The 144,179-nt window shown below is 45.6% G+C and overlaps 1 pseudogene; it reads left to right on the forward strand.

The window, feature by feature from the left end:
* Nucleotides 1-118,002: 118,002 nt before the first annotated feature.
* On the forward strand, nt 118,003-120,164 carry LOC121047142 (annotated as a pseudogene).
* The last annotated feature ends 24,015 nt before the right edge of the window (nt 120,165-144,179 follow it).

Here is a 144,179-nt window from a genome sequence, read left to right on the forward strand (position 1 = left end):
ATTCCTGTAACACCATGTGTACTGTACACGGGGTGCGACGTGGAGGGTGCAGAGACCATGAGCTTGTATGTGGATAGGACGGAGCTCTTCAAGGTGGCAAATGCCGAAGAAGGATAAGCTGCCATCATGGCAGCCTACTGGCTCTTCGGAATTGCTTACGGGAAGAAGATATACAACATCGCATGCCTCTTAGAGAGGATCTGCCTGAAGCTCAGCTTCTCTCCCTTACGTGCAGTCGCAATCAAAGTTGTGAACAAGATACTGAAAAACTAGAGAATGGTTCCGTGATTGAAAGAATAAAGAGTGGTTCAGGTATATTTGGGCTCAGTTGTGGTCATTTTGCCATATGTTTTGTGGAGGTCCGGGCAGCCATTACACCCCCTTTTATGGGCGTTAGAAAATCACACCCTTGTTAGAAAAAGGGGTGCTAGAAAATCACATCCCTTTTTAGGGTGTTAGAAATCACACCCATAATTAGGAGTGTTAGAAAAATCACACCCCATTTTTATGGTGAGAAAATCACACCCCTTCCTTATTGTGTCAGAAAACCACACTCCTTTCTTAGGGTGCTAGGAATTACACCCCTTTCCTAGGGTGTTTTGTTACATGAATAAAGCGCGAGACACATGCGCGAAAAAACCATCCGATCCGACGTGCGAACCGCCGGAACGACGTCCGAGGGCGAGGGTTTTCGTCGCACCGGAGCGTCGGACGGGGGCTCTGTCCGGCGACGGCATGCGACCAACTTGCTAGATATCGCCGCACGCACGGTCCGATTTTCGGAAGGCCGCAGTGGCCACAGCCAATGAGCACGGATGGCGAAGGTCATGTTGTCAAGTGGCTTTCTGACCGATCGGGCGAGGAGGCGCTACGTGGTTCGGGGAAGCGGATGTGGCGGTGCGCGGTGCGTCACGCGAGGCGAGTCGTGGTTGTGAAGGAAACGGACGCCATCGAGTTTCCCGCGCGCACAAAACGAGCTGCTGATTTCGCGCGCCAAAGCAAGCCGGCCTTCTGGGACCGATCGAGCCCGTCGAAACCCGAATATACTCGGTTTCACCTTAAGATGGACAGCAGCGGACGCTACGAGCCATTCCAATGTCATGTGAGCTCCGGGAGAGACGCAGCAATGCGCGCGGTACGTAGTCACGTGATTTGTACGCAGTGCTCGTTTCGCTGGGATGGCTCTAAGGTCCGCTGCGGTCCTTCGCGAATAAGTGATGTTGAGTAGAAAAATAGCTTCTCGGAAAATCTTCACACACGCACACTTTAATAGAATGTAATAAAAATATTATGTTTGTTTTAAAGTCGGAAAAACCAAGAAAGGCGAGGGAAGTATTTATTTTTCTATGCTAGGTGGCGCGAGCTACCGCTTGTTATAAATATAGCCATTAGCATCCATCCATCCATTTGGTAGAGGGACCAGAGGGACACCCGAAACTGGGCGGAGCTGAACGGAGCGACGCAACGACGCGTCGGAAACCATGTGTCGCGAACCGTCCTGTGCGGCGATTCGGAGCAGCCATCTTCCCGACAGTTCGCACGCCGGATCGGACAGTTTTGACGCGCATGTGTCTCGCGCTTAAGAGTGCTCCCCGTATGACAAGCCATTTACACCAATAAGGGTGTTAAAATTTTAAGTGTGCATGGAGGCCTGCGGTGCCGCATCTAAGGAACATGATAATGTGATGAGTATATACGAGATTTGGACAATAATTTTCGCACTCAGAACTGTGGCTTATGTAGGCTGATTTTCCCTCAACTTGTACTGATGACCAGAATATTAATATCAATACTATTCTGATAATTTTTTTTCTCATTTCTAAACGGTGATTTGTTTCGTGGTTATATGGAGCTCGGAAACCTTTATTTGCAGTTGCATATGTGAGGTTAATAAAATTTGAAAAAATGATTCTGTCTTTTTTTTTTAACAAATGAAGTCCATTGTTAGAACAATGAAACGTGAGAGCAATTACTTATTGCGCTGACAATGACTCCGCTCAGCTGCCATCTGTTGATGGAGAGTACCCCAGTTATGGCACAAGCCACTAAAACGACCAGCCTTTCAGCTTTCCCGCAACCAGTCTTCTAAGTGACGACGATCCCCTTTGGAACAGTTTAACCTCTTCATCTTTCATACCAGTATGTCTGCAAACACAGGCAGTGCAGGTACTTTGGAGTGCTAGCAAAATGGGCATGTGAACACACTGGTCATGCAAAAAGTCAAGGACAGATAAACGTACAATTTAAACTCTTAACTCAAAAAAACAAACTATCTCTACATCTACTGTGTTTGTGTGCCTTTCGGCCAAGGAGTGAAACACGAAAGCTGTGTCGTCCTACACTCCTTGTTTGTCTATCTCATAGTGTTTTGTTGTCAACTTAGTTAACTTTAGAAAAGCAAGTATGCAGTCTGTGCTCTACGTCGCGAGAGCGCCGGGTGGGTCGGTGAACTTGACAAAGAGGTAATCTATTTATTGTCTTTTTTAGCCTGTTTTTGATTATTGCTGTTCGTTGCACTAGTAGAATGGTTGTTTATTTGTGCCCTAGTGGAACGGTTGTTTGCGCTGGTGGAATGAGGCTGTATTAATTTTGGTGCATAACCTCAGTGCACATGATGGCAAGGGGATGTTTTGCTACCATTCGTCAAAATCAAAATAATGTCCAATCTTTCACCTACAGTATACTCGTGTTACAAACAAAGTGTGGCTATTCGGCTTACACATGGTATACACGAACAGCTCTGTCACGTCACGGCGCGGTGGTGGCGCGTCGAGCGCACTTCTGGTCTTGGGCTGTAGGCGGAAGTCACCATGCGGGATTTCCGCCCACGGCCCCAGACATTGCAGGACGTGCATTCCTGCAATGCTTTTGAAGAAACCAGACAAAAACTTGCCTTCTCGTCAAAACACCATGACTAGGACTGTGCCAAAAGAGTCGGGGAGGGTTTGAAGGTCAGTTTTCATGTGTTTTCTGCCTGCTCCAAACCCACTAAAAACAGAGTAGGCCTCGCTTCAAAACCAAGTAAAACAGTGTGAAAAACTAAGTAACTTGAATGAACCCTAGTAACATTTGGCTACATATTGAAGTGATTGGGTGCGTAGAGAGAGATTTTGGAAGTTTATGACGCAAAAGCTACGAGGCCATCTGCGTCAAAGTAATTAAAGGCATCATTGATTGTACTGTAGGACGAGTTTCACGATTCAGTGTGTATTTCCTCACCATTTTTTTTTTTGGCAAGAATGGGAGCTAAAAGAATAAAGGGACTGCCCAGAGCTGCTTAGAGGTTTAAATGGAATCTCTGCACCACAAAGGAAATCATTTTTACAAATGACACGTTAGGGATGGAGTTTCTCGGTAACTACTGCTGAAGCTTTTACTTTTAAGTCGGTGCATGACCTATGGCTGATGAACTTTTAATTTTATATTAATCCATGTTTACTTATACACATATTTTGGGAGGCTACGGTTGAAACAAAATACATCTGTTTTTGAATATTAGAGGCTAATATTTTGAGAAAAATGTAGGTCTGCTTTTTGCATACTGCAACATGATTGATTTCAGAACACCGTGTAATGCAGAAGGCATTTTGTTCTCCAGATGCAGCCCTTGTTTCCTGGGGCTCAGGTGACTCACAAGGAGAGCCTCCTTTTGCTCATGGATCATGTCTTGCGACACCATGGCTCCAAAGAGGCAATGGAGAGCCTACTGGAATCGCTACAGTACCATCTTCCAGAAGGCAGCCAACTACCTGCGACAAAGTATCTCTTTGAGAAGTATTTCACAAGACAAGAGCAGCCCCTCACAACTCACTTCTATTGCCCGACATGTACTAGCTATATTGGAGTCGAAGAAATAGATAAGCTAGATTGCGTGTGTGGTGCCGAGCAGTCGGCAAAGGTCCTGTTGCGTGGAGGCTTATGCTTTCTGAACTTAGACTGGAAAGCTGAGCTCTGCAACCTCCTTGCCAAACAAAGGCCCCTTGCTGACAAGCCCGGCCTGATGTTTGATGTCAGTGACATCACTTAGAACCCTGCTTATAATCAGCTGCCGCTGGGCTCTGATGACGTCATGCTGACATTTAACACTGACCTGGTACAAATTTTTAAATCTTCAGCTTACAGTGTATGGTCACTAGAGTTGATGATGAATGAACTCCCGTTTAAAGGAAGAATGAATAACATTCTCCTGGCAGGTCTGTGGTTTGGGCCAAACAAGCCAAACATGCAGTGCTTCTTGGTGCCATTTGTTCAAGAAATTAATGATCTTAACACCATTGGTTTTAGTTGGGTTGACAGCGATGCTGTTAGCCATTTGACCAAGGCCTATCCTGGCCCATGCACTGTGGATACTGTGGCAAGGCGTATGTTGCACAACCAAACACAATTTAATGGGGAGCACGGGTGTCCTTGGTGCTTCCACCCAGGCCGTGTCATTCCACAAGGAAGAGGCCATGCTCGCGTGCATGAGGTGAAGAAGGTTAGAAAAACAACGGATGAGGACTTTGAGAAGGATGCAAAATCAATGTAACATGGTGTGCTCGGAACTAATGCTATATTTTAGCATTATCAACAACACCGGGGTCGACTACATGCATGCATTCTGTTTAGGTGTGGTTAGGGCCACCACGAACCTTTGGTTCAAAGGTGCACAGTCGTGTATGAGCTTTCACCTGGGAAAAAAGCTGTCGTAATCAATGCTCGTCTCAAGAACGTTACCCCGCCCTACAAGTTCTCGTGCCTGCCACGTTCACTCAACCAGCGTAAGTTCTGGAAAGCCACAGAATGGAGGGCGTGGCTTCTGTACTACTAGCCATTTGTCCGGAATGGCGTGCTGCCTGCACAGTAGTTTAGAAACTGTTGTAGGCCTTGTAGCATCATGCATGCCCTCTTGGCTGATGTAGTGGCGTTTGATAGTCTCACTATTATTGAAGCTCAGGTTTTACTGTTCATGAAAGAGAACCAGAACCTGTTCGGAATCGCGCAAATGACATACAACATGCACTTGGTTTTACATCTGCGTGACAGCGTGCGACAGTGAAGTCCATTGTGGGACTTTTCTTCGTTTCCATTTGAAAACATGAACGGTATTATAAAAAAAAGTTTCCGTGGAACCCAATATGTGCCCCAGCAAATCTGCGGAAAGCTACTGCTTTGTCAGTTCTTGCCTTCCTTAACGAACTTGCATAGCGCTTTCGTTGGCAAACTAGACATTTGCAAGTTTTCGAAAACCTCACTTGAGGTTACAAGAGAGTGTTTAATGTTCACAATCATGTCGGTGCAATCACCACTGGAACTGGGTCGCAAAAGCTTAGGATTGTGTATTTTTTCCAGCAGAATGTGAAAGCCAGATTAGTCAAGTTTAGCCCTACGTTTGCACGCACGCACATGCTGGATACTGAGTTTCATTACCGAATCGTAAACATCTAGTGTGTTGCATTTGCTGTGCACGGCCAATGTATGCTTCACCTCTGTACAAGACCATTGATTATTGCACTAGTTTAGTGCATTTTTGTACAGACATTTCTAATGTAGTTTTTGTCACTATATACTTGTTTCCGCATTAAGATCTAAGAATCCTTGATTTCTTATGGAGCATTACTAACTTATATGGTGAATTGAGATATCTGTACCGTAGTTTCCAGGCTATAGTCATCCGACTACACGTCTAAATGTTGGTATTTCACGCTGTGTGGAATATGCACATACAATAAGGAAAACTTAGTACCTGTCGTACTGGCACTGTGTTTCTCTTGACGTCAATGCCCTTGTGGATGACTGGCGACGAGCTCGTTGCCTCAAAGATAACTTGTGGGTCTGGCTTTGATTGCCCATGCTTTGGTTGTAAAAAAGTTTCTGCAGAATAATAACTAGCAACAGACTTTCTTCGACCACGGTCGTTTGATTGATTTATTGATTGGGGTTTATTGGCACAAAGGCACCTTAGGCCGTAGAGCGCCAAACATTGTACTATTACAGGAAAAGGTTTCAAAGTAGGAAAGAAGCTTTAGCAGCCGATGAACAAATAAAACAATGAGTCTACCACAGTGTGCATAATTATGTAAGTGATCATATAAAAATTATGGCTTCAAGCTACAGTCGGTGTAAACGGCCGAGGTCTTTTAGGAAATTAAAAACCTGAGTATGGTTAATGAAAGGTTTGTCTCCAAGCAACAAAGCAATGTGTAAAGGCAGGCGGGCTCTATGAAACTGGGAGAAGTGAAATCGGCAATCACTTTCATATGCAGAGCATTCAAGGAGAATGTGCACTACACTTAGAAGTTCTGTACAGCGCTCACACGTGGGTGGATCCTCTTGACGAAGCAAATACCCATGCATAAGATGTGTGTGGCCAATTCTTAACCGGCACAGGATTATCTCAAAGAAGCGCTCCCGGTGCCGGGCACTCGCCCATTCCTGTAAAATAGGCATTACAGAACCAACCTCTGCTGTGCTGCAGAGGTTGGTTGCACTGTCTCTCCACGGGGCGCGGTGCCGCCGGGGCAGAGATGCACTCCGATAGCAAACCAACACTTAAAAACCTGTCGAATGTGTATGGCATTTCAGAAAGCCATAAAATGCTTTGCGTGCTTTCTATTGTTCTGCAATTTGTTGATGTATTGTCTTTTGATGATGCTGAGCGATTTTCTAATTGAAAGCATGTCCTTAAGCCCAATATTAAAAAAGTTAATTATGAAAAAATAATTAACAATCTAATTATCCTGGACTTCAATATTATTCCTAAATAGGCCCCTGGCCCAGGACCAAAACGACACAAGCCTTTTTGTGTTGCGGTGCATAGTTTTCTCATTATCAAATTTGTCCACCTTTCGTGAAGCACCCTGTATATGTATACATATATATTTGCATTTTCAACTTCAAAAAGAAATCTACTTGTTGCACTGTTCTCTAATTTGGTTGGCAGAAAGCTCCCATTATCCCGCATGTCTGGTACTAGAATTGAGAGCTTTTGTAAAACAAATTAGCAAGACAATGGTTCAGCCATATCTATCCATCTACCTATCCCATTTATCCATTCGTTCGAAAGCTCCAAAGCGGCAATGGTGGCGTTGTTTCTCCTTTTGTTTCGAAAGTGGCGGCGGTTCTACGGTCACACAAACGCCTTCGACCTTCCCAACAAGAAGTTTTTCTGTTACTACCGCCTCTCGAAGAATGTGGCACAATGGCCGTGCGATGAGTTGCGGCACAACCCGGCCCTTTACGGCAGGGCTGATGGCGTGCTCGGGTGACGACTTGTGCCCACAGCATGTCGTCGTCAGCCTTATTGGAGACCTATACTGACGGCTCATAAACTACCGGCACCATAACAGGGTATTCTTCCTCTAAACCTTATCACTGCCTCTCGATGAGCCGGCGAAACCCGCGATTCCGACGTGTCCGACTTTGGCTTCATCCCTTCGATTGTAGCAGATGACCGTAGCAGATGCTCGCAGCCTCGTTCAGCGGAGCGCTAGGAAGAATGAGGGGGCACTTGGCGCTACGCAGTCGCCAACTTCTGTGACGTCACCGCCGAAGGGGGTGGCCGTCAACATAAGAGAGGAGAGAGAAAGCTCTGGTGGCTAGAATCAAAGGAGGCACCGCTAGGCAGTCAAGGTCACGCTCAACGCCATCCAATCATGGTGCGCGCTGTTGTCCTCGGCCCTTTGTCCCGCTGTCCAACTTAGGGCCCCTGGCTGGGAGGTGGATAGTGGGACAAAAAGGGTAGAGACATTGGATATATTCGGTGAATAGTGATAATAAGTTGTAGTCTACAGTCTGATGACACACTTCGGTCTGTGAGAGCGCTTTCCTTAAGGAAGCTTAATAGAGCTGTAAACTTGGGCTGCATTTTGCTTGGAGGGCCCGAGGAGAATGTCAAGTTTTCACAGGCTAATCTTCACAGGCTAATCGAGGCTTTTAGCCTCGATTAGCCAGTGAAGGAAGACTGTTAGGGAGTCATCACCTAAATAAGCTTCTGAGCAAGAGCATTAGCACGTTCATTGTCCCCAAATACAGTGTGCACGGGAATCCATTGGAAGACATGTTTGCAGCTGTTGCTTTCAGATTGTCTGGCATCAAACGCTGCCTACTTGCTAGGATACGAAGATGGAGGAGCTATCAGGGTCAAGGAGGCTGAGGAGTGCTCCTCTAGAGTCGGTTCCCTTACTCGGTCTTCGGCCGTAGCAGAACGAGCTCGCCTTGGTCCTCTGTTCCTAGCCAACCACTACAGACGGGAAGAACCCTTCTTTTCATTTTATTCCTTTCTCTTGCAAGGCAAACAGAGCTCTCAACTTCTAGTGAACGTCTTACAAACACAAGAAACAGAACCAATGCATGCGTGCACTAGCGTCTGCCCTTAGTGAACTTGCCGACGTGTATCCACAGTCACACACGTCACCCGTGGAACAAAACGTTGTGTACGTTGATTCTACAGGGTATAGTCGGATGACAAAGGATGAGCAGTGTGTCTACTGAGATTTGCGAGGCTTATAAATAAGCTTGCGGGCTTTTAATTGCTCAGGTGACAGGCTTCTCCTAAAGCGTCATCCGATTTATCCCTAGGAACATGGTAAAGCTTTTTGTCATGCAGAAAGGAAGGGAAGGTGTGACTACAATAAACTTCATCTTACCCTAGCATGAACTAACTGGTGATGTTAACAAGTGCGAGCCGGTAGCTTTTGCTGATGCCCCTGCTGCTAGAACACCCGTACAGCCGAGGCACGATTAAATGCAAGGAGCTCGCATTTGTAGCTTTTCTGTTAAGTCCATGTTAAGGTGAGATGAAGAATGTATGTAGGACATCTGCCGCAATGGCACACCAGCCACCGGCACTGCGTACAGCTGGCCAGTGACAACAAGGTGTGTGTCATGCGATCGCTCGGCACTGGCTGCGGAACATACCGCAATTACTCACATAATTACCGTATTTACTCGCACAATGAACGCACTCGCGAAATGAACGCACCCCCAAGTCGGCTCTCAAAATTTCGACTTTTTTTTTCACTCGCGTAATAAACGCACCCCCAACTTAGACGTCAAAATTTTGACTCCCTCCCCCCACGTGCGCGAAATGAACGCACTTTCCTATCCTGGTGCAGCGAGGTCGCGAATGCATTGGCAGCGTGGGCGAACTTGCAAAAGTCGTTAAAAAATTCGCAAAGATCCAACGGAAGCAAGAAAAAAAAAAAACATGGAGGAGCTTTCTTCCTTTTGCACTGCGCAGTCTGTACTTTCGGTTCGCGCGCCGCCGCGCGCAAGGAGGTAAGCAAGAAGCGGAGAAGCGTTCTAAGCGAACGAAACAGCTTGCGAAAGGCGGCAAAAAAAAAAAAAAAAAAAAAACACCGAACTAAGAGAAAACAAAAACAAAAGTGCTTTTTTTTTTCTTTTTTGCACAGCGCAGTTTGGTTACCGGGGGTCGTGCGTCGCGCGCCCCGCGCAAGGAGATAAGAAAGACAAGCGGAGAGCCCTCGCCTAAGCAAACAAAACAGCTTGCGAAAGGCAGCAAAAAAAAAAAAAAAGCACCCAAGGAATTAAGTAAAAAAACAGAGGTTGTTGTTTTTTTTAGCACAGCTTAGTTTGGTTACGGGGTCGGCGCGGCGCGCAAAGAGTTAAGAAGTTACTTCTATTTTTCAGGATAAAAGGCCCGTTCATTATGCGAGTAAATACAGAAGCAAAAATTTTACTTCGCGTAATGAACGCCCCCCTAACTTCGCATTGATTTTTCGGAAAAAAAAAAGTGCGTTCATTCTGCGAGTAAATACGGTAACACTTATTTTTTAGCCCAACTTTTGAGAGGTGCGACAATTGCGCAGGGTAACTTCAGAAGCTAAACGCAGAAATTGGGGATTGTTTGGGAAACTCCATTTTTCTATACTTTATAGTTAGAAAATCAACCTTTGCAATATGATTACTGTGCTGGGTTTTAAATATTGCATTTCATTAATAAAAAAGTGGTTGTACAGTGAAAATGAAAAAAGAAACTTCGTAAGCTTGAAGAATTGCGCACAGAGTGTTCCTGTGGAGTCCCGTAGTTTTGGGCAAATTTGAAAGTGTTTCTATCCCCGTTCAGATCTGTATGATGCATGTACCAAAAAGCGCATACAATGTCGAAATCCGAATTGCACTCCAGTCACCCTCACGCCTCTCAGTGAAGCATGCAATCAAAGCGCACTGCATTTATATTTTAAGTTTTATCTCACTTTGCGCGCTCCATATTGTGGGTGCGTTAAATATCCGGGGAAGAATAACAAAGCAACTTTTGTGATGCGCAAGTGAGACCCGTTTAATACACGAGTGCTTTAAAAGGACCACGAACTAAAACTTTTAAGGTCGTGGGATCAAATTTTAGTGACCGCATCGCTTAATGGGTCAAAACAATACTACACACGATAGTGCGGAACCGGAAAAGAAATGTGCAACGTGAAATGTCAAACATAAGAGCGCGCTATTTTGTTCCTTGACTCCTTCGCAAAGGCCGCTGCCTTTTTACCGTGATGCCTCCGCAGAGAATTGTATGTCAGCCGATTGCAGCTCACCAATTGGTTACGATCCCTTCGCCACTCGGTGGCCAATCATTGTGGTCATGGAATTAACCAAACTTAATATAAATGGGCAGACAAATAAATACATCCGCACTCTTTGAATTGTGCAGTGACTTGTGCCACCTAGCAGGGCTCTGAGCAACGCTGTTAGGAGCCCTATGCTCTCGCTGTAGTGCAGCGTATCTCATTGCACATCACTCAACTGGGATTTATTTATAGCGATTGCGGCGATATAAAGTATAGCGATGGCACTGATGGCAGCATTATGGTCATCATGGCGTGCCCCGTGCCCACCGCTGCTGCCGCATTAGCCACACGGGCAGGGCTGGGAGCGCTTCCGGTTCCGGTAGCATATGACGTCGCGGCAACAAGATTGCTCATTGCACTGTTGAGTTGAGGAGGAGCGCAGACTCGGTTTTCGCGGGAAAATCCGTTTATGGTCCCTTTAAGCATGCAAGTAAATACAGTCTATACTCCAGCGGAAGTGCAGTCATCCATGCTATACATTGCCCATAAGCAAGAGATTGTGGGTTCAAATCAATATGGGTAGTAGATAGAGTTTACTTCTTTTAATTTATTCTGCACATGCATAGGCGTTTTGTGCTGCAGAAACCGAATTTCCCAGAGAAGGGGGGTCGCTGGAAGAAATGCTATCGCTTTGCAAAGCGGCTTAATGCCCAAAAAACACACAGCCTCCCTTTGATGTGATTCAGTTAGCACCACTTGTTTTATATCCCGATCTGGAATGACTTGCAGGCTTCTAAACATTCTTTTCGTGAAAAATTCATTTCTAGATGCAGAGAATTCCGTGGACACTTGTTTTTATTTCATCACGATAAGTACTGTAGAGTGCACGCTGCTGCAGCTGATAGATTTATTGTGCCTCCCTGCTCTAAACTACCATTTGATATTCCCGAATGGTAGTTTAGAGCAGCATGTCAAAGGTGATAGAAAAATACCAATTTGAAGTAGTGCACATAGGCCTTCAACAGCTCTCTGAGACTTTGCAACCTTCACTTTGAGCATCCCTGTGCTAGGTAGTGAATTTTCATAGTAAAATAAAATCATACTCAGTAGAATTGGTGCCTGCCTCTTTTTTGTTCTGTGACTGAGTCAGTTCTGTTTTTGCATCTGCAGGAAGAAACCATCCCGGCGACGCCGTGTGTGGTTTACAGAGGTGATAATGTGGAGGCGGCGGAACAACTGGCCCTCCACATTGACAGGGTGCGGCTTTTCGGAGTTGAAGATGCCCAAGAGGGCCTGACTGCGGTCATGGCTTCGTACTGGCTACTCAGTATATCTTACCACAAGAAAGCGTACAACACTTGTTGCAGGCTGGAGAGGCTTGGCTTGAACACGGTGTTTACGCCTATGCGAGCCGTTGCTATTAAGGCGTTAAACAAAATGTCTTTAAAGTAAACCCCGTCTAGCGTTGCAACCGAAAAAGTGCAAAAATTAGACGAAGAACAGCTGAGAGGAACGTACACGACAAGCGCTGATTTACAACTGAACTTTTATGAAGTCGGCACTTGTCATGTACTATCGAGAAAAAGGAAATGCAAACAGAGGAGCGCGTGGCTGGCAGTACAGACTGCGCCACCTGGAAGTGAGCCTAGGGGTGAGGATGTGTGGCCTACTCCGATGTGTTCACGGCAGAGCGGCCAGGCGAGGGATAACCTGTCCCACAATTCCTCGCACACGCGCCGGGGCGCTTGGGAAAACTGCAAATCGTCTATTCGGAACTTGTGTTTTAAGACACATACCTTGTTTGCTTTCCGAAGCCACAAACATGTGCATGCTGGGGTATGGATTTCTAGACATTGCAAAGGAGTATGATTTATGTACTAATTATAGTTTCTTTTATCATTTTTCATTTTTTCCAGAAGGAGCAGCTTCTCAGAATCGGAGAAAGAGCTCTGCTGGAAACGACAGCAAACATTAAGAAAGGTGTGATGGGCCACTCTGTCCAAGTGCTATTTTCACTTTACGGACGCAAAGGGAATAAGCCACTTAGTAGCATGCTGCTGTGCAGAGTGCCAACAGGTAATATATAATTTCTAGATTTTAATCTGCAAACTTAATTCATCATTTACAGTAAAACCTCGTTAATTTGGATCTCATGAGATCGGCAAAAATGTCTGAATTATCCGAAAGTCGAAATATCGAAAGGACAAAGAAAGCTGCGCGAAAACGTTTCCTGTGACATACCTTTATTTTGAGAAGAAATCTGTTATTACCGCCTGCTTTCTGGACGACACTTGGGCGGAGATGGCAACTTTCCTTACCGCGGTCGAGTGCTCCACCGCACTCGAACTGTCGGAGCTACGCATCCCGTGCGCTGACAATGTAGCACAGCAAGGCCTCTTCTAGTTTCGGGTGCACCACCTTCCAAGGCCGCTTTCTTTTTGCGTTGAACTTCTCGCTCTCGGAAGCATGTAAGATATCGGCCACAATTTTTACGTACGTGGCCAAAGTGCTTCTCTTGACGTCGCAACTTTCCATCACTTGTCCAGAGACACTGCCCTCCAAGGCCCTCAGTATTTCCACTTTCGTCGCTAAATTCTTAGCCTAGTATAGCTGCAACGGAAAACAAGTAGCACAACTGACCAGTAATCGGAGCGGCAAAATCGCAACACACGGCTCTATTTTTCCCGAGCGCCGATAGCGAGAGTGCCAGTCACGTTGCATTTTCAATGCGGGGGTGGCCGGCGAAAAATTGAGGGATAGGATAGTTGTTAAAATGGCGGGCTTTAGGATCCCCGCGTTGAGGCATAAAATGTGACTGACACTCTCGCTATTGGCACGCTCGGGAACAATAGCCCCGCGTGTCGCTATTTTGCCATTCTGGTCGTCAATCACTTGTGCTACCCTTTTTCCGTAGCAGCAATGCTTCTGCCGCTTCCATGCCAGGAGAGTAACGTGCTGAAGCAAGGCGATCCAGAGCAAAACTGGTGCGAAACACGGAGAACTGAAAGAGCGAAGAACCACGGGAAAACCGGAAAAACCATGTGCGCACTTCGGATGGATAGCGGTCATACCCTTTGGAACAGACGGTAGCTAGCGCCACCCGCCGAATTCGTCCGAATTAACCATAGTGCGCCGCGTTCCCTCCAAATTAATGAGCATTTGCTGCCATTGACTAATACATACGTTTGACGGGACCGGATCGGCAGTTCAAATTATCCGAATTACCGGGGGTTGAATTAACGAGGTTTTACTGTACTGCTAGTGGCAGGCAGTGTGCTTTGCTATAGTCATTACAGCGTAAGTATTCGGTGGCATAGTAGACTCGAAGCGTTATGCACTTGTTTTGAGTGTCTCAATCTTGTGTCAAAAAAAAAGTTCGCTATGGCAAGGACCCTTATTTTTTTCCAGGATAACGGCTTAGTTCGAAGACTCTTCTTTTATTAAAATGCATGGTCACAGCACGTCATGCTTTGCATACGCTATGTGCCAACCTCTTCTTGGATTGGTTGCAGGCTTTGTACAAAACACATGTCCTGGTGACTCGTGCTCATAGTGCGTACCGTGCACTTTGTGCGCCATTTCTCAGTATAGTAAAGATTCTTACTGCTATTTACAACTTGGTCAATAGGAGAGCAATATCAATCTGATGACGCCACAAATGGCCATATATCTCAATGTCAGTGAGCTGTTTTGAAGCATAAACAGGACCAATTTCATGACAACTCGTTTTGCATGTGGAAAAATACTGCTTTGAAAACGTGATTTAAGTAAGATAACTTAAATAACTACAGACATAAGAGAAGCAAGCAAAATCTAGTCCGGTGGCCTAGAAGTTAATTTGAGCCTATCACGCAGCATACCACTCCAATGGTGATAACCAAAGTATTCTGACATTGTCCCACTGATGCTGCCACAATTCTTAGACAACTTGAATCAGGGTCTAGTAGAAAATGAAGAGGAGCAGATCTCGTCCAGCATATACCTCCCGGTGACTATTAAGCCTAGCGTGCACATTGAATTATTCAATGGCAATGTTACTGCTCCAATCTCGCAGCACTGCAAAAAAACTACCCTGAAGAAAGGGGTATACCATCAGGAGATACTCTCGAGCAAAGAGAACAAAAATTCCTGCGAGAAGTTACTAGTTTGCTAGGTACATCCGCAATATTGAAAGAGTTAATATTCAGAATTGCATTGGGGTTGAGTCACTGAATTCTTAAGCTGCAACTGACGAATTAGAAAGTAGTTTTCAATTCTGTCTTTAAATTGGGTGGCTGCTTGCAGATACCATTTGTGAGAAGCAGGCCGTTGACAGGACGACGGCTCTAGCGGTCATCGGCAAGTAACTGCCGGGGTCTGTGGACCGGGGGGTGGAAGGAAGAGAAGATTTGCAGCTACGGTTGGGGGCCGAACCCTCCGTCCAGTCCTACACCCAGTCCTACGCCCAGCCCTCTGCCCAGGCCTTCGCCCAGCGTTCTGCCGTCTACAGCCGAGTCTGCTTGGGCCGTCCTGGTTACACAATTTCTCCCTGGTAGCACAATTTTTTAATCTTTTTGTTTGATTTAAATAAATTTTATTTTATTTAAATAAATTTTATTTTATTTAAATAAATTTTATTTCATTTATATAAATTATGAACTGTCATACATTATGAACAATTCATTTGTATGCTTTAATGATTTCTAAAGTGTCCAAATATGGTAAAATTGCAGCATTTATTAGATTGGTAGTATCAGAAAGAAAACAGTGCTTAAAGAAAAAGGGCAAGGGACTAGCTTGGTTTTCTTCACTTGTGACGCTGGTTGGAGCACTGGCTGAAAAATGGCATTCAATAATGGCATAGCCAATGAATTAAAAAAAAATAGCCAGTGGATTAGACTGGATGCCAATATTGGAATAGCCAATATTTAAGCCAATGTTGGAAGAGCCAGTGAGTAAGGCGTTGGATGCCAATGTTGGTTCAGCCAATGGTGAAATTTCTATGCCAATATTGGACAAAAAAGCACAAAGCATGCTGGTCCAACGTGGGCTAGAACGCTGGCAAACCAGTGGTCCAACATTGGCATTAATGTTGGACCACCATTGGATCGGGTGGCATTTTCGAAAATGCCAACGTCAGACCAATATTGGAACCATTTTTCGCCAACGTTGGGCCAATGGGGGTCCAACAATGGTGTTCTGCCTTAGATGGAATACTTTTAGATACATTCTGTTGCATTCGAGTTTACCACATACCCAAGAAACTCAGAGTACCAATCCTTGTGGTTTTATTGATGCTATTGCACTTAATTATCGGAACACCACATCTCGGCCTCTGCTTGAAAAGAAACAATCCTGAGAATGGACTTGCTGTGGTTTAGATGGATATGGGGTATGATAGGAAATTATATTAAGGTACATCCTGAGAAGTAGGACGAGGGAAACAAAGGCTGGGAGGAGCAATCTGCCGGGACGCTAGAGAGGGAAACCTCTCCTCCCTACCCTTGTGTTGGCATCCTCCTCGCCAGACTTCATGTCCGTCGCCCCACCTTCCCAGGGTGTATCTTACTATAAGCGCTCTGTATAGATGGTAGCAGAAGAGGTTCTTGAGAAAAAAAGAGTTGGAGCCAGATTGTAGCATATTCTTATTCCATGAATCCAAATATCACATTCGTTTTTCCTGAATATGTAACACGAGACAACTCGAAAAACCTCCTGCCAGCCGTTACGGCACACCCAGATCTTTTGACCGCCAAGTCTGTATCGCTCGTGTGGGCAACACGTGCAATTGCAAGCTTACCAGGTATATTCCCCCGCATGTGACACCAGTTGTGATATCTTTCGTTGACCTTTCTGAAAATATCAAGAGTGTGTGAGCATGGCTATGATAGGCGCTCAATAAGGCACGCGAGTGCGGAGGTTCCAACAACTCTGGGTGTGATGTCAAGCTCAAAGGGCGGGGCTTTGGTGCTATTTTCAAAGCGCTGTTACGACTGCTCCCTGCATCAGATTGAAAAATATTTTCGATATCCATGGTCCTAGGGGCCAAAGGAAGACGATTCAACTGTTTTACAGCGAAGCTGTATACCTCTACCAGCCAAGGATATTTTTGTGTCGTTGGCATTGTAAGCAAAAAACCTTTTAATCGATATGAACGAAGTACCCCAACCGAAGTTTTATTGTATAAGTACACTTTGTTCAAACTGAGTTGATCAAGATAGTTACTTGCTGAATATGAAAATTTAAAGCTATTTATAATTCATCACTAGCTCACAAGGGCATCTGGATGATGACAATGGCAGCAATGAAGATGACAAACTTAGTCTTTAAAGCTTGTGCGTGATCACTATAGGATCAGCCATGATTAAACAAAGATAAAGCATGCACAATACGTCAACATTGAATGCCTTAACTGGCTTGAACTGAAAATGTGCTGAAACTTGGCGGGAGAAGAACACTGCACTGCCTTTGACTTATGCGGCTGGATCTGCTGAATGCGGATAATGTGCAGACAAGCGTTGTAGATGACGATGTGCTTCCATTGTTTAGTATTTGCTTATTTTTGATTTCACTTTGATCAGTCACTCCAGGCGTGCATATGACTAGGAAATGCAGGGGAGTCCATGCACCGTCTGCCCTCGGTTTGCCTGGAAGCAATTAGAAGCGGACACAACAGTGTTCATTCGACTTAATGGGTGGGTCAACTGAAGAAATGTTGATGGAGGAGAACGGGCCTTGTCTTCTAGGTACTAGTGTTCAGATCTGGAGATGATGTTCATCACATTTTTCCGCCAGAAGTTCCTGACTTGCATTTCCTTTCAATTAATGGGAACCTCAAGCAGGCATGTGAGAAACAAAAAATTACTAAGCGTTTGAAGTAGTAGTACCAGCAGCTCGTGATAGTACTGGTATTTGTATAAGTGTAGTGGGCTGTTCCATTCACATATTGCTTGAGCTGCCATGAGTTATAAACATTTTTAACTCAACAATGCTATCATTTTTCCTACGGAATGTCAATGATTTGATTTTTCCTTCGATAGAAATTGGAGCTCAGTGCACTTGTCAGTTGACATTTGCAGTTAACTTATTTCTGCTCACATGCACGATATTGTATTGTATTTTGTATGTTTTAGGCATCAACATCAGGTTCTGCCTCCAGCAAGAACACAAAGCAACGCAGGGCTCATGCCAAGAGAAAACAGACGGCAAGTATTCTGAGTAAGAAGAGGCCATTAGGAGGAGACACAACCGACGACGAGGACCCTGCGGTTGTGCCGAAGGCAGAGCTAGACAGAGCTGAAGAAGCTCTGCAATCTCTGTGCAAGAGACTCCGCAAGGCGGAGGAAAAGACTTGTGCCTTATGTGCCGAAGGCGTTGTACAAAAAGCCGAAAGTGACGCAGCTCTTTTAAAAATTGAGCGGCTGCAAAAGAGACTGGAGAAAGTAGAAGATTCTAACTTCCGACTGACGCGTGTCATCTTCGACAAGATCGGTAAGCTACCCGTCATGTTTACTTGAATGTTTCACAGTTGTGCTTTAGGATTATGCACCCTCATGGCTAAGAATTGCAGTGGGCCTAATTTTTTGCTTGGCTGGTGACTATCGATTGACACATGGTCACTGTGCCTTCTCCAGAGATAGCCAGGCAGGCCAGTCACCAGGCCACTCACCGACTGCAAGGAAGAGCGTCAATGCCTGCTGCACTCATCCCTGTCCCGATCGCTGCCCGTCTTTGTGCCCGTCGCTGCCCCCATGTGGGTGCGTGATCATATCATGAGAAAGGCCGGATGTAAGGGCAGGATAGCTTAATTTTGCTTTCTGTCAATTATTCCTAAGTTCCTTCTTGCGATTACATCATGGATGCAAATATAGTTTCAGAAGTTAGCTTTCCTTTAGGAGTTACATGGAAGAAAAGCACCCAACGTTAAAATGTGCCTACAAAAATGTGATGTTCCTTATGTGCTACATATGTCAGCATCATGTATTTAACATGGTGCAGTTTAACACTTCTTTTCAGTTTTAAAAAAAATAGTTTTTACAAATTCTTTAAATTCTGTGAATTAATGAGGACAGAAATACCTTTCATTTGCACAAAGTACTGCAAGATACTAAAAAGCATGCATGTTTACTTTACCACAGAGCATGTGAACAGTGTCACTGCTGTTTGCAGGAAGGGCAATGAATGGCAAGGTGTTGACAGTGTTGAGCATCTTCACACAAGTATTGTTTTCAAGTACATCTGTTATCAGTGTATTGTCAATCAATGGGCTGTTTCTGTACATGGCAGTGATGGGCTGTTCATGTGCTCTGAGGTAAAGTAGAGGTGCATTCTTGGTTCATATTAAACTCGCACTTGAGCAAACATTAATTTAACAAATACTTCAGAATATTGAACTTTAAAAAAATCCTCAGTGGTTTTCCCATGCATTCTACGCAAAAATGTTTTAGTTGAATGAAAAACAAATTTTTGATTAGCAAATATTTGAGTTCAGCAAACTTGATCGGTGGACCCAGTATTATTTTTACAATCAGTGTAACGAAGTTTCGTGCTCTGCAGTGCTGACGTAGCCGATGCCCGCCGCCCCGCCGCGACACATCGCCTCTTGGTATCGCTGGCGTTCACAGTGCCGCCAACAACATTGTCAACGATAGCGAAGCTAAAGTCAAAGCTTGAATGAGAAACTGTGTTCAATGCCAACAGCAAATGACTCTGCACGGGATATTTCCAGTCAGTGGACAATATTGTTGAGGTATGGCTTCGTCACAGCAACAAGCTGTGCCAGAGGAAGTGCAAAAAAACATAGACCCTCTGGACAGCTTTGTTACTTCATGCGCTTTTAGAGCGTCGGTGCAAATGGACATTAGATTTATTTTTTTTCAAAACGAGAAAGGCGGCAATGTAACTATTATGCACTTTGTATATATTGATGTGCATGACTCCATAAATTACATTTCATGCTTTTGACTCTCGATGTATGCTGCACCCTATGCTGTTCCATGTTCTAGTGAATATGTATAGCTTAGGGAACTTTCAGTTAAGTGAACTATTTCCTCGGGTCGCTTGAGTTCACTCAAGTGAGTTTACTGTATTGCATCAAGGTAAGGCTGAATTCCCAACTAAAACCAATAATAAGATGCGCCCAGCGGGCGGCCACCATCACTTTGGTGCAAACCCATCTTCTTCCTGCCTTTCCACTGTTGTGTAGAGTGAGAATTATAGCTGCTTTTCACCTTTTCTTGTTTTGTTTCGTTTGTAAAAGATTCACACATCTGGATTATCCCTTTTTGCTATGTGTCGAAGTAAGACCAGTTTGAGATACTTGCGTTTGACTACTTTTGCATAGAATTAGCCATATCCATACTTTGTGTCCCACTTGCTATGCTACATTTTGGATTGGTTGCTATGCTCAATTACAATACAATAAATAAGTTTTTGTTTTTTTTAGCAAATTTTTATGCCCCGTTTGAAGTATTCCCTTTGAGGTTTACACGCTTGATCGCTTTCTGATCAGTCAAATTTGCCCTTGGAATTTTTGTTTTGAGGTATGTCTACAATGCTGGACGACACAACTGGGCATCGTGGGGCAGCACAGAAGAATCGGCGGATTCGGAAAAGTTGTCCCATTGCTCACCTGCAGGGAACTTGTCTCCGCTGCCTGTGGGCGCTGCAGAGACTCACAAGGTTCTTCCTGCTGAACCACACAGTAAGTTTGCTGACAATGTAAATTAGCCGAACATGAAAAACTGCAGTTCATTCATAAATAATGTGTGGGTCAACTTCGTATAAAAACCAAGGAGGATTGTGTTTCGTAGTGCTAAAATACATAGAGTGTAGCAACAACATCCATGTCACTGTACAAGGCCAGTATGACCACCGCAAGTGCACAATTATTATTCATTTCTAATGGAGCTGGGAGATTCTGTTTTCAAGTTTTATTTCACTATTGAAAACAGATGTAGGCCTTTTATGAGCCTAATAACGGGACTAAAGTATTTTAATGACTCTCTTTTTTCTATTAAAAACAGTAACAAGACCTGATGAACCTAGGAATTGCCTAGTTATCAGTGACAGACAGCTCGAGTATCTCCCGTTCGGAGCAGTTCACAAGGTTTAGAATAAAAAATGCAAACTTCCCTTGATCATTCTGATAAACTCGGGAAGCACAGAATGTCTGGTGTGTGCGTTAAACCTGCATTATGATTGGGTATGCTCAGTTACGAGGACCTCAGAGATGTATCAGATAGTAACTCGTGCATGCATTCCATACACAACACATTCATGTGCTCCTCTTGTTTATCAGAACGATCAAGACAAGTTCAAATTTATTCAGAAGTCGAGTGTATGAGCAGTTGTGGGATCATGTGCCGAGCTGCAATTAATCATTCTCAGGACAACTGTGCAAGCTAACAGTCACCTGCTAACAGGGGCTCCCATAAGTCATTTTCAGGGAGCCTTCATGTGCATGCATTTTAGCCTTCATGTGTAGGACTAGCTAAAACTTCCCTTGAAGGTATATTTTAGTGATTTCAGTTTACAAGCACAGAGTTTAAAGGAAGAAAAACAATGGCCGGATTTCCAACGGCAGAAGGCAACTGGCCGTCCAAGATTCGGCAATGAGTAAAGATTTTTGCATGCTTCCGTGGAGCTTATTTTGCTGAGAATTGTTGCCACCAAGGAAGAAAATCAATTTGTCTTTCTTCATGGTAAGCTTTCTCGTCGAAATATATGCTACAAAAACGAACAATATTTCTTAATTTGTGAATCTTGGCCGTATGGTTAGGGGTCTATAGTAAACTCTTTCGCATAAGTCGTTTTCATTTTTCACAGGAATAGAGCTGCACATTAAAACTTCACAAGGAAAAATTCACCGCTAAAATACACCTTAAAGTTTTGGCTAATTACATGTTGGCGCCTATAGGAAAGGCTTTCGAATACGTCTGCGCAAGCACTCGGGCAAATTAAGTATTTCCAAAGCTTCGCTCTCAGCCCCTACCTAACCTTGCTTTGCTGCACACAACTTGTGAGATGGAGTAGACGTTTTCAATGTTTACAAAATCACAGTCCAGCACGCGCGTGTTCATTGCCCCGTAAAACTTGCAACGCCATACGCAAGAACACTCAGGATGGCAGTGGTCACACGCTCCTGGGCAGAGCTTTGGTTGCACAAGCACCCGCTCAAGAAAAGTGGAAAAGCGTGAGCGGGGAGTTTTGGACAGTGTTGCATGCTCGCAGCCTTTTCTCATTCAAGGTAATCGCAAAAGAAGAAGAGAATGAAACAACATATCTGGGCTAGCACATTGTCCATGTTCCGGAGCTCGGGGAAGCTTAGTCGCAGCGTCTCTTTCACGTCTGCTAAAGTGCAGCCGGCTAGAATGATCAGTGGCCGACAGAATTTTTCGAACAGCCCAACACATCTCAATGTTTAAGTGTGCATATCAAAAAAAGAAAAAAAGTGGCAGAAGGCTTAACACAAAGCCTGCCAAGATAAACAAAAACTGCCAAAAGAGTTGCAAGGAAGGGAACTTAGGGAAGATGTAGCGAAACGAGCATGTTCTGGATAGGCTGTTGGATTGCAAAAAGACTAGTGCCTCACCAAATGTTTGTGAACAGATACAACACAGTTATTTAGCAAAAAAAAAAAAAAAGAATCATATCAACAAGAATAATAATAGTGGTAAATGATATTTACATTAGTAATTTATATTATTATTAAACTTCCTGCAATGAGCAGCAAGCTATCCATCTGGTTAAATATGACTACCCAAGATCTGTATACAAAGGGGCATCTGTCAAACAAGTAGTTCACCACCTAAGGGCGCACGGCTGTGAGCCCAGCTTTCAAATGACTTGTGGAATTGGTGGTTGTGCATCATCATTTCACATTTACGATTCCTATAAGAGGTATCTGCACCGTACACATAAAGACATTATCGTGTCGAGAGCTTCGGGCGCTACGGAACACGAACGCAGCGACAGAATGGAGCAAGATGCTCAGGGTCCTTCAGCCTCACCGTCGTCAGACGAGCCGGATGTCGACAAAAAAAACCTCCGAAGAGACGGGCGAGAAGTGTGATTCGGAAACAGTTGATGCTGTTTTATATGAAGATCACCGAGAAACTGAAGTTGGTGTTCAACACTGCAGATGAGATCATCAGCTTGATAAGTCACTTGTGCTTGACATACTCGAAAGCAACGTAGAGCAAATAATGGAGCTGCTTGCTAACAAAGACGCAGATTCATCTCTTGTCAACAAACTGAGCTCGCGTATTAATGCTGAACAGTTTGTGGAAGACATCTTCTGGGGACTGCACACTACGCATTTGAGAAAAAAGTATGTGTGAGTTTCAGACGTGCCTATTCAAGCAGGACTGGTACCTGCCAACAACTCAGTTTGTTACATTCCACTCATCAGGCTGTTGGCACACATCCTGAATCCAGAAGAAATGCTAGGTCATTTATTGGAGCCACTACCACGATCAAAGGTGCTGCATGATTTCGTCGATGGCGAATTTTTCACCGAACATCTGGAAGTTGCAAAAATGTGAGTCACAACACTATTTTCCTGTTTTTGTACACCAACGAGTTGGAGATTAATAATCCCCTTGGCAGTGCTGCTGGACAGGACAAAATCCTGGTGGTGTGTTTCTCCATCTTGAATCTCCATCCCCGACATGGCTCGAAGCTCAACTGCATCCATCTACTGCTGATGGACAAATACTTGGTTGTGGTGCAGTGTGGTTTGGATGTTGTATTAGCTCGAATGGTTCAAGACCTGAACTGTGCTCACAAGGGCGGAGTTGACGTCAACGACGTGCATTTTCATGTTGTGACAGTGGCGTGCACTGGGGACAACTTGTCCATGCATCGTTTCGCAGGACTGCAGTGCTCTTTCAGCAGTGGTAGGGTTTGTCGTTTTTGTTTAGCCCACCACCGACAACCAAAGGTACTGCATTCAATTACTGACTGCGTGGGAAGGACAAGTAGGGTTCACAAGAGCTACCTAAAAGCGTTCGCTCTTGATCGCAAAGTTAATGGGCCCCTCTACGGCATCTCGTGTGTCTCACCCCTGCAGAAGCTCACCGACTTCGACGTGATCAAGCAGCTTCCACCGGATGCCATGCGTGACATCTTTGAGGGTGGAATAACATGCATTCTTCAACATATACCGCATGGTTTGGTCTGGGAAGGAGTCCTTTACACAACTGACCTTAACAGAGTAACAGCTTTATCATATGGCTTCCATGACAACAAGTCCGCACCTGTCGCAGCCAGAGTGACGTTTCTCAGTGGTAAAGGAAACCTGAGAGGAACAGCTAACCAAAAGTGGTGTCTGTTTCGAACGCTTCCCCAGTTGTATGAAGACACCATCCCTGAAGACAATCCTCACTGGATGGCCTACCTGGCGGACCAAGACCTGGTTGATATCATCCTTGCAAGCAAGATCTCCGAGGACTGTATCACATTTGGCCTTTCAGTCCCCGGACTGAAAGGCCAAATAAGAGACCGCTCGTTATACCGTATCTCCATAAAATTTCACACAACTTGAAAAAAGTTGCCTTGAGGTACGATGTGCCATTGGTGTTTTCCGCTCCGTGTAAGCTGTCGCAATTATGCGCGAGAGTTGCCGATAAGAAGGACAAAGGCCCCGCCTGCTCGGTGAAGCATGAGCATCAATATGTTATTTGCAAGGTGGGAGTTGTTTACACGATTCCACTAACGTGCGGGAAAGCATACGTCGGGCAGACGGGCAGATGTGTTAATCACAGATTGCGGGAGCATGACTTGTCGTTGCGATCTGTGGTTGGAGCTGTAGGGGGGCATTTGCCATTGCATTGTCATAGTTGTGGGTGCAAACCTATCTTCAGTAAGACTAGTATCATTGGCAAAGGTAGGGAAAGAGTGAATAGAGAAATTTTAGAGGCGCATGCAATCATCAAAGCCGGCGCGAACTGCGTAAGCCAAACGTCACTGGGCCTGAGTAGCAAAGAGATGTTTTTTTTGGACACGTGGTGAATTTGTCATGAGATGTGGGCGGAGTTGCTGTTTTCTTTGTTTTGTTTCCTTGTGATTAAATTTCAGTTGAGAGTCAGCGCTTGTCCTGTCTGCACTTCCTCTAGTCCCCGTTTTCTGCGCGCTGTTTGCCTTTTCGTCAGTATGAACCAACTAACCCACATCGCCACCCTTATTCAGTTCATTTCTTCTACGGTGGGTTCTTTTACGTGTTATAACAGCAACTACGACCATGCCATCACCTGCATAAACCTCATCGCCGTGTCGACCTGCCGTGCAAGATACCTCTCGGTTTGCATCAAGACGGGCCAGGCTCCTCCTGAAGTTGAGGCCCTGTTCGGGTGTCTCCGTCCATCTGATGGGCATTCCAAGCGCATATGCAAGATTCTGCGGTCAGAAAGCTGGAGGCAGGTGCGTTTTCTTCACGACTACCTAAGGATGTTGTGTTTCCGAGGCGGCTCTACCCCCCTGGCATACCGTCACCACCGAGAGCATCTGAGGCTTGTGACCCAGGCTACAGAGTTTCTGTGGCAACGCGTTCGAACTGGGATACCCAAGAAGTCTCGTTTGCCTGGGAACAGACCTAGTCGACTGGTCGTTTTGGGAGACGCCCAAGTTCCTGAGCATGTGGCCCGAATTCTGGAAAGAGGGCCAAAGTATAGTGTTGAGCCTAGCATGAAGGCGCATGAATTGCTGGCTGATGTACGGCGAGTGTCGGAAAGGGCAGCGTCTGAGGATAAGGACCACTGTGTTTCGGAGGGGGTTGACTGCCTACTAAAGTGTGCTACAAAACGGCCTTCTGCATCTGGGGTGGGTTCTCTACAAGGTGTTGTTACCTATTTTCAAGACAACGATCTCAGTTTGCTGCAGGCTGATAAGGAGGGGGGATTTGTTGTGCTACCCCGGAACCTACTAAACACTAAGGCTGACGATGCGATTAACAAGAACTTCGAGATTACCAATCTTAAGCCAAAAAGGGTCAAATGTGCTGCAGCCAAGTTGTGCAAAGAATTACAACTGTGCAAGCTGGAAAAAGAAATTGGAAAGACCACGAAAGGTAATCTCGATGTATTCTTTTCTGTTAAGACACATAAAGTGAATGCACCCCTGCGGACTATTGTTACCGAGAAGGGAGCGTGGCAGAGACAGGTCAGTCTATTCCTGCAAGAGCACTTAAGTCGGTTAGAGACCTGTGATCCTTTTTTGGTGCGCAATTCGCAGAGTGTCATAGATTACCTTAGTAGTGGAGCAGTCACAGATGTGGGGGGCTTTTCCATAGATGCTGAGGATCTTTTTTATTCCATCCCTCATTGTGCTCTGTTTGTCGCGGTTCGTGAATGTATTGAAAGAAATGGCGAGATTGGCTTCCAGAACGCTAGCGGTGTGTGTACTGATGGGTTTTTAGAGCTACTTAAGTTTTATCTGGAGTCAACTTTTATCCAATTTAACGGTAAGCTTTACGTTCAGAAAAAAGGAATTTGTATCGGTTCGTCTGTGGCGCCTGTGCTTTGTGATATTTTTTTAGCCAAGTGCGATAGGGCCATTTCGGAAAAACTGAATGACGAGCGTGTTTGTAAAGTGTTTCGTTACGTGGATGACTTTTTGGTTTTGTTTTTTAGGCTGGAGGGCATATGTGAGGCAGATGTCGTGAGGTCTGTTTTAGAAGTTTTCGCACGCCATTCGGAGGGGCTCACTTTCACTCACGAACTTCAGGATGGGGCTTACCTGCAATTTTTGGATTTGAGATTAGAATTCATTGCTAAACACGTTTGCTGGACTTATCACCAACGCTCGAAGAAGGGTCTTCTTCCATATGATTCATCGCACTCTAAGCTGGTCAAGAGAAGCATTGCCTTGTCTTGCCTACAAGCTGCACTCGAGAAGTCATGTCATCATGTCGTTAACGATAGTTTCTCCCGGCAGGTTGAGAGACTGACCGTGGCAGGTTTCCCAACTTCGGTTTTATTGAGCGTTGCGGAGGGTTTGTTGAAGAAACTCAAGGGAGAACCCCGTCCCCGAACTGAAAGGCCAAATAAGAGACCGCTCGTTATACCGTATCTCCATAAAATTTCACACAACTTGAAAAAAGTTGCCTTGAGGTACGATGTGCCATTGGTGTTTTCCGCTCCGTGTAAGCTGTCGCAATTATGCGCGAGAGTTGCCGATAAGAAGGACAAAGGCCCCGCCTGCTCAGTGGAGCATGAGCATCAATATGTTATTTGCAAGGTGGGAGTTGTTTACACGATTCCACTAACGTGCGGGAAAGCATACGTCGGGCAGACGGGCAGATGTGTTAATCACAGATTGCGGGAGCATGACTTGTCGTTGCGATCTGTGGTTGGAGCTGTAGGGGGGCATTTGCCATTGCATTGTCATAGTTGTGGGTGCAAACCTATCTTCAGTAAGACTAGTATCATTGGCAAAGGTAGGGAAAGAGTGAATAGAGAAATTTTAGAGGCGCATGCAATCATCAAAGCCGGCGCGAACTGCGTAAGCCAAACGTCACTGGGCCTGAGTAGCAAAGAGATGTTTTTTTGGACACGTGGTGAATTTGTCATGAGACGTGGGCGGAGTTGCTGTTTTCTTTGTTTTGTTTCCTTGTGATTAAATTTCAGTTGAGAGTCAGCGCTTGTCCTGTCTGCACTTCCTCTAGTCCCCGTTTTCTGCGCGCTGTTTGCCTTTTCGTCCGTGGAGGGTGCTAGAAATAAGGGCCTCAAGAAGAAGCTAAACAAAAACCTCGGAGCGTACAAGATCCACTTCTGCTGCATCAAGGGAGGGAGGCAGTTCCAGAGCCAGAGTACAGGCCAGCAAAAAACGGGGTACGTAAAAGTCACAAAAATTGCGGCGCCCATCGGCTACCTCTTTGGATACCCACAGAAACGATTTCCGGGTCATTAAACTACGAAGCCGGGCCGTGTGCAACGCACAGGCGTGTGAACCCGAATAGCTCAGTGCTCGCCCAATTGTGGGGCGCGACCGTTAAAGGGGTTGCGACAGACTTAGCAACCTGGTAATAGACATGTTTCTATGGCCAGGCGTCGCTGAAGTGCTTGCAAGACGCAAACGGAATATTTGCTAGAGTTGGCGAACCACCGGGCAATGATAAAAAAAGTCTTAAGATACGCAAATATCTTTTTTTGCTATAAATGTGCAAATACTGCTTTGAAACAAATTATGCTGTGTCATCCTCAGCATCAGAGCTGTTCGGATCTTGCAGTATGAAATCTGGGAATGACGCTGCACTTTTTGATTCAAACCACTTCGGGCACACCCCTATTTTTTAGTATTCTTTTGCTTTCTTTTACAGATTCAATATCAAAGTGAGCGAGCGTCATGACCCACAACCAAACGGATTTCAAAAATAGCCGATTTTGCTCGCCAGGGGCACTACTCATAACTTGCGATACATGCCTATAGGGGGTATTCACGTGACATCACGGGTCACTTCGAGCGTCGTGTTCGCCATCTTGTTGGACTCTCGGCACTGCTGCCTATCCGTGTGCCGATTTGACTCACTTCTTGCTCTGAACATTTTTTTACGCTCGTTGCGACAGTGAATGCGTGTGCGAGTGTGCACATGCGATGGCATTGGCACAGAAACGTGTCGATCCCAAGAGCTATTTAGTGACGTCGTCCAGGTTGGACCGGCAGGGGTGCTTAAGATCGCTCGATGCGGACAAAACCCTTTCGAGCTTACAGAGGCAGTGTGTAAGACGGATCGACGCGTGGCCACAGTGGACCTGACAGACATTCACGCGTACATGTTCGCTGAGGAAAGCTACATCAGTAGAAAGCAGCTCAAAGCGAACAAATCGCTGGAAGCATACAATTTTGTGACGAGCGGCTGGGTAAAAAATCCTCGACTGAAGCCACTGCCTCAAGATGAAGTGCTGGTAATAACAGGCGTAAACCACTTGCAAAATCTGTCGGCTGCGCCAATAACTTCATGGCTGTGGCTGAAGCTGGATGGTGAGTCCTACTAGGCCACTGCACGTGTATGGCAGGAATCGGAAAAGACTGCTCCAACACTGCAGCACTGCGTTTTACCTGGAAGTGGGGCTGAATGTAGGCAAGAACAAGTCTTGCAACGATGGCAACAACCAGTGGCTACCTCCATAGAAGGTGACGCCACAGCGAGTCGCCATGATGGACTTTCCATCACCGGAAATGCGGAAGCGTCTTCTGGAGAGTTCTGCTACGAAGCCAACACTGTTGCCAACCAGGACACTATAACCCCACAGCCAACAAAAGAGGAATAGCATGCCCTTTTTGATGGTTTTATTGCAAGTGGCCAGCGTCCTCGAGAGGCGCTGCAGTCGCCGCGGTGAGCGGACGCATTTACATCAACTCCGCCTTCATCGAATCATTTCGCAACGATTTCTACCTTGTGCGCCCAAAATTATTGCACCAACCGATCCGTGAACTTGAGAGGCATCAACGGATACCCAATTTCGAGGTTGGCCATCTTTTCTTTGCAATTTTATCGAACTTTTGTGCTCGGACCACACCACCACCGAGTTAGGCCTGAGGGTGTTCGCCGATCGCTAGGCCTGGCTGGCACAGCAGCTGCGCTCCGCCGATGGGCGGGCGTCACGCACGCAGACTCTCTTCAACGATGTGGCACGCCGCGGTGATTTCAACCCAAGAATGAACGTGCAAGTGATGGGGAAAGATATTTCCCCCGAAGAAATCACCGCAGAATCCGGAAGATCACCGGAGAACGCCAGTCAAGACCCCACCACCATGAGACTGACTCGGCACCCGTAGTCGATGCAAGATCGAAAAAACCCGGCACCGACCGACAAGCCACGAAACTCAAGAACGTCACGGGACAAATCATCAAGGTGGGCTGCATGCCCATGCTACCGAAGGAGGAAACCAAGATAGTGGAGCGGCCGCAGAGCAGCCTCGACATCGCCTGAATCGGCGCCCCAACGGTCACCACCGCCATCTTCGTGGCCGTCCGAATAACAGGCGAGGAAAGCACGATATGCCCGAAACCCCAGCAGAACATTGTCATCAGTATATCGAAGCGAGCGAATCTGGACCGCTACTCCAAGATAAGGCAAATCTACATCCAAGGGAAGCACCACGAAGTAAACACTTACGAGACAGCACCTCACAAGTCCAAGGCAGTGATCCACAGCATCCCCGTCAAGGGGGGGCCCCAAGAGTTGGACAAGACTGCCAATCCAAGAAATCCCCTAGCCCTGGCGGCCAAGTGCATCGGCAACACGACCACTGCGATCGTCGCACTCGACCGACTCAAGGTGCCCAACTACATTAGGTATTAAATAACCAAAATAAAGCGTCCGTGAAATGCGGGTGTGAAGTGCACTGGGTTTAAGTATTTGTTTTTGATGCAACGCTTGTAGCCTGCTCGCTGTACGCAAGCAAATCAATGTCTGCTACCAGTGCGGTTGCCCCGGCCACCAAAAGGACGTCTGTCCAAACCCCACCAACCACATCTGCCAGGGCCACGGCCTCGCCAGCCCATACCTGGACCACAAGTGTACCCCCAAGTGTAGCCTGTGCGGCCTTCTGATGAGGTGCGACTGCTGCGGACTGGGAACCGTTGAAGTGAAGCGCCCCTATTTAACAAGACCTTTAAAGGACTTGTTAAAACAGAAAGATTTTTACGTGAGTGAAGAAGATTGTGATCTGATCTTGAAGGAAGATCATGCCTATCTTTTATCAAGTCCAAGGTCAAATGTTTGCTGCGGAATAGAGCATGCAGATTTTGTGACATGGAACAAGGAAAAACCAACATTCAACAAATTAAACGGATTGACATTTTCTTGGCAGAAAAAATCCAGAAAGCACAGAAACTTTTTTCAAGCAGCACTTTTGCCCGAAAGTGTGGTGCGATGGTTTACGAGGCCAAGGCCAAGCAATGTTCAGGCCTCAGTGGTGTCCCCAGCTCAAGCAAGAAATCAGCCAATGGCCTACTCCCACACCAGGCTGCAAACCCACAAGTGACCCTAAAGTAGGGTGACAAGATGTCCCGTTTTGGCCAGGACAGTACCGTTTTTGAGATCCGCTTCTGCTGTCCCGTCTTTTTGTCCCAATAAAGAATCATGTCCCGTTTTCGAGACATTATTCTTTTTTTTTCTTTTTTTGTCTATATAACTGCGCACACTTTTACAACCGAGTCTTGTAGGATAAAGTCCTGCTTAGGAAACTTCAGTCGTCGGCAAAATACACCCACACCAACGAAGGACGCGAAGCAGTGTGACTGTTCCCTAGACTTCAGGGCTTAGCGCAATATGGTAACATTTTAAAATGACAGCAGTTATTTCATTAAAATGTTCCCCAAATCTCAATCTTTAGCCCCCGCCCCTCGCTGGGCTGTCCCGTTGTCTACCTTGAGGAATATGGTCACCCTACCCTAAAGGCACCCCTGCTACAAGCTAGCAGTATCAACACTCTGTCATCACCACCCGAGGCAGACTTTACAGAAGACACCCACCAGGCATTTCTGCCACCATCTCATGCTGTTAATAACGATGTCACTGTGATTTCATTGCTACCACAGCCTAACGCTCCAAAGGAGGCATTCCAGGTCTCCTGCTGCCATCCCAAGTTGCAAATGAAAATGCCATTTTGCTTTCAGAGTTGCCCCTGGCTGTGGATGAAAAAGCTGTGCTGGAGACAATTGTTCGCAGGTCAAAATGCAAGCCCAGCCGTCTTTGTAGCACCTCTGCTGCCTCGCCAAGCTGCAAGTACAACTGTGTTTGTAGGTGCCTTGTCACTGCATGCTACAAATGAAAACTCGGTACAGAGACAGAGAGCTTGCTTCATGGGATAGAAGCTCACTTACCTTCAGGAACAGCATTCCCCATGACGAAATATATTTTTTTACGTGGTTTTCTCACTGCGAACAGTTAGCCTCATTGCATTTTTTTGTTGCCCGGAAACTGTGCTTTATCTCGGAGTTGCCAAATACGATGAAGTTGACATTCTGTGTCCTGACTGACAGAACAGTCACGCAACTTCTGCTCCGACAAAACGTGCCTGCTACTTCATTATGCTCAACGTTGAAGTGCAGTGCCGCGACATCTTGGAGGATGAAAATAGCTTGATAGCATTAAAATCAAAAAGGTGTCACTTGATGCTGGTGACATCACACTAAGCAAGGCTTACATTGAGTTGCCCCCGACATCAATGTAACCTAGAATACTGATGATGCCCCCCGTTTGAGTGCTCAAAGTTTAGCATTTGGCCTCTGCAGCTGCAGTTTAATGAGCTACCTCAGAAAGAACGAGCCAACTTTATCTTCCTAGCTGGTGCTTGGTTTGGGCCTCAAAAGACAAATGTGAACTGTTTTCTAAAACCCTTCGTGGAGGACATGAATCGCCTGTCATCGGCAGGATTCGCATGGACGGACCCAAATGGTAACATCAGGCACACCCGCGTTTCCTGGACCATGTTCAGTCGACACTGTGGGCAAGGCCATGGTGATGAACATGACCCAGCTTAATGGAGCACATGGCTCTGCTTATAGTGCAAGCACAAGGGTGAGGTTGTCATGAAAGGAAAAGGCCACTGTCGCGTTTATCTCGCAGATTCCATCGAGACACGGAGAATGCATGCCTCCTTTGAGAAAGATGCTGCAAAAGCAGAGAGAAATTTACAGTCAGTCCTGGGCGTGAAAGGATTGTCCGTTTTACTGTTTCTTTTTTCAACTTCCCCTTCTTCTGTAGAGGACTACATGCATGCTGTGTGCTCGCGGCTTTTCAAGTACACGTCACGCATGTCGGTCGACAGCAAGACAGCATTTCCACTCAGCACAGGAGGGAAGACTACTCAAATAGATAGCAGGTTGTTCAGCCTTAAAACAATACAAGAAATGTCCAGGCTCCCTCATTCTGTGATGCACAGATTGAACTGGAAGTTCTCTGAGTGGTGCAACTAGCCTCTTTTTTTTCAATGGCTGTCCTTAGTGCCACTAAATAAGCTACGCTTCAGAGTAACGCCACTTGGCCATATTGTGTCGTAGAATCATGGTTTCCAGTTATCTGAAGCTTTTTCTGAAATCACAGGAAAGGCTTTTTTGCTCTCCCCAAATGTTTAAACCGTTCGCGACAGAGCAAAGCAATATTACATGACCTTCCTAACACCGAATCTAATGCTGAGGAAGTCGCACTTTTGAATCATGACGATCGGCCGTTGCGTCTGTTCCGCATACGAGCCAAAATGGCGGCGCCCACAACAATGCCGGGGAACGGAGTGCCGATACTCTAAGCGCAGCTTATTTAGTGGCTCTAGTTGTCCTCAAAGGACTTCTTCCGTACGAATACTACAAAAACTGGATGATGTTTGTGCATCTGATGAATCGTTTTTGTTGGAACTGTTGCTTTGGACGAACTTCGGAAAGCTGGGAAGTGCATGCAAGCCTTTCTACGAGAGTACGAAAAGCTGTATGAGACACAACACATAACATATAATGTGCACCTCTTCCTTCACCTTGCAGACTGTGGGAAGGAATGGGGCCCAGTGTAGAATTATTCGACATACTCTTTTGAGAGTATGATTGGCCAGATTGCACAGTTTGCCAATAGTACTAGGTATGACCAGTGGCAGGTTGGAGATAAGTTTCTTACTCTCTCGGCTCCGCCCACACTCTGTGGTCGTGGCACCTTTTTTTCTGAGCCGTCAGTTTAGAGCTCAATGACCTCATCGATCAAGAGGCACAAGTTGGGAAAGTTCGCTGGGCGCCTTTCAGGCTGCGTTTTCTCTGGGAAAGCTGTGGTGTTGCTTGAAAGCATCTATTTCAGTAAACTAAGAGTGAACAGCATCCTATTTCACGTTGACAGGCTTGACAGGTCTCGTCGTCCTAAAACATATGTTGAAGTAGTTTGTTATGATGGAAACCTTATTTTTGGAAGGGTGGTATCCATATTGTCAAGAACAAAGGAGGAGAGTGGTTCTGGTCAATGTCAAGACCCCAGATCATTTTGCACTCAAGCACTGAAATACCGATCTGTCCCTCTAGATCTCTCTGCTTCCTGTATTGTGGCAAGAAGCTTTTCCTGCGTGGAACTCACCAAGTGTGTAAAAAGGTGAATGCATTTCATGCTAAAGTGTCGCCCTGAAGGTAAACGAAAGCCTCTTAAAGCGTCCTGTTGATCAAACTTATGTGCTTGAGGCTGCTTAAGGGGGCACCAGTCTTTGGAAAAAAAAAAATCTTTAAAAAAATGATTTTTTCGAAAATTTTTTTCTTGATTATTAAGTCCCAAGCTACATTTTAACCAATTATTACACCAGGAAAGTTCATATTTATTTAGTTACATAATTTCAAAGCCACATATCGGACTGCTCGCGCGTGAAGAACCCGAAAAAAAAAACGATATTTTAGGCCGAATCCTGTGCGGGGAGCAGGTTGTGGAATGCCGCCATTTTGGTATCATTTGAAAGTTGCTTTCTTCAGCTATCCGTTTTACCGGAATCTGTGCCCTAAGTCTGGCAACAATGAACATATTAGAAGAGAAAGGAAACTCGAATACTGCTTCGCCATTGGAGCTTTCTTGTCACATGTGGGAAATGGTGCGTTCTCATTGGACGCTACGCGATTTCGGCTGCTAGACGCGTTCGCCATCTTGGATACGTTGCGCGACCATGGCTGGCGGTCATCGGAAGTTTAGAACTGCGCACAAGTTTGGAAAACGGAGAAAAAGACGGCCCGTAGTTGATGAAGTGTCGCCCGGAACTTCAAAGCCATTGGCGTCCGGCTCTGCCAGCGCGCGCCAAACTGCACCGCGCCAAGCTGCGCCGCTCTCGAGAGTGCGGCCGCTCGTCCGTCCTCCTCCGTGACCGAAAGCGGAACGACGCGCGTCGACATGATTCTGATCTCCGAAGCTGAGCAGGTGGAGATAGAGCATCACGCCACCGAAGCACGACAAAAACTCTCGTCCGTGTCGGCCACACATCGGAAGTCTTCTCTGCTCGACGAAAACGCAGATGTGCCGGAGGTCGGCACCGCCTTCACAGTTGTAAGCCTAACGGCTGTGAATGCGCTTCTGGAGTGCGTGAAATGCAAAGTTTGCGGTGGTACTGTAAGCATCTCAAAAGGAGACCGCGAGTACGGGGTTGCAGTGAAGCTGGTTCTAAGCTGTGCTGAGTGCGGTGAACTAAAATCCGAGTGGAGTTCTCCGGGGGAGAAGGGAAACGCGACATGCGACCCCTTCGAGATAAACATTCTCGCATCGCTTGCTCTTGTGAGTACCGGAAACGGACAAACGGTGCTGAATGACCTTTTCTCTGCGATGAACATTTCAAAAAGAGGTCTGCACAAGAAGACATTCCAAAAATGTCTAAAGGAGATCAATCCGGCGGCCCAGAAGGCAGCTGGAACTGCGATGAGCGAGTGAGCGGGAGCAGTAAAGACGCTCTACGGAGACCTGAACTTCGGAAACCCTGGAAACATCGCTGTTTCGTACAATGGAACTTGGATGACCCAGGGTCACTCGTCGCACATAGGCGTTGGAAGCGTTATTGAACTGTTCTCCGGCTATGTGCTTGACTTTGTTGTCCTGTCCAATTTCTGCCTGGGCTGCGAGATTGGACCAAAGGAAAGTGATCTTGCATACCAAGAGTGGAAGGACACTCACATCTGCCAGAGGAACAGCTCAAGCAAGCCAGGGCAAATGGAAGTTGAAGCTGCAACTATCCTCTTCGAGCGTTCGCTTGCAAAGCATGGACTGCGTTACAGAACAATGTTGTGTGATGGTGACAGTCGGTCATACAATGCACTTCAGGATGCCAAAGTGTATGGCTTTGTGGAAGTAGAAAAAGAGGACTGCGTCAACCATGCACATAAAAGAATGGGCACTGCACTCCGCAACCTTGTGCAGAAGGGTGAAGGGAAGACATCTCTCGGTGGCAAAGGGAAACTGACTGCTGATCTCATAACTCAGCTCACAATGTACTATGGATGGGCGTTGAAGTCGCATGAGGGCGACATTGAAAAAATGCAAAAAGCGGTAATGGCATCGTATTATCGTATCACATCGACTGATGCGAAGCCCAACCATGCACTTTGCCCCACAGGGGAAATCTCGTGGTGCAAGCAAAATGCTGCTGTTGCCAGAAATGAAACCCCGCCAAAGCATCATTATAACCTGCCAAGCTATGTCAGTGATGCCCTGCTGCCTGTCTATACACGCCTCTCTGACCAGAAGCTCTTGAAAAGGTGCCAACGTGCAAAAACTCAAAACGTCAACGAAAGCCTCCACTCAGTAATATGGTCGCTTTCTTCGAAGGAGCAGCATGCCTCCTTGTTCAGCATGGAATGTGCAGTTGCACAAGCTGTGCTCAGAATCAACTGTGGCAAACAGCGTGCCACCAGTGCAATCCTGAAAGAGCTCCATCTACAAGGCACAGCAAGCGCTCAAAGGTCAAGTGAGAAGGACCACCAGCGACTGACTGCTTCTAACAGGAAACATGCCCGTGCACAAACCTTCACACAAGCCATGAAAAGAAAGCGTGAGCAAAAGAATGACCAGGATTATATTCCTGGTGGTTTCTAGGCATTGTCCTATACATCCTTCATGTATATTTTGCTGTAAATAAACTGCATGTATTGTTTAAAACATTTTCCCTTGTTTTCACAGAATTAGTTTTTTCATCACAACACAAAGTTTTGCCCACGGTATCTTAGGATCTAGAATGTGGATAGGAATAATTCTTTTTGGGTTTGATAGCTCAGAAATCAGAGAGTGCAACAAGACTCAAACTTTGGAGAAATCTGTAACATAATTTTTTTTTAATTTGTAATGCGTATAATAACATTTTTCTGTCAGTGAAAAAAATTCATTGTGTCATAACTTTTTGTTGGAGATTGCTAAAATTAAAAGTATGGTTTTGTTGCACTCCCTACTGCTTTTACAAAGTACAGACATATTTTCTGCCATATTTATTTCTAGGGCTATTATAGAAAAGTTGGGCAAAAGAATATGCCATAAATCTCAGATTTTCTTTCAAAGTATTAGAGGTAGGCAAATAAAACCCTTAGATTTGAGTTCAGCAGTGAGAGTTACACTCGGCATAGGAATTTCATCCAAATAGGACCAGAATTGACCGAGTATCTTCAAACTACAGACTGTCCCCTTAAACATATTTCATAACATAACAAACATGGTTCATAGTATAGCAGAAATGATCCTTCACTCTAACAGAAGAATGCCTTTAGTTATAAAATGGACAACCCATGACTGTGCATAGGGTTTTCACTCCATCTGGTCCAAGCTGTGGTACATCAACAAACTTGGTCACCGATTCCCCATGTTTTGCATAAGAAATTGTATGACTACTCTAACTGCGACATCACAGAATGTCAACTTTGTCATCTTTGGCAACTTCCACGTTTTGCTGAGATTTCTATGTTGTGCGGGCTTCATGTTTGTAGCTATGATTGAGGTTTCTTCGTTTTTTGCATTAAACATGTAATTCTGTATTTGTTATAAATTTATGTTGCTTTACTCTCTCTTTGCTAATCTTTGTACACACCCTCTGTTTTTTGTTTTTTTTGTTCTGCTTTAATCATGTCAATTGTATTGTATGATGATACCAGCTAATGGAAATATGTAAATGATTTTTTTTGCAATTTTTAGTGCTGAGTTTATACTGTCTCTGCTATCATTTGTATTGAATTCTCTTCTGCTTTAATCCGTTCATGTCAGTATGTCATTCTTTCTTCATGATGATTCCAGTTGATGTTGAGACCCAAATCTTGTGGGAAATGTTCTTAGGGAAAGCTTTTGTTCCTGTGGAACTTTTAGTTCTTAATAAAGATGCTACTATTGCAAATATGTTTTGTTTGGTTACCTTAATAATTATCCTGAAAATTGGGAAAAGGTTATGTGACACAGTGAAGCGTTCATAAAGCATTTCCATTATCCTACAGGAAATGTTATAAAGGCCAGACGGGCTGGTGCATTAATGAAAGAACATGAGAACACACTGCACCTGTGAAGACCATAGCAGCCGGGCATTCATCAGCTCATTGTCATGCATGTAAATGCAGCCCAGTACACAGCAACATATCAGTGCTTGCATAAAAGAAAAATCTGTATGCGCGCAAAATATCTGAGGCACTGGCGAGAGAAGAAAAACCAGAAGAGTGTGTTAGCAACACCTCGATAGCACTCCAAGACATAGAAAAGCAATATCTGCAGTGCCTCAGGCTTTTATGAACTGTGGTGAATGGGCGAGTGGATAATCTTTTCTTTGAACTTATTTACAACAATATAGCGTGTGAGAAAGCTTTTTGAAGACAAAGTACTTGGGGTTAAAGTCGAGGAAGAGGAAGTACTTAGGGTTAAAGACAAAGAGGAGTTTTAACCTAGTTGTTGGTGAGCGGTGTGTTTTCCCTTTTCTATCCTTTGTGTTTATGTTCAAGATCACACATATACCTGAAATGCTTTACCAAGTGCTCTGCTCTCCCATGAAATGATGATAGTGAGTATGGAGCGCAGCCTATGAAAGATGAAGTAATTATGAAAACTAACTTCAAGGAGAATTCTCCCTGGCTTCCCAGGCGAAAATCCGTTCATTTCCAGCTGGATTATGGAACTGGAAATGAGGCAGTCCAGCTGGATTCCAGCTGAACCCAGCTGGACTGCCTCATTTCCAGTTCCATAATCCAGCTTAAAGTGGACTGATTTTCACCTGGGTTCTAAAATGTATTTGCTGAAGCGTTCACAGCGTTTGCAGACAATGAAAACAGTTGTGCCAGCGCTGTTTTCCTTGTCTGCGGTGACGTGATACGGTCACGAATGTTGCTAAAAACCCCGGATGTTATAAAAGAAACAACTATTAGGGGCGTCTAGGGCTGCACGTAAAAGTTAGTCATACCTGCGATGGTGTGCGCCAGTGCCACTTGCTGTGTGACTTACAAGACATCTAAGAAATATCGCTGCTGGTGAAGATCGAAGAGAGGAACAAGTACACCAAGTGCTTTTAGAATCGGCCTTCAAGGAGTTCGTCAACAAAAGACTGCTGATTCAGCTAAGCTGTTGCGCTTCATAATTTAACTTAGTGAAGATTGCTGAGAGCGCCCTGGTTGCGTTGAAATAGGTTTAAGAGCATCAGGGTAGTCTGCAGTCCACTGACATTATCGTTGAATAAATGTTGATCGGAAACAAAAGTCGCCTAAGAAACAACTTGCCAAAATTGGCGAGCTCGTGTAGCAAGCAGGAATGACCCTAGAAGATCTGTTTCAGTTGTAAAATGTTAAATACCGAAATTTTGACAGAGCTATTGGCTTGCCACGAAAATTCTTACTTAAAGAAAAGACTACGAAATGGGAGAGAATTCCCAGGAGAAATTCAATGAACCATTGCAACGCTCCGTCAACAATCTTTTGCCGCGTCAGCGATCCGTGACCATCTCGCCTGCCCATTCGCGCCACCAGAGCTTCACATTCTGACTGCCCACACTCATTCAGTCGGCACCGATGCTAGGCCTACTGTGAAGCTCATGCCACTGGCCCGAGGTTCCGGTACACGCTCCCTCCAGCAGCCTCCCATCACCTGGCTGCTCCTCCTCGCCAGTGATGTACTTCCGAATCCTGGATTTGGATGGCAGCCCATTTGTCCCCGCTGTCACTGGTTGGTGCTCCAGAGTGTGGCTGCATTACAATGCGATGAATGGGACTCGTGGCTCCACTGCAAGTGCGAGCTTCTCTCGCTCCCAGCTTACAGGCGACTCGCTGCAACACCTGCCAATGGTACTGCGGTGTTTGTGCGTTGCCCCCCTTCGATGACAACCTCGTTTCGACCCCGGACAGTTAATGGTCAGCGCCACTCCGATGGCCATGTCCACCACGCGCGGGGGATCATCGCCCCCATCCCCAACCTTGTCGGTGGTTCGTGCCATCGAGTCAGTGGCGGCTACCCAACTCACGCCCTGGATATCAAAAAGGGTCCGACGCTGTGGTACAGCAATTGCTGTAGCGTCAAAAACAAGTTCTTGACCTACAAGCCAAGGTTGCGTCTCTCCCCCCTAATCTGTCCTTTTCTTGTACGAAACCTGGCCAGCCCCCGGCATTCAGGACAGTGAGCTTTTCGAATCGTCTTGTGCAGCTTTCCGGAAGGATCGAAGCAGCAAGGGGGGGGGGGGGCATTTTCATCACCACGCCATCTAGCATCTCTGTTTCGGTCTTCATTGAGGTATTGCTTCTGCAGGGGCCAATCTTTCTCGCCTGTGTGTACTGTTCACGCAATTGCCGCGAGGTTTCATACGCCCCCCCGGACGCTTGGCTCTCCCGTGTGAGATTTGAGACCCACAGGGACATGACCCTACTTGGAGACTTTAACTCTCACATTGAGTGGTGGAGCCACGAAAAGCCTTCTCTCCCACCGACAACACGACAATGTCCTCCTAGACGTCATCTCAGCTGTTAGCCTGAGGCAGGGGTGCCACTCTGCCAGATATCAAGTACAAGACCGTGCCGTATCATTTTTCGACCTTGTGTTCACTACAGACAAAACTCAAATCCTCTCTTGTGAAGTATATCCTGGTCTGTCCGGGAGCGACCATGTGGTGGAATATTCAGTAAGCCTCCCCCAAAAACGTCAGTTTGCACACACCATGTAGAACTTCTATCAGATGAACCGTGCACATATGGCACAGCAAGCACACCTTGCCCCCAGTGTCTCACAATGGGTAAGGACTGTTCTGATAATAACAAACTCTAAAACAACTTGTTCGGGACGCGCGCGTGTCAAAAAATAAATTTTATGCAAAAACATTTTTGAGGGCAATATTGACGGCAAGATTTATTTCAAGTTCTGCGCGCAAAGTTCATGACGTCACAGAATGGTCCTTCGCTGAATGAGACGGTCATTCACACTTTCTGCCCCAACATGAAGGTGAAGCCGATCCATTTCTCCTCCACGCACCCGAAATTCCAAGAGCGAAAACAAGTGGAAAGGAGGTGACTACCAACTAAATCGCATCTCATGCTGTTTATATTGCTCTAAAAAAAATTTTGCACAAATTTTATTTTTTGCCACGTGTGCCCTAACCAGACTTTAAAAAAAATATATATTTTACGGGCCTTTTTATCCTAGCCGAGAGACCCTATAGAATTCAAAAGGTGGGAACAAGCTCTGCACAGAAGAGAGACGAAACTTTGCACAGACTGTAAAATTTGTGACAAGCATTTCGAAGACGAGGATGTCATCAAGCACTACCGTTACGTTGTTGGCGGTAAAGAGGTGCTTGTTCCTCGTGGAAAGTGGCAGCTAGTACCGGGTGCGATCCTGCACGTGTGTTTCCCACGCTGGCGGCGTACATCTCGAAGCCCAAATGCTCGGCAAAGAGATAATCGCCCAAGAAACGCGCTACACTACTATATGTGAACTCGGGATTGAGTTGGTCAGTGGAGAATTCCTCGGATGCATTTAACACCCTTCAACAACAAGACGCGACAGAAAGCTCGAGTGCTGATGTTACTCTTACATTGGATCATTTATCAGCTGTCACTTTACCGCCAGGGCAGTGGATCTTTGAACGCTTGGATAATAAAGCAACAGATACGCTGCCTTGTGCAAGGTGACCTACTTGTGCAGAAAACTGTAGTTATTAATGAGCACTTGGACTGCGTCATGAATGGCTATGGCAAGCGTCACAAGCAGCTGTCACATGACATCGAGCATACTGCAGACGTCGAAAGTGTATTGAGGCAAGTGGATGAATTGAAAAACAGACAACACAGAAAGTGACAGCCAGTATAGTAAAGTTCCCCTTTCTTACAAGAATGTACTTCTTTTGCAGAAAGAAAAATCGCAAAATGGAACTTGCTGAAGAAATAAGGAGCGTAAGAAAAAGGGCAAAGTTTCTTTAATATTTGTACACAGTTCCTCGTGCCATGCAGATTGGAGACTACATTAGATGTGTTTCGATAGCGTAAATGTTGGAGAAATATATTAGCCTAATTTTTGTCAATAAAAAAAAAGGTTGTGTTTAATATATTCATCATGTTGAATATACCTGAGACTGGGGTAGAAAAGAACATAAAAGTCGAAGAAACAGAAAGGGACAGGACGACGTCTTTGTCGTCCTGTCCCTTTCTGTTTCTTCGACTTTTATGTTCTTTTCTACCCCAGTCTCGGGTATATTCAACATAATTAACATCCACCAGCTTGCCTGCACCCCTACTATTTTATATCTTAATATGTTCATTGCCTGCCCTATTTGTGTGCAGCATGGAAACTAAGGTGAGGACTATTTTAGTAATCAAATTTTGCCTCTAAGGTAAGGAATTAGCATCCTAGAGGTAGTCAATGCCAAGCTACCAATCATATTTTAATTTACCACATCACACAGCGAGTTATGCACGCGCTGCACACCTCTGCACGGCTCTTTCAACAGCTGGCATAAAATTGAGATGAGAACCGTATTAGAAAACCATATTTTTTATGGGAAATGACCGCCGATAATGCAATAGGTTTCAGACGAGCACCTCCGGAAGGCTCGTGGCAATTTCACCTGCAAGCCAACCTCCTCCGAACAAATAAACATAAAAATACGGAGGAACGGACAAAACTATAGATGCGGAGACTATTAAAAGATCTCAAAAACGAGTGCGGCCACGGAACTCATCAATTAAGAAACAAACAATTAAGCTTTATAGTCATGCGTATGCCAATTCAACGTTTATAGTGGTATCGAACAGCATGAACACTTGATCATGCAGCATTTTGCGCAGAGCGGAACAGCGAGCGTGAAAATTAAGTCATACAAGGCACACCACACCGTCACTCAATGCTGCAGCAAACGACGCACGGGACGAAAGGCGCAAGACTCGACTGCATCGCCGTTAGTTTTTGCGACCACCCCGTGTGCCACTTCCGTCCATGACATGGAATAGGAAGTTGTGAAACAGCCAGTTCTAGTAACGTTGGATGTGATCAGACTTGTACACGTTACTGAAAAATAGTAAGGAATTACATTTACAATTACTCGAGGCTAAATTGTAATTTATTACAATTACAATTACCCTGCCATGAAAGTAACTGACCGTTACTTCAAAGAGTAATCCGTTACTTTCGTGGCGTTACTTTTAACATTATTGTCCTCAAGTAAGAAACAAAGGGAAGAGGGTTATTCAAGTTCTTATTCTTGCCACCTGTTCCATTTAATGACCTTTGCAAAAATTTTGAGCAACAGCTGGCTCTCGAAAGTCTCGTCAGACATTTTGCGTTATTTCTTACTCAATATGTCGACTGCTACGCTGAACACCATTTGAGCTGAGGCACTGGATGGGAGTGCCATATTGTTCCTCACGAGTGCTTCATGCTCTACATTGAGCTTTTTCAGCGAAGCAAGGGAAGTACCGTACTATTTACCTCGAATGTAGAGCAAAGCTTCGTCGTTGCAGCCGTTGCCATGCTACTCGAGAAATTTAGTAGATCCTTCCGATACCTCCGATACCCGCGATAACGGTACCCGATAACGACATGATGCATTCGCAAAGACGGCGGCGAAGTATCGGATATCATTATCGGAGTCATCGGACCGATCTACTAAAATTCTCCATTGTCTAAATCGCGAAGCTGTAGAAGTCATCAACAGCAAAACATAGTTGTAACAGTAAGGGGATAATTAAATAATAAATAAGGTTTGGCTCGATATTCTTCTTCCTTTGGTTCTGAACAGTTCGAGCCTCACTTCAGACGTTGGTGAATAAAAAAAAAGTTTGCAGTATATTAATATAAGTAATAAAAGAAAAAGAAGGACACTCATAGCAACAATTAATTAGAGCGTCGGTTAAAACAAGGAAATGTAAACGCACGTTTGCCGTGTGTATTTTTCTTAGTGCCGTTCAAAAAGGCAAGGAGCACGGACCGACTGCAGTTTACTCCGGTGTTCTCCAGATAGACCTCCGCCGATGCCACGGGCAGCAAAGGGTAGAGTACTACTAAGTAAGCCGCGCTATGGCCCCACTCACGAATTTCACTCTCTCCTCAAGCCCAGAATATCAAGTCTACGTCAGCCACCATTATGTTTTATTAGTAAAAATATCTGCTTGAGATAAGATCCGTCCTGCTGGGGCAAAACAGGAAGAAGAAGAAAGGAAGACTATTACCATTTTATAAGTGCTCGCAAAAAGCTGATTCACAAAAAGGGTAGGGTAGACGGAGCGTTGTCTCGTGTTGTGACATTATGAAAATGGTCCTAGTCACTATAACCGAGAAGGACATTGTTAATTCTTTTTAGTGCACTTACCGCCTCGAGCTTCTCGAAGAGGCGCACAATCAGTTGGTGTCCTCCTCTCCCCGTCTTCGATCGCAAAGAAAAAACAAAGGAACTAAAAAAAAAGCAGAAATGACTGCCCCCCCCCCCTTTTTTTTTTTTTTTTTGTAGAATTGTTCATTTGGATTTTTTGACATTGATGTTAGGGTCTAAAAAAAAGATAGATTCAGGGGCTTGGTGTTGCAAAAAAAAAGGTTTGCGGAACTGAAGAGTGCCAAGCCTCTCTTTGCGCTGGTCGATTCACGTGACAGTGTCACTGCGCTCGACTTTACAAAAAAGAAAAAAAACAAAAAACTTTATTTAGGGGGGGGGGGGGTTGGTTCTGACAAAAAAAATGTAACGGATTACAAGGAATCCGTTACGTAAGAAATGTAACGGAATTACTTTAAAATTACTCTAGAAAATATGTAATTAATCCGTTACTAAATTACTGATAAATGTAAGGGATTACAAGTAATTTCGTTACTTGTAACGGATTACGTACAAGTCTGGATGTGATGGACCACAAAAACTTGGTTCAGGCAGGACACGGAAAAGGTGCCAAAGCGGATGCGCTAGCGCGTTTGGCTCCAGTAGGAATATACTGAGACGGTGAACATAACTACTGACCTCTAAGTGAGCAGTATCTGCAGCAACAGAAACAAATCGTAATTCAATATGGTACGCCCCTAGTACGTGGAAATGCTGATTAGCTGAATGAATGGCAACTGCGAAATAATTATGTAGTCAAACCAATCGACACTTGATGTCAGCACTGAGTGCCTCGAATTACTTCAGTGGAATGTTGTAGCATGACATTTTTCTCAGGTTTCAATTGTTGCAAGTTTTGCTCTGTGTTTCCTTTCTTATTTTAGGCAGGTTATAATATTTAATTATTTGTGCAGAATAATTGTTTTTTGGAGTTTATTCTTACCATACTTCTGGGGTCCACTTAGTTTAAATAGAAATTCTATTTTTAATTTCTTTTTTGTTATTTTAATGTTATATTGCCTGCAAAAACTTTTGGGACTCTTTGAAGAATATATGTTATACATACCAAAGAGTGTTGCATGTGTTTGAAGTTTGCTGTGCATGATAAAATTATTGTCTAGTATATTTAGTGAGGAAATGTTATAAAAAACAATGCATGTTTTATTTGGTATTAAGGTGGCAATGCAGGCAAGTTGGTTCATGACTAAATCGAGAAACAGTGCAACAGACACAGAGATGAGTAGAAGAAATGGACGGGATGAGCGCTGACTGGTGTCATTTTTATTCAATGACCCTGGACAGTCTAGGAGGGAGTAAAATTTACTCCCTAGACTGTCCAGGATCATTGGTCTCGTCTTTTGTGACAGTTATATTTTACCTCCTAAATAAACTATTTGTATATCAAAGCCTATTCATTTCGCACATAAATCACTGCCACCTGGTATCGGTAACAACAACTTGTTCAAATTTAGAAGAAAAAAAAAAGCATTGGGAAAGGAATTTGTTTGTCCCACTGAGAATACGTCATGCACTTCCAGTAGCCAAGACTTATTTACAAGATACAATTTATTGTCTGTTTTCAATATATACAAATATACTTATGGTCTTTTTTATGCCAAAAGAGAAAAAATTGGAATACCTTAGCAAATCTAATAATGTAGTAACCTATCCAACTCGTTTGGCGGAGCATTGGTCTGTGCCGTTTTGTCATAATAATTATTCGATGCAGTCACTAAACACACTCTCCCCTTCACTTAATACACTAATAATTAGTAATACTGATATAATGACTAGAAGAACGCGAGATTTTCAGATTTTTATTTAAGTTATTATTTCTTGTGTTTCACATCTTAAAGGGTAACTGCAAAGAAAAGCGCATTTCTAAACAGCCTAATTGGGACAAGCATGTCACAAAACAATTTTTCCAACAAAAACAATTTTTTTACAGCAATATTTATTGCGCAGGACTGATTTTAGTTTGCGGCTATTTCGTCCGTTATAAATTGCACGCCACAAAGTTGGTATTATACATCATGAAGTGACTGCTCTACATCACGGAGTGACGTATACCAGCTACTCCGCGCGCGTCGAAAGAGCGGGAGTTTCAAACGACTTTGGCTGAACCCGAGCCTTCTACTCAGCCTCATCAACACGAATGTGCGAGAAGCGATGCAATGATAGGGCGGGCTTGCATATTTATCAGCGATGCTCGACTAATGTACAGGTTAATGAACATACACCCCAGGATTGGCTATGTTTTATAATGGCCATTATGAATGAGCGGGAGCGCATTAGTAAAAATTGTTATTGCTCTTCAGAATGAAACAAACTGTTTTATTCGGGGTTAAGGACAATTAATCTGTGTCCTAACAGCGAGAACATTTCTGTGCATATTACCTGGAGGGCGAGTCTTTGCTACAGGGGAAAGAATATCGGAAGAAAAATGATGACCGGGGACCCCGAGGTCGACAGAGCGCGGGAATAGGCCAGTCAACAAAAAGAGAGGAAGGCGCTCGAAAGAAAGGAATTAGAAACACTGAGCATCAGCCAGGTACTGCCATCCGCCCCAGCCACCGACGGTCGACCTGTGAGTATGGCCGCACCCATGTTGCAACGATCAGAGTATACCGAATGTTCTCAGTATGAATTACAAATGTTTCATGTGGCCAAAATTATTCATCCTCATCTTGCCGGGATGGCCGTCATAAGTTATAAGCGTGTTTCCTTTGGAACATACACTTTTAATAATAGGTGCCCCGAGAAAATGCACATTCGTTGAAAGTTTGAGCTTTTTATGTGCAGACGCCCATTTTTCAGGCTCATTTTACACTGTTGGATTTGCTAGAGCCACCAATACATCAGTACATTTAGTATTGTACATACATATTCTTTAGGTAATAAAGTCCTACTTTGGGGTGGCTTGAGATGAGAACTCTTCAAATGGCCACACCGCGTTCATGGCAACTGAAACCCAAAAAACTCTTTGGGACGAAAAAAAGTTTCACACACAATGGATCGAACATTTGAAGCCAGAGGATACTGGATGGCTGGTGGCTAAGAAATGTCTGCCATTGCTTCCCGGTTATGAGAAATGCGAAGAGGTTGGTGCTTAATTAACTAGAGTGTGTGTTTGTTTGCTGTATACAAAAAAGCTAGCATATTGCCATGCGCGTCGCTGAGCGAGCACATACGTGGCCCGATTCGGCCTCCTGATGCGATAGCGGACGGTCGCACAATGAATCAGTCCTCAACAATAACAATAACGGCCGAGCACAGCCGTGGTGACACCGTGAGCGGCGATGTACCCAGCGACTATGCTGTTTTGTTGCCAGTGCTTCCAACGGGCGAAGAAGCCAGATATAGCCTCTTGCTGCATGCAGATACCCGGGGACAACCTTACCGGGTGGAGGACGCCACGAGTCTCATGCCTTAAAACCTATTTTAATTCGCGCGTTGCTCCTAAGGGTTTACAAATCAAACTAGAACCTAGCATGACAACCTTGTCTCGGAAGGAATTAGATAAGTGGAACGCAGTGCTCACTAATGCTTCTTTAGATTTGGTAAAAATAACTATCGAACACTGCGAGACTTTAATTGAAGTCAGGAGGGCTCAGGGCAACCTATTACGTGATAATGTGCTATCACCTCATGAGATCACAACGCTTAAATTATTCGAGGAAGGAAAACGGGGCCAGCTTATGGAGATAAAGGAAAAGAAATTGGCCAGAGATAGTGTAAAATCTTTACCAACAACGGTGCGCGGACGGGACGTACCAAATAGTTTTGACCACAGCAACATAGTTGATCTTTCAAATGTTCCTCTCTCCCCGCCGAAAAGTCGCTTCTCTCCCGCGGCCTTAACTTCTGTCTGACCACGGGACAATACGACGAATTTACGCTTCTTCAAGACCTTGATAACTTTGAGCGAAGCCTTTGACTTCAGGAATAATATTTTTTCGATAAGCCACACGTGGCCAAGATTCCTCTTCCTTCAACATCAAATGGTTGGACTCCTGATACTAAGAGGGACAAGCATCTCAACCTTTACGATGTGGGGATTCCTCTGGCCTCCCTTCCCCGATGGCTGTGATAACGGCCGCGGGTCGAAACGCTCGGCCTTCTTCGCCGTGAGCTCCGACCTGACCGTGAGGCGGAGGGCCGCCTGGCTTGGGGGGCTCTCCTCTCACTCTCTCCCGGGGGGACCTCTTTCCGTCCCCCCGCTCGGATGTGAATCACTGCAGACAGGCAAGAATGTTTCGCTTCTTGTTTTCCCGCTTTCGGGAAAGGGGACTCGTCCGGGTGACCGCAAAAGAGATAGGACGTGTGTCGGCGACTTCTCCGATGCTTTCCCGGTCTTGGCTCTCCGGAACCCCGCGTCTGGCCAGGTAAGGACCTTTCTTACCTTGCCAGCGTGGGGGGCATTTTGGATGGGGACACAGCAGTTCATTTAAAGAGTGTTCCAATAAATGCTCTTGGACTCTGTCCTTACTCTGGTACGTGTGTCTTCTCTTCCGCTCTATTCGAGAGAGTGAGACAAGGTAGACGATCATTGGCACCGACGGAGGTAATTAATCTAACCGAACCGCGGTAATGTAGCCCTAAACGTTCGTCTATATTGCCGCGGAGATGTGGGGACCGCGCTACTAGGTTTGACGTCTCCTTTGCGATATCGCCGCTGTTGAGACAGCCCTTTGGTCACTCTATCGGAACCTGTGTTAGTAGCAACATCACCACATAAAATGACTGTCGGCAGTGATTCGCACCCGAGCGGGGGGACGGAAAGAGGTCCCCCCGGGAGAGAGTGAGAGCTAGGAGAGCCCCCCAAGCCAGGCGGCCCTCGGCCTCACGGTCAAGTCGGAGCTCACGGCAAAGAAGGCCGAGCGTTCCAACCAGCGGCCGTTATCACAGCCATCGGGGAAGGGAGACCAGAGGAATCCCCACAACATTCAGGTAGTACAGAGGGACGTAGTAGCGGCCTATGGGAAGCGGCAACCCCAGCACTTTAACCTCCCTCTTTCAGAGCGCAACGCTTTCAAGGCCCTAAGCAATAGAAAGGACATTATAATCAAACCGGCCGACAAGGGCGGCGCCGTAGTTATCCTGAACACCATTGACTACCTTAAGGAAGGATATAGACAACTTAACGATACCAAATTCTATTCCAGACTCAGAAATGATCCCACCAAGCAGCATGCCAAAATTATACATGAGCGGCTTGTCAGGCTGGAGGAACAAGGTGAAGTCACTACTAGCACATTAAATGCTCTAACTGCCAAACACGCCGTCCCAGGCCGATTTTATATGGTACCAAAAATTAACAAAAAGGCAACCCGGGGTGCCCCATCATATCCGGACCAGGGACCCTAACCGAACCGATATCTAGCTTCATTGACAACCTAATCAAAAACATCCCTCCGACATTTCCATCGTACGTCCGTAACACAAATCACTTTCTTAGAGAAATCTCAAAATTGGAGGTACCCAGAGATGCATTTCTTGTAACAATGGACGTATCGGCCCTGTACACGAACATTCCACATGCGGATGGCATTGAATCGCTTGTGCGAACGTATAATAGCTACGGGGAAGACGACCTTCCACATGGCAGTGTTCTGGCCGCTCTCGCTGGTTTCGTGCTCAAACTAAATGGCTTTGAATTCAACAAAAATTTCTTTATCCAAACTAGCGGCACCGCGATGGGAACAAAAATGGCCCCAAATTATGCAAATATCTTCATGGGTAACCTAGAGTCTAACTTTCTTTCGAGCTACCCCCTCCAACCGATGTTTTACAAAAGATACATTCATGATATATTTATAATCTGGCCACACAGAGGTTATCAAGGCTTTTAACTCTGATGACCCTTCTATTAATTTTACTCATAATTATTCCAAAACCGAAATTCATTTTCTAGACGTCAGGGTAATAATAGAGGGCAGAAAACTAGTCACTGAACTCTATCGAAAGCCGACTTACCGACAAAAATACCTGCACTTCGACAGAGGGAGTCATATTTAATTGACAAGTTCAACACTATTAAAGATGGGATCAGTGAACACCCTGGAATAATGACGTCCATGCACGCAGTTAACGCATCTTGAGCAGTCATATCGGTTTAAAAGTCCACAACCTCCACTCGTCTTCCCCGTCTTGAAGTTTATTATGGGAAAGAAAAGGGATATGTATGTGCGTGTGTGTGTTGTTTTTTTACGCACTTAGGAGGCGGCTCGTACACCGCTTGGGGCAAGTTTTCTCAAAAGCTGCAACCGTTCTTTTTTTTTTTTTTTTTTTTTTTCTCTTTTGGCGAGGAAGTCCAGAACCGCCCCTAGTCTTCCCTGTCTTGAAGTTCATTACGTGAAGAAGGGATATGTATATGTGTGTTTTCTCACGGACAGAAGGGGCCACTGGTACACCGCTCGGTCACCGCTCGAAGCATTTTTCTCAAAAACTGTTTCTTTTTTTTTTTTTTTCCCCTCCCGACGAGAGTTTGGTACCTGCTGTTCTTGTGGCTGCCCCTCCTCCTCCCTCCCCCACCGCTTTGCTTCAGTTAGATTTTCCGATATTGTGCGAGTTCCTTCACCAGGGTCAGGTTTACGCGGAAGGGGGGGGGGGGGGGGAAGGGGGGGGGGGGGGGGGACGCCTGCGTCGGGGGGTAGCGTCAACTCTTGGGAGAAACCAGATGTTTGGAATACCACGTGACGTAGTCAAGGAGCGTCAATCTGACATCTCATGTACCAATCTCGAAAAAGGTCTGGCTCAGGCCAAAACATCGACGTATATGTAATAGAACTCCACGAAAAGCTTCGAGGTACGTTTACTTTTCTATATATATATATATATATATATAGATATATATATATATATATATATATATATAAAGTTGAAAATCCCAAGTCAGAGAAACAAAAACACGGAAGGTTTATTTCAACGTTTCGGCAAGAGTCTTGCCTTCGTCAGGAATGGCGACACAGTTCATGTGCGACGCGTTTTTATTTAAAGGGCAACTCCGGTTCATACTTTCGATTTTGGGATTATGACTGTTTCTGGTGCAGTCAGCGTCCGCGCATTGCAAGGCGTAATTTTTTCCTCGTTATTGTACGTAGTTTTAAAGATATCAACGCCTCAAAGTTTTGTTTGGGGCACGGCCAACAAAACCAAAACTAGCCGGTCGAGGCTCCGGCAACACTGAAAATCAGCCGCTATGTGAACGTGACGTCAGGATCGTTCTCATTCAACGAGTGCGCAGGCTGAGCGGCACCTATCTCAGTTGCGCTAGCCGTCCAAAGATAGGAGGTAAGCTGATTTTGTTTTAATTCGGTATACGTGGTAGTTATCCAGCATACGTAGCAAGAGTTAGTGCGTATACCCAAAAGCAGGCGACTGGAAAACCCGCGAACTCGTACGGTGCCATACTCGGCGGCCGCCGCCGTGCGTGCGCTATGCCGTACTCGTCGCTTGTATACACAAAAGCTAGCGACTGAAAAACGAGTGAACTCGTTCGGTGCCGTACCCGGTGGCTGTCGCCGTGTGTGCGGTCTTCCGTGCTCGTCACTTCCGTACTCGTCACTAGGCCTAAATTTTCATCGGGGCTCCGTGGCTAGAGCGGCGTTGCTCTACGCCACGCTGCCAGTGACGTACAGTACTGGCCCTCTCGCTTTCACGCTGCGGGTCAGTTCCAGACACGAAGCTTTGAGGCTCTCCGGCACGGGCCGTGGCGCCCGAACACACGTGAGCTGGGCTGTGCACGTCTGTTTTTTGTTCTTTTTTTCCTCGGGCGCGTAAAAGCCGAAGTCCAAAGTCCACTTGTCGAACAGTGTTCACCCACACGTCCAATTTCCGGTCCCTTGGAAACTTGTGAAAACGCACCTCCGTGTTGCGCCCACAGCAGCCCACAGCGCTACACGTTGCACTCGGCATCTTTCGAGAAACAGCTGGGCAGTCTTGGGCGCTCCAAGCTGCTCGCTAAAACGAGTCTTGGAGTCCTCACAAGCAAATAAACAAAAGGTTATACCGAAGCTACACGGGCTACAGATAAAAGCAACGGCTAAACACGCCAATCACAAGTCGAAGAAGCGGTGGTAGAGGCTCAAAGAAGCGCACTCAACGCAACGCCCGGACTGGAGGAAAAAAATTAATGATACTGACATCACGGCCCAATGTTGCTTTAGCGATCGGCAACCCGCTGGCCGCCTGTTAAAGGACACATGCAAAGGAAAAAAACATTTTTTTTAGACAGCTTAGATGGAAAAAGGATGTCATAAAACGATTTTACAACGAAGAAACAAAATTTTTAGAGCTATATTTACGGCGCTATACGAATTTGTAGTTGGCGCTCGCGGGAGCCGCTGCTGGTCACGTGGTAGGCCCGCGCGCCGCCGCGCTGCGTCGCCGCCGCACGCTGAGCGTTGTGCGAACGCCGCTTCAACGCGTTTCTCCAAGCCGCCGTCGCCGCCGCCGCACAAGTTCGTCTGCTTCGGGGCGCCGCCGCCGTCGTCTGACCGGCGCACAGGTCTATCACGTCTGCTTGCGCTTTTTCAGGAGTTTCCTTTGGGCTCTAAAAGTTACTTATTCGTCTTGGTTTTTTGTTATACTTCGAACAAAGATGAATAAGTTACTTTTAGAGGCCATAGGAAGCTTCCGAAAGAGCGCAAGCACCACGTGATAAATAAAGACCAGTCACGTGATAAATACAGACCACTTTTCCGCGGTGCCCGCGGGCGCCAACTACAAAATCGTTTTGCGCCGTAAATATAGCTCTAGAAATTTTTTTTTCTTCGTTGTAAAATCGTTTTATGGCGTCCTTTTTCCATCTAAGCCGTTTAAAAGAAATGTTTTTTTCCTTTGCATGTGTCCTTTAAGGAGCAGAGGCTCGCGGCGGGTCGCATTTTTGTTATCGGCATTAGGTGAGAATGCGGCATCCCCAACCGTAATATTTGGGTTGGGGTCGTATTTTGTGTCACTACAGCGATATCAGTAATTTATTTCATTTTGAGTTTTGGCTGCATTAGGATATGCAAAGCAGTCAAAGTTTAGCCAGAATGGTTAAAGTGCGGGGAATCGTCCTCACAAAGTGAATATAGATACATGAAACATGCGCGTCCAATACGTAATATCAATACGTTAAACATGCATGTCTCCATGTGTGCCCGTGCCCCCGGGTATTTGCAACTCCAGCCCGCAGCTCGCCCTCACGCGGACGAATGAAGAACGAGAGGAGCAGGGACTGTTGGGCGCGGTGTTGCTGTTGTAACTTGGTTCTCGACTTCGTACATCATGCAGTTTGAACAGAAAAAGCCAGTGCGTTCAAATAGGAATTTTTGTTCCACTCTGCAACAGTGTAGCACGAAAGGACCAAGACTGATAGAACCGATTGACGTCGAGAATGGGTTCACGTTTTGCAGGTTGGAAAAGCCGTGACAAGGAACATGGCGGCTTGCTCCAAGGACTTCTGAAAGAGACAGTACTTCTTTTCAGGTAAGCACAAAAGAAAATATAAAAATGATCGCCGCTTTTTTTAACAGCATCTAGGCTGGCTGGTCGTTCGCGAAGAGGCCTTAGAACGGGCAATTTCACTAAGTACTGCACAGCGGGAGACTCCGCAATGCTCGGTCGGTGCTTTGAAGCCTTTTCCTGGAAGAGCATGTGAACGGTGATTGACTACACGAGTATTTTTGTTGTTGGACGCTCACGTGTCCGGATAAAACCTAAGAGAGCGCCAATGCTGCATTTCAGCTAAGTGTGTCCCTGTGTTTACCTTCATTGCGAGTGGAGGTCAGTTGATCATTGCTCTTGTGTGTGTGTTTTCTTTTTTCCTGTTTTTGACAGTCTTGCGATTGCACTAAGTGCTGGCTTTCTCTTATTTTAATCTAGATTTCGCGAGATCAAAATACTTCCTAGTGAAGACAGTGCCAAGTGAAAATCTGCCCTTGTCCTCCACACACAACCAAAGGAAGGAGGCTAGACGCCTGCAGCTGCAGAAGGAGCGACGAGAGCGACAACAGAGCCAAGCGAGCATGGCATGCCTCAGTGCATAGCCCTGTGCTAGCAACGCCACGAGAATATCTGCATATTTTATTAAGCTGATAAGAATTCTTTGCAAACCATTCTTTTTAGTACAATAACATACTTAGCTTAACGAAAATCTCAACATTCAGAAAGAAAGAATTATGCCTGAGATGAAAATGAGTAAATTTGTGCTTTTTCCTGGACAACATCCTTCTGACTAAAGGTATGTATTGAAATAGCGCACATAATAAAAAGAAAGGCATTTTGTAAAGCAGGAGATCAGTTTTATTTGTGGAAGTCCTTTTGTGAGCAAGCATAGAGGAGAGTGTAGTTTCCTCGTTTAGGTGCTATCACAGGAGTCAAACTGCTAACTATGAAGTACTGACCTGAAAAGCTAAGCCACAACTTGTTATTATCCTCATCCGTAATCCTGTGGTGCTCGGCATATCTATTCAAAAAATATTTGTCAAAGCGTAGGACCGATGAAGTTATCAAGGTGCTTTTCTTATGTCTCCAGGCGCAGCACAGCGACTATTAATCGTGGATCAAGACAAGCCTCTCTATATCTCATCATGCTACCTAGGCATGTTTGAGCCGTAACCACATACTAAAGCTGCAAACAAACTTTGTTCTCTAGGAGTACTTCTTGAGCAATTAGGAAGGAAACCATGACACTCCTACTGGGAGCAGCGAAAACATCGAGCTTATCACCGGGAACAAACTGAATGCTACCGAAGCCTTGGTCTGCTTGCGCGCTGTCCTGGCCTTTAAATTCAAGGCGGTCCAAGTGATTCTATACACTTTGGGTTTAATTTCTCATGCTTGCTAGATAATTTCAACAATTTTCTATCCCAAGTGTGCACAGTATGAAGGTTTCAAATAGCTTGCAACAAGTGCTCGACGAAAAGATGCCTTAAACAGGAGCCCACATTTTATGTTGGAAGAATCAAATTGTGCTTGCAATGATGGTTCTAAAGCACACCCTAACTTTCGACCTACCCAGTCACGTGTTTAGAATCTCCGACAACATGCAGAACAACGATAGAAGAGACAATAATGGCATCAGCTGTCATCTTAAAATGCACAATCATCTGGCCATTTAAGGATGAGATCCTGAACAATATGCTGCACTGCTTGAAGGACTTCATGAAGACAACATTAGAGACAGCTATTTAAGTTTTGAGTGTAATGTATCTCTTGTGCAGCCGTGCTAGATATGTATAGAAAAGTGCAGTGATGTGATTGGCCTAAGCCATTTTGGAGCACCTTTTGGAGCAGCCAAAACACTGTTTTGGAGCAGCAAATGTGGACTTTAGAGCAGCCAACACAGTGTTTTGGAGCAGCAAAAGTGGCTTTTGGAGCAGCCAAAACAGTGTTTCAGAGCAGAAAAAGTGACTTTTGGAGCATATATTCTTAGAAAAATAAATATTTGTTTTAAGTGCTGGACAAACGAAGGCCACTTTGTGTTGTGCTGTGATGTGAAGTGTTGGGCGGAACTCGCTGCTTGTGTTTGTGGTGCTGAGACATTCCACAAGTATACAAAGCTGTAAGCGTTGCCGAAAAATTCCGAAAAAAAAAACAAAAAAAAAACACTTGCGGTCGTTTTACTGGTTCCCGACGTGGCAGATTTTTATAAAAAGTAAGCAAACCTAAGGCCTGGTTCACACTTGCGAATCGGCGGGCGAATCTGCAAGAATTCGGTCGCCGGGCGTAGCGTCCACTGTGCATTGCCGCGGCCGATTCCGCTTCGGCGGCAGCGGATTAGCTGTAAGTGCGAACCAGGCCTAAAACAATAAATTGCAAGCGTCCCGGCTGGTGCCTCTCGTGCAATCATGTTCACATGCACGTGAGGGCAACTTCGGCAGGCTTGCAGATACACGTGATTCGCCGCGCGAGCGGAGACAATGGCTGTTCGACCGAAACCGAAACCATGCCACTCCGCTCCATCGCCAACTGGTTCCCAAAATAGTATGCAAAATGTAACTGTCCAGCGGCGCGTGCTTGGCAGGCCGGCAGGCGAGGTACAGGCTAAACACACAGGAAAAAAGAACCTGAGAGTATCGATGCAAGACATTACGAATCAAGGTCAAAAAGATCTTGGAGCGCTTTGTGCAACGACTGAACTCGAGACAAACAAGCGCGCTGTGCGGGTTCAGCGTGCAGACATTGCCTTCGTTGCTTTAGCTCGCTTCTCGTCATCAACTTTCTTTCGCGGCAGATTTTTCACGTACCGGGGTCCCTCTCGAAAGAAAGCCCACCGAGAGAAACCTAGGTAATCAAAACTTCGCCAAGCATTAATTGAGTTAAAGAGGGATTTTTATAGCACCGTATGATTTAAACAAGAGCAGGAATGTCGATGCGTTTCAGTTTAGAAAGCGCCATATCTGCAGCGACGTGGGGACGGCAACACACGACATTGCGCGACCACGGCGACTGTGGTCGCGCGAGCGCTTCAGCTCACAAAGTAACTCTCGCCACGCAAAAACGTGGTTTTGTTTCACAGCATGACGGCATGGCTGGAACCCGGCACACTAACGTCTGAGCGTCCGCACACGCCCACGTCTATCGCTAAAAAAAAGAAGAAAAAAAAAGAAAAAGGCGCGAGACGAGACGAAAGAGAGCGCGAAACGCAAGACGACGGGAAAAATCATGCAAGACCGAATAGACGATTGATGCAGGGTACTTTGTGTCGGGCGGCGTCTTGTGCCACCTAGCTCATGCATGCTAAATTACGGTTCTTAGTTTCGTTTTTGAAAGGCGACCAAAATTGGTCCTTTGGCGCAGGCTTGGCGCAGATTAGCCATATTTCGGTGAAATGTAGCAGTATGTAGCAGGGTTAGCCCCTTGGCGCAGTTTGGCGCAATTGGCGCAGCAATCACATCACTGAAAGTGGGCATTTGTTCAGCCTTCTCAAAACTTTCTCTGCATACCCACCGAAACAAGGCCCACCCCACTTTTATTATGAATTTCACGTGGCAGGGGGGTGGGCGATGATTCGGGGTATTACGGTAAATGTTGGACAGTGTGTCTAAACATTTCATGCATGTGAGGTAGGTGGTGATTCTATGCAATAAATACAGCATTCTCCGAGACAAACTATATGCTGTTAAGCTGATCAAAATTTCTGGACTTGAGGATCATGCTATTCTAGAAAGGCTAGAAGCAAAACAAGCTTTGTTTTGAAACTAAGCACCCTGAGGATATTAATCTGCTTGTATCCATTTCATCTGCATTTCAGTCAACCGAAGTCAGGTCGAACTCCCACATAGAGAAAAATGGCCTAAATCGCAGTCTGGAAAGCCTGCTGTGCCAGGGGCTCACCGCTGCGACAACTGTGACGGACAGGCACATTGGCGTCAACGCAATGATAAAGTCCGACTACCCCAACACAAAGCACAGCTTTGACGCATGGCATCATGCAAAAGATAAGGATGCATTCTCAAGGGATATAACTGGCGTTTTAATACCACAACATGTGTTTCAGGAGCAGTAGTTCTGTTGAAGCACTGACCATTAAAACAAGGAGACCACAAATACTAAGGCTAGCTAAATGTTATTCATTTTGTGTATTTTTGCCTGAGCAGCCAGCCATAATCCTAAATTTGGAAACCCTATGGATATACATATTCATATTTTTTTCAGGCGTCAAAGCAAGGTGACCATAAAACGCAAGGGGAAGGACCCTTAGGTACTCCTCTCGTGGATCAAGTCTATCCGGACACATGTGTACTGGTGCGCCCCAATAAGTGGTGCTCGCAAAGTGGACTTCCCGGCGTGACATGTGTCAAATGTCTGCCTCCACAAAAGCCCCCATGCCCCGCATGTTCTCATGGGGACATGACCCGCAGGTGGTGGCTGCTAGAAGGCAAGTTTACTTCGCACGTCTGCATCAAATTCAAGTGTAAAATTGCATTGGAGGTCTCCTCTTTGTGATGCAAATATTAATTTACATGTGCAACGCTTGAGCCATTTGCTGAAATATTGTGCTAGATTGGGGTCTGTTACAATGACATTCAAAATCTAACCTAGAACTACAATGTAGTTCATTGTACTAAGGAAAAGTGTTGGTTGATTTAAAAGCTACACATTGCACATAAGTTCTAACTTAGTTGTAATGACGGCATTAGTCATACTGTAATGAAGATAAAAGAAAATAAAAACTAAGATTTCTGCATACTTCCTCAAATGGGTACCGCAATCTTTCCTATATTGAGACCATATCCTTCTACAAATATCTGATTTAGATTTCATCAGGGATGAAACCATATGTGGCTTTCACACAATCCTTCCTAAACTCAGACCGTATTCCAATACAAATGTCCGATTTCAATTTTGTCACTGACGGAACCATATGTGGCTTTTCACAAAATTGTGATGGCCCGCCACATTCTCAGGGACATCTTGAGACTCTCTAATGGGAGCCAGACCTACAACCTCGAAGCATTTCACAGCATGCTTATCCACATCACTCCAAAGTCTTTGCTTTTCAGCTATAATGGTATGATTGCACAGTAAGTTGCAAAGCTCACTGATATGATGGCAAACTCTGATTATGTCTCATATCTGAGCACATATCAGGACCTGGGTGGCTATTAGGCATTATAATGCCAATGCGCCGTCTGGAAGCAAGCAAGAACCAGGGACAAGGAGCTTCGGTACAGCCTAAGGTTTCCTAAGGCAACTAAGGGCGAATGGTCTGTTCATTCTGTGACAGAGCCACCCTCCTCTGGTAAGTGAAAACTTGGCCAGCAACAGCTAGGTTCCACTGCATTGCAACGGCCCTTATTTCCTCCTTGTGCAGCGCAGCTAAAAGGCCAGACAAAAAAACCACCATCAGAGCCCACGTCTCAAGGTTCTGGCAATAGGAGTACTGGAAGACTATGGGGCTGAAGGGAAGTGCTTCCTTATCTTCGCCACCACGCAGCATGCAAGTTGCACCCTGTTGAATCTCCCCAATCTCTTCCACACCCACCAGACAAACTTCCAGTAGGTGAAAAACCTGTAGGTTCTGTAATGCCAAAAAGGGGTTGAAAGATATTAGCAGTGATTAATGTTTTGCGAAAAAGGTAAAAAATGTGAATCCTTTGAAAAAGGCAAGAGATTCGAGGCGAAAGATGCGACTAAAACAAAGCTGCTGAAATACCTCGACTTTGCTTTCAAGCTTGGTTCAAAAAGTTGTCATTCTGACAGAGCAGATGGATGTTCTGACGTCCAGACTTGAGGACCACTTAGACCCTATTTCTGGGCTACCTGTGTGAGACGTACATTGACAACATGAAGACCAACGGGTTCTCTCTCGATGCGAGAAAGGTGCTCAAGATTTATTACCACGCTAGTAGATCAAATCAGAAAGTGACTTTCTGACAAAGTCGTAGTTCTCAAGAAGGCACCAGTTTTATCAGTCCCAACAACTTTGTGCATACGGAAGAGCATACGGAATAGAGCAAAATCACTTTCATGTACAGAGAGAAAATATCTTCAATACACCGTACGAAAAATTCAATGAGTGGAGGGTTGTCTGTGTATGCTGAAAAAAGCGATGCAGAAACTTCATTGCGACGTCGCCGGTGGAAGAAGCCTCAACTTCATCACCGCTAAACTCCACTGGAGAGCCAACTTTATCATGACGTCGGTCAGCAGAAACAATTAAGTTGAAACTTCATTGAGAATTCTTTCAAAAACTGTCCTTAGAGGGAATTTTGAAACACTGCAGTAAAGGGAATTGTAAAAAATATTATTTTTAAGTAGGAAACACATTGTACCTGTTTCAATTGAAATAGAATAACATAAGCTGAATTCTGCATCCACCAATTATGTATTTAACTTGAGTGACAAAAGTAACTTTTCCCATGGATTGCAGCCGTTTGTGAAGATCGGGGTCTTGACAACGTTGGAAAATCTGGATTCCGGAGTTTGTTTTTGACAAGACCTCGTGGTTTTTAATTGACCCCAGCATTTGGTAGTTTAAAGCCTCTGACTACGGTTCAGAGGTTCAGACTCAGAACCACGGCCATCGCCGACAACGCCGCTAAGAAAAGGCTCAGGGCCCGTGTCTCTGTGAGGCAGTTCGCCCTACTCCTCTACTATCTGTTGGCGAACCCAGTCCTTGTGAGGGCCACCACAGATAGTCCACTATCTGAGGAAGACCGAACTGCCCTGTGGCACATCATTGTCCAAGAGCTAAATGTCGAGGGCCCATCTGTTAAAAGCCAGGCCGAATGGAAGGAGTCCTGGAATGCACGTGTGCGCGCAGCAGTGGGGGTGCCAACCCCGTCCCTCCTATAAACGCCGAAGAGGAAAGAATATTGTCCCTTGTGGGGACGGATTCCTCCCGAGGCTGTGGGGGAAGGCGCATGGCACCGGTGGCACCTCGCCCAACGCCACAGCCTGGCCCATCGGCTGCAGCCACGCTAAGTACTTGGAATCGCAGGTGCAGCTAAGGCACCAGCGTCTGACCTCGTGGTGCGGGAATTGTGAACAGAAAATGCAGCATGTGTTGTTAGGGCTGTCAGAAATGCCACAGTTCATCCTGACAACTGTAAAGTAACGACTGGATATACTGTACAGAACATCGACTCATAACTGTGGAAGAACACACCAGTTGATGTAATGTTTTTCTGACTCGATAAACATTGACGATCAGGTCAGCTGCCCGTTCAATCTTTCAAAAAAAAAAAAAACTAGTGCAAAGACATGGGCTAAAACCAAGAGCATTGACAACATGATAACACCAGTTTAACCAAATATACAGGACTCCCCAGCAGAAGCAGCAGAAGACAGCGAGGCCAAGGACGCGCCAGATGCCGCATTGCCTGTGGAGGTGGCAGGTTCACCGCAACGAGATGGTATGAGGAAACACAAAATTACATATCTTGAATCACATGAAAATGTGCTTCGTGTTGGCAGTACACCAGCTGCCATGCACCCTGCCTCCTTGTTCCGTACGACCACGGCATGGGCAAGCATGCATGACCAGGGACCTGCTGGCCACACAGCAGCAGCAGCTGGCTGCTTAGCTTCAGCTGCTGGCTGCACAGCACCACATCCGTGCAGCACTAGAAGAAATCCTGCAGTTGCAACGGGGTGCGACCGACGCATTCGCTCGCCTAACAAGTATTTTTTTTCTGTTCACAGAGCTAGGAAAATTTAACCTATGCCAAGCTCCTCATTTTCCGACAAAATGTTTGCAGGCAACAGGCATTTTTTAATCTAAGGTTTGCGATGGTATTGTTTTTGTCTATCCTTTCATTGTCGTTTTAAACTTGAGCTTCTCTGCATTTTGCTGAGCGATCAGTGAAAACCATGAGGACAACCTATTTCTGAAAAGAAGCCCAGCTGATCAGCACTGAACAGAGCAGTGCACTGTTAATATGAACAAGCAATCGCAAAATTTTTCTGTTTTTTTCTTAGAACCGAAAAGCTGTCATCAGTTACTATTGCTACGTAAACATCTTTGACAGAAATCTGTCTGGTTAGGAAAATGGTTAGAGTTTCAAATTTCAGTCAGTCTAATAAAGTTTAATAAAAACTAAATTCCCCGATATTTCGGGACCATCTTGGTCACGGGTGACAGTGGGTTGGACGGAGGAGGGAGTCGCTTATGAAGGCCGGTCCTGACTGCTGCGTCCAGGTTCTTCCACAAAGCCCTGAAACAAAGAAACTTGGGAGAGTGGCTGACGACCTGTTGATGTCATTGTTGTCTGCTAGAGCAGTGGTGGGAGCGTTCCTGGTGAAGCTGGGAGAGTCAAAGGCAGACGGGCCCAAACCTGCAGACACCCAGCTGAGAATGAAGGAGACGAAGAGAAACTCGGCTAGTGTTGGCTGGGGACCTAATGAGCCCAGCCAAGCTGGCTTTTGACAGGCCCTCACCAGAACTACTGGCGAGTGGCCCCCCGATACAAAGGGGACACCAGTAAATTCAAATTTGAATCCGACATCACTAGAAAGGAAGCGCTCCACTGCTGTACTATCCAGCTGCGTCTAAATTGACACACTTAAATTGTTTGCTCTTTTTTTCCAAGCTGCTTACACAGTTTTGAGAATATGAAACAAGATGCCTACCCACTGCTGCGTACAGCTCTGTAAGCGGTACAGATACGTGAACAAGTTCCGGACAAAAGGTTTGTATGTGTCACATTGTTCGAATGTTTAGTCATGCGACTTATTTAAACAATCTTTTAAGCTATGCACGTCGCTTGGTCAGTTTCTTGGTACTTTCAGTTTTTTCGTTTTTCTTCTGTAAAAAAGGTGCTCTTAGTGTGTTTCTACAAGGCGGCCGTTCAGCACGCCAACCACACAGGTAGTGATTTTACCGTAGTTCTGTCCATGTGTACAGACATTTTTGTGAGCTTCGCGTGTCGCTGAGTTGCTTTTGTTACAGTTTGTGTTTGTGTCGGGCGCAGCACGCAGAGCGTGACGACTTGACCGTGTCAGTGCATTTGGTGTGTCGTTCAGCGACTGCTGTCAAACTTGCGCGTGACCTTCAGGAATGGTAACAGTGAACCGCTGTGCGAACTACGTTAGGATCGTCATGTGGAATGTAAACTCCATTAGGCGCTTGCATTTTTATACAGTTCTCTATTTATGGATATCCCTGTAGTGTTCACTGGTGCACAGCCTGCAATTCACGGTGTTAATGTGACGCAGGTGAAAAGTAACAAATGCACATGCTCACTTTGGTACTTCATTTGCAGATTTCCTATCACTAGTTCCCGACTGTAACACCAACTTCACACAAATGAAAGACATTTACAACACCCTGTAACACCGCATTAGAGCTCAGCTCTTAAAAAGGAGGGAAGGGTACTGAGGAGAGGGTATATCCCTCCTCCCTTCTCACCCCCTCCTCCTCCTCCTCCTGCCCGCGTGTTGCATCACGGGAAATGTCCCATAATGCACCGCGCGGAAGCCTCGTGACGTCACACGTGACCTCACGAATGACGTCATGAGGGTCCCGCGCGGTGCATTATGGGACATTTCCCATAATGCACCGCGCAATTACTGCGACGCTGCTCAAGCCGGAAACGACCGCCTAAGAGCCGGGCCCTAGAAGATGTATTGCAGTGGTCAAGAGGGATGAAAGACCACATTTCAGAGCATTCAAAGCAACTATAGCATGCTCTGAGCATGTTGCGGAAGCTGATTTCTGGAAAGGTGTGGCAAGTGGCTGGCAGCTTCAGGGGGACACGGCTGTGCCATTCGTGCTCGTCTTTTGGAAGGTGAAGCCCTCGAGAAAGGCACTTCTTCCGCGGTTAGTGTGCACACTCTCTGGCATCAAACGGCCACAGAACGGGAGGAACGGGATTCAAGAACACTGTGTGCAAGCAGATAAGAAAAATTTGGCACCCACCACGGGATGCTTTCTCCAAACAGTCGTCTGCACCTTCAAAGACACGTCACCAAAGCTGCGAGAGCAAGCTGCAAAACTGCAAATGCAGCGACACCGTTGTAGCACTACAAGCATAGCTAGCCACAAGCAAGGCAAACGAATCAAGGCTTCAAAAAGAGCTGCACACTCAACAAGCCAACAGCCATAACGAGGTAGGGCTGCAGTCTGAAATGGAGGCCGAACTTGCCAGAGGTTGGAAGCTGAGAGCAGAGCCTGAAGTACAACTTAACACAAGCAAGCTCACTGAAGTAAACTGGATGCAAAGATGTGGTGAATGGAAAGGGTTCAGAAAGATTGCTAGTAACCGAGTTTGATAAGGATGCTTACAGTAGTGAAACTCATCATAAACATGCGTGGTTCAACAAGGCTTTTTCGATGGCCTGCAGGAACTGTACAAACGGCTCATGGAGACAGGGTGTGACTCCCACTGGAGCCATAAGGCGGTTTCGAAGAGGAGGAAGCAACAGCAGTGACGACGCCGAAGCAGTGCGGGAGTCGTACACACGGTATTTCGTCAACGAGGGACAAGTGAGCTGGCAGTGGCGGATGGTTGCCCAAGAAGGTCCTAATTAAAGACAGTTTGCATGCTTTTACTACTCTATGAAGGTTGCACACAATGTTTGTAGGAGCCCATAAATAACACACTTGGATGACACCTGTTATACCCGGTCTGGGCATTCAGGAAGGGGGGTTTGTGGCAACAGTAAGTCAATTTGAGCAGAAAGTAAGCACACTATGCAAAGAACTAGACCTACTACATGACAACCTTATCCTGGCCCAGCGCAACTTAGAAAAGCTTAAGGAAGAATCGGTCCCATTTGAAATTGAGAAATTCCGGGAAAGCGACAACAACATACTGTCCTACATGGATATGCTCATGAAAGCCCTTGTAACGAAGGAGGATGTAGATGAAAGTACAGAGAAAATCACTAAATTTGTTGTTACGACTCAGTACCTCTACGTGTGCACACATTGGTGCACATGCCAAAAAGTGTGCTGCTTCATGGACCACTGTGGACACTCTTGCTTCGAGTTTGAGTCATATGGGACATTTACTGATAGTCATATGGGACATTTACCTCAGCAAATGGCATCGCTTTTCAGACCTTGTCTCATATTTTCCTCCGAAACAACTTTCGTCAATTGCTCTCAATGGCCTCAGAAGAAGTGAGGAAGCACTGCTCCCAAAAGACAATGAAGAGAAACACAACACCAGAGCTCCTTGGCAGACCCAAACAAGCACATCAAGATGTCACACACCTGCTGCAAGAGAACCTGGGGATTGTGGACAGTGTTGAAGAGTACAGTCGTATGCAGGTGTGTGGTTGCGTCATTCACAGTGAGCAGTACATTAGCCCCCTGAAACGAGACTCGACAGCTGTGAAAGTTGGCAATGATTACGCAAAAGTGGAGCGTATATTGTGTGTTCAGAAGGCTGACAATGTGCAGGAGGTGTACATCCTGTCTTATGCGTATCAAATCGACTGCTTTGAAAATGTTGTCCACCTCAAGATTCAATTCAATTCAAGCTTTATTTTCCAGATATACACTGGAGGGACCTCCAGACAAAAAGCTGCTATGTGAGCAGCTTGACGGGGTCTGGGGTCCTGTAACAAATGACAGCAGCAGCTTCGCGAAAATATCCTATGTACATTCTGTAAAGTATATAATATCACAAATTAATACATTTCTCACGCCACAACGTCAGACCAGCATGTAAAAAAAAAGAAAAAAAAAAAAAAGAAACATTTCTTATGATTTTAAGCAAAGTATGTGCGAAGTTTATTTTTAGGAAGAGTGAAAGCATTGCTACTATGAAGATGCCATTTATTTAAGAATGTTGGAATGTTGTAGTGAAGAGACTGAAGATTGTAGTTTGTGCGATTTCGAGGAACCAACCATTTCTCTGGAAAACGTGTATTCATTGTGCCTTCATGTAAAGTTAGTTCGGAAGTGCAATATAAAAAATTCATGAACGTAGAAGATGAGAAGCGGATTGAATGAAGTAGGCGGTACTCATAGAAATGTTCTACACGAATTACTTTGTATTTATGAAATAAGGATTCAGTATGATAGTTATACGGAACATCCGCAATAAAACGCAATATCTTTTTTTTTAAGTAATAGAATGCTATTTAAGTTTGTCTTCGTAGTTGTTCCCCATACCAAGTGACAGTAATTCAAAAGAGAACTGAATAAGGCGTAGTATATTTTTAGCTTAATGTTTACCGGCAAAAAAAGATAATGCGCAAGACTAGTGCAAGGCGATTTCACCTGCTCACTGAAGATGTGCGACCATGTGTGCATTTGGCAATGGATGACGTTATTGTTTTTGCTCAGTTGTGTGATCGCCATGGCTGGTCTTAGATTGCTTATATATGCTGGATCTGATTAAAGTAATTGATGCCTTATCTGTTGGTGCTGACAGATTCCACAATGCACAAATAAGTTTTGGTTGCTTCTAAATGATATTGGTTTCTTGTATCTTTGTCTCTTGTATTTTTCTCCAATCTTTTACGAATGTTTTTCTTTTGTAAAATGGTACTTATTATTATTTTAGCATTGTGCATGGTCTAGATAAGTGTTTCTCAACACTGATGTTTTGCAGGCCCCTAGTGGTTCAGTGGAAATGATGGAGGATCCCATTCATGGTGAAGGGAAGGCAAACGTATAGGTCAATTATGATAATTATTGAGTATGGGATATAACTAAGCTACTGGGAAGTAGACTTCTCTCATTGACATACACACGAGGCCCGAAAATTGAAAATTAGAATGTTCCTTTCAATCTAAAAAAAAGACAACTTTTATTGCCGGGCTTGAATGATGAGGCAGGGTTTCGCGGACCTCTATAGCACCTTTGCGGACCCTCATTTGACAACCACTGGTCTAGATTATTATGCTGTACACTGTCCCATATTTAGGGTGTCTAGCAAGTTATTATTTTGAAATTCCCTGGCTTTTCCAGGTTTTCCCTGACAATTTCAGGTGAAATTCCCTGACCACTGTACAGGCGATGAAGTATATAAGACCATTACAACACAAGGCATTGAGCATTGAGCACTGTGAGCATCATTTTGCATGGGCTTAATCTAACTTGCATATTCCGAAATATTCGGGTTCGTCCAGTCCGGTTTGAGCACTTCCTTGACACCGACATCGTCATTGAAGAGGCCGCTTCCGGAAACACGATGAAAACACAATACTCAACCACACACATCAATAACCGAATGGCAGCATAGCGCATGGCCATGGCTTCTAGATGCACACTTTCAGATCCGTTCGGCTTAATGCTTGGATTGGATTGGGGTCTGCGGCTTTCCCATTTGTTACTAAATCTAGTAGCTCTAACTGGATCAAGCGCAATGTCGTCCCCCCAATCTAATCCAATCCAAAGCTTGGACTAGATTTGTCGGCTGCTTTCTTTGTATTGGGTAGCACACTCCACATCAAGTGAGCAGAGCCCGCGAACCGCTTAAAGCAGAATTTAATGCTTATTTTTCTGCCCCCAAGTCCTCAAGTCTTTGCTCAGGGCACTCGATGGCGTTTCCGGCTCATTTTCCCTGACTAGGCTCAGTTTTTGACAATATCCCTGACCATTCCCTGATTTTTCCCGGTAATTAAAAATTCCCTGACAATTCCCGGTTTTCCTGGTCGCTAGGCACGCTAATATTATATCTGCAATCTTTTTGAAATTTTGCAATTCTGTTGCTCACCCACATGACCGAGCCTTATTTCTCTTTTCCGGTAACATTTTTAAATGCATTCCTTGTGTCCCATCTCTTGGTTTCTAGCTATGTAACTTGCTTTTCCCACACCTAATACTTTTCTAGATAGAAATACTTTTTATTTTATCAGCAAGTAGTCATAATTTTAGCTAAGCCAAATCACTTTGTGACTGAAGCTCACTCGGTGGTAATTTTGCCAAAAGTGGCAACAAGAAGCAAACTATCAAGCTCTCTATGGAAGCACTTCACAGTGTAAACTGTGAATAAAATGAAGACAAGTTGCTTCCTTGCTGGAACCATTTTTTGCTGTGGTATAGTGGTGGCGAGTCTGTGGCATGCATGGAAGTAACTTTCTGCACATGCAAGTCTAGTGCATTGACACTACTTCTGGGCCAATCTTTAGCACTTGTTAGCCAGAGCTAAGGTACTTGGAAGTTTTGCCCCTTGAAACTTAAATGGTAGCATTTGCCCTGAAGTGGTACAACTTATAGGCCCAAGTGGTACTATTTGCCCTGAAGTGGTACCACTTCCATGCCTAAGTGGCCCCACTTGGCCTCAAGTGGTACCACTTACAGGCCCAAGTGATACCACTTGCAGTCAAAGTGGTGCCACTTGCAGTCAAAGTGGTACCACTTTAAACTAAGTGGTACCACTTGAAGTACCACTTTATATTTTCACTTGGGTAGGCACGCTTTCATTACATGTGCATGAGGACACAAGACTGTGTGGGAGAACCAGCCCCGAGTCAACAGCAAGGCACTCCTCAACATTCCGCTACCTGCTGCCATCACATACTCTGGTGCCAGTCCTACGCACATTCTTTGCCTTCTTCGTTCCATAGAAATGTAAGTCCTAAGAAAGACACTGTTCTTCCGGTTTCAGAGCTGTTTGGTGTTTCCTGCTGCTACAAAGGTGAGCAGAGCTGACTACAAAGATTTTCAGTTAACTAAACATGTCCAGTGATTGAGCCCGACATTGAGTTTTCTTGTTTCAAAGACCTGAGAAGCTGAACAGAAGTTCCTCCCGACAGCCAAGAAAGGCAGCAAGCTCCACCTGGCAGGCGATAGACGTGCACTCACACCTGGCTACTCAGCAAAGTATGGGACGTGTACACACTACTTCACACCAGATTCAACAAGATCTCATAAGTCAAGGTTCTTCACATGAGGAGTGGCTAAATATAAAATTATGTCATTGCATTGCATTGATGAGGTGTGCATTTTACTGAATTTGTTCCTACCCTAATCGACAGAAGTAAAATAGAATAATCACATGGACACAGAAGGCATGAAGTGTTCCCTGGACTTCATCGTGAGCACGGGACTGTCTGTGCATAGCTTGTGACTAAACAGCACTTTAGGGTGAAGGCCCTGATGGACGGATACCCTGACACCAAGCACCGGTTTGACTCATGCCATATCGAAGAAACTAACAATATTTAAGAAATGAATTCCAATACCTGTTAAATTACTCAAAGTATAACCGAAGATGAAATTTGTTAATGTAAAGGTAGTGCAACATGCTTTGTTGTCAAGATACATGAGGCATTATTCCAACATCATCTTATGGTATACTAAAGTTGATGATATTGTCCATGCTGGACCAAATGCGATTTTACTATAGCACCCTAATTTGACCGAATAATGTCTACCTACATTGTCTTCCAGACTTGGCACGAGCTGAGCTAGTAATGCATGGATGCTTTCTAATTTCTAGGCATTTACAACAAGATGGCCACTGCAGGCAAGACGAAGAACAGTGTCTTAAACACATGGGTGAAGACCGTACGTGGGCATGTGTGCTGGTGTGCCCAGACTAGCAATGAAAATGGCGTGCTGGTGCTTGCAAAATAGATGCCCGCCATGCAACACGCGATCAACGTTCACCAGCACCCTAGACCCCTTACCTCCCCTTGGACCCATACCCCAATCAAAAAGGACTGGTGGTTTCGGGAAGTTAAAAAGGATTTGTGTCTGGAGCATTCATAATATCCTTTCAACACCAATTGCCCGCTAGGTTTTCATATTTGAACAAACTTCCTTTGGCTGTTCTGGCCAGTCTACAATCAAATACACCAAGAAGGATACCATCTCATAGCCAGCTCATGGAGACATTTCTATCAGGTGATGAGGCCTAAAATATATCTTTTAGCCTTATAATTTGAGAAAACCTTTCTTCACTGTACAGGTCATGAAGACACATAATAAGGAAGCAAAAACTAACTTGTAACATAACAAAGGCATAAGAAAAATAAAATCCATTTTACTTTGTACCTAATATATTGGAGAATAACTTACCAACATCCAAGCTGTCTAAATTATTTAGTGAAGCTCATCCTCATTGCTAGGTAAACATGAGGAACCAAACAGCCAATGCTTTTCGTGTTCTTTTTCATTAAGTCATGAAACTATCACTTTGCACTTTCTACATAAAGCCGCTTGGATGATAAGCTATTAACATGATTACAAAATGGAGAACCTAGATGTAGCTCAATTTAGAACTGAACTGACAAGCCAAAATTTCTCTTTGCAAACAAGAAGCCTCCTCCCTTGACGCAACTTGCGGGCATCACATTCCAGAAGTACCTCATCAACAAGCCGGTGAAGGAGAAGAGATGGCGCTCCCTTGAACCCTGCGAGAATGTTGGCGTTGCTTTGGCTGAAGAGATCTAGCAACTTCGGGATGCTCTCAGTGTCGCTACACAGGGCCTCCAGTGGCTCCTGTACAGTGGTGTGCAGCAACTCGGACCAGCGACTCCAGTGCTCCCCATCCAAGACGATGAAGATTTGTGGAGTAATTGAAAAACACAGAGTCCCTCTTCAGATTGACGAACAAAGAGAGGGAAGAAGTGACCCAGTTTACCATCGGTCAAGCCAACAATGGAAGGTGGCACGAGGAGCGGCAGGGCAGAATTACAGCGTCGGTGTTCTTTGCTGTCATCAACTGCGTCAAGCCCGAGCACCTGGTGAAGGACATTTTGTACCCGAGCCCAGATGCCTCAAGTGAGGCCATGTGCTATTGGAGGACACATGAGGGCACCGCCGTTGCTGCCTACACATCACTTATAGCAGCATTCGACACTCCTGTCGAGATCCGCGAGACTGGGCTGCACATTCGCCCAAAGTGCAGCTTCATCGCTGCATCGCCAGACCGCATCATGGTAAAGGAGGACAATGAAGGGGGTCTTTTGGAGGTGAAGTGTCCATCGTTGAAGATTGGGCTAACACCAATGAAGGACTTTAAGGACAAAAAGTTCTGCTGCAAGGTTGTGGATGGTTTGGTAAGCCTTAAGAAAACTCACACCTTCTTCTACCAGGTGCAAGGGCAGATGGCGGTGACCGGACACGAGTGGTGCGATTTTGTTCTCTGGACGAATAACAAGACTGTTGCCAACTCAACACGCATTGAGACCATCACCTTCGACAAGGAGTTTGTTGATCGAGTGCTACTGCCAGAGCTCATCTATTTCGCCAAGCATGCCCTCCTCCCGAAAGTAGCAACCGGTCATGTGAGGCACTGAAGAGCCCTCACAGCTCGCAGCAAGTATGTCTCCTTCAAGCAGTACTGCACAGGGTTTTATGTGGTGGAGGACGGTCCCAGACTGAAAACAAAACTGCGTAGGCTGGAGTAAAGAAACACCTGCATGAAGCCTCAGGCTTCTCCAAGTGACAACGGCTCTTTTCAGAGCCAAATAAACATGCTTATTGAGAGCCACGTTTTTGTAGATTCCCGTGTCTTGGAGAATGGTATTTACTCTAGAAAAACTAAACACAGTGTGTGGTAGTTAAGTTTGTAAAGTTTATTACGATAAAAAGAAAGCCCCCCTTGCCTATAACTCCACCAAATAAGTCCGTCAAAAATTACCGTGGTCCATTTCACCAACAGCAAAAAGAATGACATTCCTGTCTACACACTGGCCAGTTCCCCACTTGCTGTCTTGAATTCAGTCAATATTCTGGGTGTCACACTCGCAAGCAATCTGTACTTTTCTGCCCATATTTTGAGTGTCGTCTCCAGGATCTGACGGACGCTGGGTATATAGCGCGTGGCCAAATTATGCAGGCCAATAGTGCTGCGGATGCTTTACACAGCACTTGTGCTCCCCACTATGGCAATCCTCGGCAATCTAGTCCCCAGACCAACAGCGCCACTGCGAGTGCCTCGAGAGTGTGCAGCAGTGTGCTACGTGCATCATCTGTGGCCAGTCATCCATCACCTTCGCCAGCTCGTATGGCACACGTCTTGGAGCTCTTAGTGGTGACCCTTGTTGAGAGGCTACGTACGTCACGGGTATGCGGGCCTTGTCAAGTGTTCGATGGGCCGCCTTCGGGAACCCCCTTGTCCTCTGCAGTGCAGGCGAGTAAAACTGGGCAGCCCGAGTAGCTCTGCGGCAGAACCATCCGCCATAGTGAACCCATGAAGCTGACAGAGACTTCCTAACTATTCTCTTACCCACCTCAAGCCCCCTGCCAACTTCAAACAAGAAGTCTCCGGAACTTCGCGTTTTCTTTTCCCTTTGAGTGGCATCGAGATCCTCTTGTGTTCTTTTGCTCTTGCTTCTCTCGTGTGTGATTTTTTTTCGTCAATAGTGTATGTGGCAGTTGACTAGCAGGCGCATATGCATAAGGGTTGTATCCTTTCTGCTTAGCCACGCACGTTGCCATCTGTGGAAATTAATTATAATTACAATTACAATAAAGTTTTGCTCTGGCATCACCACAGCAAAACTTTGGGTGGGCGTTCTTTCGTAACTTTATGGTAAAATTATAAAATATTTGTTTTATTGAATTATTCAAAGATGCGTGAATGTTTTTAAAGCAAAAATTGAAAGAACTCTGTGCAAAAGTTATTACGTGGCAATTTTTGAAAAAGGTAAAAAACCACGGAAGCATATTACTAAATGTACACCCATGCAGTGGAATATGCTGTCAACTAGCGGCATTGGACAGAAGTCGAGCTTGGGTCATTAATACCAAACTTGACGTCACCTTCGACGCAAAGCCAGAGCGCAGCTACGTGACTGCAGGCCTCGCTGAGCCTGTAGGCACAAAATGATTTTGAATGGGAGGGGCTGTGTTGCTGCGATTAGAAAGCAATCAAAATGAAAGGAAAAAACAAGCTACTAACTCTGCCATGCAAGTGCTGTGGACACTTAGGACTGTGCCCTCTTTTTTGACCATGGCCCAAGGATGGTGGTACCCTCCGAGGGTTTGACTAGCTTCCACTTTCATGGTGACGAGAATGATCCCTGTGCTCCCTGTCGTAGCCCCAAATAAGCAAACAGCATGAACCCTACCACTCAAAAACAGGTTGCAACTGTCTTCAAGCATGTAACTCTTGAAGACAGTTGCAATCTATATCTACATGTAACTCTTGAAGGCAGTTGCATCAATATCTACCTCGTGGAGGGGTCCAAGCATGGACCCCTCCACAAGGTAGATATAGATGTTGCCAATTTCTAGTCCCGGCCACTGGCGAGCGTCCATGGTGAACACGTGTTTCTGAATAGCAGCATCTTATGGATCTCGAAGCTCCTGGCCTGCGATCGTCAGCTTTTGCCGGTAGCATTTGTCGCCGGTTCTTCAAACTAGGTAAGAAGAGGACATTTTGTTGGAGTAAAGTCGTGAAATTCTGATTAATACGTCGCTTGTACAACACGGTAAAACAGTAACGACCGAGCAATTCACACGCCTCGTTGCAAAGATGGTAGTGTTTTCAACGTGCCAGCAGGGCCAGAAATATTGAACCAAATGTCATGAGAGGTCTGTCAACAGGAAGCCAGAGGTTGATTGCACAACTGTTTTGTTTCTTGTCCTTGTAGTTTGGCAGAAATACTTGTTACGAATTGGTGACACGACAGGATGCTATAAATCAATATTAAAACCTGTTTTGTTTGCTTGATCTCAAGAGTGAATTTTAAAACGCGCGCTCATAGGCACCTGTTTCCGGGTTGAGCAGCGTCGCAGTCAGCGTCGACGTAACCGTGCATTGCATTACAGGACGTTCCCCGCTAAAGGTAGCAAGGAAATTTTTTCTGCTGAATTTAGAAGGAAAATTTTACTACTAAATTTAGAGGGAAAAATTTTCCGCTTAAAATTTAGCGGGAAAGTTTTCCCACTAAATGCAGCAGGAAAATTTTTTCCTAAATTTAGTGGGGAAAATTTCCCACTAAATTTAGCAGGCAAATTTTCCCACTAAATTTAGCAAGCAAATTTTCTTGCTAAATTGAGTAGGGAAATTTTTCTGCTGAATTCAGTGGGGAAATTTTGCCACCAAATTTAGTGGGAAAATTTTCGCGCTGCTAAATTTAGCGGGGAAATTAACGTCACATGACCTCCAAGGCCAATTCAATTTCCCCGCTAAATTTCCTGCTAAATTTAGCGTTAAAATTTTCGATAAATTTCCTGCTAAACTAAGTGGGAATATTTCTCTGCTAAATTTATTGGAAAATTTTCGCTAAATTTGGAGGGAAATTAAACGAAAATTTCACGCTAAATGGGAGAGCAGGAGAGGAGAAAGGGAGGGTATGGAGGGGGAGGAGAGCATACCCTCCCCTCCTCCTCCTCAATAGCTGCGCTCTAATTCGGCATTATAGAGAACTGTAAACGTCTTTCATGTTTTGTAAACTATTGCTGGCATTGTGCTGAGGCTTGAGCCATAAGGACCTGGAGGTAGCCATGTCATCAAAAATTGGAATTCGGGTGATTCAGAAACCATGCGAACCACAGCACAAGTGGCCCAGGGCACCAGCACAACTGGCTGAATAAACAGCTCAGCCTTCAAAAAGATTGCAGTGCTGTTCTTGCACTTCAATCTTGCCAAATAAATTTCAAAGAAATTTATTTGGCATTTAAATTCGGTAAAGCAGGCATGAGTAGACTGGGATTGCACCAGGACACACTGGACTGGGATTTTATGGCCATCTTTCAGGCACAATGCCGACGCTGCCCTTTCGTGTAATGGGATCGACATATAAGGCTTTCGCCTTGATCAAATTCCTAAACTTTGCCTAGTCCCAGACTGCCGCACTTTGCTGCCGTGGCCGAGCAATCACCCAGAACGAGCCGCAGACTTGATTATAAGTCGACCCCCCCCCCCCCCACATTGCATATCAGCAAAAAAAAAATAATCTTTAGATGCGCATGTGGCGGCCTCCGCCATATATTTTATCTCAGACGTCAAGGCGCTCCGTCTCCGCCATATGTTAATCTCGGACGTCGAGGCACCCTAGCGCGCTCCATCTGGTTCTCCGGTGCGCATTCGAGTAAACACTTCGGCGCACCGGCCGGGCTCAAGGGTCAGGTTTCTTCCCTCCGTGCGCAGTCGGCACAGTTGTCTTCAGACGGATAATAAAACCACAGAACCAATTTGTACAATCACGGAGTCGGACGTTTTTTCCTTCACGTCCTCAAAATCTCGGAACACATCCCTACAAATTGGTGACCCCAGATGAGCGACTCCTTCATGGTTCCCGGCAATTTTCCAACCATTTCCGAAAGAAAACAGTCTGCTGCTGGGGATACCATTCCGACGGGATCTTTAGCAGCAATTCGAATCAAGCTGCCTCCATTTCGGACGAAGAACGCCAAGGTCTGGTTTGCGCAGGTTGAGGCACAATTTCTGCTGCATCGCATCACCTTTCAAGCAACTAAATATCTTCACGTTGTCTCCTCGCTGCCAGCTGAAGTCGCCGACGAACTAGAGGACATCCTCGCGGCGGCGCCGACATCCAACCAGTATGACAACCTCAAGGCCGCTATCCTCGCCCGGAAGACCACATCGGAGCGCAGCTGCCTCCAGCACCTCCTCAACATGAAAAAGCTTGGTAACCAGCGTCCCTCCCAGCTACTGCGCCGGATGCGACAACTTCTGGGCGACGCCACTTCGAATGCTGAAACATTGCTCCTCCGTGAGCTATTTCTGCAGCGCTTGCCCAAAAACATGGTCGTCGTGCTCGCAGCGGGTGAGGACATGCCCCTGGAGCGCCTGGCTGATCTGGCGGATCGTGTTGCAGAATACTCCACACCCCCGGTTGTCGCCGCGACCAGCTTTCAATCACGAGCATCGGATCCCGCAGCAGCCGCACCTTCCCAGGATATAGCGGCTCGACTCAGCCGCTTGGAAAAGGCCATCCAAGACCTGCAACTGCCAGCCTTCAGCGGCCTACGGAGTGGCTCTTACAAGAAGTGCCGCCACTCCACGAGAGTCGGGCGCGCCGTGCGCTGTTCACCGCCGTACATTCGGGTTAATTTGTGAATCGCTATTATTAATGCTCGTTTGCACAAAAAAAAAAAAAATTAATTTGTAAAATGAGCGCACAAAATAGCCCAGTGCTAGGGGTACGCCGAGGTGCTCATGATATTGCGGTTGTTTCGTTTTTGCCGGCGGTGGAAGGCTTTGGTTCGATTACAAGTCGACCCCCCCACTCCAGAGGCCAGATTCATAAAGAACCTCTTACCTACGACAACTTAGCTACGAAGTTCGTAAAGTTACAATCATCGTAAGATGAGGCGAGAACGGTATTCACAAACGCGTTCTTAAGTGAGAGGAGGAAAGTTACGACCTCCTACGGAGAAACGATGACTTCCGGTGCTGTTGCTATGGCAACGGCGTCTTCGGCAAAACGAACAACCAATTAGAGAGCTAGGCATAGTTCGGAGCACGTGGATTTTTAATAACAAACACAGGCTAACCACTCGTTGATAGACAGCTCCGTGTATGTCCCGAGTGTGAACGTTGCAAGAGTGTGTTGCAAGAGTGTGAACTCTTGCAAGCTGATTCTCATAAACGCGGGCGACCTTTCCACCACCACTTGTCTGGGGTTCGTGTCCGTGCAGTGGTATATCGACGCTAACAGGATTTAAACGGTTCGTTGACTGCTACAAACTCGATTGCTACGAAGTCAACACAACTGTCATCGTTGGTAAAAGCCCCGTGCCAGTCGTTTGCAAAGCTACGTAGAAGGAAACAAACCGCCGCGGCGTTTCTCGCGTGCTCGGAAATGCAGGAGTGAGCCGACGTTAAAAAAGATACGTTTGAACTACGAGTGTGTCAGCAAGAGTCACTCAAATACCTGTTCACACTCGGAGCGGACGCGTGCGTTTGATCGAAGTGCTGGATTCAGACTGCGTTTCGGTAAGCGCTTCGGGACCGATCTTCTACGATTGCAACTCGATACTGACGTGACACTCGGCAAAGAAAGGTTGGACCGGCATCGGGTAGCTCCCACAAACTGATACAGCTCGACAGTTAAAAATGGCACACTAATAACAAAGTGTACATACCGTGTTGCGAAGGTAATCCATACGGCGTTTATTTGAGCTCTATATCACACAAAACAAGGAGATAGAATCGAGGAGTCCCTTTTCGACGACAGCGTTCGTCACCGCTGCCTCAGAAAACAAGGTGATCGAGATGATAAGGGGAATCGGTTGACCTCTGAAATTTAGTTCAGCTATCAAACTATTCATACGGGGAGGGTCCACAAGGGTCGAGCGGGCATATTCCATTCAGCAAGCCAGCCGGTCGTGGGCAGACGGTCTTGCAGTGATGTGATTGGCCTAAGCCGTTTTGGAGCACCTTTTGGAGCAGCCAAAACAGTGTTTTGGAGCAGCATAAGTGGCCTTTGGAGCAGCCAAAACAGTGTTTTGGAGCAGCATAAGTGGCCTTTGGAGCAGCCAAAACAGTGTTTTGGAGCAGCAAACGTGGCTTTTGGAGCAGATATTCTCAGAAAAAATAAAAATAATCGCTTTAAGTGTTGGACAGACGAAAAACACTTTGCTCGCCGCAATCAACAAATTATAGTCAAGTTAGACCACCTGGGAGTCTTTCAACATGTAACTGAAATGCCTTTGACATGACACATTTTGCAATGCTTCAGTTAAATTATACAGATTTATGTACGCACTATAGTTAAATAAGAACCAAACTGCACATATTAAAATTTATTTGAAAACGACCAGCTTAGTAGTAAATAGCACAGTATTAGATAGACTAGTTATATAATAAATGGAATAAGTCTCCAACTGATTAAACATGTACCTACTACAATGCAATGCAAAATTGTCACGCGAGCGGAGATGGCTCTTCGATCGAAACCATGCCACTCAGCTCCGTCGCCAACTGGTTCCCAAAATTGTTTGCAAAATGTAAATTGTCCAGCATACGACAAAAAACAGTCCAGCGCTTGCCAGGCCATCAGGCGAGGTACAAGCTAAACACACAGAGAGAAAAAAAAATGAACCTGAGCACATCGATGCATGACATGGCAAGCCAGGATCAAAACGTTCTTCCGAACTCAAGGCAAACAAGTGCGCTGTGCGGGTTCAGAGTGCAGACATTGCCTTCTTTGCTTTAGCTCACTTCTCTCCAACAAATTTCTTTCGCGGCAGATTTTTCACGTACCAGGGTCCATCCCGAAAGAAGGCTCACCGAGAGAAACCTAGGCAATCAATGCTTCGACACATCAGTCTGAGTTAAAGGTAGATTTTTGTAGTAACGCGTGATTTAAACGAGAACAGAAATGTTGATGAACTTGTCGCGGTACTTATTTTTATTTTGAAAAGCGCCATATCTGCAGCGACGTGCGGACGGCAACACTTGACGTCGCGCGACCACGGCGACTGGCAGGCAGGTACCAAATATAGTATTCCCACGGCTGTTGCTTTCTGGAGCGAGTGCTCCAGCTCACAAAGCAACTCCCGCCGCACAGAAACATAATTTCGTTTCAAAGCATGATGGCATGGCTGATACTCGGCACGCTAGTCTCGGAGCGGCTGCACACGAACATGTCTATCGCTAAAATTAAAAAAAAGAATGAAAAAAAAAAAAACGCGAGACAACGAGAGCGCGAAACGAGAGACGGCGGGAAAAACCACGCAAGACCAGATCAACGATTGATGCAGGGTACTTCGTGTCGGGCGGCCGCTTGCGCCACCTAGCTCACACGTGCTCATTTACGGTACTCAGCTTAGTTTCGGTCTTGAAAGGCGACCAAAATTGGTCATTTGGCGCAGGCTTGGCGCAGATTACTCATATTTTGGCAAAATGTAGCAGGATGTAGCACGGTTAGCCCCTTGCCGCAATTTGGCGCAATTGGCGCAGCAATCACATCACTGGTCTTGGCCAAGGACCGTCTGAGCAATGCTGCGCCGGAACGGGTCGGAGTGCCTGCTAGGCCTATATACATACCTCGGCAAACCTCACTCATGAGGGCCCTCACTCACCCTCACTCACCCTCATCCTCACAGGTGAGGTGAGGGTGAGTGAGTTTCTGAACCAGGAAAATTCATGATTGTGAGGGTGAGTGAGGGCCGTGAGGGCGGTGAGGGCCGTGAGGGCCGTGAGGGCGGTGAGGGCCGTGAGGGCCGTGAGGGCGGTGAGGGCCGTGAGGGCCGTGAGGGCGGTGAGGGCCGTGAGGGCGGTGAGGGCGGTGAGTGGCGTGAGGGCTATGAGTGCGTGAGGGCCGTGAGAGTGGTGAGGGTGGTGAGGGCAGTGAGGGCGGTGAGGGCCGTGAGGGCCGTGAGGGCGGTGAGGGCAATGAGGGCGGTGAGGGCGGTGAGGGCCGTGAGGGCGGTGAGGGCAATGAGGGCCATGAGGGCGGTGAGTGCGTGAGACCCCTTCAGATCGAGCATCTTTCTCAGCAATTTTGGTGTTAATGGCAGGTTGTTCTCCAGCTTTCCCTAGATCGACACGAATTGCTGAGATCGGGTCCGGCTCGAAATAAGCAAGCAACTCGGAGCAATTCGAATACGTTTGAAGCGGCTGCATCCAATCAGGGACGCAAAATTTTCACGTGATACCTCGTGCCGGTGATTATGACACCGAAAGACTTGGTTCTGGTTTGAACTCGATCGTTTTTTGGAAATAAACTGTTTCAGAAAGGTGCATTAGCATTCTTAACGAGGTTTAAATGCATAAAAACACGTTTATGACCCGTAATTCTGTCTAAATAGTGCAAGAAAAATAAACTTTTATGATGACGATGGCAAATTGCAGCAATTGGTTGCTGCGTGCGATCGCGGGCGGCCCGTGTTGCTGGTGTTGCGACGTAAAGTTTCTGGGCGAAATCGCCCCATCTGAAGCTGGCCTGAGTGGCGTGATGGTCATGAGTGCGTGAGGGGCGTGAGGGGTGTGAGTGCCGCAAGGGCGGTGAGGGGCGTGAGGGCGGTGAGTGGCGTGAGGGCGGTGAGTGGCGTGAGGGCCGTGAGTGGCGTGAGGGCCGTGAGGGCGGTGAGGGCGGTGAGTGGCGTGAGGGCTATGAGTGAGTGAGGGCCGTGAGGGCCGTGAGGGCCGTGAGGGCTGTGAGGGCCGTGAGTGGCGTGAGGGCGGTGAGTGAGTGAGGGGCGTGAGGGCCGTGAGGGCGGTGAGGGGCGTGAGGGCCGTGAGGGCGGTGAGTGCGTGAGGGCCGTGAGGTTCAGTGAGGGTGAGTGAAGGGCTGAAGGTGAGTGTGAGTGTGAGGGTGAGGGTGAGTGAGGGGCTGAAGGTGAGTGTAGCTGTGAGGGTGAGGGTGAGTGAGGGGCTTAGGTGAGTGTGGCTGTGAGGGTGAGGGTGAGTGAGGGCGACCTAAAATGCCGACCTCTGCCTATATATTCTGCCGAGCTCGCTTGGTCGGTGGGATCGTCGCCTTTGTTGCCTTTTCCGGGTGTCTGGATCCAGCGTTCATGTTCGTCGTGGTCGGTTTCAAGTACTTCTTCATTTTTTTTCTTGCTGCTTGAAGTCGGGACGCGCAAGAAGAGCAGGTAGAAAAATAAATGTCCGTTGGGTCGTCGCAACCGAGCAACGTTGTCGGCCATGTTAATTTGATCGTAGAAAGTGCGTAAGACAGCTTCGGAGCTGTCGTAGGATTTTGTCGTAACCTGCGCAAAAGTTACGACAATTTCGTTTCGAGAATACGGATTTTCTCTCAAATTTGTCGTACGCATTTTTTTCGTCGTAAGTTCGCTTTGAGAATCTGGCCTCAGATTTTTAAAAATTGAGAAAATGGTCAACCTACATTCCTGTAAATACGGTAGTCATAACAGGTACGCAATCTTTGTGTCATATGTTTGCATTTGTCCTCCTTTAAAGACATCAAAGGAAGCTGGAAATTCCTCAAAAGACTGAGACATGAATATTGACATTTTTTTACAGTAAATCCAAACAGAAAACTTAATTGAACATGACATGGGCACCGAGACGGCCAGAAAAAATGACACAAAGGCAAAAGCGACACTAAAAGGTATCAACATTTTAGTGTTTGTGCTGTTTTTGCCTGCAGTCTCAGAGTTAAGGTGATGCTCAATCTAAACCAGCCCGTTCACGCCCTTACATTCACTTGATAAAACTTATTTGTGTCAGAAATGTTGCTAAAACCACAAAAGAAAGAAAGTTAAGAGAGATGTGATATCAACTCTGGCCTCTCTGTCGCTTGAAGACAACCCGTTCCATCAAAGAAGCTGTGAACGATGTAGTCTGCATTTTTAAAACCACTGTGTTCAGAGTACTCACAGTAGAATCTCTTTAGTACCACGCATCAGAATGCTCGATATTTGTAGTGTCTTCTGTAATTTTACTAAGCTTGGACTTCTCTTAACCGTAGGGAGGTCACCGAACTTGCTGCAATACGCCTCGCAAGTGGGCTCATTTTCGTCTTCTGCGCATAAGAAAGGAAGTAGCGGTGACGTCAGAACGCCGAACTCTGATTGGCTGATCGCAACCCCCTATCTCAGCGTCGTCTGCTCCTTTGCAACGTCGTCTGCTCGCAACGTCGTCTGCGTCTGTCTTACCTTTCCTGCGACTTTCGGAGCGAACTCGACCTCGCCTTTAAGAGAGGGCAGACGAAATAACTCGAGCGGTACGTTGTTTTTGTCTAACAACTAGCAGACGCGCATCAAGGAGGGAAGTCAAAGGACTCCCTGGCGAGGTGTCCCGGGGCGCCGAGGTTTTTTTGCTTAGAACCGAGGCAAGTTCCCTCCCAAATACTTTTTCCCTCCATTCGTGTGCGGCGAGACCCCGCACTCTTTAACGGCGTCGGCGGGTAGGCGCAGTTAACGTCGTCTGTTTTACGTCTGCTAGTCAAAGCTGTCAAAGCGATGGCTGCTTTAGCTTTGCTGCGTCTGTCGGAGATTCACCGCTTTTTCATCGGCGAGAGTCACCGTTGCCTCAGGAAACAAGGAGATAACAAGAGGAAGAAATTGACATTTTAATCTAAAACTGAGGTCAGCAATCAAAATATTATACGGGAAGGGTTCACAAGGGTCGCACGGGCATATTCCATTCAACACGCCAGCCGGTCGTGGGCAGACAGTCGCCGAGTCGCGGAGAGCCTGCTAGGCCTAACTGCCCAGCTCGTTTGGTCGCGTTCGGTGGGATCGTGGCCGTGGGAGCTTTTCCCGGGTGTTTGTGGATCCAGCGTTCTTGTTCGTCGTGGTCTGTTTCAAGTACTTTTTACTTTTTTCTTGCTGCTTGAAGTCGGGACGCGTCAGAACCGCACGTAAAAAAATAAACGTCCGTGGGTCGTCGCGACTGCGACGTTGTCGGCCATGCTGATTTGATCGTAAGAAGTGCGTAAGACAGCTTCGGAGCTGTCGTAGGATTTTGTCGTAACCTGCGCAAAACTTACGAAAATTTCGTTTCGTGAATACGAATTTGTTCTTAAGTTTTGTCTTACGCACATTTTTGGCGTAAGATCGTTTCGTGAATCTGGCCTCTGCACTTCCGAAAGTCGCAGGAAAGGTAAGACAGACGCAGACGACGTTGCGAGCAGACGACGTTGCAAAGGAGCAGACGACGCTCAGATAGGGGGGCGCGATCAGCCAATCAGGGCTCGGCGTTCTGACGTCACCGCTACCCCCTGCGCGAGAAGCAGACGAACTTGCCCTCCGCATAGGGAGAAGACCGAGGGGCGGCCTAGGTTATGTCACCCCTTATAAAGAGTGGGTACTATCCCGAGTATAACATACTTCATCTTCGAAACCCTTGCAGAGAGGAAGACATACACATGCATATAGGCAAACCCACCCAAAGCATGAACAGGATAATACTGCCATCTGAATGCCTTCTTCAGGCTCAAGGGTCTTGCAACTCTTTAAGAGCCCAAAATCCACTCTGTTAACCTTTTACTTGCCAATGTTCCAAAATTGGAACGTCTGAAACTCGATTTTTTGTTCTTTTTCGGTATATAGCTTTGTTTTTAATTTTTCTTTCGCATACTGTTTAATGACTGTGGAAAACACCGAAATTTTAGCTTCTACTATTTGTCATTTTAAAAACTTTGAATCAGTGCTTGTGAAATGACGTATTTTGGGTTTTTTCACAGTCAATTGTGGGTTGCGTCATTTCGCAAGAAAAAATGGCATTCAAATGAGCAAAGCAGATTTAAAATAAAGGAAAATCATTGGCGATTATGTGATAAAAAAATAAATAACCAAAGCCTGTCCGTCTCTTACTGGCATTGAGTGTTTTTGCAAACGTTCCGTTTTTGGAACATTGGCATTTCACAGTAGCAAAATTCAACGTAAACTGGAGCCTGCACTTCGACATAGTTTTTAGTTTTGTTGGTAGCGGCCCCTCTGAGGCCGTCGGCAGAAGCTTGAATGGCAGCTTTCCTTGCCGTTTCCTCTAGTTTGGAGTGTTTCACGAAAGCCTCAGCATCGACGAGTCCATGGTGCCCTATTATGGCCACCACTCGTACAAAATGTTCATACGCGGGAAGCCCCTTAGATTTGACCATAAGAAATGGATGATGTGCTCTCCGAATGGATATCCCTATGTGATGAAGATATATTGCGGAAGAAAAGAAAAGAATGACAAAACCTCTCCTCGGGCTTAGGGTGGTTAGCAACATGGTATCTGTCCTGTCTAACACTGTCCAAAGTCGAACCGCGGCGGACGTGTTTTCGGAAGCTCCCGAAGCTAAGTACTTTTTTTGTTTTCGTTTCCTATTTAGCTGTGCATGGAATAGGGACGGTAGTTTTTTGTAGTAGTAGGGACAGGGGGATAGGATAGTTTATAGTTTAGTTTAGATTCTTGTAGGCACGGGAGTATTATCAACGGTGCCACGTGACTGGGCCACGTGCTTTGTTTGAATGGTTGGCGGCGTTGTTGGTGGTGTTGCGCGCTAAAGGCAAGAGGCACACCGCGTTGGGGTTGATCCTCCAGGTTTACAGCCCTACTGAGAAGCATTTTTTTGATTATGCTAGTGGTTTTATAAGTAGAAAAAAAAAAAAGTGTTTAAAGTAGCTATAGGGGGGTTCAGCAGGCTTTTTAGGTAGGGTCACGAAACCGAACCACCTGCACGTTTGGAATTTTTTTGGCGGGCTAGTTGGTTGTGAGGGCAGGGGCGTACAACAGGCTTTCTTGGTTTGAGTTTTGGTGGGATATTCGTCGTGGGGTCGCGCTGTGTGTCGGTAGACAATGGTGAATACGCGAAAGAAGAAGGATGCGCAGCCTAAAGTAAAAGAAGGACCCGATGTGGAGTGTGAGGGGTGTGGCCGTTGGTGCTGCATGATGGAGACGGAGTTCAAAACTGTAGCAGAAGCCGAGGAGAGCAGCTTTACCTGCCGGAGTTGCGAGAAGGTAGAACTTGGTTTTGGGAGAATAGGAAGGGAATGGGCGGATACGGTTCAGGAGTTGAAGCGGGAGATAGGGGTAGAGCGGGAGAAGCGGGTACAGCTCGAGGCGCAGGTGGGAGATTTGATTAAGAGGGCCGAAGCGGATGTGGAGGAGATGACCAGGGAATGGGGAAGTAAGGTAGATAGCGTGGCGGGAGAGCTGAGGCGAGAACGGGAACAGCGAGCCGAACTTGAGCGACAGGTGGAGGAGTGGAAGGTGGAGTTGAAGGAGCACAAGAAGAAGTGTGAGGAGATGGTGCAGTAACTGACAGGAGTAGTTGATAAGAGAAAGGAGGAGGTGGCAGAGAAGACAACGGTGGGGGCGGCAGACAGGTGTGATGGGGTGTTGGACTGTGCAGGAAAGGAGCCTGCACAGCTGTATAGTGCTGCAGTACAGCAGGGTTCGAGGAAGGCAGCAGAAGTTGAGGCAGAGAAAGCACATATAGCTGGAGGGGATGAAGACAGGCAGTCGGGGGTTAAGAGGGTGCTGGTGGTAGGAGACTCAAACATAACAAGGGTTAAGGAGGGGCTGCTGGGCAGGGTGAAAGGGGATGGGAGGGTAAACGTAGTGGCTCAGTCAGGAAAGTGCATGGTAGACGCTATGGCCAAAGCGAAGGATGAGGTGTGGGAAAACAGGGAGGGAGAGAACTTAGTTGTAATACACGCGGGACTAAATGATGTGTTAAAGGGACGGAGTCAGAACCTTGCCAGGCAGATAGAGTTGGGGTTACGTAAGCTGAGGGAGGTCTCTGAGACTGTGCATGTGCAAATATGCACCGTCCCAGAGGTCTGGGGACAGTCTTTGCAGATAGAGAGGCTGGTGGTGGAAGCAAACCGGGTGATAAGGGGGTTGAGCCGACGATTTGGGTACGGAGTAATGGAAGTCAACAGGGTGGTGTACGAGGCTCGCTCCGACCCTTTTACATGGGGCATCCACTACAGTGGAATCACTGGGAGCACGGTAGGTGATAGGATTGGACGTCACATCGTACATTTTTTGGGGGGTCCCGGAGCCCTGAGGGTGCCGGTGTGAATGAGGGCCAAAATGTAGATACACAGGGGAGGGTTTCGGAGGGTGAGAGGAAGCCTCGCAGGACTAAGAAAAAGAAACAGCTTAACATAGGGTTCATAAACATGCAGGGGGGCAGGAACAGAATAAAGTGGGAGGAGATTCAGGAGCAATTAGAGAGCGAAAACTTTGCAGTGTATGGATTAGCAGAAACACATCTGAGGGATATGGAAGAACCACCATACATACCAGGATATCATTGGATGGGATGCAACCGGGCCAATGGGGAACGCAAGGGAGGGGGATTAGGGGTGTTAGTTAGGGGTCAGGAATGGGAAAGGGAACAAGGGGACTGCAGGGAACACATGTGGGTCAAAGGCAATATTGGGGGTCTGGACACAATCTTGGGTTTTGTTTATCTAAAAACAGGGAGTGATGCAGCGGAGGAAAATGCAGAACGCTTGACATGTATATCAGGAGACGTTAGGGAAATCGGCACTAACAAGGAAATAATTATCTTGGGGGACATGAATGCACATTTGGAAGACTTTGATGGACATACAGATACAACAGGGAGGTTGTTGGAGGAGTTCTGCGAAGCTCTAGATCTAGTATTGGTTAATGCTCAGGTAAAATGTGATGGAAAAATAACATGGGAAAGAAAGAACTCTCACTCGACTATTGACTACTGTTTAATGTCGCGTAAGATATACAACAGATTGGGAGGCATGGAAATAGATGAGGAAGGCACAAAAAGTCTAGGGAGCGACCATAAGAGAATCAAGATCAGATTCGGCACAGTAAAATTAGAAACGCAAAATCAAAAACAAGAAGGAAGGAATAACTTGAATGATAAACAACTACAGGAGGTATCTAAGCAAATCGAGAACATAGTATCCAAGCAACCGGTAAGAGAATGGACATATGAAGACTTAATTAGTGTTTTCAAAAGAGAGTTAGAGAAATATTGAATCAAACAAGGAGGTAGAAAACTAAAACGTAAGCTCAAAAGCTGGTGGGATAAAGAGGTTAAGGCAGCAATATCAAGACGCCAGGCGGCATCTAAAGAACACAGATGGGCAAAGAAAAAGGGGGCCACACTAGACGAAGTAGCATCAAAATGGGAGGAATTTCAGGAAAGAAAGCGGGAGGCATCAGCATTAATACAGGCCAAAATTGGGAGGGCAGGGGTCCAGTGGATGATGGAGATAAACCAGAAGGATAGGAATGCGGCAAAAAGGTTCTGGGAACACATCAGTGCGCAGGGAAAAAAGACCGAGGGGTACCAGCAGACACTAACCACACAGGAAGGGACAAAGGTAGAGGGGGAAGAGGCAAGAGAATACATTAGACATACAATCGAAGCAGCATTTTCAGAGTTAGAATCAGATCAGGCCGTAGGGAATAATAGCGTCTACACAACACAAGAGGAGGATCATAGCGAAGAAGAGGAAATGAACACTGGGGAGTGGGAAAAAGCAGAAGGAAGGGTTCCGGCTGGAACTGCGACAGGTCCAGACGGCATACCAATGAGATTGATAAAAGTGCTAGGCAAAACAAGCAAATTGAAACTAAGGCAGGTGATTGACCAGATACTTATGGGAGGGGAGGTACCTAGTGACTGGAAATTGAGCAGGATGAGATTATTATATAAGGGCAGGGGAGACAAAGACAGTATCAAATCATACCGACCAATCACAGAAACTCAGTAATATACAGGCTAGCTATGCAAATTGTAAAAAGAAGAATGGAAGAATGGGCAGAGAGAAAGCAGATCCTAGGGGAGCTTCAAAACGGTTTCAGGAAAGATAGACGACTAGATGATAATTTATTCGTAATCACTCAGTGCATAGAGATAGCAGTGACAAGTCAAAGGCCATTATGGGTAGCATTTTTAGACATCAAAGGGGCATATGACAATGTGAATCAGGAAAAACTCTGGAACCAACTGAAGGGATATGGGCTAGAGGGAACCATGGTTAAGTTTCTAGAACGGGTTTATACGGAGAATAGGGTGGTTATAACATGGGAAGCCGAAACTACAAGACCAGCAGCAATAAAAAGAGGTCTTAGACAGGGTTGCCCATTGTCTCCCTTGCTCTTTATGATATACCTCAGTGAAATGGAAAAAAGTTTAGAACGGTGCAACCTAGGTTTTGACCTGACTTACATGGAGGAAGGACATGAAGTAAATCAAGTATTGCCAGGGTTAATGTATGCAGACGACATTGTACTCATATCAGAAAGTCGTGAGACAATACAGGAACTGATTAAAATTTGCAGCAGGGAAGGGGACAATTTAGGACTAAAATTTTGTAGGGACAAGTCTGGTATAATAGTTTTCAACGACGAGAAGGGGGAGCCCCTGGAGATACAGGACACATTAATAGAACACGTAGAAAAGTACAAATATCTGGGAGTATGGTTAAGTGAAGGAAGACGGTATCTAAAAGACCATGAAGATATTGTAATAAAGAAGGGGAAACGAGATTCGGCTATCATGAAACACAGGGCGCTATGGAACTATAATAGATATGAAGTTGTTAGGGGTGTATGGAAGGGAGTCATGGTGCCAGGACTGTCATTTGGGAATGCGGTATTGTGTATGAGGTCAGAAATTCAGGCAGGTTTAGAGATACAGCAAAGGAGTGTGGGTAGGTTGGCATTGGGGGCACATGGGAATACACCAAATGAGAGAGTACAGGGGGATATGGGTTGGGCATCTTTCGAGAGTAGAGAAGCGATCAGTAAAGTAAAATTTGAACAAAGACTAGTTGAAATTGAGGATACACGGTGGGCAGCGAAAGTGTACAAGTATCTATATATGAAAAGTCTTAACACTCGGTGGACAAACCGAACCAGCAAGCTGAGATTTAAATACATTCAACGAGATGGAGCCGATCAGAGCATAACAGTAGAAAAGGGAGTAAAGGAAACAGAGAGGAAATTGTGGGAAGAGAGAATGCAGGGGAAATCAGCTTTAGCAATATACAGGGCACAAAAACAAGAAATAAAGAAGGAACAGCTGTATCTTTGCTTTTTGAGGCTAGAACGGAGGTGCTGCGAACGAAAACGTATAGGGCTAAATTTCAGGAAGTAGACACTCTGTGTGACGTATGCAACCGCGAAAGGGAAACAATAGAACATCTAATTTTAAGGTGCACGGGGCTTCGTCCCACCCTCTTGGGGGGATGACTACGGATTTGGAGGGGGCGCTGGGTTTTCCGGACATGAATGGACGAATGGATAGGGAAAGAATTGCGATTACTAAGAGGAGATTGGAAGATTGGTGGAAGAGATCTAGGGAAGGATAAAAAAAAAATACATATAAAAATAGGCAATAAATTTAATTTAAAAGAGAGGGGGAACTGTTATAACAAAATACATACAAAAAAAAAATAGTAGAAGGGATGACGAAATGTTAGGCTAGGTGGCGCAAGCTGCCGCCCGATACAAAGGGTATAGCCATTACCATCCATCCATCCAGCCCTGAGCAACATGAGGTCTATTTCCGCAACTTTGACGAAACTGGCTGACGAAGGAATAAACGCGACGGGGACTGTACGAGGAACAAGAACTGGTAGTCGTCTGCTGAGGAGCCAGAAAGACATCGCAAAAGAGGAGAGAGGAGCTTTTGACTACAAGTGTGACGGTGCGGTTACGCATGCAGATGGCACGACGACGCAGTGGTCACAGTTGCCTCTAACCATCTCAGCCATGAGCCTGTTTGTACTGCAAAGGGCTTTTCACGACGCTGCAAGAAAGAGGTAGACATTGCGCAACCATATCAGATCAAAAAATATAACGAAGGCATGGGAGGTGTGGATTTTATGGACCGCCCCTTGGTAGCTACTGCCCAAGGCTTCGAAGCAAAAAGAGGTGGTTGAATCTTTTCAGCAATGTTCACAACATGACTGTAGTCGCAGGATGGATCCTTCACTGCGAACTTCACAAGGGCACAGATGCCACCATGACGCACCTAGCTTTCAGGTGGGACGTCGCCATGTCCCTGCTCCACCTGAAGCAGAAACTCGCCCTGCGGCCTGGACCTCGGGTTCGTCTCAGCATCGCGGAAAGGAAGACTGACGGTCACTACATTGTCTCAGCTACACAAGGAAGGTGCGCGGAGTGCAAAAAACAAAAACAAAAGAAAAACACTACCAACAAATGCCACCAGTGCGAAAAGCAGCTGCACAAGAATTGCTTTGCAGCTTACCACGGCTTCTGATTGTGAAGCACTGACTGCCAAGTAACACATACATTGAATAAACATGTTTTTCACGCATTCTTTTCTATATTTATAGTTTTTGAAGCCCTTTCAAGTGGCTAAAAGGTTCTCGTCAGATAACAGAAGCAATTCCCATTTTACACTCGATAAATGTTGTTGCAGACGACACTTGCATTTAGTATACTGGAAATGCCAATGTTCCAAAAATGGAACATGCAAAAAAACATGCCTAGTGATTGTTAATTTGGCTATATTTTTTTTCATAGTTAATTCAGAAGCCATATGTGAATTATCAACCGCAATTTTAGTGTTTCGAACTTTGCGTCATAGTGCGGCGTTTAAAAGGTTAAGGAGATAGGCAGTAGCTTATATGTCAGTTTTAAGACCGCCGCATCTTCATTCCACGCTCGCTGCGACACGAGATACTTGCAATGGGAAGGAGCTGAGCTCCTTTCCATTGCATCCAGCGATCGGATGCCTTTTCTCCTTTCTCTCCTCACCCTTCTCTGTAAGTTCAGCTGGTTTCCACAATCTAAGGAAGACACGAGATACTGCAGCTGATACATGAAGGCAATCAGGGCATCAGACGCTGCAAGGCAAGAGCAAGGGACGCTGTTTGGTGGCCTACTCTAAACAGCGAAATGGAGCAACTTGTGACAGCCTGCGAGCGGTGCGCCCAAACAAGAGTACAGCGCTCCTAGCCCCTCATCAGCACACCGACTCCCAGTCGTCTGTGGCAGAGACTCGGTGCGGATCTGTCCGAGCTCAAGGGGAAAAACTAAGTGCTCGTCGTGGACTATTACTCCCGCTTCCCAGAGGTCATCAGCCTGACATCGAAGACGTCAACGTCTGTCGTCGCAGCAGTCAAGAGTACATTCGCCCGGTTTGGGATCCCCGACGTGCTGGTATCGGACAATGGGCCGCAGTTCTCTTCGAGACAATTCGCCGAGTTCGCCCAGAGCTACGGTTCCCAGCACGTCATGAGCAGCCCACGCTACCCACAGGCGAATGGGGAAGCGGAGCGTATGGTGCGGACAATAAAAGAGCTGTTCTACAAGTCAAGGGACCCGCACATGGCCCTCCTGGTGTATCGAGACACCCCTGGAATGACCGGTTAAAGCCCGTCCCAACTGCTAATGGGCCGACGGTTGCAGACAAAGGTAGCGAAGATGCCAGAGACGTTGCAGCCGGGGTGGCCATCCCGTCGGGACTTCAAAAGGAAAGACGGGGAGGCCCGAAGACGCCAGCGAAAGGACTTCAGTCGCCGTCACGCCGCTCACCAACTTCGCCCGCTGTCCGTAGGAGAGGACGTGTGGGTACAAGACGTGCTCTGCCGAGCAACAGTCCTCAGTCCAGCCAAGCGGCCGCACTCCTACGTAGTCAAGACCGGGACAGGAGTCCTGCAACGCAACCGCCGGCACCTGGTACCATTCGATGCGTCTCCGGCAAGCTTTGGCGCTCCGGATCTTGGCGGTTCGACCAATGAGACTACGGCTCCAGCCAGTCCGGCGATCTCAACGGCAAGAGCAAGTCCGGGTGCAGGGAGCCAACAACAGCCGACCGCAGTTCAGCCTGCACCAACAACAGCGCCGACAAACTTGACAAACTTCCCTTCAACATTAACGTCGACGGACACGTCAATGGCAGACAATACGCCGATAAGAGTGACTTGGTCGGGCCGCCAAGTTTGGCGACCGGTACGTCTGGACTTGTAAAACTTAGGAGGGGGGATGTAGTGATGACACGACAGTTCTCACTCACGTGCCCCGCGGCAACGCGTCCATGCTAGTGTGCATGCTCGGGGTTATCTTTAGTTCGAGAAAGGTGATAATAAAACACTTGGGTTCCAGACTCCGGTGTGGCTGGTCGCTCCTTCCCCACGAGACACTACCTAATATGCTCCAGTGTAAAAGCTAGCCTGGAATAAAATAGTGATCAAATGATAGCAGTACCTCTCGGTGGCTTCCGAAGACTCACGACCCGGTCGTGTGATCCCTTCGAAAAATTCTCCGATGGAACGGCGTTGCGTACCAAGAACCTCCTCTTGTGCACCGTTATAAAATGGGGGGAGGATATTTTGCCGGTAGCCGGCACAACCACTCGGGAAAAAAAGACTGCCGGGAGTTTCGGACGGCAATGATTATTCTAAAAATATATATATATATATATATATGGGTGGTTTCATCTCAAATCGTGCAGGCAAAAAGGGTCGAATTTTTAATTTCGATGAAAAAAATATATGTTATGGCGCCGTTTCTAAAACCGCAGTCGACACAAACCGCATGTTCGTCGGATTTTTTGTTCTCGACTTATGAATTTTTAAAGAGGCCGCGGCGAAAAGCAGTGTTTTTCACACCCGTCGTGGGTCGGATGTTTCGCTTGATCTCCCGCCATGGATTTTCAGTCCACATTATATTATCTTTTTTGAAGCACTCTGTGGACACATTTAAAAGGCTCCAATACCATGAAATAATTTTAGGCCTTTTGCTTTTTTTCTGTAAAAATGTCAAAAACGCCTCCTCGGTCAATTGTTGCCGAACTTTGACAATTAATTACTGGCGATCTACTTGAGTTACACCGATATTTTTTATGTCCACGGAGAGCCCAAAACACGCTCTTTATATTTATTATAAAATGCCTTGGCTGTATAAAATATCCTTTGCGGTACGTTTACGTTAATATTATGCAAAAACCAAAAAGTACCATTTTTGAAATTGATTTTCTCAAAAAACCCATTTTTTATTTTTCTTATTTTTTGTTAAAATGTAGATATGATAGTTGTCTACACGAAAATCAAGTCTAGAAAGTGTATATTTTGTTTGCATGTTTTATATTTAGGTATCAATATCGGGAAAAGACGTCTTTGTTTTGCAAGACCTAAGTCAGACATAGCGACCCATGCGTCTCTATGAATTGTGAAAAAAGTTTTCTTGAATTTTATTCTGCATTTTGTTATCAATTATAAACGGATTTTGTGGTATTGAATATTTATGTATGTTTTGATAAGAGCGGGAACCATGAGATACATATCTAACCAAATCAGCAGGCCTAGTAGACTTTCAATAACCAAAAGGCACAGACGTTGTATTGTCTCAATTTATAAACCTTTCAAAGTAAACTAGCACGACTAGCTATTAGCTGTCATATTACTAAGACAAAGAAAGTCACCACATTGTCGATATGTTATATACAATTCTTTACGAAACCAAACACTGGGGCTTGTTCACCACACATCGCACAGGTCACCAGGGAATGTCCTTTCACTTCCGTAATACACAAAAGTGGTGACACAGAAACGGTCCGAAACACACAGAGAGTGTGTCATGGAGAGGGGTAGGAAATAAAAATAAATAAATAGGAATTAAATTGCCCAACTCCGATCTTAACGAAAATTGCGTTAAAAAAAGAATAAAGCATTTAGGTTCGAGCGGTGGCAAGGCGATAGGTCCACGCCTGGCGGAGAGTCAGATAAAGAAGTCGACGGCACGTAAAGGTAAAACAAAAAAAAAAATCAATAATTTAATAAACACGGGAAAACTCAGCCGCACATGGCAAGAACAAAAACCAACTCCCCCGGGCATTCCCTAAACGGGACGCAACCAAATGCGTGCGAACACGCTCTCTACATCACCGCCAGACCGCTACGCCATGACGAAATAAACCCAACAACTGAACAGTGCTAACAAACAGTTAGGAAGAAAACACTGAAAAAAAAAAAAAAACGTTCAGAAAAAACCGCACTTGAGAAACAAAGTTCAGCGGGGCGAAGAAACACACACGAGTCGCTCCCACGACATTGAAGTCTGGCAGGATGACGGTGTCCAGATGATGCTCGAATCTGTTCCTCCCTCTATTACGCACATCCAGAACGGCTGTGCGGAACAGTGGCTGTACGAAAGAAAGTGAAGAATAGATTCGAGCAGGCGATGCGCGAGAAGGTAACCGAGACTATGCTTCAAGCTTCATATCGGGAGAGGAGCTTTCGAGGTAGTTTCTGCAGTTACTCAAACTTTCTCTTTCCCCTTCCCGTTTTCAAAAGAACACGTCAGCAGGCGTTAACGTTTCATCTCGGGAGAAGCCCACTCTTCACAAACGGTTATAGTTGACAAGGAGGCTGGCTTCGACCCAACTAGTCTCCGGGCAGAATACAAACACAAGTGTATTTACCAACACGCTCGTTTTAATGTCAGTTTCCGGTCCTTGTTGTTTCCAAAAGAGATAACCCTTTATAAGGACAGAACGAGCGCGTTGGTGGGGATAATTAAACTTAAACACTCCCTTCTCGTTTTCTTCCTCAAGTTTAATAGATAACCCTTCGGTGCTATCGGATCTCCCCGGAGAGAGAGAGAGAGAGCACGGCCGTTTCAAGGTAAGGATAGGGCGCTCGAAGCTAGGGCAAACAGGCGGTATCGTTTCACGCATGCACGGGTGGCTGGTTTCAAATTTCCCCACATCCCTAACGAAACCGGCCCATCTTCGTGTGTGCGTCTGCGGGATTTCTGTCCCGCGCCGCCGGTTTTAGCGCGCACGCGGCGTTGGTTTGGCTGGCAGAACAGTTGTTGACCGTCGACATTGTAAGGCCGTGGTGTCCTCATCCTTTCAGGCAAACGATTCCTTTGCTTTCCCTTGTGCAATCTGACAGACTCCTCCTGGGTGGCTGTCACTGTTCGCCGCGTCAACGACAAAATCGTACCATTTCACTCCTCGTGACACAGGGTGCGCTGCTCGCTTTACTGTCACGGGCCGTCCCATCTAACACAACGAGCGCGAAAGGTCGTGGTCATCTGCTGGCTCCGAAAGGGCAGGACGTTCATGCAGGCCAATGAGGGCCCCGAATCAATAAGACGTCTGCCGACTCCTACACGTTAAAAATTTACGACACCTGCTGGTCTGTTAAGAAGTGTTGCTTTCTATTTTTGGCACTCCTCCGATGTAGCTTGCCGCCTATACTAAAATTTAAATATTCAATAATTATATCAGGGTGGAAATACTGTATTTCGTTTTTATGTGGGAACGTTGAAAAAAATAAAAAAAAACTATTTCCAAGCATGTGAAGACGCGCAATTCGCAAGTCCATTTCGAGCCGTAAAAACACGTCTTTGTACGATATTGATGCTTAAATGTAGAACATACAAACAAAATATACACTTTCTAGGCTTGATTTTCGTGTAGACAACTATCATATCTACATTTGAACAAAAAATAAAAAAAATAAAAAATGGGTTTTTTGAGAAAATCAATTTCAAAAATGGTACTTTTTGATTTTCTCATAATATTAACGTAAACGTACCGCAAAGGATATTTTATACAGCCAAGGCATTTTATTATAAATATAAAGAGCGTGTTTTGGGCTCTTCGTGGACATAAAAAATATCGATGTAACCCAAGTAGATCGCCAGTAATTAATTGTCAAAGTTCGTCAACAATTGACCGAGGAGGCGTTTTTGACATTTTTACAGAAAAAAAGCAAAAGGCCTAAAATTATTTCATGGTATTGGAGCCTTTTAAATGTGTACACAGAGTGCTTCAAAAAAGATAATATAATGTGGACTGAAAATCCATGGCGGGAGATCAAGCGAAACATCCGACCCACGACTGGTGTGAAAAACACTGCTTTTCGCCGCGGCCTCTTTAAAAATTCATAAGTCGAGAACAAAAAATCCGACGAACTTGCGGTTTGTGTCGACTGCGGTTTTAGAAACGGCGCCATAACATATATTTTTTTCATCGAAATTAAAAATTCGACCCTTTTTGCCTGCACGATTTGAGATGAAACCACCCATATATATATATATAAGTCGTCAAATGTTTCACGAAAAAAAAAAAAAAAGGTTTGCCTACTCTGATTGGAACCTGGGACCCACGGCACGTGAAACGGACACCTTTCCCATGAGCTACTCCCAGGACTAGAAGTTCCCGTTTTGACTATTCCTTTTATACGAAACCCAATAGAAACAACTACCAACAACTTTTTTTTTTTTTTTTTCAGTTTGTTGTGTTGGTTGTTGGCAGACTATTTACTATGTACGGTTTGAACGGATGTCGATGCAAGCGTGATTTACGCACATACATGCCTCGTCCATTAGCGTAGTTTGCTTGGAAGGCATCGCTTGAAAAGTGACGACCACACACCACGTCGTGCACAGTCAACTTCTTCCCTACTTACTTATCCACTGCGATTTGAGCTTTTTTTATGGCAGGTAGTCAATGAAAACTGATTCCAGGCTCTAAAGCATACGCTGAGCACTGCAGTACGCAACAAGAGCGTACTATATTCTAACAAACCTGCACGGAACGCGGCAACAACACGGCAGCCAACGACAACACACTAGAACGCTGAAGTTGTTTTCCATGCAGGCGGTATTTGTTTTGGTGAATGCAGTGCCCCCTAGAATTTGATCTCCTCGCCAATAGACGTCGCTGGCAACGGAAGCAGGTCAGTGAAAATGCAGTGTTGGCTGCACCTCACGTTCCCGCTACAGTTAGCTGATATTGTTAGTTTTGCACCTGTACAACTTTGATGGCCAATTTAATAAGGATTTAGACGGAATTCAATCCCAATATTTGACTTGTAGCCTTTCTAGATTATACTGAATAGAATGACATTGTTTTCTCAGAAGCAAAAACTGAGTGGAGTTTCCCTTTAAGGACAACTTCACGAGGTGAGAACCACTTAACGCCACAGGAAACCACTTGAGGTTATTAAGATCCTTTTCTGCTGATTGTTATGTTCAATTTTGATTATCTATATACTACATGTTAATGTTATTATTTTTAGAAAACATAATAAGCCCCGATTTTAATGATAAACCAATGTGAAAAGGAAAAATCGAGCAGTAACTGTTAGCTTTAGAAGGTTAGAAGCTCATTGCCCTAACGAAAGTCATGTTTTTAAACTTTGCCGGTCGCGTTGATGGCATTGTCTGTGTTCCTGTTCTGCGAATGTCTCTTTCCAAGTATTTCCCTTTCAGTTGGATCCTCTCCTGGCATTTTAATGTCACGTGAGTTACCGAATCACGCAGTGAATGTGTTCTAAATGGGCCTCCTCAGGCAAGAAGCCAAAAAGCCGGGGACTCACTTGGCGGTTCGAGATTCTGAAATTTTGCTTCAAGTTCGTTACCGGTGGGTACAAACATTTTTTAAGTGTTCGCGCTATCCTCCGAATCAGGCAGGACACAATTGATTTTGTCGAACGTAGTGTATGTGACCCAGTTAATTTCTTTGGCGTATGTACGTGAGACGAGACTTGTAAAACGGTCGAATGTAATGAATTGCTAGTTCACGCTTAATGATTTTGCAACTTCCACGCATCAAAAGTTTCACATCACTTTACTGGCAAAATCAAAAATATTGTGACAAAGGATGTTAATCAGGAGCGAATCTGGGGTCTGCCAATTTGTGAAATTATAAAAGGAAAGTTGGCATCCAAATATAAACATATTTTAAGAAAAACATTTTTTTTTTTAATCTGCATTACTTTAAAATATGAATGTACCAAATTTAGCAAAGTGGCCAAGCAAGTGGACTGGGTAAATTGAACATACTTCTGAATTGCCTAGTCAGACAAATGCACCTCGAAAGAAATTAATGGGAAGGTACCTCTAAAAACAGTGTTGCTCGAACAACACAGTTTCTGGGATCCGCGCATGAATTGTCTCTTCAGGATACCTTGTGGGTATGGCAGCATCTCGCACCTGTCGTTCAACACGCATCGAGCCACCGATCGTCAAGCTCCGGGCATCATTTCTCTGCTTGGAACCTCAAACAGTAAGACGAACAGTAGTTCTCTAATTTAGAAGTCTAAGGTGTGTCTCACTTCGTCCATTCAGTGTATGCTGTTACTTTCTTGTTCCAGTACGACGGTTCCTTGGAAAATCAAAGAGAATACCACGAGGGCGACAAACGTGTGGAGGCAAGCTCCAAGGGCCAGACACCCAAGACATGGACCATCAGTAACCAGGGGGATAAGGTGAGAAAACTCAAGAGGCAGCTCATCATCTGGGCCACAAGAAGAAAATCGGAGACTGTATGCTGGGAAATTTGTCGCCCTTCATTCTTGGGTGGCAGGAGCATTTTCTGGTCACATTCGTACATGAGGTGAACCGCTACTGGAACTAGGTCGACTCCTCCTGTACCCACAGAGCTGTGCAGCTTACACAGTGTTACAAAAGTACTATACTGCATTTCACCATAACTTGCCCAACAGAGAAAGCTATGGCACCAAGGAGCCTATTGGAACGTTTGGCTGAGGGACGTGGCAGCATATTGGCCGAGACGTGTCAGTGTCTATTATTATAGATATTTTGTTTATTGCGATTTGTTCCACCTCACATCATAAACAAACGTTAAAATTGACCTTAGTATTATAGAATTTTTGGTTTGATCTTGGTTTTAACTCTGAAAACAGAGTTGAATATGTACACTATTACAATGAAACTATTGAGCATGCCAAAGCCCCGAATTTCATTTTCATTTCAGATTGTAACATGTTAAAAATAGGAAATAAAATGTATGTATGCATGTATGAAATTTCGAAAATGCCGCCATCTTGGCCATGGTTTGGGGAGGATGTTAGATTAGAATGCGCTATATTGGATTTAAAATGTCTCGCTTCAACTCCAAATTTTCAACTTGTCGGTTGGATTCTGGTTTGCATACACCGTGTAGAGCTGAGTATCGACAAAGGCATCACCGATCGCCACGTGCAGCAACTGCCGCAGACATTTTCGTCCAAGCTCACTGTCTTCTGAAATCGCACACCTTGTATCCATAGCTCCTTCGAATGTATCATAGTAAACCAGTGCAGTATGAAGAGCCCAGGCCCAGAGTCTACCATCGCTACACCTCATAGTCAGCAGCGAGCAGTTCTAGAATGCCCTGCAGTCATGCGCTGCATCCGCCGGCGCAAACCAGTTACTTTGAGAGACCCCATGGACGGGACGCATCTACTCTTAGTCTGTGGGAGTGGGAAACAACCGGCAGCCCCTGATGTTTCTGCGGGCAGCTGAGCCAAGCCCCAGAGTCTGCCCTACCCAGCTGGCCCAGTGTTTCCTTAGTGCTAAGATGGGATACTTTGCTGTGGTCAGCCACAGCTGTCGACTACCGCAGTCGTCTTTTTCAAGGCAACCAGCAACCTGCTTCGTTCCCAACTCGGGCCCGAGGCCAGTTCCAGGGTCGTCAATATGACAACCAGGCGTTCCGAAGAAATCCTTCTCCGGCGGCCGCTGCAGCTGGACTACTACCAATGCAGTGTGGAGGCCCACGGCCAGCAAGGTGCCTGGTCAAGCCACGTCCCGCCAAGCCGGCAATCCCAGCCGCCTGAATGCATTCCTCGCTGACGCTAGGGTAAACGGTTGCCCATTACATCTTCTAATTGACACCAGATTGCGTGTCTCCACCTTGAATCAAACTACCTGCAGTCAAGTTGATACAAAAAGCAAAATAAAGTTGACGCCTTGTTTCAAAGACTTCGAACATCCGTTCGAACGAAAGCTGGGTTTAGTACGGAAGGACACTCATCTAGTGAAGGTGCGACACACCGTCCCACCCGTCCAGTTAAAGTTACGTCATCTCCCGATAACGCTCCGCCACACGGTTTTTTAGATCTTCAAACTTGAACGCCAAGGCATCATCGAATGCATCTTTGCCTCTGAATGGGTCTCCTTTTGACGTGAATTCAGGTGTCTTATTATTAAGTTGCTGTGTGTGGTTGTGTCTTATTTCCACATGTGCTGTTCCTTCGTACTAAACACCCCCCCCTTCCCATATAGAACTGACCGATGGTGGCCATGGTTTCCATGTTGCTTTCGTGCTGGATTGGTGCTTCGTGCGTTCCCTCGCATTCGCATCTGCTACTGTACCGCCCACCCCTACTGTGACGTGCTTCTGCATCTTTCCTGTTTTTTGTTGTTTTTCTGCATGTTTCATTCCTCTTCTTTCTCTCCCAATGAGTATGTACGCTAAAGTCAAAATTCTACAAGATGGCAAGATGTGCATAGTCCACAAGGCTGTCGTGAAACACTTTCACCCAACCAACATCACTGGCTTTGAGTGGAAGAAGGTTTATAAAGTCTTTAGGGACGGGGACGGAAACACGCGTTGCGACTACTACGATGCCGAGATCATCAGGCTAACGGGCGAGTCATACATCCGGAGTGCAGGTTAAACCCTTTAAAAACTCAGTTTGTGTGGCGATTATGCGAATTGTCACTGTCTTGAGCGAAGGCGTACACAACGGAGGGTACAGGTTTCTAGTTTTGGTTGGTCAAAGGGAAAGCAGAAAACAACATTAAGTGCATGTAATTTGTGATACGTTATTTGACGTTGCAAGATGTGTTGAACAAGTATGTTTATTGTAATCATTTGTTAGAGCGTATACTGTGCAACGAGCGACATAGTTGGAAGTGCTCGTCAGTATTTTTAATACAGTTCGAATATGCAGACTGCCAACTGTCAAAAATCAGAGGGAAGATATATAAGATATTTCAAATTTATTGATTTCTGATCACATGTCATGAAAAGTTACAAGACCGTGGAAATATTGTGAATTATCCGGGATTTCGAATTAACCGAAATCAAATTATTAAGGTTCCACCAGATGTTTTACTGCATGTACCACCACTGAGGGGCTCGCAAAAAGCATCACGACACTCCTAGAATAGAAAATTTTAATCAACTATTAACATGATCCTGTTTGCATTTGTGCTAATGAACAAATACAGAAACTTAAAACTGTCAATACTTCATTTAATGTGGAATTGCTTTTCAGTTGCTGAGCAGGACACCCTTGCAAAGAACGAGATTGTGGATATCCCCATCGGCCTCCAAAATGAGGATTGAATGATAAAATAAATGTTTTAACACTTCCATGCAATATATGACATACATTAAAAGGGTTTAGGATAGTGTAAGCACAGTAGATTGAATCGATCGCTACCAGAGACCATTAAAACATTATTGTAGGCAGGCTCTTACTTGTAATTATAGCCGGGGCCTGCAAAACGTTTTATTCTCATGCTGTCACCAGATGCAACTAGGGATTACATACCTGTTTGATACAAATGCCATGAAGCTTTATGGTCCCATCAGCTTTGCAGACGCCCATGTACATAGAAACTCCTAGACAGTGCTGTTTTAAATTTAAAGGCCTAAATTTCGTACATGTAATTATTTTAGTGCCTCTTACATGCATCTTCTTGGAAAATACAGTAGAACTCTGAGTCAACTAGACCGGTATGTGTGAAACTGTTTCTCGCTTTTGTTTATCCCTTTCCTGCCCTGCCCACACAAACGTGCGGGTTCAAATAGAATTTGTTTTACCTTTATCACATCTAGGTGTTCCGACCCAGCCCGCACGTTTGTGTGGGTGCGTGGAATAAATTGAAACGAGTAGTTCCCGGTTTGCGCCGCAAGGGGGCTAGTTGGACCTTTTCCAAAATGGCACTTTCCTCGAGAGACGCATGCCGGCCGCCTTTGAAAACTAAGTGCATCATTTTGCTTTCTTTTCTTGTGCATTTTCAGAAATAGGAATTAAAAAGCAATCCCGAGACCCGCTAAACGGCATTAGGCGTACAAATAGCCATATCAATATCGCACAGAGGTGCCGAGCACGTTCAAAACAGCCACCCGCACATTTGTGTGGGTTGGGCATGTATGACGACAAAAACACCATTTGCAGTGATGTGATTGGCCTAAGCCGTTTCGGAGCACCTTTCGGAGCAGCCAAAACACTGTTTTGGAGCAGCAAAAGTGGCTTTTGGAGCAGCCAAAACAGTGTTTCGAAGCACCAAAAGTGGCTTTCGGAGCAAATATTCTTAGAAAAATAAAAATATTTGTTTCAAGTGCTGGACAAACGAAGGACACTTTTCTCTCCGCAGTAAACATATTATAGTCAAGTTAGACCGCCTGGGAGTTTTTCAACATGTAACTGAAATGCCACTCACATGAAACATATTTCAATGCTTCAGTGAAATGGTACATATATATGTACCTGCTATAGGTAACTAAAAACCAAACTGCATCTATCAAAATTTATTTTAAAGTGACCAAGCAGCTTAGTATTAAATATCGCAGCATTAGGTTGACTAGTTACATAATAAATAGAAACAGTCTCTAACTGTTGATCCACGTTACCACTGCTGTGCAATACGAAATTGTCACGCGAGCGGAGATAGCTCTTCCATCGAAACCATGCCACTCCGCTCCGTCGCCAACTGGTTGCCAAAATTGTACACAAAATGTAACTGTCCAGCATACGACAAAAAACAGCCCAGCCGCACGTGCTTGCCAGAGCGGCTGGTGAGGTATAAGCTAAACATACAGAAAAAAAAAGAACCTGAGCACATCGATGCAAGATATCACGAACCAGGGTCAGAAACTTCTTGGAGCGCTTCGTGCGGGTCCATATCACAAGAGCGAATGACATTTTAGCGAACGGCGACGTTTGAGCGAATGGTCGTTTTAGCGAATAACGGGGGCGCGCGTTAGCCCATCCGTCGCGCTGCGCTTTACGCCGCTTCGCGGCGACAGCAGGCTCACGCAGCTGTAGCCTTGGCCATTGAAACGCGCTCGAGGAGCAAGGGAGCGAGGAGGAAGAAAAGAGGAGAGAGAAGAAGAGAGGGTGCGCCACGGTAGAAGGTGGACGGAAGGAAAGAGTTTTGTAGGGGCCAACTTAATATATGCACCACGCCTGCCGCTAGGGGCGCGAGTAGTCGGAGGAATGCAGAGTATGGGCGGATAGACTTATACAGCTGGCTCCTTTGAATGGGGCGTATAGTCGCGCCACCTGGTGGCCAGTGTTTTATGGCGAACGAGTGGTTCTGGTGGTTTGCGGCGCCTTTGCGCTCGACCGCTTCCCTTTCTCCACTTTTTTTTTTGTATCCCTATATATATATATATATATATATATATATATATATATATATATATATATATATATATATATATATATACAATTCTTTTTTGTGCATAAAAAAAAACAGAAGCAAGTTTTTTTCACGTGTATTTCATTTTTTTTATTTTTTCTTAAACATGGAAACACAGAAATTATTACACTGATTTATATAGCACAATATTCCTTTCAAATATATCTTTAAAAAAAACATGAAGGGGTTAATAAGGCGGTGCATTTGTTTGCAAATGTTAAAACTGCCAACTTGATTAAAAGTTACATACAAGGACGACACTTTTTGCTAACCAAAAATGAGCTTTCTTTTTTTTGCTGCCGTTGAAAAAAAGGACCATTCTACTCAAACATGTCTTATCAAAGAAAAAAAAACGCCAAGGAAGAAAAGCTGAAATCAGTCTTATCCCAAGCTCTAGGTTAAGGCACGGCGTTGTTTTTTAAGCACTTCTTGTTTATAAATGCGTCCGCCGAAAAATGAGCTAAACAGAGATAGCGCTGTTTCATTCTCTTGTGATCTTTTAGCAGATTGGTGTACGATGCCCACCTCTCGTGCCTTAAATTAATATTAATAACGTATACTAAGAATTTACGTTCACCAGACTTCGCAGTAGCAAAGTGAAAAACGTCCGAACTGAAACCATACCTGTGATCTGTTGCGAACAGCATCAGAGAAACATTTGGCGTCTTATTAGAATTGCCGCACCATCTCGCAGAGCAGTACTTTCCAGGCAAGATTCACACTCCGTCTGTGACCAGACGCGACACCGCGACTTTCTTCACATAAACCAAAACTAGCCGACCGACACTGCCGACCCGTCTCTGCCGTCACCGTAGAACCAGTAGAACTCCGGCGAGTTCGGCGCATCCGAAACTGACGAGTCAGTGACCGTTGCTCCCTGCCGACCCGTCTTTGCCGTCACCGTACAACCAGCAGAGCTCCTTCGAGTCCGGCGCATTCAAAACTGACGAGACAATGACCGTTGCTCCCTGCCGACCCGTCTTTGCCGTCACCGTACAACCAGCAGAGCTCCTTCGAGTCCGGCGCATTCAAAACTGACGAGACAATGACCGTTGCTCCCTGCCGACCCGTCTTTGCCGTCACCGTACAACGAGCAGAGCTCCTTCGAGTCCGGCGCATTCAAAACTGACGAGACAATGACCGTTGCTCCCTGCCGACCCGTCTTTGCCGTCACCGTACAACCAGCAGAGCTCCTTCGAGTCCGGCGCATTCAAAACTGACGAGACAATGACCGTTGCTCCCTGCCGACCCGTCTTTGCCGTCACCGTACAACCAGCAGAGCTCCTTCGAGTCCGGCGCATTCAAAACTGACGAGACAATGACCGTTGCTCCCTGCCGACCCGTCTTTGCCGTCACCGTACAACCAGCAGAGCTCCTTTGAGTCCGGCGCATTCAAAACTGACGAGACAATGACCGTTGCTCCCTGCCGACCCGTCTTTGCCGTCACCGTACAACCAGCAGAGCTCCTTCGAGTCCGGCGCATTCAAAACTGACGAGACAATGACCGTTGCTCCCTGCCGACCCGTCTTTGCCGTCACCGTACAACCAGCAAAGCTCCTTCGAGTCCGGCGCATTCAAAACTGACGAGACAATGACCGTTGCTCCCTGCCGACCCGTCTTTGCCGTCACCGTACAACCAGCAGAGCTCCTTCGAGTCCGGCGCATTCAAAACTGACGAGACAATGACCGTTGCTCCCTGCCGACCCGTCTTTGCCGTCACCGTACAACCAGCAGAGCTCCTTCGAGTCCGGCGCATTCAAAACTGACGAGACAATGACCGTTGCTCCCTGCCGACCCGTCTTTGCCGTCACCGTACAACCAGCAGAGCTCCTTCGAGTCCGGCGCATTCAAAACTGACGAGACAATGACCGTTGCTCCCTGCCGACCCGTCTTTGCCGTCACCGTACAACCAGCAGAGCTCCTTCGAGTCCGGCGCATTCAAAACTGACGAGACAATGACCGTTGCTCCCTGCCGACCCGTCTTTGCAGTCACCGTACAACCCAGCAGAGCTCCTTCGAGTCCGGCGCATTCAAAACTGACGAGACAATGACCGTTGCTCCCTGCCGACCCGTCTTTGCCGTCACCGTACAACCAGCAGAGCTCCTTCGAGTCCGGCGCATTCAAAACTGACGAGACAATGACCGTTGCTCCCTGCCGACCCGTCTTTGCCGTCACCGTACAACCAGCAGAGCTCCTTCGAGTCCGGCGCATTCAAAACTGACGAGACAATGACCGTTGCTCCCTGCCGACCCGTCTTTGCCGTCACCGTACAACCAGCAGAGCTCCTTCGAGTCCGGCGCATTCAAAACTGACGAGACAATGACCGTTGCTCCCTGCCGACCCGTCTTTGCCGTCACCGTACAACCAGCAGAGCTCCTTCGAGTCCGGCGCATTCAAAACTGACGAGACAATGACCGTTGCTCCCTGCCGACCCGTCTTTGCCGTCACCGTACAACCAGCAGAGCTCCTTCGAGTCCGGCGCATTCAAAACTGACGAGACAATGACCGTTGCTCCCTGCCGACCCGTCTTTGCCGTCACCGTACAACCAGCAGAGCTCCTTCGAGTCCGGCGCATTCAAAACTGACGAGACAATGACCGTTGCTCCCTGCCGACCCGTCTTTGCCGTCACCGTACAACCAGCAGAGCTCCTTCGAGTCCGGCGCATTCAAAACTGACGAGACAATGACCGTTGCTCCCTGCCGACCCGTCTTTGCCGTCACCGTACAACCAGCAGAGCTCCTTCGAGTCCGGCGCATTCAAAACTGACGAGACAATGACCGTTGCTCCCTGCCGACCCGTCTTTGCCGTCACCGTACAACCAGCAGAGCTCCTTCGAGTCCGGCGCATTCAAAACTGACGAGACAATGACCGTTGCTCCCTGCCGACCCGTCTTTGCCGTCACCGTACAACCAGCAGAGCTCCTTCGAGTCCGGCGCATTCAAAACTGACGAGACAATGACCGTTGCTCCCTGCCGACCCGTCTTTGCCGTCACCGTACAACCAGCAGAGCTCCTTCGAGTCCGGCGCATTCAAAACTGACGAGACAATGACCGTTGCTCCCTGCCGACCCGTCTTTGCCGTCACCGTACAACCAGCAGAGCTCCTTCGAGTCCGGCGCATTCAAAACTGACGAGACAATGACCGTTGCTCCCTGCCGACCCGTCTTTGCCGTCACCGTACAACCAGCAGAGCTCCTTCGAGTCCGGCGCATTCAAAACTGACGAGACAATGACCGTTGCTCCCTGCCGACCCGTCTTTGCCGTCACCGTACAACCAGCAGAGCTCCTTCGAGTCCGGCGCATTCGAAACTGACGAGACAATGACCGTTGCTCCCTGCCGACCCGTCTTTGCCGTCACCGTACAACCAGCAGAGCTCCTTCGAGTCCGGCGCATTCAAAACTGACGAGACAATGACCGTTGCTCCCTGCCGACCCGTCTTTGCCGTCACCGTACAACCAGCAGAGCTCCTTCGAGTCCGGCGCATTCAAAACTGACGAGACAATGACCGTTGCTCCCTGCCGACCCGTCTTTGCCGTCACCGTACAACCAGCAGAGCTCCTTCGAGTCCGGCGCATTCAAAACTGACGAGACAATGACCGTTGCTCCCTGCCGACCCGTCTTTGCCGTCACCGTACAACCAGCAGAGCTCCTTCGAGTCCGGCGCATTCAAAACTGACGAGACAATGACCGTTGCTCCCTGCCGACCCGTCTTTGCCGTCACCGTACAACCAGCAGAGCTCCTTCGAGTCCGGCGCATTCAAAACTGACGAGACAATGACCGTTGCTCCCTGCCGACCCGTCTTTGCCGTCACCGTACAACCAGCAGAGCTCCTTCGAGTCCGGCGCATTCAAAACTGACGAGACAATGACCGTTGCTCCCTGCCGACCCGTCTTTGCCGTCACCGTACAACCAGCAGAGCTCCTTCGAGTCCGGCGCATTCAAAACTGACGAGACAATGACCGTTGCTCCCCACGCGACAACAAAACGCCACAGCGCCACCGACGCCACGGCGTTTGTAGGGGTGTTGTTCCCATAATCATATGCACGACGGTGCTGGCCTCTACGGTATTTCTCCGAACGCCGGGAGCTGCGTTCGCCTGGCGACAGTCTACGGCAACTCATTACAAAAATATGAACTCACTTGGCCCACCCGAAAACGCCGCTTCGCGGCGTCCGACTATTCGCTAAAGTGTCGTTCGATGAAACGTGGGCGTTCGCTAAGGTCCCTATCATTTCGTCGAAACTCGTTTTGTGAAATTACGTTTCGTGGACAACTTTTCGTGGACACACGTTTCATGGACACACGTTTCGTCGACAGTGTGACGTTTCATCGACAATCGTTTCGTCGACAGCACCACCGTAAAACGTTTCGTCGACAAACTTTTTTTTTTTCGGTTCCGAAAGGAATGCCGGAAACTTAAGGTACATGTAAAATAATTTAATTAAGACTTTGTTCTTGAGTGAGAGCGATGAAAAGGACATGCTGGATCGCGAAAGGAACGGGGCAGCAGAACAAAGAGAACGAAGTGCGCAACGATATAGCCTCAACGAATACCGAACGACGCAATACATACTGAGCGCCTCAACGGATCAGAATGTTTCTCAACAATGTAAATATTGTACATAAACCCTGTTATTCCTTCTCTTAACGCTATTTAACAGTACATGCGCTTGTAACAGATGAAAAAGACGATGCCTAGCGCAGCTGCTCTCCAAGGTGAGCAACTGCGCTATCCTCTCGCTCTCATCCGTGTCAAATGGAAAAGCAAGAGCGCGCAGGACTTCGCGCGCGGCCTATTCGGATATTTGCAAGTTCCGATGGCCGTTTATGGAACCGAAAGTTACTGGAAGAAGAAAAGCGGTGGAGAAAAATATGCGTAGGCACAAAGCAAAACTTCGATCCAAAGGTGGGTTGCGGAAAAGGGCGTAAACACTGTTTTTTTTTTCTTCATATTGGTTATTTTAAAACAAAACAGCTTGCAGCCTTTTATTGCAACATTACAACGCTAATACTTCAATTGAAATTAAGCGTGTTCATTACCCTAAATTATTCAAAACAAAAAGTGATGCAGTGTATTACTGGCTACTGCGGCTTATACGCGAAAAAACTGTTTAGTCGCACTAGTTTCATCGTCATGTATCCTTGAGGCGGTAGTACCACTAGATGAAATCTGTCGGTAAGAGCCACACGCGACATTAAATTATTATTTTATCGATTCCAGCAGACAGATACCTGGGGCAAGTTCGTAACTCTTTTCATAAAAGAGCGGCTTCCAAATTTAATGTTCTTTGGTCACATATTGGCTTATCTGCATGCAAAATTCCAGTATAGGCATAACAAATGAAGAACTATTGTGTTATTCATTATCCAGAAGCTAAACATGCTAAAGACTAAATATCGTATACGGTCTGGTAAGTATACAGTAGGTTGAATACCGGTGTTTGGAGGAGAAAACAACCGTGTTCTATCACCGTAAAAGTAAACCACGCGTAGGAAAATGCTCAGTCTCCTTTAAAGTTTATTGCTAGCGGCTAAGACCAGATGCCAATTAGCTTGAAAACCGATTTTATGCCATTTTCAACGGTAGGAAGGCTGTGTGCACCGCAAACAGGCCTCATTTATTCTTTCAAATTTTCGTTAAGAGCTTCAGTGTTTTGACGTGTGGACTATCTATGCTATGTTCAGCTGGCTCTTGAGTGTTCTGCCTAAAGACGCGACGCGCGGAAAGATACGCTTGCTCTGGAAATGACCCAGCCACTTTTTCAAAACAGTCGGAGTGCCGGCGGCTAGCCCGCGAAGGGTTGCATTCGATGACGTACAGACACCTCGATCACGCATATTGCCGAAAACGTAGCCCTCAAGAGCTGCGCATATTGTTGAATGTTTTAAAAATCTAATTTGAGAAAGGACACTGGTCGATAACAAAACTTCCCGGCTTTGACAACGCTTCCCCAAAGGTTCGGGCAAAGACACGAGCGAAACCATTCAAATCGTAAGTTCCGAAATCAGTGCAATCGGCGAGCTCCCCCCCCATCCCCCCCCCCCCAAAAAAAAAAAAAAAATAATAAGCAAAAAAAAATTTTTATAGTTTAAATTGGTGAGGCAAGATGGCTGCGCACTTCGACGAAACGTCGCAACATCTGTCGATGAAACGAGCACCCGCTCGTTTCCACGAAACGATCTGTCGATGAAACATCGCAGTGTCGACGAAACGATTTGTCCATGAAACGTCGTTCGACGAATTGATTGCCACCGCCACGGCGACTGGCAGGCAGGTACGAAATGTAGTTTTCCCACGGCCATTGCTTTCAGGGGCAAGTGCTTCAGTTCACAAAGTAACTCCCGCCGCGCACAAACGTGGCTTCGTTTCACAGCATGATGACATGGCTGGTACCCACGCTATACTTCGTTTCACCTTATGTGCGAGCGAAGGCAAAGCTGGAAGCGCGAGCACGAAAGCTCCGTGCGTTCAGGCTTTGCTTGAGCGCGCGAGCTGGGGAGAAACACAAAAAGCGCTGGTCTCGCGCTTCTAGCTTTGGCTTCGCTCGCAGATAAGGTGAAACGAAGTATAGTGTCGGAGCGTCCGCAGACACCCGCATCTATCGTTGAAAACTTTTTTAAAAGACACGAGACAACGAGAGGACCAGAGCGTGAAACGAGAGACGGCGGGAAAAGCCATGCAAGACCGGATGAACGAGTGATGCAGGGTACTTTGTGTCGGGTGCCTGCTTGCGCCACCTAGCTCACGTGTGCTCATTACAGTACTCAGTTTAGATTCGGTTTTGAAAGGCGAGCGAAATTGGTTCTTTGGCGCAGGCTTGGCGCAGATTATCTATATTTTTCCAAGATGTAGCAGGGTTAGCCCCTTGGCGCAGTTTGGCGCAATTGGCGCAGCAATCACATCACTGCATTTGACGTCGCCATGAAAAAATGCTTGTTACTTAGATTTATTTTATTTTATTTCTAGGAATATTAAATCCTGAACATGACGCTGACATGGAGGAAATACTCAAGATTCTCGAGTCGTCTGACATCGATTGTGACAGCAGTGATGGCGACGACCCCGATTGGCAGCTACATGCTCCAGATGCAAACAGCAGTGATGATGAAGGAGAAAACGAGGAAGCCGCCCCGGTTCCTTCAACGTTAAAAGGGTTCTTTCCCCCGCCTTCATCGTTAAGTGCGATATTGAAGAAAAAGACCAGAAACGTTTCATGGAAAGACCTTCACTGAAAAACTGCATCAGCTTCCAGCAAGTGAAGAGGACCATGAGCCCCCTACTAATGTCGGCACATTGTCGAGCTACTTTGTGCGACATTTCGACGACAAGTTCTTCGAGAACGCTGCTGAGAAGACAAGTATGTACCACATGTCTCAGACAGGAAAGGTTCTGAAGGTGACTTTACACAAGATCAAGCAACTGTTTGGCATGCACATTATAATGGGTTGTCTCCGCTTTCCGCACATACACATGTACTGGCGAAGGGGGCTTCAGCTCGAGCTGGTGAGCAGTGTCATGGTGTCATGGCACGTGAAGAGTTCAAGATGCTAAGAACATGCCTCCACTTCGTTGACATGGAGAGGCCACCCGCAGAACCAGACGAGAACAGACTGTGGAAAGTGCAGCCAATAATTGATGCTGTCAGAAAATGTTGCCATAAGCTGGAGAGGAAACCTGTTTCCTACTCCATTGATGAACAGATGATACCTTTCGCGGGAAGGTCCTCTCTGCGACAGTTCGTCAAAGGGAAACCACGGCCAGTGGGACTCAAAAATTTTGTTGCGACCATTTCCAAAGGCCTGGTGATGGACTATGAGATATATCGAGGGAAATCAACCCCTCTTGCTGACACAGCACTTGGCCTTGGTCCTAATGTTGATAGGAGACTTGTGCAAACTCCGCCCGAGAGGTCCTTCATCTTCTTTGACAGGTACTTCACAACGATCCCTCTCTTGGATGAGCTTCTAAAGAGGGGCATCGAAGGAACAGGAACAATAATGGCAAATCAAATTAAGAACATTCGGTTTCGAAGTGACAACACCATGAAGCAGAGAGAATACGCGGGGTACACCCGTGACGATGGAAATGTGGTTGTAGTCAAGTGGAAGGACAGCAGAGCCATGACTCTTGCATCAACTTCTACTGGAGCCAGTCCTGTTGAACCTGTAAAGCACTGGTCAAAACAGGAAAAAAAGTACATCGATGTACCAGCACCGGCAATTGTCCGAAGGTACAATGCGTGCATGGGGGGGCGTCGACATTTGTGATCAGCTGTTGGAATATTACAGGATCGCCATCAAGACAAGGAAATGGACTTTAAAGGTCAGCCTACACATGATCGACCTCTCTCTTGCCAACTGTTGGATGGAATACAGTGACGCCTGCAGGGCAAATGCTGTGCCACAGCGAGACACTATGGACCTTCTCGACTTCCGCCTGGCAGTCGCTGAAGCTCTCTGCTCAAAACCCAAAAGAAAAAGAAGTGAAGCCGCGGAAGAGGTCGACGTCTCAAATGGCCAGATTCAGCAGCCTTACAAGGTGGCAAAGCTCCCCGGTGAAGATAAGCGGCTAGATTCCTTTGACCACTGGCCCACCGTGGATGCCCTGAAGACCCCCCGAATATGCAGGTTGTCGGGATGCAACTCACGGTCAAGGACGCATTGCGAAAAATGCAATGTTTACCTTTGCCTGACAAGCGATAGGAACTGCTTCAAGTTATTTCATACTTCCCTGTGAGGCAAATGTGTCTCTGAGGCAATGTTTTCCTTGGCATATATTTGTTTACAGTTCGTGAGATTCATAGCAATTGAAGGCCGACCCACACATTTCTGTGGGTCCGTTTTGAAAATGAAAGTAAATTTTCTTTTTTATCTTTCAGATATATTATAAGAGGCGTTCAATGGTCTGAAAATCCACAAAAGATTTCATAATTGTGGTCAACGTTTTTACCGGGCAGGGAAGGGTTATAGCAGATCCATGTGGGGCAAGGTGTGTATATCAACCAGGAATCCTGGGGCAACATGCGGAAAGCGGAGTGCGACTCCATGTTTTGCAAAATCAAGGCTTCTTCCATATGGCTACTTGAAGTGCTTTTGGAGAGGTCGGTGACCAACACCCTCTCCAACCAGGCAAAGACGGCGGGGCAAGAAAAGGCGTTTGCACCACTCACTCCACAAAAGGTGCTGGCCCTCTCGGGTAAGTAAACAGTTTGTTTATTTCCAGTTGGAGTAGAGTAAAACTCTGATACGAATCTAATTTTGTCGTGTAAAATATTTGTATAATGAAACATTTGTATAGAAAAAAAAATATTTTGAAGGACAAGAAATGCATGAATGCACATCTATTTGTGGAAGAAAAAATCCTGTATGAAATTCGCACAATTTTAACATGCCCCCGATTGTAACGCAGTTATATTCAACCCACGAATATTCAGAAACTAAAACGGCGCTGATTCCATCGCGCAGATAAAATATGACGGCTGAACAACATACACCTCGTAGAATGCATTTTAAGAGGTATCGCGCTAATGTCAAGTTTCTTCTCCACTCGTCAAGCTGCAATCCATGTAACTGTGACTTGATTGAGTCTGTTAACTATGTGAAATACTTGGGTCCTACTCATGCGACTAACTACAAACTATATTCTGCACGCTTTATAACACACGGGCTTTTATGCCCATCAGTGTTCAGTTTTTAATAGCCCACGTGCTTGCCTAGAGTGTGCTTCGCTACGGCATAACATTGTTTGATATCTGCTCAGGTCGCTGGCACGGAAAGTAGAACACCTTATTAAGAGAAATACTGACCAGCATCCTCTACAATTCACATTTGTCTGCCAGTGCCAACATTTTTGAGGGTCTTAGACTGCCGAATTTTCACTAACTTTTTATTCAGACCGTTTGCGGTTTCTGGAGCAATCATTTTAAGACATCACTACATTCGCCCCCAAGTTGCGCCGCTTTCCTCGTTTTGTAATGCTGCATTGTTCGACTCGGTATGGAAAATGCTCGCACGATTTTATGTTCCCCGCATATTCAACGCTCTCCAAGAATATATCTGACATCACCTCACTGAAGGCTCTGTAAAAAAAGTTGTCTCTTAGCCTCGATAATAAATATTTAATGCCTGCTTTCTAAGGAGATAGAATGATCCTGATGTGCTAGTTGCCATAGCTATCTCAGATTCTGAACCTTGCCTCTCCTTTTGTACTTTTTCGTTTTCTTAGTTGCACTGCTTTGTACTACTTTGGATTTTGCGTGCGTATGTGACTGATCTTTTTTCCTTTGCTTGGCATTGTGTGTTAGTAATTGTGACTGCCTGGAGCTGAGCCGGTTGGTATGACATGTTCCTTTTCACGCCATCGTATCAGAGAGACACACGTGGCAAAGTAATGTGTCACAGGTCTTGGCGAAGATTCTATCACAAGTTAAAGTAAACGACCCCTTCAGAATACCAAACTCGGACCGAGTGATTTCCTTTCTTCAAAAAAAGGATATTGAAATAGTATCGGGGTTCTCCTTAGATATCACAGACATGTATTATTCGATTCCCCATGCCGCTCTCCTGATGATCCTCCGAACAACCATCGAGGAGCAGGGCCTTCAATGCTTCCAGAATGCAGCTGGTGTGAGCCTCGATAGCTTCTTGGAGCTTCTAGAAATCTACCTCACAGCGACTGTGGTATCACACCAGGAGCAACGCTATGTATAGAAAAGTGGAGTCTGCACAGGATCCCAAGTAGCCCCATACTGGTGCGATTTGTACCTTGCAGCGTACGGTAAGGATATCCAAGGAAATCTAAAAGATCAACGCATCGAGGTCATTTTCCGGTATGTGGATGACTTTCTCGTACTGTGTAATTCCGATGCAGACGAGCCCAGCAACGGGTGCTTAGATGGTGTTTCACGCACCTTTAAACACAGCTGTCCAGGACTGTTTTTCACCCAGGAACTTCCGGTAAACCAGTCCATAAGGTTTCTGGATCTCTCCTTGGAGTTCAGAAATACCCACGTGTGCTGGATGTATGAAGCCCGCTCATGCAAAAGATTCCTTGCAAGCAACTCCGAACACTCAAGAACTGTAAAACGAGGATTGGCAACCAAAGCTCTCGCCTCGGCATTACAACAATCTTGCCCCCATAGAGTCGGCTGTAGCTTTCAAAAGCAGCTCTGTAGGCTTCAGGACTCTGGTTACGCAAGTACACTCCTAATACCAGTGTGCGAGACCCTCTGCAAGAAAGTGCAGCAAAAACAGAAAACCAATGCACAACCAACAAAAAAGAAGCCCCCCAAACCTCTTGTGGTGATGCCATACATCCACGGGATAATGCATCGCCTAAAAAAGATTGCCAGCCGACAAGGCGTACAGGTCGTATGCTCAGCCCCCAACAAGGCATATGCCATGTGCCGTAAGGTAAATTGTAGGAATGATCAAAATCAGAGGTCCATCTGTGGCATCGCGCACCAAACAATGTGCGCCCCGTGCGAAAAAGGAGTTGTATACCGTATTCCGTTGTCATGTGGCAAAAGCTACATTGGACAAACTGGGCGGTGTATTAACGACCGCACCAGGGAGCATGCAGCTTCCGTTGGCGCACTAATGTAAGCTGGCCATCTTCCGGCGCATTGCCGAGTATGCCAATGTGCTCCTGATTTCGAAAACATTACCATCGTCGGAAAGCACAAAAACCAGCTTGCAAGGGAAATCCTGGAATCTCTAGCTATTGAGGCGCACGGGGATGACTGCGTGAGTGCCGCCTCCATCACGCTATTTTCGAAAGAAAAACTGTATCTTCTGGGAGCGCCCCAAGTGGGGAACCAAGTCAGGAATATGTGAACGCTAGCCACCAAATGTCATACCGAAGAAGTTACCCCTGGGATCTCAATCGTATAATTCATGAGGGTGGGTGAAAAAAGAAAAAAGAAGAATTCCAGTAAATAGTTTAATTCATGAGGGTAGATGAAAAGGAAAAGGAAGAATTTCAGTAAATGGTTGATAGTCCAGCAGTGTGTGTCTCTTTTTCTCCACTCCTTGGTTTTTACTTCTACGTTCAGCTGGAAACATTCAGAATTAGTATTTGTGTTTTTCTTTTGCCATCCTATAATTTCATGCTTTGCCATAATTATTTAGTACTCTGTGCTAAAGGAGGGGAGGGGGGGGGTATTTTAGTGCTATACCTTGTCATTTGGAAGGTAATGTTTTTACATTTTGTCGTGTTTGTCGTTGTTTTCCCCAGTCTCAGGGTTGTCTTAAATCATAAACATAAACCAGCTCGCCTGCGCCCCATCACTCATTTCAATGTTTTTATGTCGAATTTGCATGCACTTTTCTGGGGTTTTTTTTGGGGGGTGACATCCAACAAGCCCATCACTGGCTTTGATGTACCTGTAAACATATCCATCCCTAACAGGCCTAATATATCAATAAAAATGTATTATTATTAATATTAAAAATTAATAATGATTATAATAACAATTATTTTTATTATTATTGTTGTTTTTGTCAATGATGTGTCTGGTTGTGCCTCATTCTTTGGTTTTACAATATGCAGACAATACTAAAATATTTCAAGATATACAGTGATAGAGATTGCAAGATGCTTCAGAGAGATGTGTGCACATTTGATAATCGGTGCTTGACAAGTGGCCTGCTCTTAAACAAGGAAAAAACAAAAGTAATGGGTCAAACACAAAAGACTCACAATAGATGTTTCCCATACAGAATTCATTCCGAAGATTTATGTCGCGTTAGTGAGGTTCGAGATCTAGGAGAGTTATTCGACTTTTCCCTCCGCTTCGATGCTGACGTAACTCAAATAACTTTGTCCGCATATCGTACACTGGGAATGGCCTGCAGAATGTCAGAGAGAGTTTTCGTATCCCAAGACCGTTACTTGTCCTGTACTCTGCATTATTACGATCTCGTATGAAATACGCATCCGTTGTGTGGAATGGCATCCGTAAGAGACACTCTTTAAAGTTGGAGAGAGTTCAAAATAAATTCGTCAATCTATAAATATTGATACTTTCATGATAGACTACCCTTAGTACACAAAAGCTTTGTAATGAGTGACCTACACTTATCCAGCTCAAATCAACAACGGGAAAAACCACTTATTGTTCTCGTTTAAAACAGCTCACGGTATTATTGACTGTCCTAGTCTGCTCGCAGAAGTAGTTAGTATCTCTAAGAATCCCACGCACGGCGACGCGTGTGCCGATACCTTTCTATGTACCATGCCCTTCTAACAATCATGACCCTCCGTTTTGCATGCCGAAAACGTACAATGGTCACCCCAGCGACCTGAACATATTTTGAGAATAGAAGGAAAGCTTTATAAACTGAAGTAGGGTGGTGATATGGGCCAGTTAGTAACAGTTCTTTACCAGTTCTTCGTCCCTGTTTACCCGAGGCTGTTTTTCATCATGTTTCAAAGCTTTATAAAATCCCTCCATGTGCTTTATGATTGCCTATAAGTAGGGTTCCGCGTTTTCAGTTTCTATTTTTTTCAAAATTCGGTGTACTTTTTTCTGTGTTTATTTTAGAATTTTCGGTTTTTTTCAGCATATATTTATGCCCACAAAAGTTTATCGGCTTTTTCCAGTGAATATAAATTACAGTGGACTCCCATTAAACGAAACTCGCTTAAACGGAAAATTCGGATAAACGGAACTCTAAAGGTTGTTTCGGTTGGTTTCCTATGTATTTAATGATAAATTCTTCGGGTAATCGGAACCCCCCTTTTTGCTTACTTCGGTTAAACGGGATCGAAACCGAAACTACCCATGGCGACCGCGGACATCGGAAATAGCTACAGCAGTCTCACAACCATGGAGTACGCAATAGCCAAGACTGAGGACACTTTAAAGGGAAAGGGGTTGTGTTAGAACAAAATTTATACAAATATTATTATAAAAAAAAAAAGTTGTTAGGCTAGGTGACGCGAGGTGCCGCTCGTTACAAAGGGTACGGTACAGCCATTCATCCATCCATCCAAGCCATTATATTAAGGCAATCAATCCAGTCTTTCTACCGCCATTAGGGTTAGCGCCTCGTCTGTTGCGCGTCACGTTTACCATCGAGTACACAAACCAGCATCCGCTTGCCGTGTTGTGATGGAAGCGGTAAAAAAGCGGCCGCACCAAGCGATCTCGCTTGCTACGAAAATGAAGATCCTTCAAGAGCTGGATCGTGGTGACCTCTCGAAGACGGAGATCGCATGGAAGTTCGATATCCCGAAGTCTACACTCTCAAGGATGTCAAAGGACAAAGAAAAGATTCAAGACGCTGTAAAGCGCGGAAGCTTTGCCACCGACCGAAGGAGGATGCGAAAGACGCCTTTTGAGGAAATAGAGAACGTCCTTTTTCTCTGGTTTAAGGGCGCGCGAAGTGCTAATTTCCCGATCAGCGGCCCCATCCTCGAAGAAAAGGCTGGAGAGATTGCGTCTCAGTTGGGAATAGATAACTTCAAAATGAGCGACGGTTGGCTCAGCCGTTTTAAAAAGCGCCACGGCCTAGTCTTTAAGACTATTTCTGGGGAAGGTGCAGCAGTCAACAGAAACCTTTGTACCTCCAAGGCATGCACACCTACTTCGTCAAAAAGCGATTACAAAATGCAAAACAAACTACCATTACCTCTTTTTTCTAGTCAGCTACATTAGCTGGACATCATGCTTGTGAAATAAAGTCATATTTCACTCATTTTATGTGCTTTGCTTTAATGAAACTTCTGATAAACGGAACAAATTTTTCTGTCCCTTCGAGTTCCGTTTAAGAGGAGTCCACTGTAAACACCAATGGACACCGGGTCAGATGATCCTTGTAGCTCCGATATTTGTGATTACTCAAAGAATAATGGCACAGATATATTCAAAAAGAAATGGACACTTTATATGGCAAATGTGTGCAACTGTAAAAGAATCAATAAAAAACACAACAGTACAAACAGGTCATATATGAAGCCTATGCCCCCAAAACATGGAACTTCACCTTCTGTTCATCAGGATTACGTGATCTTATTATAGTAAACCCATATGTACTTTTCCAGGTTCTCCTCGTTGATCCGCACTCTTTCTTTCCTGTTAATATGACCCTGAGCTTCGAGAATGGCCTCTCAACGCTAACACTGGACACTGGCAGGCTGAGGAGATGAAGCGCTGCCCGAGTCAAAATCGGCCAATCAACCAATTGTGACCGCCGAAAGAGGCACGGTGCGACGTTTTGAAGCACAACACAACATGCAGAGCTCGCATCAAGTTAGTCTTCCTTACAATGATTTTGAAAACACGTTCATACATGGCGAAGTCATGGGGCGTTCCTCACTTCACATTCCAATCGATGATGCGCACATTACACCATAACGTCGTGATGGCATCTATGTATCCCATACATTTGGACACGTTTCAATAGACACTGTCGTTCCACTTTTTCGCCACGGCTCTGCGGTACGACTAGAAGGTAAAAGTGAGCGCTTCCGGTTAAAACTGAATTTTAGAAGATGGATTTGTTGTACTTTTATCAGTTTTTATCGGTTTAAATCGAAAATGCCGAACCTAAAAACTACCCTTTTTTAGTTAATACCGAATCTCCTAACATGAATTCAGCATACTTTTACTGGTTTTTATCGGTTTAAACCGAAAACTCCAAACCCTACCTATAAGAAGCCTGATTACCTTGATCTCTCTCATTGTCGACATTCTTTGTTTTGTGCCGATTGTCAGTGTGTGTTCACTTTTCTCCGGTCGTGTCTGTTCGACCGACGCCTTTTCATTATGCACGGCCCTTTTTTTAGAAGCATGTTTTGAATTTTGTTTTATTGTAATCTGGTTTTAATCATTGTGTTGTATGGGTCAAGTGCATTGTTTTATATTTCATGTTTAAGGGTGTGCCAGTACCACGGTCGAATGGCTGTTACTGGGCACCAAATAAAACTGATGATTCTTGATTGATCATTATTATTATTATTATTTTTGCTAAGGAGAGCCAGAATTTCTTGCCAGAGGTAGCATACCTTAAAGTTTTTTTGTTGCCATTAAACAAAAACTAAATCCAGATTTGATATTGCCCTCTGCCATGCATAAAACTAGACATTGTCAATAAATTGTCTTCAGTGTTTGTTTTCAGCGAATGCCGTCCTTCTTCATGGTCCACTACAGGTCTCAAATCTCTCTGGACAATGTATCATTTCGAGTTGTCAAGGAAACAGTCAAAGTCTGCATGTTCGGAATGTAATACTAGAAAAAGACTTGGGAGAAATAAAAAAAACAGGTATGTTACATGGTAATGCACTTGCAAACGTTTCAATCTCATGCACCGATCCAGCAGCCTCCCAAAGATTGTGTGCAGTGAGTGTAAAGAGGATACTTTGTGACAACTGTTTTTATACTTAATTTTTCCTTATGTAATGCCCCTAAGGGTATTCCCAATAAATGAATGGATTTAGGAAAAGCCCAAGAGCATTATGCAGATGATATCAGCTTTTCCTTTTGCCAGTAACTGCACAGTGCAGACAACTTTGTTGTGATATAAGATGGGGGCACATTAGACTCGGTTGATGTGTGCTAATTTTAAGTAATAATTCCTACTTTCTAGGTGGACGTGCCCCAAACATACGGCCAATAAAAAAGGGTCAGCTGAAAACAGACAAGGCCAAGCAGCTGCAGGAGGCACTTGATGCAGAGCAGCAGACTGGTCAAAGAGAGAAGAGAAGAGCGTACAATAGAATTGCCAACTGCAATTCCCATCGTAACCATGGTTTCGAGGACACAAAGCTTTTAGCCTAAACACGGACAGGGACATTACTAAGAGAAAACAAATGTTGGCAAGGGAAGGACTTACATCTGTATCAGATGTAAAAAGAGCCAGCACTATTATGTGCATGACATACTTTTTTTAAGCAAGTGAAAACCTGATGGCAGCTGCAGGGCCTTTTACCAGACACATTGTGATATCATTAACAAGATCCAAGCTGTTTTTAAGAAAGACTGCTTCAGCACGGTTGATCAAGAGAATAGTAGCATTCTAATTGAAAAGATCAGGAGCCCCAATGCTTCATTGTCTATTGGCTGTACGCGGCATGCAGCTGCGTGGGTAGCAGCGACTCGGACGGCGTGGAAGACAGTGCTGCCAGTGAGTGTGAGGACACGTTGCTCTTCTACTTCCAGACCAAATTCATGAGAAACATGTTGAGAAACTATGGAGGCTCAGTAGGTTGTGTACACAAAGCTGGTGAACATGCCCTACCACCTTCCTTGCTTGCTGTGAAAATGCCATCAGGATACACACAAGCTGGTATGTTTATTGTGCAGTTCGATACAGCCCACTGTATCACCGAGGCTTTAGACGTTTTCAAGCAGTGGTGTAATAACTGGTCACCACAGCACTGGATGGAAGATTACAGCAAAACAAAAATAGATGCCTTCCAGCAAGTGCTTCCAGAGAGTAAAATCTCCATCTGCGACTTCCATAAAAAACAGGCATGGCAAAGGTGGCTGGGCAGACAGGAAAACAGCATGTCCGATCTAGATGAGACTCCGAACCTTATAAAACACTTGGCGAGTGCTTCAAATCCCAATAACTTCTACAGGGCGTTCAAAGTCCTTGTTGCCTAAGAGTGTTGAGAAAATAAAAACTTCCGCATTTACTTTGAAGTAGCGTGGCCCTCTGTAAAACAGCTGTGGGCCATGTCTTACAGGCTGTTATTGGATGCTGTCTTGACCACAAATGATAGCATAGAGCAGGGGTGGCCAAACCGCGGCTCGCGAACCGCACGCGGCTCTTTGCTGGTCCAAGTGCGGCTTGCGGATCCCTCGTAAGGGGACGCCCCCTCCCCCTTCGCCCCTTTCCGCGTTTCCCCGGGAAAAAGAAAAAGAATTTCAGAATAAAGCACACTGCAGCTTGCAGTTTGGCAACCTTGTACTCCCGTACGTACAGTCGTACAGTCTTGTGCCCCCATACATACAGTCAGACTGAACGAAAATTATGTTCGCCCCCCCCCCCCTCCCCCTCCCCTCCCCTCCCTCCCTCCCTCCCTCCCCTCCCTCCCTCCCTCCCTCCCTCCCTCCCTCCCTCCCTCCCTCCCTCCCCTCCCCTCCCCTCCCCTCCCCTCCCCTCCCCTCCCCTCCCCTCCCCTCCCTCCCTCCCTCCCTCCCTCCCTCCCTCCTCCTCTCCTCCCCCCCCCCCCCCCCCCCCCCGCGGCTCTTAGAAGTTCCGTGGTTTTGTGTGCGGCTCTTAGGCCAGGCCAGCCTGGCCACCCCTGGCATAAAGGCTCAAAAGAGGGTGTTGAAGGCACACTATGTGAAAAGTGCCAGTGGGAAACTGTCGGACATTAAACAACAACAACATTAAAGATGTTAACTGTCATAATCATCTTTAATCACAGCTGTTGTTTATGGCTACCTTCCCGATAAAGCGAAATTTCATGAGGCAGCAAGGACAGTGCAGTGAAAATGCCTGCATTGGTGAGTCCCGTTGTGGCGCCACTGGGTAATGTTGAGCAGCTGGTGGCAGTCGTCGGGCCATTGCGGCGTAGGTCAGCGTCGGCTCTTCAGGTGCGGCCACGGTGCGCCACATCGAAGCCGCGGGACCAGGGATCCAAGTGGAAGCGCTCGGACAGCGGTGAAAACAAAGGATCCACGAACAGCGCCGCGAGCGATGCCATCACCGCCTCAAAGCCGCGGGACAAGGCGTCGAAATGAAAACGCTCGGACAGCAGCGAAAACAAAGGCTCCACAAATGGCGCCGCGAGCGATGCCATAACCCCTTCGAAGCCGTGGGACCAGGCGTCAAGACAGAAACACTTGGACAGCAGCGAAAACAAAGGCTCCACGAACAGCGCTGCGAGCGGTGCCGTCACTGCCTCGAAGCCGTGAAGACCACTCCTCGTTGGTGTGCCAGAAAGACGGACCAATCATGGTGTTGTGCGTGTGAGGATGACCAATCATTTGCATTACGTGCATGAAACTGACCAATCATCGACGCTGCACAACGATCTCAACAAATCATCAACGCCGTGCAACAAGCCAGACCACTCTCCGTTGGCGTGCCAGTGTGACCGATCAATCATTGGTGTGTGCGAGTGAGACTGACCAATCTGGTCCTTTTTGTGAGTGAAACTGACCAATCATCGACGCTGTGCAATGGGCCCGATCAATCCACGTTGGTTTCCGAGTCAACCTCGCCCCAGCGTTCGATCCTGTTGTTATGCTGACTTTGACGCCCGCGAAGCTCTTTTTTGTTATCTTCTGTTTCCCTTTTGTTTTGGGCACAAGTTCACCCCATTAAACGTTTCAGTTTCCTCAGTTACTCTTTGTTTCGTCACCTCATCATTCGTGACAATATTGTGCAAAAGAAATATCTTTATCAACAATAATTCATCTTAGGAAATACCTGACCCGTTCCGGAAGTAACATAAAATGTGTTATTTGTATTTCAGTTTCCCTTTAATGGAAATCTTGCAAATGAAACAAACTAATACACGTTTGTGTTTGTTTAGTAAATCACGCTTTTCATTTCAGGAAAGTTAAAAAAAGACTGAGGGCACTGTAAAAAGACAAGTTGAAAGGAAGCTGCTGGAGCATCTAGGTGGCTCTGAGGAGGAGAAGGAGCACCAAGAGGTGAATGAAGGTCGAGCTCGACAGGCGGGCAGCCAAGATTCTCCGCCTGAACGCCGAGAAGGAGGGCCTGCTAAATCTAAACAGCAAGCTGCAGCTCGCACTTTGTGCAAAAATGCTTGAAAAGGGTAAATGCGGTTTGCTTAGTACACTCTATGTAGATAGTGATCCTGCATCCATTTTCATCATACTGATGTTCTGATGGAAAAACTAAAAAGATACTCAAATCTAAAAGAAATGTGTAAACATTGCCAGGAGTCGAAAGCACGGCCACCCTTGGTGAAAAGAGAAACAGGAAATATATGGAGTAAACAAGCTCACGAGGCATGAAAGCTAAAAAAAGAAAGAAATGAGCAATCCCCACTTGGAAGGAGTGGGACTGAAATTTTCTACCATCTCATGCAGCAGATTGCCGACAACGCATGCTTATTTTTACAGCGCTTTCTCTCGGCTTTAAGACGACTTTAAGAATGTTGTCATGAACAATTCTATTCAAACCAGCAGCCAGCGGGCGTGACAGCATTATTTGATGGAATGTGCGCGAATGAGCACCTCCGTGTTTTAGACGGCAGCTTGTGCCACCTGGTTGGTCGCAGCAAAATGCATGAGTGTCGGCTAAGTGTGCAGCCATCTGCTATGTGGCACGAGCTGCTCCGTGGTACAGCAGTGTGTAATATTGCAACAATACTTCACATCACGCTTATTTCATAATAATGTCAATCAAAGCAAATGACATTAGCCCCAAAATGTCATTCATTTGCTGTCCCACGGCAGCATTTAATGACATTTGCTGGCTGCAATTGATGCCCGCCAAGACCTGAAAATTGCACCTCATCTGAAGGAAAAGTATTTGGAAACCAACCATTTCGAGAAAATAAATGCTGCCAGTGCAGTGGCAGCCTTCAATCATGCTGTGGCTTCAGCCATCAGGTTGTTAGTACAGATGGGACAGCTCTCATGCAAGGCCTTCACGACAGCTTGGTTCTTGGAGATGGTGGACCACTGGTTTAGACTGATCACATCCAGGAGCTTCAATGTCGCCATGAGTGGTGCAACGTTTTCTACTATTGACGGACAGAACAATGGAAGTGCTGTATTTTGACAGAGGGCAATAGAAACTGGAGAAGCTCTTCAAAGGGAAGGCGGACTATGACTCCACTCTAACAGCGCGCCATACAAGACGTCCCAAATCGGCTTCCCTCAAGCAGCTGAAGAAAAGCGGCAAAGATAAATTAGTCGCCGTGCACCTCAGCCAAGCGAATTCAGCAAAGGTAAAAGAGAACCATCACTACGTCTCCGTGATCACTCACGTCCTCCGGTTTTCCGCGGTGCAGGGAACTGCCTAAAGAGCAGACGAGTGACGCGTCACTGACATCATGCTTCCGATGCTTCCCATCATAACAGATGGATTTGCCTTCAGTGAACTTTGGATCACGAGTGTAAACGTGCTTATTAAGTAGTGATGGGCTGAACTTATGCCAAATCGAAAGTTCGGCGCCGAATCTTGGGATTCGGCAAAGCCGAACTTTTGCCGAACTTTTTTTAAAGATTCAGCAAATATACATTGTTACCAGACTTAACGTTGATAATTCGTTTTTTCGTCTTAGCTTAAATGCAACATGTAATACATATTGACATAGTTATTACTAAATAAGGTGATATTCTGCAAGATAATTGTATCGGTGTCGTTTTTGTGTTTACTGGCAATTTTAGTGACTTCTTGCAGAAGTGGCATGACCACAAGGTCGGGTAAAAGCGAGCGTGGCACTGTCACGAATCGTGCTACGAGAGTTTCGGTTTTGAGGCATCATCAGCGCAAGCCTGCATGTATGTGGAAAATCAAACTCCTTGGTAGGGGTGTCGCGAACTTCTGTCGAACCGGATTTTTAGGTCGAACTTTCGAGGTTCGACTGGGTCGAACCGTTTCGATGAACCTTCCAACTTTTCACCAAATTCGACCGCTTCGACTTTGTGGACAGTGTGGTTAGACCTTGATATAAGCATGTCTAGGTTTGGAGAAGTTTTTTTTTTGCAAAGGGTTATTTTAATTTTGTGAACAACTGCAATTAAAAGAAACTAATTCTAATCACAAAAGAAGTTAATAACTTAATTTTTTGTAACTGTATTAACTGAAATAACCAATCAGCACTGCCCTTGATTCATCCCTTAGCCTTCACCACCAAATCCAAAGCCAACTGGTCAGCCTGTCGCGCATGCGCACACGAGTCGTACCTCAATACAAGGTTTGTCGAACTTTCCACTAAAATTTAGAAAAAGTCGAACATGGTCGAACTGGAACCTCGACCGGTTTGCGACACCCCTACTCCTTGGTGTACATTGCTAAAATAAAGGCAATAACGCTGCGCTCTTGCTTTCTCTGGGAGTCACCGTTTTGTGCGCGAAAACGAATGCAATGGTTGCCGAGCCTTCACCGGAAGAGATAATAATAATATTGTAAATATGCATGTTTTTCGATTTGAGTCACTTGACGTCTTTGCATGAAAGTGTGCGTCCCATATTCGCAACGTCTCATTTTTAACCTTTAAAATGCCAGTTTCTGGTGTTAGGACACACACAAACGTTGTGAAAGATAGGGAGAGTTAGGAATGGTCGGATGTGCAACGTCGAGCATTATAGTTCTGTGTTTAGTTTTATGCAGATACATGAAAATCGTGAATTAACACTAACTGAAAAAGCAATATTATTTTGTTTTAGAACACAGTACTTCTAAGCCGAAAACAGAATTGTTATAATTGCGAGGAGTGCTTTAGAGTAATTGTCGGCCAATGTTTCAGAATGCACCACATCATTTGTCACTTCACTGGTCGATTTTCTATTCTTGAGGCAGAAAATACTGAAGAGGACCACACTTGCTCACAAACGCAAAGTTACCGCATTGCCTGCTCCACACCGCGCCGTAACCGCTGGTTGTACCACACTGCACGATGGTAACCGCACGACTGCACGGCGTCCATTTGCAATCCATGGCTCCGTCGCGTCCTCGCGCGTGCGCAAACATTTGCCGAATTTTTGCCAAATCTTTGTTGAACTTTCTTTCAAAATTAAAAACAAATACCTCCGACTTGCATAACAATATCAACATTTATCAGACGTTTCGTCTCCTATACGGGAGACATCATCAGTGCGGCCTGGGAACACCCGACTAGCTACCAGAAATCCAACGCTTCTTCTTCCTTCTCTTCATCCGTGGCGCTGGTTCTGCCGACTTCTTCGTCCATGGCATAAGGGAGACATTATCATTGTCTGCCCTCGCTTCAACTTCTTTTTACGTCCGTCCTGGATGGTAAGTTAAATGACAAGTTATTTCAGGATGTCGGTGTATACGTCGGGGAGGGGGCCGCGGTTAGAATTGCAGGCAGATGGGTCACTCCGAATACACCATGATTCCAGAAATCTTCTGGGGCCCCACCGTTGTTCGCGTGCCAGGGTCACAGCATTCGCCAGGTCGAAAGTGTGACCAGTCGTCCAACAATGGTCCACCAGTTCTGTTTTTGATCTTGTGGCATGTGTTGCCTTCTCCACGTCTCTTTTGTGTTCTTTGAGGCGGGTACTCCGTTTGCGGCCAGTTTCTCCGATGTAACACTTGTCACAGTCCTGACAGTTCACTTTGTATACCACACCACTTTGAGATTCGGGAGGGGTTGGATCTTTTGGCTTCGAAATGAGGTCGAACTTTGCCGAACTTTGCCGAATCTGAAGTTGGGCAGATTCGGTCCATCACTATTATTTATTAACGCTTAATGCAAATATGTGAATATCTTGCATGTGAAATGCTACAACAAGCAGAGTTGTAGATACATTGTAAAATAATGAAATAGGCTGAGCCTATATATATCAAAAATGCACCAAGAGGCTCGGTGCCAGCAGTCGACATCGACGAAAGCGACTTAAAGTCTACCAAGGCGTCGCCACGGATTTTTTTTCTTTTAGTCTTATTGTGACAGTCAACGAACTGAAAGCCTCCCCAAAAAATTGGTCTCCCCACTGCCCCCATTATGAAAAACCTGGCGCCGTCCCTCCGTGCGAGACATGTTAGCGGCGTATCAAAGTGGTCGCGGCGCTCATTTTTTCACGCTTACGTTGCATGACCAATCAGTGGTGGTCCTCATAAGTTCTGGCTGCCCATGCATCATAAAACAAAAACCGGCAGCCCATCGCATCACACTTTGTGCCAGAAGACTGGTCTTGCTGAGACGCAGTGCCCACGGAGAAACAATAACCCTTTCGACCGTGCCAGAGCCGATTTTTGCAGCCTTACGTCGTGTGGCTTGAAGCTACAAGCTGTTTTTCAAGTGTTTGACTAGCTGCCAGTGCATGTTAAGAAACGGATTAACGAGATACTGAAGTTGATCGCGCAATATTATCTGTTTCAAAACACATTGATATCTATGAATTGCGATGCCCACGGCGAAACAATCCCCCTCTAGACCGCCATCTTTGAATTCCGCAGCAGCGCCTATACTCGGTGAAACTTGCGAATTACAATAAGAAGTGGCAGGCAGTCTTGTTCCATGATGTCACAAAACTCTTGAAGGGACACTGACAGGGTATTTATGGTGGCCAAGGTTTTCACGTGTACACTACACTACGTGAAAAAAACGGGCAACCGTTTCCACAGAACGGGACCTTCGAAAAAAAACACATACCCAACAAGATTCGTCAACAATATCTACAAGAAACTTCTCACCCATCTGCAGCCGAGAAAACCCATCCCTCCAGCCGCATGTGCGTCCCGTACCTCAGAGGCACGAGCGAAGTTCTCACCCGTGCTCTCAAACCATACGGCACAGCAGTGACACAAAAGCCCATCTCAACCATTGGGCACCATCTTCCTCTTCCAAAAGATTGCCGTCCACAACAAAAAGAAAAAGCCTTGTATATCCTTGTGCCGACTGCCTTGTATATCCTTGCGCCGACTGCAACACTTCATATGTGGGAGAAATCAAAAATTTCCCCGAACGTCTATGCAGACAAAAATATAATGTAAAAAAGAAGGACGTGCAAGGAAACGCTCTAGCGAAACATGCAGAAAAGAACAACCATGTCATCAACTTCAACAGCAGTTCCGTCCTAGACACCGAGAGAAACTGGAAAAAAAACGATTCTATTTAGAGTCATGGCATATCTACAAGGATTCGGCGATGCGAATCCTATGCGAGATGGTGCAGAAGGTGCAATGACACTCCTAGTCTTGCCACTATCAAATGCAGAAACAGAGTGTGTCTTTTCCGCTGGGGCTCTCACGAAGAGCAACTTTAAGGGCAACTCTTGTCAACATCTTTTTAATTGAAAATTATGACTTTTTTAGCTAAGGCACTGTTACCCTTAAATCAAAAAGGCCTAATTTTACTTTCAATATTTCATGTAGTTTCATAGATATCACGGCCCAAAGTTTGGTTTCGGGTGTCTATGGCAAAATTAACACTATCTGCTAGAGGAATGGCAACACTGATCATCAGCCGTACAGCCTCGACATGCCGTCACCGTGATGCTGCGATATGCAGTACAACCAATCAACCGCAGCTCCACCCAACTTTACTAATTACCTCAGTTGTGGAGCTCCCGCGGAGGGGGTTTCCCCTCTCACTCACTTCAGTCTGCCTCCCGTCGTTTGAAGCACCATCTAAATTTATTTTCCAAAACTGTGTGCTCCATAAAGAACACTATAGTCCCTTGCAACCTAAGAACGAAGAGTGAGGGTAAAACGGGCCGGGGAGGAGGAAGCAGACGGAACGCTGGAGAAGAGAGGGGGAAACCTCCTTCTCTCTTTAGCGTTCCGTCTGCTTCCTCCTCCCCGGCCCGTCTTACCCTCGCCCTTCGTTCTTAGGTTGCAACGGACTATAGGAATGCCATCTAGACGGTGCGCTCCGAAACGCCTGTATTCCATAGAATACACTGCAGTTACCATAGCAGCCGCCCAGCGCTTTGAAAACGACAGGAGGAGAGTCTTGAAGGCAGAGGGGATCAGTGCTTGTGAAAGCACCGTCTATCAGCAGTTACGCAACTGAGCTAATCTAAGCTAACCATGATGTGATGTCACGAGGGTGCAGCACCAGTGTTCCTTGAATAACTGCTAACCTACTTGCCGCCCGCTAAAGAGCAGCTGGTTGCATCTTTAAAATCAGTTATACGTATACAACATATATCTTTGTGTACCAACGTCCCCGTCCTGGCACGCCATTTTTTTTTCTTCTTTGTCGTCTTCTTAATCTTATTATTATTATTATTATTAATTATTATTATTATATATAGAAAACTTTTCTATCCCCTTCTCAGGCCAGAGGGAAGCCTTTTCAAAGAATTTACAGGCCAGCTGACTGAGAGCCGCACATATCAAGCGGTATTCCAAGCGCCTCTCTCCGATAATGCAGAATGTCCGATATCAGAACATCCGAGGTCTCCGCACGAAAGCTAACAAATTTTTTATAACGTAACAATAACTGATGCGTCTATTATTGTGCTAACTGAGACCTGGCTTCGTTCTAATATTTCTTGACTGATTTCTTCTGACCTAATTTTACAGTGTATCAATGTGATCGCAAATTCTCTACTAGGAAAAAGATGGGAGGTGGGGTGCTATAGCAATTGATGCATCATTACAATCTGTTAGGCGTCCAACCCAGGCCTTCATTATGGCGTTCCAACGTTTCACTGGTCGTCAGGGACTGCCAAGCGTTGTGTACATAAACAATGCCCTCACATTCTAAAGGACTTCAAAGGACTTGCGTGGCATAAGGAACGTGCAGAAAGATCTACGTTTCCAGGGCCACTGCACACAACATTGCTTCAAGTGGAAGTTTATTGCAGAGGGAGAAGTGTTGGACTGGAGAGAAGTGTCGTTGGCATCTTCTGGGAAAGAATAGAAAAGACAGTGAAGTGCAGCTTACAAGTTATACATGAAAAAAAAAAAAAAAAAAAGTTTGGCTTTGAAGAAATGCCAACTATTCTACAAGAGGTCGAAGCCATCGTGAACTCTAGACACTTGGCTCCGGCTCACGACACTCCACACGAGACAGAGGCTTTAAAGCCTGCACCCTTCATGTCGGGATTGCAACTGACAGCGCTTCCATCAGCCAGTGTGGAAAACATGCCAAGTTCTAGAAGAGGGCAAGTCCCCAGATATTAGCTGCACAGGCAGAAACAGACAGGAAGAGAAGTTCTAGAAGAGACACAGATCAGTTCTGGAGGAGGTGGCAAAAAGGATACCTCCTCCAACTCCGCTCTGCGCACCGGTCGACCAAGACACATACAAACAACCTGTGGAACGGGGACCTCGTTCTCGTATGTGAGGACAAGAAATCCCCGTTCACGTGGAGAGTGGGAAGGATTGAAGAAGTTTAGCGGGGCCGAGACGTGAATGTGTGTTTGATGCACCTACGATGTTACGCTTCAACGCCCCGTGCAGCTCCTCTACCCCCTTTGAACTGTCCGAGCGAATAAAACCTTCGTGACTTCTTTGTGCAGGAGAGAGGATGTTGCATATTCAAAAGGATTGGAATGACATTTTCCACCCCACTTCCAGCAAGCTCCCCCAGGGTAGGGTCGCCAAACTCGTCAAACGCAAAGTTGAGCTCGAAGTTTGCAGAACGCGCTAATTGGAATCTTGCGAAGATGACGTTGCGCCAAGCGAAATGCCAATCATTAGAACTTCCTCATTTCTTCGAAATCAGCAAACTTTGTCAAATGTAGCAAAGTTCATTGAGGTGCGCGTGTAGCGCGTTGATTGAACGGTTGCGCCGACAATGCAGCGCCCGTTTGTCCCTACACCCCTATGCCACGCTACAATTAATGCTTCGAGGATTGTCCCTAGGCGGCCTGTTGACACGCCAAATCTATCCAAACTTTGTGTAAAAAAAAAAGCAATTAGAAACTTTGTTTGTTGAAGCTATCATTGACAACAGTGCGACGTTTCAGAACTTTGCGAGAGCCGTGGTCTGAGCCCGAGATCTTCGCTTTGGACCGAGGCAAAGTTAAACTTTTTAAACATAGCGATGCCGTACACTGCGGTCAAACTCATCTACCGCCACCGTCGACGTCACTACTGGGACAACCGGAAAGCTTTTGAACTCCCCTATGAGGACTTTTGGCGACAGATGCAGTTATCGAAGGCCGTTGTGCGTTGGCTATGCAACGAGCTTCGCTCGGCGCCCAGACTAGGGAGGCGACGGACAATCGCGTCCACGATGACCGTTGAACAGCAAGTCCTTTGCGTGCCCTGGTCCCGAAGCATGGTGGCGACTGACGACCACCCTTCAGTCACCCGGACGACTGTGAGCCGGGCGGTCAGAGCTGTTGCGGCTAACATCGTCGAGTGCCTCGGCAGCTGTTGGATCAACTTCCATGCGGAAAGCAAGGCCACCACCAAGGAGCACTTCGGCCGAGTCGGCTGCATGCTTGGTGGCTTCGTTGGGTGCGTGGATGGGACTCTGGTCGTAATGCTGGGCCCGCGAGACACGTAGACCGTCACCAAGGCAACCTACTGCTGCCGAAAGCACAACTACGCTCTGAATGTTATTAAGTGGTGGTGTTCATCTCTTGCTGTCCTCTCTTTTTATGAACTGTGTAGTCGCATTTGGCAATCAATTCAGTAGAAACTAATGATTCCTCTGCGATACGTCACAGTGTTTTTATGCTGTTCACTCGTTCACATTGACTAGAAAAGACAATGTCTAGTCAGACAGTGAGAGGGGTTCTACATAAAGAATACATGCTGTAAACAACTTTATTTTTGCGGGCTCTATCTTTCGTAAATTCGGCAAAGTGTGGTTTACGTCAATATTTCGCGGGCACGAAATCTTGAGAATCAGGGTGGAGTGCTGTGCATTTGTTACCATAAGAAAATATATTCGTGGGACCCATTTTTCGCAAAATTATTCAGGTCACGAAATTTTTAAAATTTGGGTCGTTTACAGTTCTCCTTTTTCTGTCCTCTTTATATGCTTGGGGTTTTGTGTCCCTCCTACTTTCCTTCTTTTCCCCGGCTCCAGGGTTACCGTGTCAGAGTAAACATCTTCCTCTTTCTTTTTTTTTTTTTTTTTAACTATACGACCTTGTCCCATGCTTGCACCTTGTTTATCTAGTCAAAACGTTGTCAAATTATTGCTCGTACTTTGATCTGTCAAGTTGATAATAAAAGCACATGTTCATTGAGCGACCACTTATTCTGTTTAAAAGGAGCAAAATAAATACAAAAAAACTCTTAGAGTCAGGATCTCGAAGCGTGACAAAAGTGGTCTTTATCGAGGTCGTTGCCGCATCATACCCGCTGTGGTGCGTGAAAAACGGACTTGTATGCGTTTGCACTGGAGTTTGTTGGATCATATCCTCCTAATATGAGTATGGCCGTATAGTTTTGTCGCGAAAGCAATATAATGTAAGTTAAAAAAAAGCATTTTTCTCTGAAAATCCGTGCAATAGGTAAACTTGCGAGCAACTTTGTACAGAGCATTTTTTGTGTCTTCAGTGAGTGAAAAGAGGAAGTGCACATTAAAGTTCTTGTGTTTGTCTGCCAACATGTTTCTGATTGTAGTGTTTCTAGTAGACAAGACCATCTCTTCATGAGTCTATGCAAAGAGTATTCTATAGCTTGTTGACTTCTCATGGCCTTGACACACAATGACACGCATAAGCTATCTTGTTGAACGCAGATATATATTTTAGGATACTTCAGCACAGAATAAGCTTGTTCAACAAGTACTAGAAACGATTTAATTTTCGCAGGGACCCAATGAAGTCAAACTTCATTATTACAAACACTAATATAGCGAAGTACCGGATATAGCGAAGTAAATACGAATTTTGGTGGGTTATATGCTTTATTTCAATGGAAGTTCCACCTTTAAAATGAAACCGAAACCACAAGATCCGATGCGATATTGGTTATAGCAAAATTATTTTCGGCCGCGCACGGCTCGAAATATGTGCAATATGCAAAAACAAAGCTAGAAAATCTTACGGCTTGACATCTAGGAGACTTTTAGGAGACATATCAAAAGCGCAGACTGTAGTAACATACAAGAAAAACTGATGTTAATGAAGCTTACGATATATTCATTAAAATTGTCATAAATCTGTATACATAATCGTTCCATTTAAAAACATTGAGAACCAACAAACGAGCCTGTAAGCCTTGGGTGACTGAGGATCATCTGAAATCGATGCATATGAAAAGTAGCCTATACATTGCATTTTCAAAAACAAGGAACCTTGATAAGATAGCGGAATTCAAATCCTTCAGGAACCGCCTAAATGCGGATTTAAGACGTGGAAAGCGCGTCTACTATATGCAACAGTTTGACTGAATTCATGAAGCACTCCGACTTGCTTTGGAAGAAACTTCCTGCTCTTTCAGGCAAGACGCCTAAAATATATAGAAAAGCTTATTATTATGGTATAGAAAAGTGTGGCTCTGCATTATCAGATGAGCTTAATAAATACTTTGTTCGCACTGGCACGGGAACTTATTGTAGTGGTGCAGCTAAAAACATACCAAGAATTCGCAAATCTATCTTTTTTCATCCTCCCGACGAACGTGAAGTATACTCAACCATATTAAATTTACGAAACAATTTTAGTACCGATGTTGATAGTCTTAATATTAAACCAATAAAATTTGTTCCTGACCTCATTTTGTCTTTTGTAACAGATCTTTATAATCTTGCTCTTTCATCTGGGCATATTCCCCATAAAATGCAAATCGCTAAAGTCGCTGCATTGTTCAAATCAGGAGATGGAAAGAGTTTGGGGAACTATCACCATATATCTATACTTCTGGTTTTTTCAAAAGGCTTAGAAAAGATTATGTACTCCAGAATTATAAATTTTCAGCAAGACATGATCTTTTAACACAATGTTAGTTTGGATTTAGAAAACTTAGATCAACCAAGACCGCACTTTTACACCAGGAGACTATACTTGACAGATTAGAAAAAAAGTTAGCAACTGTTGGTGTCTAAAATTTTTAGACTTTAGCAAAGCCTTCACTGTATCAATCACGACATTCTTTTAAACAAATTGTATTCATATGGCTTTCGAGGAGTTTCGTTTTCCTTGTTAAGGTCTTTGCAGTTCCGTCAACAATACGTTTCCGTAAATAATCATAAGTAGGGTTCAGTGTTTTCAGATAATACCGAAAAACTCTGAAAACATCCGCCGGTAAAATTTTGGTCAATTTGGAGTTATCCGATAAACTAATAATTTCGATGTGCCAATCCTCCCCTCCCAAACACACAGACATACATAAAAGTATATTACAATCAATGGTTTGATCAGCGCGTAGAGTCAATGGTCTTGGGAATATGCCAACACACTTTAGTTTCAAATTTCGGTCAGCACAAAACAGGTCATTGCACTTTCGGGTCACGACAAAAGTCACTGTTTATGTTTCCAGTTTGGGTCATAATATTTAAGCTTTAGAGGAAGGAGAGGTTGGGTTTTTGTAAGAGTGAAAGCTGTGGACCATAGAGCTTGTATGAAGTGGGGAAGGGGGACATTTGAAACTTCTCTATTACATCATTTACCACACTACCTCACGCGGCGGCGTGAGCTAGTGTGGGGGGAGGCGTGTGTTCAAGCCTCGTTGCAAATCACCATGGTGTCCACTGCTCCGCCAAAACGACTGAAGTAGTTAATCAGGGCATCCTGCATCCTTTCCTTTGGAAGAACCCTGTACGATCGCCTTACACGTCCAGATTTTTACACTAACTTCTTTCGTCTCGGAGGATCCACCACTTCCAACACAGACGACGAGATCAACTGCTCTCCGTCCGAAAGTCAATCCCCACTCACTGTCGCAATCTCACACATAAACAGTCGAACAAGCACTCACGAATATCACCGCAGTGTGCAAGGTCCATCGAGGACTGGTCCCGCTCCAGTGTTCAGCCTTGCATAAGACATGTCCGATCGTGAAAAGAAAACGGACAACCTTCGCACTACTTCTTGTCCTCGGCGGAACTGTCCTCGTCGTCCCTGTGATTCCGCAATGAGCCTAGGCTCAAGTGTCGGCACAACTAATTGGGGGGACCCGAGACCGTGCAGGGCCCCAACGTGGGCACCGGGGGAGCGGCGAAGAAGCCCGGAGGGCCCAGGAAAGGTTTGAAGGCATGACTCGGGCTCAGGTAGTGGGGAGACCACAGCCCCTGGTGTTGGGCGAGCTTCATTCGCACTGTCATCTGCTTCTCACGTGTTTCGTCGTGCCAACGCTGTGTTGAGGACGTGTGTGGAGATATGGTCGGGGACGTGGGTGTGACTAGTCGTCGATGTTAACGTTGTCGGAAAGAGGGGTGAGCAGAGGGGACCTGTTCTTTGTTTCATTCATGTCGCTTTGCCGGAAAGCTGGCGGACTACCCTTGGTTTCTGTGATGCTGGGCTCAATATCAGTAAACCGGACTGAACTTGCCAAAGTCTGTTTCACTTCCTCAAGGCACGTTTCTGGCGGATTGTTGTATACCAATTCGAAACGAGCTGCAGGAACGTCAAAGGAAGTTGGTCTTGGCATCATCACCGGCACATAAAGAGCTTCAAAATCAAATGATATTGCGGTGTGTCTCCTATGCTGTAGGTTCCCGTGCCAGGCGTTCCATCGAACCACAGACCGCTTGGTGCGCTGTAACGTTAATCAGCATGAACTACCAACTCGCTCAGTCAGCAGTCTTATCCGCTTGGACACTTCCTTGATGAACATCCACAGTGCGATGAGCATGAGGAAGATACAGTGGCACATGATGCAGTCTAACTGCACGAATGCCGTGATGACTTGAATACAGCATATTCCAGAGAGTTGTGCCGTGACCTTTCTAGGGGACAGGGCCCCCATTCGCACAACGTCGCTGTCTATGTTGTGACACCTCACCTAAAGCGTGAACAGGATGCAGCGTTGCCCAATGCTGGGCCCGGGACGGCCGGGGCAGTCCGCCCTGGATTCTGGTCTCGCCCCTCGAGAGGGACCTCATGGCGTGAGCAAGACGCGATATGGGTTCAATGCGGTCCCAGCTCTCGGTACCCAAGCTGAGCCGGGACGAGACGTTTACACCCGCATATTATTTATTTATTTTCAATAAGAAACACAGCGAAATTAAATTCCGAATTTCGGAGAATTGGGAATCAAACAAAAATAAATTCCGATAAACTCTTAATTTTCGGCAAAAAATTAACTTCGAAAAACACCCTCCGAATTTGACAAAAAATAAACTCCGAAAACATGAAACCCTAGTCATAAGTCATCTTTGGTTGAAATTTCTTGTGAAGTGCCACAAGGCAGCATTCTAGGACCTCTTTTATTTCTTTTTTATATTAACGATATAATTACTATTGGCACCGAAGTCAAATTCATTATTTATAGATGATACAGCTATGATAATTTCAGGCACAAATTCTGAAACTGTTATTTCTAAGACAAACAATGTTCTGTGCAAGTTTAAGTTGTGATGCGAAAATAAGTCTCTTGCCTAAATACAGACAAAAGTAAGGCCGTAATATTTCAACTTTATTGAGGTACTCGGCTTGACCTACACCTTGCTTTGAATTATGGCCCTGGTGTTAATCCTTATACAGATAATGTTAAAACTTTGGGAGTGTTTTTTTCTTATATGTCCTGGAATGATCATGTGCAATGCATTCGTAATAAAGTTTCAAGAGTAGCAAGTGTGCTAACTAAATATGGGAATATTTTACCCACCAGTGTTAAACTTCAACTTCAAAGGTCCCTTTTTTACGCACATGTATTGTACAACCACCATCTTGTCTGGAGATCTACTGGTTTGACGAATTTAAACACACTCAGTGTTTTACGAAAGAAAGCTATTCGAGCTGTTGCGAATGTCTCTTGGATGTCTCCATCGCTACCTCTTTTTGAAAAATATTCTATAACTGGTGTATCGGATATCTACCCTCAGCATTTAAAATTCACATACCAAGCTGCAACTTGTGGTAAGCATTAACATTCTTCACATTGTCTGACTTTCGTCCATACATCTCATTGTACCATACCCGTCTCATTCATCCTTGGCGAATTCCTCAATCAAGAACTAATATTGGACATCAGAGAATCAAGCAAATACTTCCTGAATTGTTGAATCATATCGCATCAATGGGATTCCACATCATTTCACTAAATAAAAGTGACATACCCAACATTGTAAAAATCTGCGCATAATTATTTTTGTCTTGTGTGTGCAAAATTCTAGTACATCTAACATTGTATAAAAGTTTTCATAGTGTACATCTTATTATTTGTTATTTAATTTCTTGACTTTGCAGCCTGTCAAGCTGTGCAAACAGTTTTTTTTCTTGGCATCCCCCATCGTTCAAGGCGGAAATAAAATCAATGCTCAATGTTCAATATCGAGCCCACAAAAATAGTCATTTACAGTAGAGCAAATGAAATGCGAGACAGAAATACGCAGCTGAAGACACAGGTCATTTAGAACGAAAAGCACAATATTAACTTGGACCAACAATGCTCGCACTGATAGAAAAAGTATTCCTCCCTTCTGCATGTGCAATATGGAAAAGGCTTTGCCTTGGATTGCTGAATCTTTAATAATTACATCAGTGTGTTAGAATTCTATGTGAATGATATGGAAAACTTGCGTTGCTGCCTTCTGCAGGTGTGTGATCCAAAGTCACGCATAAGCTACATTGACTCCAGCATGACTGCTGGGGCCCATGACAGCTATGTCTGGAAGCGGTCATCCCTTCGAAGGGCAATAGAAAGCGGCATCCTTCAGCCTGGTGAATTTCTGCTAAGTAGGAAATTAAACATTTCACAACTGTATTTGACGCTGGGGTCAATGGTGAGGCCGCCACACTGTGTGTAATACAGGGGTCTTCTATCTTCCGTAATAATTACCAAAACAAAACTAACAAGGAGGTATGTAGACAAATGGTCACCAAACTGTACCTTGCACATCTGTGTGAATCTTTATATTTTTAATTATCAAAGTGAGCTCTTGCCAATAGAAAATATAATCTATTGTTTTCCTTAATCTTCATCCCACTTCATAAAGTGGGATACACACTGGGAAATGATCACAAGCAGGCGAAGCATAACATTACAAGTGGCTATGCAGATAACATAATTTAGTCAAAAAGGTTGTCTGAAATTTAGCATTTGCTGAGATTCGTTTACAAATCCCAGCGGTCAGCTCCTTGTAGGCTCGATGAGAAGGGCATTCTGCAAGTTAGATGTGGTAAAGACTTTACATACCATCGCAAAATAAATCGCAAAACGCAAGAGAACAAGTGGCACGACACTGTGAAACAATCGGCCTCACTAAGATTGCTAAAGAAGTTAAAGGCAGCAAGAATCCTTTTCTGACACCTTTCATTGCGGTAAAACCCCATAAGGAAAGCAGACCATTACAAGTCAAAGTGGAAGACAAAGGAACCTGGCCACATGTAACAGCAAGGGAAATACAGGAACACGTACCACTTCTTCAAGTTGAAGATCCAATCTTAGTTCCATAATTCCGATGAAGTAATTGAATTTTGGAAAAAACACCAGCCCATCACAGCTTTTTCGGTAGACACAAAAGGCATGTTTTACAACATTCCACAGGAAAAAGCAATACAGGCAGTGGAAAAGGGCTTCGACGCTTACGGCTTCAAGTTTTCAAAACCAGTGTGGAATCAGCATTAGGGATTTGCTAAGTCTCTTACAGACCTATTTAAGTTCTCTAAATGTCACGTTGAAAGATAATGTATACACTCAAAAAGAAGGGATCTGCATAGGGTCCTGCATAGCACCAGCTTTATGTGACCTGTTTATAGTAAAAGGAAACGGAGTTACAGCAGTTTTTCCAGGAGAATGGAGTCAGCGAATGGTGTCGATTTTTTGGTTTGTTTCCCAATACACCAAATGACAGACACATCATGCTCAAAGATCATGGAGAAGTAATATTTGGACGTGGGCTAGTCAGTGGTGCGTAGTAAACATATAATTAAAACAGAGTTCGCACTGTCATAATTATATATTTACGATCATGAAGAAGTTTCGAGAGGCGCACAAAGGACTCGAATTCACCTCTGAATTACTTGAGGGAGGTAGCCAACAATTCTTGGACATGAACACGACTTTCGAGAACACACACATGTGCTGGGTGTACAAAAACAAGAGGTGAGAAAGGAATACTGCAGTATCACTCCGGGCACACCAAGTTAGTCAAGAAAAGTGTTGGATCAGGACACATCTGGCAAGCTATACAAAAAATATCATGTCACCACGGAGTCTTAAAAGGCCTCGGGAGCCAGACAAGCAGACTAAGTGCAAGCGGTTACCCAGAACCCTCACTGGTCGCCGACGCAGAAAAATACATTTCCAATCTGACAGGAAAAAGCAAAACCAAGGAGCAGATTGTGGACAAAAGGCCACTGGTGGTACTGCCGTACATACACAGTTTCTGACATTAAATAAAGAAGATCGCCGAAAATTTTGAAGTTAGGGTGGCATTATCTGCCCCTTTCAAGCTCAAAGGATTATACAAAGAAGCGAATAAACTGGAGGACGAAACGAAGGGCAAGACATTGTGTCAAGTGAAACACAAACGCAAATTTGTTGAATGTGTTGAAGGGGTGATACACAAGATAGCACTGACGTGCGGCAAATCCTACATCGGGCAGACCGGAAGATGTGTAAACGAACGACTCGGAGAACACAAACAGGCATGCGGACAACTGCAAGCACCAGGCAACCTAGCCGGGCATTCTACAAAATGCAGCAGCGAAGCTCTGCTAAAGCCACCTTATCTTGGCCAGATCTTAAGATAGGACGACACGCGAAATCCTTGAGGCTTTACATATGGTCTCAGAACAACACAAAACGTGCGTCAGCGTGCCATCAATAGCTTTGAAACAAAAAGTAGAGCTACTAAAGAAGGTACCACAGCCTGTTGGAACAAAACACAGCTCCTAGGTAAGTGCAGCGGAGACTGGCTCACCATCAAGTTCATATGTCTATGGCGGCTACCGCGAACACCACCGAGATCGGAAGCAGAAAAAAGCAAGGCACCAAACAATGGGGTTTTCTAGCCACAATAACTTTTCAAAATATGGTGTGGGGGAGAAAGAGGAGAAAGAAATTAGACTCGTTAGTCTGCGCCATTCATGTACGTTCTGTTTCTTCTATCCTGTTTTAGTTTTAATTCTATCAAGTGTGTTTTTCTTGCATCTATGCAGTGCAGCAAATGATCACTAATTTTTTTGCCCCATAAAATGGGCTGTTTCAGTCTTGCAATTGCATAACCAGATGGAGGGCCCAAGTCAACAGGGTACTAATCATCCCATTCGCACAGGCTTTGTAAAGGTACCTTTAGCATAGGTCCCCATCATAAAGAGAGATGGAGTTTGTATCCTCATGGCGCACAAAGGTCCCTCTCGCTAAAAGAGGGTTTAGAATAAACGGAGCTCGCAGACCTCCCTTTACAGCTATAGGGAGCAGCCTCAAACCCATGAATTCCTGATAAAAATCTAGCATATATACTTCCGCTTCGTTTATTGCATCATTAAGAAAAGAATACCTGCCAGGCAAAAATTATAAAGTAAACGTGAGCACAAACCTGACGGAAGACAATAACGGCACATTTATACTCGCGACAGCGGACAGCAGCGGTAGCCCGAACACAATGGCGGCCTGTTTGTGCTTTCACTAGTGAGTACACTCTACTTTGAGTAGCGACGACGAGTCATTCGCTTCGCCTGCCCTGAGCATTTTTGTGACCATGATTTCTCCTGGTGGACCTGTGAACTTGAGTTCCAGCACTAGCAGCACCGGTAAGAAAGGTTTTCGAGTTTACTGATCCGAGGCGGAAACATGGTCGCTAATTCATTTCTGGGACGACATTGGCAAACTCGGGCGACAAAGGAGGAACGCCAGAGTGTACGAGACAATCCGCATCGGTCTCGAGAGGCTCTCTATTGAGAAGAGCCGGAAGCGAGTGAGCCAACATTAAACACCTTAACCAGACATACAGGTGAGCCAGTTTTCAAGTTGCTGCTCATTTGAGCTCGCTCGCCGACTCTCGTAGCGCGCTCGCCGAGCTTACACTTGACGAAATGCGGACTTCAATGTCGCAACGACATGTAGCAAATACATTGTTTTGATCAGTACAATCTTATTTGGTGGTGATGTCTCCGAGGCAAAATGCTGACCTATGGGTTTCCAGTTGGCGGGTTAAAATCTCGGCCGAGGTATCCACAATTGGGCGTGAAAGGCTCTTGGCTCGACCTTAATAGACCCCCAGGCCTTAGTCCTCTTCTGGGGTGTACCGATGTCCTATGTTGGCTTGGCACGTTGGCCCAAAGAAATGACTTTTTTTCACTGTTTGCATCGACAATTCCTAAAACAAAACACGCTAAAAATTGCAATTCTTTACAGAATGTGACGAGAAGGCCTCTTGGTTCACCACTTGTTCCAATTCTAGTTGCAGCCACAATATATTGCCAACTTTTTGGTTAAAACTGAATTTTCCATCAAATGTTTCAGTCCATGTTTCCGTATGGCTAAATTCAGTGGAAAAAAAAATGCAGACAAAATATTGTACTCACGTGGCAACAAGCTAAATTCAGTTGCTAAATACAAAGGAATGCTTATTATTTTTAATATTTTTTTTTACAGGACGAAAAAGAAAAACCAGACAACCGGATCTGGAAAGGTAACCTGGCCTTACTACTATGACCTTTATAAATTCCTGGGGTGCCTGGCGGTAAACGATCTCAGCTTAGTGGATGATTCACTTCCTGGAGATGTGGTGGAGGTATTTCATTGGCAAAGCACAGGGCATGTGCTGAGCTCAACACATTGTTAGAGTTTGACTATTTTCGTCATTCTTTGATTAAAAACGAGTCACTGCCCGAATGCTCGCCGAGGCTTTCACTGTGACGAGCTCAAGTCGAGTCGTCTCCAATTGTCATCACAAGCAAAGGGTACGTCCGAATTGTGGTTCCGTCACATCATCAAGCTTTTCGAACCGGAGACTGAAAACAGTAGTACGATGTTTACATTACAAATTACAATGCGACAACACAAGTTCTGGATTCATGGCATCGCGGTCGAGTATACCTGGGTCGTGCTAGGTGCAATATTCCTGTGCAAGGTGAGAAACATTCAAACCCAATACCGCTGCATGGCCCTTTTAAGTTATGCATGTATCATGGGCCCTTCTGATAAGCACATGGCTATTATCTGGAACTTGAAGACAACTCCCCTGAGGAATTACAGGACATGAATGAGACGGTGGATCTTCCTGAAAAACCGCAAGAGAAACCACCCAAAACAAAAAGTCCTCCTGCAAGCAGGTGGACCTTCTCATGTTGGTCCTGGAGGAACAAGGGCACAGAGGCAAGAGCTTCGTGAAGCAAGAGGAAGGACACACAGGGAAAGGCAGCGTCAGTTTGCCATTGTGCAGGAGTCCAATGATCTGCAGTGGGATTTCCTGCAGTTCCTAAAATCTAAACCCCAAAAGTAAAAAAATGAAAAATGCAAAGAAATAGCCTCCTTTTTACTTGACTTTGGATTGCAAGCATTGGCATGCAATGCTTTCAGTGATCATTGTCCCGCCTTGAAGCCCAATTACAGACGTTCTGTTCAAGGTGGGAACTTGTTTGGGATGAACATCCTACCCCCTGGTATTTCCTAAAGGTGGAAAGTGAGTTGATGCTGAAATGGGGGTACAAACAGGCGAGGTAAACTCAACACTAAAAGGACTGGTCCAGCAATACCGGCTATTTATAGTTTCTCAAGCTATTTATTTTTTCTCATTGGCAAGCTATACCAAATGTACAACTGTTCGGTCCACTTCTTAGCTGATCAGCTGTATGCTTCAAGTGTGGTTGGTAATTAATTACCGCTATTGTACTAAAAAAGCTGGCAGAGAGCTCGGGATGCCTAAGAACCTCAAAGGTACCGCAAGCTTGGAAAGATGCAAACATAATGCTGATCACAAGAAGAGAGATGTTGACACAAAAAGAGATGTGATCACAAAAAGAGAGACCATGGACAACCTGGCAAAACTTCAATTGGTATATCTAATCCATCCTGACCCTGAGTTAATTGAGCCTCATATGGCAGTTACAGTGCTTGGAATAGCTGTGGCAGCGCTCATTGATACCAGAAAGAGTCTGTCGCTTAGTGGGGCCTACCTGATTGAACGATGCAAAGAGCAGAACGCTAACCTGCACAAGACTAACGTGCGCCTAGAGCTGGCGTCAGGACCAGAAATGCTCACGAGTCATGCCGTGAGGTTACAGATCGGGTTTAACGAGAAAAAACGCTGTCAGCATTTCGTTTGCTTACGTGGTCTCACATAAGCAAACCGGGGCACCCACCGGGTTGGCGCTCTCCACCGTGCACGAGAACTGGCCGCTACCGCTAGGGCCATCGTCTTGCGCCTGGCAGCGATTGACGAACAGAATCTCGAGCGGGCCTTGGCAGTTGTCCGGCGCCTGAGACTCGCCCTCCTCTGGCACAGGCAGCACAGATATGGTATGCCACCCATGATGTAAGACGTTCTGGCAGATGGTCAAGATGGCTGCACCAACAGCCTGCTGGCGGTAGCTGCCATGAATCACGCGCAGTCGCAGAGACGCAACGAGAAAGTGTGTGATCTGTACGAAGGGTTCCCACAATCCCCTGCTGTTGGCGCTCTATGTATTTCAACAGGTCCATTGTGGATTTGCTGCGTAAAAAATATGCACGGTGGCTCGCGGCAGCCATTAGCAGTCTGGAGACGTGGAAGAAAGACAAACGTTTTTTATTTCTTTAAGCCACGAAACAAAAACCAAAATATCCCTTCCAGACATGGTGTACACACTTGTGTACGGGACTTAGCAAGTTTTGTCTACTCTTCAAATGTGGTTTGTACCTCTGAAGACACACTGTGTACAATCATGTACACCCCGTGAAACCAGAGCCACATATTAGTTCGGCCATTCATTGGTATCAATGGGGTGAATATCGGGGAGCGCTATTGGCCGGAAAGTTGATTGACAGGCCGCTCGTCACCAATCAGAAGCCGCAAAACCTCCCCTAGTGGTGGTCGTGAGCGTTACAGGTAAAGCAGGGTTCGGTAAATTCATTTTAGCGTCGCTAGAGTTAAAAAAGTTAACGCCTGGTGACTGAAAACTTGGTGCATGTGAGCTTTTCGTCATAGCATTCTTTAATGGTAGAATAAACGAACGTGCACTCGAAACCCTGCCAACCAAATCGAAGAGGATCGAACACGCGGACACGTGCGTTTAAATAACATAAAACAAAGTTTGTGTAGCCGCTGGAGTTGCGGTCTTGTCTGAAAAATGGGTAATTGTGCACTGAAGTGTCGGAACAGAGCTTCCAGGGGAATTCGCTTGTTGAAGCTGCCGAAATCCCAGAGGAGACAGAAACTGTGGCTTTTAAGAATCAAGCGTGGCGCGGGGTGGAAACCTCCGGACAGGACGCACCTTTGCGAGGTGAGGTATTGTTCATTGTTAATATTGTGACGCGAGCATCGTGGACGCGAATGCACTCTGACAAAACCGTGCATTTTGTGATCTATTCTCTATTGCCGTGGAAGCGTCCCGTGCACTTTCGCTTGACCGCAGAAAGACGAGTGGTTCAGGCCTGTGGCGTCGTGCGATGATGGATTTATAAGATCGCGTATTTTCAAAGCGTGAGCCTCTCGTCAGCGGAATAACTGTACTGTGACTTGAGCGGCTGAATACACAGTTTTGACGTCTACCAAAACATTATTCCCTGCAGGACCACTTCGAGCCCTCCCAGTTCCAGACGAGGTGCTCTGACGGCTGGAGGAGACTGAAAGCCACAGCTGTTCCAAGCTTGTTTTTACATTCTGAAAGTCAAGTGAGTGCTTGTAACGAGGATAAGTAAGATTTTTGTTCCTTCGGTATTTGCCTAGATTATGAGAGTGAATTAAAAGCAATAATTTATCTTGTGTTAAGATGTTTTTACCGATATGATTTGAAAGAGGCACAGGTGACCTATAATAATGTGGACTTGGTATGCTGTTGACATCTCTGTTCCATGCCAGAGACCTTTTTTTAATTCGGAGTGGTCCTTGTGCAAGACTGCACGAGACGCCATCAGTCAGTGTTGCAGCACGACACAGCACACAACCCCGCCTCATGGAAATGCAAGTCAAAATCCAATAACTCATATTCTGTTGCTTCTGTTAAGCAAATGCATGAGGTATTCGTCACTATCAGCTGCCTTGTAATGCAATGACAGCCTCACCAGCTAGGTATGTGTCATGGTTCTTGGTCCAGTAGGTGTTGCCCCCCTCACGAGATCGCTCCAAGCCATGCAAGAACCTAAATACCTTGTGCCTAAATAGCCGAACTTTCTGTGCAACCTTCATTTGCTCTTTCCGTTACTGAAGATGCCTCCCGCACAGAACGCGAAACGTTTCGCTAAATTATTCCATTGTGTCAAGCCGGTTTTGTTATTAGTTATCACGTTTTCGCCCAGCCTCTAGAGTATTTTTGCATGCATATTTACATAAAAACAAGTATAGCAAGTCACCCCTTGAAGTCCTACTGCATGCAGCATGGGGTAACAAAGGTGAAATTGGGGAATCTGGATCAGGATGTGTAAAAATACATTCAAAACCTCCCAAAGAAGGAAGGCGTCTTTAACCAGACGACCATCATTGTCGCTGCATAGGGAATTGTTAAAGTAAAACAACCAAGAACGCTTCCTGAAAATGGTGGCTCGCTGGCATTTGACTGAAAATGGGCAGAGTCCATGATAAAAAGAGTGAAACTCGTCCGTAAGAAAGTAAAGCGGACAACCAGGAATGTTCCAACTGATTTCGAAGACATCAAGAGCGAGTTTCTAGCAAGAGCCGAAGACGTGGTGCGCAAAAATTAGATTCCGAAAGACATGGTACTTAACTGAGACCAAACTGGCTCGAAGCTAAGGACGGTAAGCTACTGGACACTTGAACAGTGAGGATCTCCG

This window comes from Ixodes scapularis, unplaced genomic scaffold (genome assembly GCF_016920785.2).
Source record: "Ixodes scapularis isolate PalLabHiFi unplaced genomic scaffold, ASM1692078v2 PGA_scaffold8__174_contigs__length_109621045, whole genome shotgun sequence".
In the NCBI taxonomy this organism is placed as follows: domain Eukaryota; kingdom Metazoa; phylum Arthropoda; class Arachnida; order Ixodida; family Ixodidae; genus Ixodes; species Ixodes scapularis.